This window comes from Falco biarmicus, chromosome 8 (genome assembly GCF_023638135.1).
Source record: "Falco biarmicus isolate bFalBia1 chromosome 8, bFalBia1.pri, whole genome shotgun sequence".
Taxonomy (NCBI): domain Eukaryota; kingdom Metazoa; phylum Chordata; class Aves; order Falconiformes; family Falconidae; genus Falco; species Falco biarmicus.
Genome location: NC_079295.1, coordinates 59,833,131 through 59,970,485, shown reverse-complemented (window position 1 = coordinate 59,970,485; position 137,355 = coordinate 59,833,131). Strand labels below are relative to the sequence as shown.

At 48.6% G+C, this 137,355-nt stretch overlaps 3 protein-coding genes and 1 long non-coding RNA gene across 12 annotated transcripts; 1 reads left to right on the top strand and 3 right to left on the bottom strand.

The window, feature by feature from the left end:
* Window positions 1-15,663: 15,663 nt before the first annotated feature.
* Window positions 15,664-58,868, bottom strand: RNF130 (ring finger protein 130). 2 transcript variants are annotated; one of them, XM_056348972.1, is made up of 9 exons: window positions 57,921-58,864; window positions 47,887-48,081; window positions 34,604-34,854; window positions 31,046-31,117; window positions 29,080-29,162; window positions 22,167-22,263; window positions 20,933-21,137; window positions 18,774-18,867; window positions 15,664-15,858 (listed from the first exon to the last, which is right to left on the bottom strand). In XM_056348972.1, exons 1-9 carry the CDS (start codon window positions 58,183-58,185, stop codon window positions 15,843-15,845), a joined length of 1,278 nt encoding a protein of 425 aa, XP_056204947.1. In that variant the 5' UTR covers window positions 58,186-58,864; the 3' UTR covers window positions 15,664-15,842. The 2 variants fall into 2 exon arrangements, with proteins under 2 accessions (XP_056204947.1, XP_056204948.1); XM_056348973.1 differs by lacking the exon at window positions 18,774-18,867 and having other exon boundaries at window positions 57,921-58,868.
* LOC130153720 (uncharacterized) lies at window positions 38,952-45,262 on the top strand. Its single transcript, XR_008823492.1, has 3 exons — window positions 38,952-39,405; window positions 40,914-41,949; window positions 43,518-45,262. It is a non-coding gene; the product is annotated as an uncharacterized LOC130153720 (long non-coding RNA).
* Window positions 58,869-61,695: 2,827 nt separating the features above from the next.
* FLT4 (fms related receptor tyrosine kinase 4) lies at window positions 61,696-121,498 on the bottom strand. Of its 2 annotated transcripts, none has more exons than XM_056349505.1 (30): window positions 121,246-121,498; window positions 99,570-99,666; window positions 93,183-93,457; window positions 88,855-88,967; window positions 87,757-87,919; window positions 87,373-87,512; window positions 86,507-86,675; window positions 85,570-85,687; window positions 84,776-84,927; window positions 83,857-84,019; window positions 81,945-82,089; window positions 79,186-79,294; window positions 77,796-78,155; window positions 77,399-77,545; window positions 76,621-76,752; window positions 76,229-76,335; window positions 75,791-75,926; window positions 74,903-75,007; window positions 73,264-73,377; window positions 72,936-73,024; window positions 72,493-72,640; window positions 71,824-71,918; window positions 71,362-71,484; window positions 70,820-70,931; window positions 70,353-70,452; window positions 69,821-69,926; window positions 68,731-68,870; window positions 67,941-68,061; window positions 67,059-67,144; window positions 61,696-65,700 (listed from the first exon to the last, which is right to left on the bottom strand). In XM_056349505.1, the coding sequence occupies exons 1-30, from the start codon at window positions 121,301-121,303 to the stop codon at window positions 65,481-65,483; spliced, it is 4,143 nt and encodes a 1,380-aa protein (XP_056205480.1). In that variant the 5' UTR covers window positions 121,304-121,498; the 3' UTR covers window positions 61,696-65,480. The 2 variants fall into 2 exon arrangements, with proteins under 2 accessions (XP_056205480.1, XP_056205481.1); XM_056349506.1 differs by having other exon boundaries at window positions 61,696-65,697.
* A 3,573-nt stretch (window positions 121,499-125,071) lies between these two features.
* On the bottom strand, window positions 125,072-131,061 carry LOC130154303 (zinc-binding protein A33-like). Of its 7 annotated transcripts, none has more exons than XM_056350282.1 (7): window positions 130,923-131,061; window positions 130,158-130,432; window positions 129,458-129,553; window positions 127,529-127,762; window positions 127,105-127,124; window positions 126,273-126,388; window positions 125,072-126,164 (listed from the first exon to the last, which is right to left on the bottom strand). In XM_056350282.1, exons 1-7 carry the CDS (start codon window positions 131,044-131,046, stop codon window positions 125,620-125,622), a joined length of 1,410 nt encoding a protein of 469 aa, XP_056206257.1. In that variant the 5' UTR covers window positions 131,047-131,061; the 3' UTR covers window positions 125,072-125,619. The 7 variants fall into 7 exon arrangements, with proteins under 7 accessions (XP_056206257.1, XP_056206259.1, XP_056206262.1 ...); XM_056350284.1 differs by having other exon boundaries at window positions 130,938-131,061; XM_056350287.1 differs by having other exon boundaries at window positions 130,928-130,970.
* Between the last annotated feature and the right edge of the window lie 6,294 nt (window positions 131,062-137,355).

Below are 137,355 nucleotides of genomic sequence, written 5' to 3'. Positions count from 1 at the left end.
GTCGTACACGCAGTAATTGATTGGCGGTGAGCTCCCGGTGCCGCTTTGCAGAGGGCTGCAGCCTCCCCCAAACTGCTGCCCCCGCTGCTGCCCTCACCTGCAGCCCCGCGCACCGTGGACACGTCCAGCTCTCCTGCCAGGCTGGCAATACCTTCCCCTCCCCTCTGGGGAGATGGAAATCCATTTTCCATGTGCCCTTTCTGCTGCAAAGCACATGCCCCTCCAGCACCTCAGCCCTGGCAAGGTCCTGCTCAGCCCTGGGATGTGCCAGGCACCCCACGCCTGGCAGCCCCCCTCAGTTTCTTCCTCATTTTGCAGCTCTGGAGCCCACACAGGGCTTGCAGTTGAGTCCAGGGATGCTCTCTGCAGCAAACAGGAGCAGAAGATGTGGTTCCTTCTCGCCTCTTGGCCAAAGAGCAGCTTCCGAGTAACTCAGTGAACAGCTTTTCTTTTTTTAATAACCATTAGAAAGGCTCCCTGCAAACTCTCAAAGTGTTACAACAGCAGAAAAACGTGGATGTCTACCATCTCTGTGCTCACTGCCCCGCTCCCAGGAAGGTGGGAATGCTGTGTTTTCTTTAGGCTATAAATCCTTTAACCCTGGGCTGATCTCTCTTCTGTGTTAGTGCCCTGCCCTAATCCCAGCTGGAGCCTTTGTACACTAATATAAATAAACACCCATCAGCTGGCTTGGCTTTCAAAGCTCTGCCTTCATCCCTGTGACATGCCCGTGTTTGAGAGCAGCATGGTGGTTTTGGAAGGCTGGATGCCCTGTGGGAAGGGTTCAAGCAATAGGAGAAGATGCTGAAGGATCCTTCTGTGTTACTACCTCTGTTCGTGCTCGCTATGTGCCACCTTTCAGGTGGCAAATCCTGTGGGAAGGTGGATTAGTGTCTCCTGTATGTTCATAAGCCACTTTGAACCATGTGGCCTTTAATGGCCTGAGATTTCTAGGCACTAGCGTAGCAAAATGAAACCAGTATTTACTGCAGAGTAAGAAAAATCCTCTCTGAAAATGGATCTTTTGATGTTGTTCCACACTGTCTCCTTAAGGTGTATATATAAGAAATACTGAAGGGACTGGAGTCACTGGGCAATGCTCTCATCCTCCTGCATTTTGGCAGACACCAAGCTCTCAAACTCTGTATTTTTAAATTGATTTTTATTGAAATGTAGTACATTAGCAAACCCTAACTAATCAGTATACACTATTAACATATTGGCATATACCACATAACTACGATACAGTGTTATACTTACATCAAAACATGTCAAGAAGTTCTGCTGCTGTCAAGCTACAATTTCACAAGGGCTGGAAAGATCTGAGTGTCGGGAGGGCACTGCACCGCCCGCCGCACCTGCATCCCCGCAGCATCCCCGTCGTTTGGCCAGACCCCTGGTAGTTGCTGGCGTTTTTAGGTTACGTGGTCACACCGGTGTGGTCTGCCTTGCAGCAAGCCAGTTGAAACAGACTTTTCATTTCACACGCACGCAAATTGTGTTGGTTTTTGTTGTTGTTGTTGTTGTTTGTTGCAGTCTCCTGAGCCCAGAGGCTGGGGTGTTCCCTCTCTGCTGGGATAAAACCATCCCGTTTCGGTAGATTCTGTGCATAGTTAACCATGGCCTCAAGCAGGTGATCCTGAATAGGCAGGGTCGTACAGAAAAACTTTTAATATTTAACATCTAATTGCAAACTACAGCAGGGCTGACGGGATAAGCAGAAGAGTGATGCTACCACTCAGTTTGCTCAGAGAGGTTATTCCCCTTTACAGGACCAGTGCGACAGATCTCAGCAGTGCTGGGAGTTAAGTCTAGACATACAGGGTGGAAAAGTCTACCTGCTGACGTGGTGACAACCGAGGCGGCTTCTTTTTCATGTAGCACCTTCCAGTGCAAGCACAAAGCGAGCCCTGCCAGGCGCCAGGCTGGATGCTGCCTTGCTGGCTGCAATGCAGGAACCGCACAAATCTGCAAACAGGAGCTTTGCGTTAATGGCCCCAGACGCCCTATTAAACTTTCCTGGCTTGAGAGCAGTGAAGAGCATCAACTTTATTTTCAAGCCCAGACTTTACTGTGCTGGAGCATGGGAGGGCTGCTGAGCCGTTGAGCTGTTTTCTAGAAGCTACTCCCAGTGCAGCCCAGCTCTGTACAAAGGCTGTGGGCAGATACAGCCGTTACTGCCCGAGACAGCCAGAGGGTGTTACAGACACAGGCATGGTAGATCAAGAGCAAATCTAGCAATGCAATGCTGTTGCCACATCCCGGCAGAACTGCTCCATTGGGAATTAAGGCCCTTGTCCCCCTGAGGGGTTTGGGCAGCTGAAGACCAAGTCAGAGCCAAGCAAAGGCGAGCCCTGGAGAACATGGGAAACAGCAAAAAAAAAAGAAAAAAAAAAAAAAAAGCAAAACAGCACAGGAAACACACAGAGCTGAGCTTAGGGCAAAGATTAAAAAGCTTCTTGCTTCTGAGGGGCTCAGCGGCAGTGAGCTGCAGGTGGATGCAAGTGGAGAAGAGAACAGCCCACGCCCAACAGGAGCGAGGGAGCCTTCACATGCAAGTCCTGCAGATTTTTGGGCTGTGAAACCCCAGTGCCAGCTATATGACATTAGCTCATGTCACACCTCAGCCTTGCAATGAAATCACTCTAAATAGCTTCAGCTTTTAATAAAACCCTATGTACTTCTTAATTTGCAGGAATATTAATACTTAAGTATTAACTCTTTAGGGAAGGGACTATTTCTGGGCAACACCTTATACCACAGGGCCCCCATGCCCAGAGACCCTGGACATTATTGCAATGAAAAAAAAAATATTCAGACATTATTGCATAACCTACACATTCATCTCTGTTCATCTGGGCACCTCTTTAAGGCTATTGAGCTGAGGAATGAAAAGACACTCCACGCAGGGATCCTCGGAATGAGTATCCCACAACGACAGCCGCCACGTCCCACACAGCCTACTTTGGCCAAGAACCCACCAGGAACCTCCGCCTCCACGGACCGTGATGCTGGTTTGGAGAGATGAATCCCCTTCGAGGGGCTGGCTGGCATGGTGACAGCATAGTGATGAAGAAGATGCTAGAGGCTGGGTGGATGGCAGTGCCTGCACAACAGGGACCTTCACCTGGCTTTCTGAAGGAGGAGGAAACCAGTAATAATTGATGGGATGGAAGGGCAGAGATTAACTGGGGAGAATAAAGAGTGTTTGGGAACATTACAGGCTTTTAAAGAGAGTAGGTGGACAAAAGGATCAAACAACTAACACAGATAAAAAGGTGTCGATTAGCGGTCCTTTGCAAAGGCTCATGTGAGTGGCTTTGATCCCCCCAAAGCACTTCACAAGCACCAAGTAAACCTGCCCTGCCCCTGTGAGGTTAGGGTTTTGGCCAGCAGGTCAGGACATCACCAGCTGGGGGTTATGCAGCACTGCAGCCCCGTGCTGGGAGCAAAATCCCAGCTTGAGCCCTGCTCTTGTCACTGCATCCCACAAGGAAGGGGTGGGGGTTACCACTTTTTCTCTTGCTTATTTCAAAGACATTGGAAACAAAGCAGAAATGAGCACCACCCTGCAGAAGGGGGTTCTTTTTGTTCATCTTTCCCTCTTTCACGCCCTTCCCTGCTCAGCAGTTTCCACCCAGTGTGCCGGAGCATGGGCTGCCCTTACGGCAGTACCCTGGGGTGCAGCATGTCTAGCAGGGAAAGGAAAAAGCAAAGGTATCTTGAAATACAACACCACATATGCAAGCTGTCATGGCACATTATGCACATTTCGCATGGTTCAGGTTGGAAAATTAGGTCACATATGGATGTGTAACACAGGGTGAAAAAGGAGTGGAAGCTTCACTTGTGAAGTTCAAGGTGTTTCCTGGGGTCCCTGAACTGAGACCTCCTGCTCTTCTCCCCTCAAGCCACAGGGCTGGCAGCAGCCCCGTGGCTCTTGTATTTGCCCCGCCGTGCTTTGGTTTGTGCATTGCCGTGCTATTTTCTTTGCTGTGAAACAGATATGACTATTAGCTAAGCAAAAAATTACATATTTTTAATAATTAGGTTAACTCACTCCCCAGTAATCAGGCTGCAGAGTTCCCTGAACTTCAGCTCAACCCTGGTGCCTTCATCCTTTGGCTCATGACCTATGACTGTGGCATTATCTCAAACCTAAATTGGGCTGAATGAGTCCTCGAGCCTCAGCATGACCCCTGTCTCCTGCAGACCTCTGTCTGCTTTTCAGTAGCTAGTAAAGCTCTTGGCTCTCCCAAGCCTTTGCACTGTTTTACATGAGTGTGTTTAAAGAAAACACAAGATGTGTAAAAGTCTCATAACATAGTCCTAAATGCATTTATTTAACATTTTTTTGTCTTTCTTTGGCTTATGTAGGATATCTGGCTATTCCTATAGCATCCTCAGGTGCCAAAGCAAGCATTCTAGAAGCAAGGGTACAGTGCAGATACCAACACATGAGCTCACTGGAGGGAGTAATCGTGAGTGTCGTTAAGTAAATTTTAACATGCTTCAAATGTAATACTTAATGTTAGTATTATAGGCAAAAAGCACACTTACAGTCTCTTTTTTTAACTGGCAATTATCCTCTAAGAACACAAGCAAACCTTGATTTTACAAATGTCTTATGGGAACATGCAAAACTTTCATAGAACATGAGGCTGGGAAAGAGAAGGTGAAATGCTAGGGTTTAAATAGTTTGGTGAAAGACTTGAAGATAAAAGCTTTTTTTATATGTAGAAGTCATAAAATTAATGTTTTCTGTTCAAAGCTTTTTTTTTTTTAACTTTAAAAATTATTTCCCAAGTTACTGGCACTTACAGTTCTTTACAGGTAATTGCAGTATATTTTACTTCTATGAAATGACTCAACCATACACAGCACCACTGCAGCAGAACAAGAACAACAATGCTCGTCAAGCTTTTTTTATATACTGATTAATATTAAAAGGAAAACCTCAAACTTACCAGCACAGCCCAGAAAAATCACCCACGTTGCTGTGGCGACTCCTCCCCATCCTAAATATGACTAAGTAGAAGAACGCCTGCTATGGCACGTCCCAGCACATATGTAGTGATCAATTGTTTGAACTAGCACTCAATTTTCCAGCGTTGCAAGATTGTCCAAATCCAGGATGTCAATGATAATTTTCAGCTCCCTCATCCAAGATGCTACAGCACAAATCCATTTTTATATCACTATGCCAGATCCTGATCTTCACAAAAGCAAACCCTCTCTCCCCCTGCTTAGAACCAAGAAGTTCGGTTAGAAATAAGGAGATTTAACAAAATGCCAATGACACTACTTATTATTTTATCTTTGGGGGCTTTGTACTTTCTAATGTTTCTCTTACCTTCCATGCCTTTTCTAGCTTTTCTGTACCCTGGTACACAGCTGGTACAAACGTCTCAGTGGGAGCTGAGAAACCCTTGGTTTTGTTTTTGTGCCGAAACCATGCTCTGGCGTCATTCCTGGTGGCCTTGGGGCAAATCCCTGAATCGGACCAAGGCAGCCCCTACAAGAAGAATTTGCTCAGAGCATCGACACCCCACACAGCACTACAACAGGCTCTCCGACCCAAAACCACGCTGGAGGGGCTCTGCACCATGCACGTGTTGCTTGCTTGTTAGAGACACCCAGACAGTTTTGTATCTCACCATGAACGCCCAGATGTTTGTCATTTTTTTGTAACCTGACTGCCCACCACAGATAAAAACAAGCCCTAGAACATCCTTGAGAGACAGTGATTTTTCTCTCAGGCATTTGTTTTCGGAAGGCCCCCACTCTTACGGGTTTGCCTGCTGTGATCTCACAGACGTAATTACGAAAACAGGGGTTGCTCAATCAGCCCTTCTGCCACCCCCGAGCCCTGTGCAGGCCTGAGCGCAGCTCAGCCCGGATGGGTTTGGGAGCTCTGCCCGGGCTTGCTGGCACTGCTGGGAGCTGACCCCCTTTGCACATCCGCAAGGAGAGGAAGAATGCTGACCACGACCTGCTGTCGCTCAAGCCACAGGCTGGCATTTTCTGCAAACTTCACTTCTGCTTTGCAGGAGAAAGTGGGTGTTAAAATTGTGCTTTTAAAAAGTTTGGGGTTTAAGCATATTTCTAGAATGAGCTGAATGACAATAAAAGTGCGTTTGGTAAATATAAATGTAGGTATCATGAGAAAAATCTCCCTATACTTCACACCACCCACTCTTGAATTATCAGATTAAATAAAGCTGACACACAGCAACAAAAGTCAAAGCATGCTCAGCAAAGAGGATCATTTCCTCATTTTACAGAGCTGGGTTTTTCTTTTTCTGTTAAACATCTGTGTTAAAGACACAGCTGAACCACGCTTCAGCTAAGGATATATGTCAAGCAGACTGCTATACAATTAAAGAACATAATAAAGGAGGGGAAATTCCCCTGCTTAAAGCAGATGAAATTAAAGAATGGCAGGGTACGTCTTACCTTTCTTTTTGGCTTAACCGATTTCTCAAGATTCCTATACAGAGGATGAAACTTTGTTTCACATTACAAGGACACAAATGCATTTCTACACCTACAGTAACTCAGACTGCAATGGAGAAAAATCCAAACATTCATTAAACAGCTATGCATTGTCTGGTAGCAAAAGGTGGAGCAGAAGCGTTCACTCCTCCGTGTCTGATCATTTGAGGAACATGGTGGATGACCATGACTCCGGAGGTTCCTCTCTCGCTCTCCATTTCTGCATTACTCTTTCAGAACCTTGCAAACAATATTCATTTCCCCACCACTTTTGTCACATGCCGGTAAAAATTGATTATTCCTGCAGCGCGTCAAAGTGGTTGCTGCTTTCCTTTCTTCTTCTGCTTTCTGCATTCCCATTATTGATGTCAGTGGGAAAGGGCACAGCTTAGAGAATGTGTTCGTTGCAAACCTCAATGGGAGAACAGGATAAGAAGCTTACCTCTTCTCTGTGTAATGCCAACATGCTGGCTTTTAAAAAACCTCAGTGAAAAATTCAGTGGTTTTTTAACCCCCCACCCCCACCCCCCCAAAAAAAAAAAAAAGTTAAGTGAGAAAGAAAGCTAATTAGGTTCCTGCATATTTCAAAAAGTCTAATGGTTTTCAGGTAGATCAAGTGCTGGTTCTGTGAATGTCCTCTCTATAGAAAGAGACTCACTTGACTTGAGCACACGGAAGGACCAGAAGTATACTCTGTAGAGGCTGTTCTTCTCCTGCTTCAATCGAACTGGAGAAAAAAAACAAGCAACAAGTTCCTTGAAATCTTTCTGCAAATGGAGGTCCTCTCTGCAGCTTTAACGTCAGACTGGCTTGCTTGCCCGGGGTTACGTGGGTTGTAGGAAACTCAATGCACTTTTAAAGGTCCCTTTCAGAAGGGGCTATTTCACAGTAAGGTTATGGATTGACCGAGATACACGAGTGCTTTTACCAGTCACTGGCCATCTCCTCTACAACCAGTTCCCTTTCTGACATTGCCCAATCATCTGGACAATTAAAAAAATGGAAAAAGCAGACGCCTGTGTAAGAGACGCATTTGCAGTACAACACAAACTCTTAGGACCACCGCAAAACCTCTTCTGCATCGCCGCGGCTGGACCGACACAGCTCCCCATGCTGTTACTCAGCAGTTTCCATCAGACAACCTTGCTTGCGCGCAACTCTTTGTCAGCCACCCTCAGAAACCACCACAGCTGGTCTTCGTCTTTGCAATCGAGAAGGCGGGTTCGTGTTCTGGAAAAAGCAGCTCTTCTTCAGACAAAGGAGATCCATGGAAAGAGTACACAACAATAGGAATGAGAAATGAAAAAAACGGAAAAAGGGCCAGGAAGGAGCATGGATTCCTTTCAGGTTTTGTTCTCATCATACATGTCCAAGGCAGGCTCGATGGTTGAGAACTCGCTCTCGTAGACCAGGCTTCGAGGGGACAGAGAGTTACGATGAAAGAAATGACTGCCTACAAGAGTTAGAACAAAACCTCGTTAGGAACACATGCAAACAACCCAAGAAGTGCATAAAGCATCTTTGTATACAACTGCAAACTGCAAACACAATTTGCATGGAGAAAACAGCCACCCTTTTACACAAACCAGTAACAGCCATATGAAATAGTTCACCTCTGTTCATGTGCTCCCCTGCCAGTTCAAAGCAACTGCTTTCCATTTGCATGAACAATCCCATCTCAAATGGTTCTTTCAGATAAAACAGGTCAAGTCTGAGCAAGGCTGGGGCAGGCTGGAGTTTTGCACTCGGTGCTTGCTGTTGATTTACAACCTTGTAAAGCAGGCATGTGCTTTCTCAAGAAACCCAGAAACTTTTGGTAGGCACCCAGTTCCCTATGCCATGCACTAGCACAAGGTGTTCCAGCAAGTAACAAGCAGGCTGAGCAAAGAGGTCACCAAGGATCATCCGACTGATGCTGCTGAAAGCCTGACCTCCTCCAGAGCTCAGCAACCTCCATCCACCCAGAGTACCTTCTAGAAACAGGCACCTATGTATTTCCTTAGACAGAACCAAAGGAGACGAAACACTTTTCTTCAACATTGGTAATACCTGAAACAAGCACCAGGTGCCTGTTGATAGAGTGGGGAATGGAAGTTCATTTTTTTCCTTGGCAGCCTGGCATTCCCATGGCTTTCCAAACCCACAGATGTGTTTTTCAAGGAGTCTAGCCCTACTGCTGTACAAATGGTTCTCTCTGAAAGCATCTACCAGATCAGGCCCTTGGCCAAAACGTTTCATTACTTAGTTTCTTGATCCCAGGGGGGATTAGCTGAGAGCAAGGCTGCTTAGATTACAATATGCCAGGCAGCCACATGAGCCAAATCGGAGGCAACTGAAAAGCTTCCGAGTTCATCAAGAAGGCACCAAGGTGCCTCCAGTTTCAGGCATCGGTGGAGCAAGATGCTTAGGAGATTGCAGTTTTACCTCTAGCACAGTTTAAGTGCTTAAATCCTCCTTTCTTTGCTAATTTTGAGTCCAGCCTATGCCCTTCTGAAATGAAGAGCTTACAAAAGATATGAGGAGAGAAGACTTCAGCTGCTACTGTTCAAAACACCTTTTCTCCTTCCCCACTCAGCCAAAAGACAGACTCAGCGAAGAAAAAAACCCCAGAAGTCCTTATTAGGATTACAAAGAAAAAGCCAGTTATATTCAAATGTGTAGAATTGTAGCAAAAGTGAAGGTGAGTTCTGCACTTACCAAAGCAGAGGCCTCATAACAGCACTGGCTGGAAGAGCCAGGGACACTGTAGATGGGCTCCACACAAACTCATTTTGCAAGCTGTGGCAGCAAGCTGAGCTGCCATCCTGATCTGCCGCAAAATCTGGCCTGGGCTGCACAGCAGTTCTGTGCCCTAGTCAAATCCTTGTTAGGAACAGCAGCAAACTGGAGCTGGGTAACGTATCTGCTACGAGTTTCCTAAACCCCCTCCAAACCTGTCTTTTATCACCAAAAGCCAGTACACAAGCTCACTCCATCATTCACACTAAGAAGGGGCACTTCTCATATGCAAATTAATTTATTTTTTATCTTGTAGTTAACTGAAGCAAGAGTGAAATCAGTAATTACATTGCACAGGAGGGAATTGCTCATTCTGCCAGGAATGTATATCCAGGTATTTGGAAGAAGTGTACTGTGTTGGAATATACTTTGCAGAAGCAGTTTGCAGGCATGATGAACACCTACTTTCTAGATCTGAACCCTTTCCCAAATTTACAGGTTTCTAAAACTGGACAATGCTTAAAATAGAAGAAATAAAATTAAAATAAAAAAAGTTGAGCTCTTGAGGGAACATAAACTTAGAACTACGACTTCCAGCTGATCACAGTCTGTCTTCAAACAAAAAATCTGAACTTACTTTGAAATTATACCAGATAAAACTGATTTCAAGACACTTCTTGGAATGTGCTGTGGGTCAGGATCATCTGATTTTTGATGACTGCATCTCAGCCTGCAGTTGAAATAAGCCATGGTTGTTGGATGTTTCATCTCCCTTTCCTCCACCCACTGAAATGTTACACACTGAACAGCCAATGCCAAAACAAAACAAAGGGGATTCTGAAAGCTTGGTGTTGCTTTTGTTTTTATTACACAAAAATCAAACAAGGGATTAGGAAGCAGACAGCCCAGGCTGTCATTTCCTCTATGCACCCAGACTTCCACTCTAGCAAATTCAAGAGAGAGATTTAATCAGCAGGCAGACAGGTCATCTGACAACAAATATTTTAAATTAATCTGGAAAAAGGCACCATATATCCAGCACCTCTAAAATTCTTTACTGTGATGTTTTCTTGCTTCTTGGCAAAAGAAATTTAAGCCACCCACTTCCAGGGAGGCTGCATGTTTCCATACAGATACAAATCTCTCGGCTTTCGTACCACTTTGGGGACACATAATTCACTGTTTTCCTAGATGTCTCTCTCATCTACCATTCAGCGCAGCCCACCCAGTGCTGAAAATCTAGCTGCTGCTCAGTGCTTTTTGACACTTGATCTTCAGGTGTGCTCATAACCAGGTTGGTATCACTGCCCACAGCTTATGGCTAGAGGAACAGAGTCAGCAGGGCACAGTGACCCAGCTACGCTCACCTTAATGCAGAAAATTGCTAGTGTTTGTTTAAAAATGTGGCACTAATCCAGCTGATAAATTTACCGAATAAATGTATTTTAAGGACAAGTAGAAACATCCACAGTTCCAAATTCAGTTTATGAATCTGTTCTATTTTGCACTCACCAAGAAAGATCAAGATTTATCCCTTAGGTATGGAAAACAAATGGGAAGTCTGCATTCAGTTTTAATACATGAAAATGAATCTTTTAGTGCTCTCTGCCACTATTCTTCATTATATACTTACAAAGAACATTTTTGGTAATTTGTACTGAGTCTGAAAACAGAAATACTACTCTAGAACTGATCTTTATACCTGTCATAGGATGCACAATACCAAGGCCAAAAATTAAAAGAGACACATGGCATTGCTGTAGCATTGCGGGTGCATCAGGACTAAGTATCACCTGGTGTTCCCTTTCCATCAAGTATTTTAATGCCCTTGGTCATTAATCAGGGCCATCTTCTGCCACAAGCTGCCATCTCTCCACAGCTCCTCTGGCACAACAGCTTCTTAATGTGGCAATCTGACCAGAGCACTCCTTATTCCAGACAATCTGTTTTAGACACCCTCTCGGGTAAGGAACAACAGAGCAGGACTATTTCATAAAGCATCCTTTCCTCAAAGCCAGCTGTTTAGCGAGGCACCTCTACTCCCTCTTGTAACTACACCCCACTACATCCTCCTGTCAGCCCAGTCCTGCCACCTCTGCAACATCTGGAAAGAGGCACCAGCTCTTCTCCTTGCCTCGCTATTATGATTATGCATATGAGAGTAACATTACTCATCTTTTATGTGTGGGTATCGAAGAGCATGGCAGGCAACAAAAGTTGCGCAGCACGGGCAACAAACAGGAGGAGCTGGAAGCCACCATGCAGCAGGAAAACTACGATGCAGTTGCCATGTGGGAACACGGTGGGATGACTGGCACAGCTGGAGTGCTGCAGCGGGTGGCCATAAATGCTTCAGGAGGGACGGGCAAGGAGGAGTGGCGGTGGGGTAGCCCTGTGAGTGCTTTGACTGTCTAGAGCTTAATGATGGTGGTGATGGGGTTGAGTGTTTACGGGTGAGAATCAGGAGGAAGGCCAACAAGGCAGCTGTCATGGTGGGAGTCTGTTACAGACCACCCAGACAGGGTGAAAAGAGAAAATACTCTGTAAGCAGCTGGAGAAGCCTCACAATCGCTAGCCCTTGTTCTCATGGGGGACTTCCAACTTACCAGAGTCCGATGGAAATACAGTCCAGTGGGAAGGAAAGCTCAGGACATTCCCAGAGCGGAGGAAGAGGCCTCCCTGCCCCGCAGGACATGGCGTTTGTCAACAGGGAGCAGTGGGCGACGTGGCGGCTGGTGCCACCCGGGACACGGCCATCACGGGATGAGTTTTTGATTCTCAGTGAAGGAGGGGTGTCAGCAGAGCTGCCGCCCTGGGCTCCCCAAGGGCAGCCTCTGGCCTGCCAGGAGCGATGCCAGCAGCACGGAGGGGCCCAGGCTCCGGGCAGGCTGGAGTCTCACGGAAGGAGAAAAGGCGCAGGAGGCGGCCGCCTCACGTGCTGCAGGATGAGCCGGTGGGGAAGAAGATTGGCCTGGCTGACCAGAGAGCTTTGCCTGGAACTCAGGGGAAAAAAGGAGAAGTGATGACTTTGGGAAGAAGGGGCAGGCCACTCAGGTGGACTACAAGGGTGTCAGGAGGTTAGGCAGGGAGAAAATCAGAAGGGTCAAAGCCCAACTAGAACTTAACCTGGCTACTTCCATAAAAGACAATAGTGTTTCTATAATACATTAGGAACAAAAGGAGGGCTAAGAAGAATCTCCATCCTTTATTGGATGCAGGGGGAAACATAGTGACCAATGGTAAGGAAAAGGCCAAGGTACTTGATGCTTTCTTTGCCTCAGTCTTTCATAGTAAGACCACGTGTTCTCAGGGTACCAGCCCCTGAGCTGGAAGGGAGGGTCAGGAGCAGAATGAAGCCCCCATAGCCCAAGGGGAATGGTCGGTGACCTGCCACACCACTCAGACACACGCGAGTCCGTGGGGCAGCCGGACCCCCGCAGGGCGCCGAGGGGGCTGGCAGAAGTGCTCACCGAGCGCTCTCCATCACGTGCCAGCAGCCCCGGCGCACCGGGGAGGTCCCGGTGACGGGGGTCAGCCAGCGTGACGCCCACCTACAGACAGGGCTGGAGGGACCCGGGGCACTACAGGCTGCCAGCCCCACCTCGGTGCCGGGGGGCCACGGAGCAGCTCGCCCCCAGTGCCATCGCGCGGCACAGGCAGGGCAGCCGGGGGATCGGGCCCCGCCAGCCTGGGGTGATGGAAGGCAGCTCCTGCCCCGTGGGCCTGACCTGCTGCCATGACAGGGTGACCCGCTGCTTGGCGGGGGACCAGGCTGTGGGTGATGTCTGCCCAGACTTCAGCAGAGCCTCTGGCAGCGCCTCCCGCAGCATCTCCTGAGGAAACCGGCGCTGGTGGCCGGGCCGGGCGCTGTCCCCGGGTGAGCGGCCGGGGCATGGAGTCACATCCTGCTGGTGCTGGGCACACGGGTGTTCCCTGGCTCAGGCTGGGGCCAGCCCTGTCCCGCGTCTCTGTCAGTGCCCCGGGCGAGGGCAGCCAGTGCCCCTCAGTGTGGCTGCGGGTGGCACCGGGCTGGGGGCAGCGTCGATGTGCCGGGGGGCAGGGGGCTCTGCAGGGGGCTGGGCAGGCCGGGCCCAGGGGCTGGGGCTGGTTGTGTGGGGCTGGAGCGTGTCCAGGGACGGGCAGGGGGCTGGGGCACCAGGCTGCTGGGGGGCGGCAGGGGGAGCTGGGGGTGCTCAGCCTGCAGAAGAGGAGGCTCAGGGGGGACCTTCTCGCTCCCCACAGGTGACAAGTGACAGGACAAGAGGAAACAGCCTCAAGTTGTGCCTGGGAGGTTTAGATTGGAGAGTAGGAAAAATTTCTTCACCAAAGGGGTTGTGAAGCACTGGAAGAGGCTGCCTAGGGAGGTGGTGGAGTCACCATCCCTGGAGGCATTTAAAAGATGCTTAGATGGGGCACTGGGGAACTACTAAACACGGTTTAGTGGTGGGCTTGGCAGTGTTGGGCTAATAGTTGGACTCAATGACATTAGAAGCCCCTTCCAAACCTAAACAATTCTATGATTCTATGAAAAACTCCAGAACTTCCTTCTATGCAGTGTTAAAACCTGAGTTTCTGGGATGCTGTGGAGTCCATCTTTGAATATATTTATTTCATTTACAGGATAAACTTACATTGCTAGCCTGACCTGTAATTGACCTAGCAGATACTGTCTGCATTTTTATTAACACTTTGTTCAGACAATTGTTAGAGGCTCAAAAGACTATTAAAAAAAGATGGCCCTGGGTTATTATATCCTCTATGGATGGAAACACACTAGAAGCCCTGCCAACCATTTTGTTCCTAATATCGCTCAACTTTTTTGCATCTGGGTCACCACCCTATCAGGCTGTCCCTGTGCATCCCTCCCGACAGCAGTAAAAGGAACTTAAAGATTTTTGGTTCAGGAGGCAAGCATAAACTTATCAATTTTACTACTGCTGTTGAGAGATGGGCAAAAAAAAAGTCACCTTTTTGATTCATAGCCTGTACCCTAAATCAGGCTCTAACCATTCCCCCATTTTTAGCAACTGCTCAGTTGACAAAAACACTGCATTTTACAAGGAGACAGTCCTCAGACACAGTATGTTTGAGTTGGTTTTTTTTTCCTCCTTGTGAGTACATCCAGTGGGGTTTTCCAGTCTTTCCAAATGCACTTACTGCTCTATTGATTGAAAGAAACATGAAAACAAAAATTCACAAGGACACATTGAACAATAATTCTATTAAATGTACTGGAGCTATCACATACTTCATTTCTTATTAAAAAAGCTGCCTTCTCAGCTGAAGCCTGCTGGACAAGTAAGAATTAAGAAACTATTTTAATGTAGACTCTGGCTGTGTTCCTAAATTCTAAAAGTGCCTATACATAAAAATAAAGTTAAATTAAATCCCCTATTTCCCAGTACATAAAAAAATTAAATCTTACAGTAAAATTAGTTCTCTCTTCATTTAATTAAATTAGAAAGCATTAAGTTTCAAATGTCTACATCTTGATACAACAACAACAAAAGCAATCAAACACAGAAGAGGTTTTCACTTCCATCAATTATATTTTTCTTACCCATTTGTTACCTCCATCTACCCATTGCATTAACTCAAGCATTAGCATTTGGCTGCAAATCAGATCCACATGTTTTAACTGACTGTTGTGAAATTACTCATACACTGCTTGCATAAGTAAACTTGCATGAAACAGCCTGAGTGAGGAGAGCAATGAGATTCCTTCTGCCTTTTCACCAGTAAAAAAGCCATGGCAAGAAGGGACACGCTTGCAGAGTTTCTACATTATGGTAAAGACCATTATCAATCTTTCATATGATCTGAATTTGAACAAAAACTAACCCCTGTCAACAATATGAAAGGAGGCTTCACAGATGACAGCGGGGGAAAACGCTACCTTTTCGCTTGGTATTAGGAAGGAAGAAGTGCTTTAAAGTAGCTTCGGTTTTATCAGAACAAAGGGTGGGGTGAAAGGAAAAGACAGAAAAGGTTTATGATTTGTGTGTTGATAAAACAGTGTTGCAAACTTTCAGCAATGCCTGACCTGAAGACAGAAATCACACTGCAGTCCTCCCTGTGTGACACAGGAATGTTACTGGAGGAGAAATGGAGAAAACGTTCCTATTTCAAATTAATTCTCAGCTAGATGGAGTCAAGGTAAACCCATTACATATCAGAATGCTTGGCCCTGCTTTTTTGCCCCTCTAACAAGCCGGTATGGAGTGATTGATAATAATACTCGTTAGTCATACCAGTGCTGGGTAGCATCATAAGAACGGCACTGCATGAGATTTCCACTTGTTAGCTTGTGCGTCCCAAAATGAAAGGAGAATACAGATCTGCAAAGATGAAGTTATTCAAAGGAAATAAAGCACCTTACACAATTTACAAAAGGCTGTCAGACTTAAGTACTAACACAGAAAGTCCAAGAAAAACAAAATTCTCACAGAGTAAGATTTCATAATTAAATTTTTTTTATTTCTTCACTTTTTCCTTAATACAAAGCTTTGGCATCAGCAAATTTTATGAAAAAATAGAATGTACTAAATAATTGCTTGTGCTGCATGATCAATAAATGATGCATAAAAATAGGTGTCTCTCTCCAAGGCAATCGGCTGGAAAGCGTTTCTTCAATACCATTCTGCTCTGTGGGGCAGAAAAAAAAAAGAGGAACAAAATATTTATATTAAATACTGCCAAATACTAAAAAAAATAAATTAAAAATTTCCTGTAAAATAGTGACAAATGACTAATTATACAGGCCTGAGCATTAAAAGATGTCTGTACTCCTTACATCACTCTTACAGGACCAGTAAAAGACGGGACAGCCAGAGGGGGTTCGAGTGTTTCTAAACTTTTGAGGAAACTCCATCTGCTACTGGAAACTTTCTCTAAGTGGTGCTATCCAACATCTGGGCTTTTTGGACTTCAAAACACAGTTTTCCAGTAATTTCTGACTGTTCTCTAAGAAGCAAAGCAACATGTCTTTCTTTTGTTTCTTTAAATCACTACCTAAATCATTTAATAGCAATAGTGCACAAATATTATAAGACCAAGAGAAAGCAACTAGTTCCTTATTTTATCACTTAGTGTTTACTTTTATCAGGAACTATTTAAAAACGCACATGCACAGTTAGAAACGTGTATACACAAAACTCCAGAACCACTGCTCTAAAATATGTTTAAGCTGCAGGAAGGACATAGAAAATAATAAAAAAAAAGGATCAGGACATGTTTTTTAGGTGAGAGTTTTAATGCAGATTATTTGGCACCTTTTACTTGCATCAGCATATTACATGGCCTCGTTCTTGCTGCTGTTGTTTTCTGATAAGAAAAAGCCCTCAGCTTCCTCTTGAAACACTACCGTGACAAATGTAGTGTATGCCAGCATTGCTTTTTATACAGAGAACAACATAAAAAGCAGGTGTGCTGTTGTGACATTTAATGGAAATCACAGTGAGAAGGAGCTGCCATATATTTGGCATGATACTCAGCACAGGAGATGCTCTGTCTGGCACTGGGGAACGTAAGGTGTCAGTGAAACAATAAATCTAAGCATTAGTGTCATACATACACATTTTAAACTGTCCAAAATGAGTACTCAAACCTAGCAGCACTTGCAGAGGCTGCTTAGATCCCAAAGGACTCAGCTGAAAAGCTGTTGAGGTTAAGGGCTATAGCTAGGTACCTCAGTTACTTAAATAAGTGATTTTTACAGCTCTGGTTTCTGCGGTTGCTAGTTTTCTTATGTCTGCCTCAAAGTATACACTCGCATATGCTTGCATTTTCATTCCCATCACTGGGGAAAGGAGCTCTCCTTCCATCGGCACACCCTTTGTTTGTACTAAGGGAACATCACTGTGAAAACACTTTGCCGAAGGCCCTCATTCCCTGCCAATGTGAAGAAGCTTGCCCTTTCACTAAAAATAACTGAATCCAGATCCAACCGAGCAAAAGAACAAAAAGAAGAGTTGCAAGGCAAGGCAGAAATGTAACTGCTATCAGTGCCCACATCTGCGTGATACTACATGGGCTTCAGTTCCTTTGTCATCTTCCTAATGATGTGGAAATGCCCAGAAATGCAGACATTCCCGTTCCACAACGCATCTTGTTCCATGCTTTCCCAAGCTTTAACTTGTTTAACTTCCCAAGATTAACTACATTCATCTACAGCTATGTTGCTGAGCTGCTGATTGATAGTTTCAATTTCAGGATTTTGACAAATGGAAAAAACCATAATAATCAGCAGATTTGATAAGGGCTATTTGAAATTCTAAAACTTTTCTTCATTAAGCCCTTTTGGAATTAGCATCTGAAAAGAGGAGGAAGGGAAAATTTGCAAATTAGCAGTAATCAAAGGGCCCTGATGACCAAAAGCTTCAGGAACTTATTATGGCCCCTCTTGAAGAAGATTAGCTTGAGATTGTCTAAAATTTTACACTGAAGATTATTAAGACATGTTTCCATCTTACTGAGGAAGACACCTTATATTTTCCAGACAGCAAGTAAAAAAACCCCACTTTTCTCTTATTACAAAAAACAGAAGAAAAAAAAGAAAATAAATTATGCCTATAAAGCTATATTTCCAGGCTGCACAGGAGACTGCCTTTGAATCTCACCCCATTTTTGGTAAGTGATCAATGTTAATGGAAACTCAGCTGCATCAAGACATTCAGAGACAAAGATGTTGACACCTTCCCTCCCGAAATAAACAAATTATGATTAGATATATATCATGAGCCAGATGTTCCATACACCTAAATGAAAATAGCTAGATGTATCTAGGTAATACATCTGCACAACAGATTTATACTTGCCCCCCCCCTCCCCCGAACTATTTAAAAAAAAAAAGATTGAGAGTCATGTGCTAGAGTAATGTCATCCAGCCTGTCTGAAGGTAAGTATTGGGGGTGTCTACAAAAATTAAGCAAGTGTGGATGTCTTTAAGCACTCCTTTGACTACAATTCTTAAGCATACTAAAACAAGAAGTCAGAAGACTGGTCTGCTTTCTTCACTTAAACACTAGTGTATTCAATGCTTTCACGTCTCCCTTTCTGAAGATCAAAAAGGTACTTTTTAATTTAATACCTTTTTTTCCCCTTTGCTGAAAGCATGCCAACTAGAAATACAGATTTATTTTTTTCAGTGTGAAATTTGACTATGAAATTGAAGTGAAAACCGTCAAAGGCAACTGATGGCAGCAATTTCTGGCTCTACCAGGCAAATTTTGAACATGGGTATTTAACGACAGAACCTGAATGTTCACCTAGACCACTGATCAAAACCTGAATATAAATATTCTCTCTTTTCCCTGTTCCACATCTCCACTTAGCAAGGAGACTTCCTTGGACAATCCAGGTAAATACAGATTAAGAGGGACTTTAGATGTTACCCTGGAACCTACTGTTAACAGAATTACATTTGAGAAAAGCAGAAAAGGCATTTGAGTCTCTGAAAACTGCATTTCCCTCCTTGTCTATTCTCTTGATATTTGTTCCCAATGTTGTCCAAAACATACACCCATCAGAAATATACAAGAAACATCTGAATATGTACTTACTCATTAGCATTCAAGCTAGCTGTGGCTTTGATGATCATGTAGCAGAGTGTAAGGGCACTGAGGAGGCCAAAACTGGCAATAATAAACCATTCTTCTGTTGACAAAGGAAAGGGAGGAAATCACTCGTGGGAGAAGGCTTATGTCAAAGCGATGCCAATATTTCCCTCAAACACCACTGGCGGAAGGCAAGAGGCTTCTAAGCCATGACTGGCACCAGGAGGTGAAGCAGAAGGAGGTTAGCCACAGAGTTACTGACTGGAGAAGGCTAGCAAAGAAGAAGTGGAGAGAGGTGTGGAAAAAAAAGCATGGCACAACATATTTCCTGGCTGAGCCCAAGGGTTAGTGGTAAAGAAAGATTATTTAACAATGTAAAGTGAAATGCAGGAACAAGGGAAAATGTAATGAAAACTCTGTCCGCCCCCAAGTCAGAAAGAAGATTGTCAGGGTTGGTTTAGATTTGCTGAGATGCGGCTCTTCACATAAGCATACCCAATATACTTTCACACCTAACTTGTGTCTTCGCCCCCTCCCTCCTGAATAAATGCTATAGTGTTACTTTAAAAAAGACAAGAAAAAAATAGGATAGCTTGTTCAATAGTAAAACATAACTAGAGTTTTCCATTTAGTAGACAGCAATACAACATGGAAAAATAATTTCAACATTAGTGTACACATGTAAACATACTAAAAAAAAAGTAGTATAAAGGCGGCTATTAAAGAATGTTTGCTATTCAAAATTCTCCCTCCTCAAGACCAATTTGGCACATAGCAATAGTTTGGAACACAAACACCTTTGTTGAATATGGCTTTTGTTTTAACTGTCATGCATTAAAGAATGCACATGTCATCCACAAAATCCAAACATTTGAACAGCCTTTTCTAAAGCTTTATTTTATAAACATTGTCAGAATGAACCGTTGCTGATTATTTCTTGTTTTACCCTGGCATCCCATCTGTCCAAGAGCAGAACTCCAGTTGGGAACAGAAAGTAAAAATACCTTCTGTAAGACCAGTTAGTGAAAAGTTCCAGTAAAACTACAGTTTTCCCACCCATGACAAGGAAAGCAGCACACCAACACTCTGTTCAACAGAGCTAAAGATGAATCAGATGTTGAACACTGCATGACAAAATGATTTACTGGCTTTGTAAAGAATCTAGGTTTTGTATGTGGATTTTTTCCGTCTCAGATCAGGACATTTCTGGACATGAACTGTTTTTTTTTTTAAGGTGAGATTTTCTTAATGAGGCATTTACTTTGCTACAGCATCGAAAGAAACACTCTAATGAACTGCATCAGTTATGCTGCCTCTTATACATGTATCAGTGGCAAACAGTGTCACCAAGTTCAAGATCTAAATCATAGACGCACATAAGCAAAATACAAGATGAAAATAAGACTGTTGTACTGCATGGATTCTATTTTTGTGATTCAGCCAGAAAAACAACCATTCATGCATCAGATTAAGACTGTACAACATACGGAAAGATGATGCAATTCCATACATACTGTATTCATTGTAGTGCTATTATACGTGAAAAACCCTAGGTAAAATCCCGTGAGTGGAAATTTCCCGTGCTGTTCCTATGCATAAGAGCTTGCAAGTGCTGCAGGAACAGTTTTCTGATGTCACAAAACACTTGGACAATACTCAAGTGTTGGTACATCAAATACTTTTTTTAAGTTCACAAATTTTGTAAGAAAAAACATCTGTTAAGAGACATCAGAATTCCAGTAGTAATGTTCTCAGGGGGAAAAAAAAAAGAAGTCTGCAGAAATAGTATTCAGCTAAAATATTTATATTTGTATAAATTATTGCATGTACAGTATTCTGAAAGGGTAAATAATGGTTTTGGCAATCCAGCTTCTTGTACTGGTTACCAAATTCAGGAGGGTTATTTTGTTGCCATTTAAGTTCATCCAGTTTTCTTTGCATACAGATCTAAATGGATATACCATTAATAATGAAAGTGTTGGCACTGTTGTACCTAGAGTTATTGGTTTCAATATGGACCGTGTACCTCTTACAGAGACACTGAGGTCACCTTTGCCCCTGCAGGGAAATCTTTTCCCGTGGCCCTGCAGCACAGAGCTACAGCACAGCAAGCACCACATACCATGAAAACCATAGAACTGTACTGGAAGCCAAAGAAAACTTACTTGTCACAGCAATGTTGATCTCTCCTGACCTTGGCGTTAGCTCTCCATCCTGTGGAAGCTGTGACATCCCAGATGTGCGCAGGGGCTCCAGGCTGAGAGAGCTGTCATTGGCAAAATCGCCGAGTGCTGATCGCCTGCTGGCTGGCTGGCCTCTTGTGAGCCTTTCCATGTCAAAGGCTACATTATCTGTACATGGCACATTTGGCTGGAGAAAAAAAAAGCAATCCCACATTACAATGGTGAACATTCTACATGCAGCAGACCTATAAATTGAGTAAAACCACACATACACACTTTATCCAGCTGCTATGGCTGTCTTCAAGTCACACAGGAGAGAAATACATGAATTAGCAAGTTCTACCCAAAGTCGCTCCTTCAGTCCACCTTAAAGAGGTGGAGGGAGAAGCAGAAAAAAGCATTAAGATTCAAGAAAATGACTCAAATACGCTTGTATCACAGCCTATGCCTGTATGGTTTACCACCCTGAGCAATGATGGCATGAATTTGCACCAAATTCTACTGTATCCTCCTCTAAAAATTAATTGCAAAAACAGGTCATCCACAATATACCTGCAACTATTCCTTAGAAAAATGTGAAAATTTGCAACTGACACAGCCAAAAAAGTCTAAAGCTGCTTTAGAAACTATCTTCATGTGCTCTTCTCTTTCTTCCTTCTTCCTTTCTTCTGAAAAAAGAATCACACTTTATAATTTTTTTTCCTCATATAGGAATAATCAAAGAAATATCTTTCTTGAGGTTCCTCACTTCTATCCCTTTGTAAATTGGCCAACAAAAGCAATCCTCAGGGATCCCATAAACCATGAGCTGCTTGAGGAAAGCTCGCTGGCTTTGGCTAGGACATGGCTTTTAATCTGTAAACCAATGTAAGAGTATCCACAACAAGAACAAGAGATTTACAGGGTAAATTTAACAAAGAAGGGTTGAAAGAAGTGGAGAAAAGGGAAGATTATAGAGAACCCTAATCAAATATTCCAGTGGACAAAAGATTGTTATAAATGCAAATTTAACCATATATTCTCAATGACCAACCAGTGAAAGAAATAACAACAAGAAAAAAATCTGCTTTATCAGCAGCAAAGAAATTGTTAAAAAAAACCAACAACAAACACTTTCTAAGGGTACTGGAGCACCCTTCCCCCTTTCTCCCCTACAATTATCCCTCCTGTTCTGGGTCTCAGACATGGAAGCAGAGCTCACAACAGTACAACTTACCACAATTCCCAGTGCCTTCAAAATGTTCAGTTTACACATTGGACATGTACAGTGCTCACTAAGCCATGGATCCACACAGGCTTTGTGGAAAACATGCCTAGAAGAACAGACAAGGCACATATATAATTTGCAAACAATTCTATTTCGTACAGTGAGTTTAACAAACTTTTACATAGTTTCTTTTTTAATTAAGCCTGCAGAACAAATTCTGGAACAGCCAGTATTCTGCACTAATTGCAATAAGAAAAAATAAAAAATAAATAAATGAAAAAACCTCTTGCTTGTTGTTGCCACCCTTTTACCAAGAGTTCAACTAGGAAGAAACACTTAAGAAGAAGATTTTTAAATGTACACACACCCGCCCTTATTGTGGATATGAGTATGCACATGGGCAGAATAACTATGGTAACAAAGTCTCTACCATAAGCTTATGTAAAGTCTTGTCTCAGTTTCTATGTAGAACCTGCCCATTAAATGGGTAGGATGAGCACAGATCCACCAGCAGTCAATTTTATTCAAAACTCAGTGCAACCAACCCAAACACACTTATGACTGATTTTGAAAGGACTTTTATAATTATCACATCTAAGTTTAAAAAAAAAAAAAGCTTGTCCCGCAATCGTATTTCTCAGTATCAGGAAGGAAAACGTATCTGTTGTCATACGATGGTCATAAAAACCCCCCCACAAACGACTCTTTCAAAGATGAAAAGGCAAACTGGGCTTCTACTTGCATGTCAGGGAACTCCACAACAGAGAACAGTCTGAACTGCCACCTATATTGCATACATTTATATTCATGTATGTGGCTGAGATTTTGTAACAGCGCTGGGATTGACATAAACCAATGGAACAAGGAAGGACTATGCAGAGACCAAAACAACATATCTTAATCTAAAGAATTAAAAGAAATGTCCTCTTGGCCTTTCAGAGCATATTTGTGGCAGAAATGGGTATCACCAGACTTTCTATACAATACAGCTTTAGCAAATACTCACAATAACCTAGTCTGAATAACTACATCTTTCATTTCCAGTTGCACTGACTGCAGAGCAAAAAGCCAGTAAGAGCAGACACACCCAAACGCGACAAGACTGGTGATCGTGACAAAGATCAGCAATTACAAGGGCTGCTTAGCCAGCAAAGAACTGTGCTCTGAAACTGGCAGGAGAAGGGGCAGTGGCAGAACAAGGAGTTCTTGCCATCTATTTTAGGCATCAGCACTGTCTGTAAGAGGTCATGCATGCCCCCAAGGCAGCAGAAAGTCGAGATACTGTCCATCCCCTCCTTTCTCAGGTTATACTTGCCGCTCTGTGCCTCAGCAAGCCCATCACAAGGTCTCAGAATTCTTTGCTCCCTATCCCTTGGGATTTGAAAACCAGAGGCCAAATGAGGCATGTTACCAGATAATTATCTTTTAAATCTCTGGAAAGTGACCTGAAAGAAGGACCTCCTGAAATTGTTAACAAACATGGAAAAAGACAATATATAACTATGTTCCATCCATGGCTACTAAGACTGATGGAGCGACTAAAATACATCAACATAATTAGGTTCCAGTCAGCTACAACTATATATCCTACCTGTGCTAACTGAAGATGCATGGACTTACACAGTATAATACAGTCAACAGAAGATGGACAGGAAGCAAAAGAACTTTGCTTATCTATCCCAGATATTGCAGGAATAGAAACTTAACAGAATCCCAGCCAGTCACTTTTTGCTGGCCTGTGTCCTTAAGCAACATGGCAATCCTGAAAAAACAGGATATGTACAGTGCTTACTGTTCAGATAATTGCACAAAATACATTCACTTCTATTGTTATTAGGTCTTAACACATTTCCTTTATTGCTCACAAAACTATAGGAAACAATGTTCAGAAATCCTGGGTGACAGAAAATTTTGAAATCTTCTGAAGCATACAGAGATGCTATTTTTCTATATTAAGCATATCATGGCTTTTAGTTGCTTATATTTCCTTTTAAGTCTCTGAAGTCTGGTTGTTGTATTGGGTTTTTTTAAGAGTAGGACAAACCTGAAAATCTAATATTTTGAGAAACAGCAGACTTCAAGACTCCACAGAAGTATGAAAACAGCTTTAATATATTGTTATCGGCTAATCAGTGCTGTAGAAGCACTCAGATCAAGTGAAGCAGGCGACTGGTATGGATGCCAACATGCATCTTCTAAATATTATGAGTTTTTTTAAAAAAGTCATTAGCAGTTTCATATATTAAATGCACCAAAACAGCTCGACTATTTTTGTGACCTTGTAATTCTTTGCTTTTAGTTCCTAAACTTTCAAGGATGTTTATTAATGTGTTTCAAAAAAGTGCAGTTTTCCAAAGGTTATTTATTGATTTAGATCAGCATGGCTCTGCCTACTACTTATGCCATTTATCTACTCCTTAAAAAGCTTGCTGATACCATCACTGTGGCTCAGGCTTTGTCTGGATTTCTCTGCTTAGAAGAGTTAAAAAGCAGTTATACAGCAATGAAGATAGTAAACACATGAATTATTTCAAAACAGTCTGACAAAGTAAGCCCTTGCATTTTCTGCCATCATAAAACTTCTCTATAGTCATATTTCTGTCACTTGTTTTCCAAAACGATGAATCTGGAGTTCCTAGTAAGTTGCTCTAGGTCATGGCAGCTGATGATGTTCCCCCAGGAGCCACACACCAGGGAGGCAAGTGTGACACAGCTTTTGCTGCTTGTCCAGCCTTGGGGCTGGAGGAAGCACGGCCGGCAGCCAGGCTGGTAGCACTGAAGGAGTCTCCCATGTGGGCAAAATGCCAAACAGGTGACCTGCAGGTATTTTTCCACTCTGTCAGCATACCCAAGCCAGTTGCCCTCCAGCTTGTAATAAACACCTTAATGTCAACTCCGTTGTACAACACAGCTTCTTTGCAGCATTTCATAGGAAAAAACTGAGTTAGAAATCTCTTTTGGTGGCGTAACACCTCTGAATTCACACGTCACATAAGGAGAAGCATTTGAGCAAGTTTACAAGTGCTGTTTCCCAAGAGCTCACTACACTTCCCTGCTTTCAGGGCAGCATCCCATCGAAGGGACCTGATCAACGTGCTGCTGCAAAGTAGCATCTTCGGCTACTGCTGAAGGCTGCTGCCCCCCTCGCCCTGGGGTACAACCCCCCCAGCCAGCCTGTCCAGCAGCACACAGGTCCTTCCTGCCCTGCTGCAGGCAGCCCTTTGCAGCCAGCACAGCTGAGGAGATGCCCGGCCTGCTGCGGCAGGGAGGAAGGCGCATCTCCTGCAGGCAGGCAAGGCAGCCTCAGCGCTCTTCACAAATACCTAGTACTGCTGGGGGAAAGGAGAGGCTGCCCTCGCAAGCGGGTAGCAGAGAAAATGGGAGCTGTGCAGAGGCATTGCAGTAATTGGAAAGGATGGCATTGAGATATTGTGTTAATTTGGTCTTCAGAAAAAACACACCAACCCAAAAAAAGGCAGCTATTTGCAGCAGCACAGAATCAAACAGGTGACAATCTGGCTTAGTCACTTTCCCCCTTCTTGCCCAGTACAGGAATTAAGAGTTTGCCTCAAAAGCCATTTATTTTAACATGTTCACTACTCTTAATTCTCTTCCTGCCTTGTAAATTCCTTCCTTCCCAGGCCATCTTTCTGCCCTTTCCAATCTCTCTGCTTCCCTCTGATCTGTCACTTTGCTCTCCCCCATCTCTTATCTCTCACTAGTCTGTCACACTACCCCACTCCTGATCACTTTTCACCTGGTGCCCGTTCACCTGCTAGATGCAGCACTGTGATGGTAAAGTACAACTATCCAAATAAAGAGAACTGTCCAGGAGATTTGCCTCTTGCAAGAATCCTTCTGACATTTGCTTGCTCTACTTATTTTTAGCTTACATAATGATACTCACAAAAGACAGAGACATCCCTCAGGCTTGTAAGCTTAAGACAGATGGCTGCCTTATTCCTCTGTGCACTAAAAGCTATAGGTACGCCCATAGGCTGCTGGTGCTGAACATACTTCTCTCTCTGAAGCACAGAATTAATGATAAATTTAACTGCATTGTTTGCAACCATTTTCACTTTATTTTTAAATTGGCTACAATTTCCCACCTGCCACAAAACTTCACAAATACGCTGTTTCACCACAGAATTTTAGGTGCAACTCACTCAGCTGCTGGTAGGTTTTGCCTGCTGTGTATCTGCCCAGACCAGACTCCTCTCTGCTGAGGTACAGAGTGACAGACCATACTTAACTGCAGAGAACAATTGTGGTAAAGGTAAACGCTACTTTTAAATTGATGAAAGCCAGCAAGGATGTCATATGTCAGCAATTCCTACTGCCTAATGATTATAGCTTCCTCAACAGGCACAGTTAGAAAAACTTCCAGCCCTTCATTTGCCTCCCTTTGGTTGAGCCATTTTCTCCATGGTTGTCTTGCAATTTATTTTCTCATCAGGCTTAAAGATTCTCTTGGAGGTTGGTTTTTTTTTCATGTATGTGCTGTTTCTTGTTTAGTGTTTTGTTTTGTGTTTTTTAACTAACTTTGCATGTTGCACTAAAATGAGAGGTTGAAGTATCAGGAAGCTGAAAGAGATTAAACCTCCAAAACAAGATCTGGGGAGAAGCATCTTAGATGATGAGGACTGAAAAGTCTTACATGCAATCTGAAATTTAATGGGCTCCTCTCTGCAGGTACTGGTTGGCTCTTCATCTACAAATAGAAAAACGTCTTGTGGAAAACATCCTTCTCAATGTTTCTGTCTAGCCAAAATGGTTTTGCACTCAACAAAGCTGAGCTGCAGCAGATGAAAAGTAAGATTTTTAAAAAAGAGAAGTAGAAAGTGAACATAAAAGTTGTCATACAGCCTTCGGCAGGAATGTAACCTGAGCCTTCACTGACCTTATACTCTTGTGAAAAAACAGAGCAGAAAAGGATCTACACAAGAGCTTTGATATCTCCTTTACATGGGAGATTGCACTGGGGAAGGTTGTACTGAGCTGGCAGCCAGGTGCACCTTCATCCAGCTCTCTGAAGCAGCTGTAACAATCCCTGAGCTTCCCGTCTGCAGGATTGCAGCTCAAAGGTATCTGAAGAGAATGGACTTTAATTTTTTTTAATTAATAAAATAATTGAGTATCCTCTTGGTTAAATGGTCTGTGTCTTATCTGCTGACACTAGCAACATATCCATTGCTTGGACTGTGGCCGTTGCTTAACTATGAAAGTTGATTCTGCCTTGTGCTTAGTGGGAGAAGATGCTTTCTGACCAGATAAAGATTTTTTCTTTCTTTGTTGGCAAGGCCCTGCCTATGACCTCTGTTCAGTACGAGAAAACCAGTCACAGAGGAGTTGAACTTGTGAACCTCCATTCTGCATCCTTGAACCTCATAGTACCACCCTGTACTACAGAAGCGAAGTCTTCCTAAGAGGCAGTTTATCAAACAATCATCTTACTGGTCCAAAACTGGTGTGCAGTTTCCAAAGTTCCTCCTCTAACTTTCAAATAATCTTCTACATAAATCAAAGACTAGGGTTTAATTCATATATGCAAGCTTCACTTGAGATTACAGTATAGGACATAACTCCCTGGAATGTTAAGACTTGGGAGTACATTTTTTGGGGCAAGAGGACATCACCTTTGAGTAGAAGTGACAGAATTCTGATAAACAAATGCACACACATCCTCACGTCCAAAAGCTCCCACATCTTTACAGATCTAAGATCAAAATCTTCTATTTCCAAATATTTTAATGGAGTTTCTAAACAAACGTTTGTAGGGTATATTAACTGAACAACACACTGAGAACCTAAAACAGATCATCGTTTCCCAGAGTCCAAAAGGTAAAGAACATAGAGCAAAGTAAACTGAATTAAACTTCTGGCTTCAGAAGAAGAATCCACATTTTGATCAGTAAGATACAAAATAATACTGGTTTCCTTTTATGATGATCGAAATCCATTATGCAATAGAGAAAAATATTCCAGCCATTCAGAACAGCCTGCAGGAGGATTTAGAAGACCAATAATGAGCTCTTACGCACTGCTGCTGCATGACTGACGATTGACTCCAACAGTATGACACTGTTGCTTCTAGAGTATCATGCAGAACACTATTTATATACCAAGCACAGGCCAAATTACTGGATTTGGCTCTATATACACAACATAACTTACACGTGTTATTTGTGTCTGGAAATAAGAAGAAAGTTTTGCATTTCAGAATGAAAGGGAAAGATGTTCTTGGTAATGCTTCAGGCTACCAAAACGTACCAATTCATCAAAACCAATCACCAGATGGAAAAGTACTTAAATGCACCTCCCACAGAGCAAATACCCTGAAACAACTCAAAAATGGAAGTGGAATGGAAACAAACTGAAAATCTGTAAGTGTCAACAGAATGGCATAAAAGGAGGAAGTTGCCACATTTTAAGCACCAGTGCAGAATATCCAGCAATTACAAATCTCCAGGCACAAACCAAGAGTGCACTTGCAGTGGACAGCTCAGGGCCTGATTGATGTCAGAGGAGATATGAAGGGTGGAAAGACCGCATTTCTGTTTCCTACACTGTTTCAGAAGCCAGCAGCCAATGTTGCACATCTACTGTGCAGAATGCTGCAGCTGTGCCTGGTTGACTATACTTAATGTTTTTGTGTCTGCCCACTGCTTGGTCCTTAAATCTGCACATGTGCCCCCCCATCCCTTACAATCTTAGTATCTCCAGTGCTGATATACCCAAACTGTCCATCTTTAAGATCAGCACTCAACTTCACATCTTCTGGTATTATAGTCTAAAATAAAGTGGCTGTTATTAGGACTGGAAACATTAACAGATGTGTAAATTACAATGCATGTATTACATGAAATGAAGCAAAGGAGCACAAAAAGAATAGTTTCCAAACAAAGCAACTTTACTAGCTTACTTGCATGGTAAAATGCGAACAACATCGTTCTGCTTGTAACTCTCAATGCAGACAGCACAATGATCAAAGTCTGGGTCTGTTTCCTAAAATGAATAGAATGAAAATTCAAGTCAAGAGCTGAGGCTATGACAAACGTAAAAGTAGCTGTGACTGGTACATGAACTGTATTGCGCCGGGTGGCTGTTACTAAGATACAAAAGCAGTGACTGGGTTGTTAATATTCCAACACATCTTGAGAAAGAAAAGTATCATACACACAAAACTCTCCCCTCATTTGGAGCTGGTAAATGATCATTTGAAACAAGCTAAGACCCAAGATGATTCTAATATTCAGTTGAATCACTATAAAATGTAGCAGCAATTTTCCTAGAGGCTTTACTTCAGCTTGGACCTAAACCTTCTATTTTATTCAGGATTTGGTTTTTTTGGCAGGATAAGAATTCTGGTATTCCCTTTCATAGTCAGAACTAGCAAATTTTACGTATTTCAGAGCAGTCCCATTTTTTTGTCTGTGCTTACTTGCAGAATTATCATTCTTATTCAGACATGAAAACGAGGATCGCTAACTGACTGGCTCCCTTTTTCCTCTGTTTTCCAGAAGTTATGATTTTTTTAAAAAAATATTATTTTTTTAAAAACATGGGAATTTAAAGTTTCTAATGGAAAAGGACTGCCATCATTTGGATGTAGATATGGCATCAGCAATATGTATTTAAAATGTTTGTGCTTGTGACACAAAATAGACTGTGCCTTCTCTTAGTTCAAGTTCATTATTCTTTTCAATGTCAGCAAGCTACTAGCAAGACACCGAGACAGGAACCACATCAAACAATAGCTGCTCCCTGGTCAGCTCCGGTCAGGGCTGCATGCAGAGAATTCCGATGGGCTGCTCTGATGAAGGACAGGTTTTCTCCTACTCTATTCACCTGTGTGTGCATTTCATGCCATCTGTACCATAACCTCCAAGTCACTTACCAGTTTTGAATTTATGCTGTCAAAACATCATCTTTTCTTTCAATATGGAAAAGTTCCTGTTATCTCTATGTACTCCCATACCCACAGGAAAGATTTAGTACAGTGGGCTGTCTTGAAATAAAACCACACAGGGAGGGAGAAAGAGCAGGAAGACAGTTTTTCTGCCTTCTTTCTGGAAGCAAATTTTTCCATCACTTCCTAATCTCCCACTGCTGATAGTGTTGATAAGGAAGATAAAAAGGAATCACACTAAAAAGGCCCAAAGAAATAATCTTCTCTCAAAAATTAAATCATAGCCAGAATTCCCTTGCCTTTTGCAAATTAAAGAGCAAAAATTAAGCAAGATTAAATGACTATTTTTGCCTTTCAGAATCAAAGACAAAGCACTACTGCTCATAAAAGTGGAAAAAGTTTAGGATTTAACACACCATATATTTTAGTTTATATACTGGCAAAACCTATCCTTGGATTTACTATCTTTATTGATTTACTATCAATCAACCAATAAATAAAATAAACATTTACTATCTTTAATGAAATACCTGTTTATACTCCCCCACCCAGATTACTGGATATTCATATTTTACGTTAGAGATTGTCCTTTATTACCCATCTTCTAGATTTATTTTTACTTTACACAACTTACATATGGAATGATTCTAAGCTTAACAGAATTTCACATAAACAATGCTAGCCCTACGTACTCGCCAGCACAAACCCCAGCCAGCTAGCACACAAAACCACTCTGTCACAGTTGCCAGACAAAGTGCAAGTAGTATTTAAGCAAGAAAAATTTCTTTGAAACATACAGGTTTGCAGTATCCATTGATACCAACAGGTACACAAAACACTGTGCTACAGGACAAAGTAAGCCTCCACCAAGAAAGGCAAGGTCATAAATCAGAAGCAGAAAGGAACACCAGATTGTTTCCCTTGGCAAAAATTAAAACATGATGCTCAAGTTTACGATGTTGAAATCTTATTATTATACCTTATCACCCTTCTTTACTGTCCTGGTTGTCAATTTACCGATGGCTTTCTTGGCAGCATCTCCAAGACGACGCTAATAAAGTGACAAAGAAGAGAACACAAGTTAACCCTGATAATGAAGCTTCATTACTGTCCTTTATAATGACTGACTTAGCTGAATACTAAGCCTGCAATACACACTATGGCAGTGGGCCAACATGTAAGACAAAAAGCATATACAGCCAAGCACACAGATTTGTCAGGCTCAAAAAAGCCAGCAGTTGAGCCCACAAATGCACTCAATAAGCATGGGCATAAACCTCATGGACCATGTAAGAGTCCACAAAAGCAATCCAACATTTATGTGACAAAACTAATCAAACCGAGCCTGTAGGATAAAAGCCGAAGCAACATGCCCTCCCAATGATTTCAGCTATATTTTGTTCATATTGGTTTTTTATTCAGTGTGCTGTAGTATACCCCTTGTTCTTTTCTTAAGCTTGCATTTTTATTTTCTTATTCTTCCCCTAAGCAGGCTGATCTTGTTTTGAGATGTAAGAGATCCTCTCAGTGTAACCTAGTTTCTCTCTTGCTATTGAAACACCAGGATCTCAAATAGAAAAAAAATACGGGTCACAAAATCTAAATAAGCCAATACAGACTTAAATAAAGCTGAAACGAATACTGGTTTGAAGATGAACCTCTATCTGAATGTAAAAGCCACGCTACTTTTTTGTTGTTTATACTGTTTTTAGTGACCACCACTGTTGGATGGAAGAAGCAACTTCTGAAATTCAAGTGCCAACTCCTACTGCAATGCCCTGATCCCAGCCAACAAAGAATGGCTGTTTGCCAGCTGGTCCATGGGATCCCAGAGAGGACACTGAATGGAACAAAGCTCATGTCTTCTAGTTTCAGGACCAAGAGACATCAGATTTCATTTACATTGACTGGATAAAGGGAAGTTCATGTATTTCATCCTTCACTTCCACCTTGTACTAAATATTCTGCCTTTGAAAGAGATGGGCTCTTTCAGAGAATGTAAACTGTGCCTATCAAAACCTCCCATATAGCTTGTAACAAATGCGGGGTTTTTGTGCCCACCTTCTATACAGTTGGAAATCAAATCCTGCATAAGGTGTACCCCCTTGTACCATACGTTTTCTCTGCATACACACTGAAACTAAGGTGGCTGCTTTTAATTGAGAAACACAAAAACCTCAGAAGCCCACCACAACCAACAGTACCATTATTATTCTAGAATTACACATGTGCTTTTTTAATGCTTTCTACAGAAAACCTGCTCTTTTTATGTTTTTTTAGAGCATGGACTTGAAAAAAATCACTCAGTCTGAACTACTGAAGCATACCCACACAGGAAATGCAGCACCAGAAACAGAGCTGGGATGGGGAAATTATATGCTTCCTGAAGTCAGAAATCTCATCCTAACTTCAACATGTGAGAAATTGGGCAATTTAAGCAAATCTAAATTACATGTCCTGGAACAAGCATATAGGCCAGAGTACTTAATGACACAGAACATGCTGGCACACTGCTGGAGTAGATAACCATAACCAAAAGTGTGATTACTAAGAAAGGAATAAGGCTGAAAGCATTTAACTTAAATGTTCAACACTACCAACTAAGTAATTGTGGGCAGTATTTTCGTTTAGTTGTACCACATATGACTGTATATGCACTACAAGAAATCTTAAAGAAGGATTATTTTCCTATTGGAAGCATAACATTTCAGCAAAACTCTTCCAAAAAGTATACATCTTCTCTTATTTACATAAGTATGCTAAACAATAACTTCCTTCACTTTCATTTAAGAGATTCACCTCTTCCATTTTCTAATTTTAACAAATACTTTTTAATGGTAACATTGGAAATGCTCGGGATTTGCTATTTTGATAAATTAAGGCACAGGCATACAGCACATGCTTGCTTTTAAAACCAGAACTGTCTTGATGGAAAAGGCCACCACCACATGCAAGAGTTTCATGCCTCTGGCGGAAGTGCACAAGAGCAATGATGTGAATACCACTATCTACAAAACAGCATGTTTTTGATTTTTTTTAAAAGTGTCTCTCGACATAACTTAAAAACAAGATCATAGCCTAAACCAAGTTATTTCATCACTAACAGTACAGCCTTCTCTCTGTGAAAGCTCTCAAAGCGCTTCAAAAATAAGCCACAGCTGTCGCCACCTTCTTATTAAAGTTTAATAAGCTCAGCTTTTTAAACTGCATAAAATTTTCATCAAGTTTCTCCTGACCTTTGTACAAATCTAAAGAAAGAAAAAAGGTCATAAGAGCCCTTTCCCCATGGAGCAACTGTTTTGAATCATGGACATTTGGAAGAAGCCTAGAACCATGTAGGGGATAGAGAAGGCACAATTTAGTATTCCACAGACATCCATTGAATAACGGTTATATTTAAACTTTCACCATCCCAAGGGACCACACTAAGTACTGGTTACAGTGTGGTCATTTAAGAATGACATCCTTAGGAAAATCTACAGGATGCCCATGGGACCTGCAGCATCAGACACTATTTATAGGAACTAAAAAGGAAATCCTTTGTCATAACTGAGGCTTTATAAGTCTGTATTTGTTTTAAGTTTGACAAAACACCAAAGCACTGCTTCACAGTGAGCTCCTATGCATTATCCATAATTCAGGGGAAAGGGGGGGACAATGACTAGAGGTCAGCAGCTTTGTAAGTTAGCCCTGATGGAGAGATACAAAAGCCAAGACAGCACAGTGGACTTGCTGAGGTTTACTGACCCTTCTCAATAAAAGCCAAGGCACACCATGGAGGCAGTAGGCCATTAAGTCCACACTAGTAAAACATTTACTCCTAAAGTTTAATCCGTATTTGAGTTGATGACTTGATTTAGTCAAGATCTGAGTAAGAACTGAATTAAGTTCAGATTAAATTAGGAGTTGAAGAAGAATGTAAGAAAGGCATATTTGACAAAATTGTAATTACAAGGTATGACCAGGAGAATTAGGCAGTCCATACCAAGTGCGATCTTGAATAAAGCTGAGATCACTAAGTAGCTCCATACCTAAGTTTTCTTAGCCTAACATTCATGACAGTTTATAGTTTGGAAATACCTTTATACAACTTCTGAATTACCTTAACTATTACTGAAGCTATCCTTAAGAACATGGATAGAATTCGTAACATTAGCTCTGTGTTCCCCTACACTACCAAATTCATTCACAATTTAACTTTCCTCCCCATTCCCAATGTACATACAGTATGCAATATTCAGTCAACATAGATTCGGTCTTCCTCTTGGACTTAGACTCACCAACCCCCAAACATTTAGCTTCAGTTCTGTTCTTTCCTGTCATGTAATAAGATCTTGAACTGGTGCTGCTCAGGACAAACACACTTCACTAAGTAAAAATCCTTGTCTGGCAACATGCTTTGCCTTGGAACAAAGAGGTTCTGAATGCTAGTTTGATGGAAATTCCTTAGAAATTATTTGTTCTCTATTGACTACTGTATACAGAAATATCACCTCCAGAACTTGTGGGGGGAGGGAAGAAAAAGGAGTCCCCTTACCTGATTCCTGTCACGTGCGCTTGTGTACCTGATCTTCTGGATGAAGTAAAATATTAACCATGCTGAAGAAATTATCATCAACACAATGAATGATATTGACACAAAGACTAGAGAGCCCCGACTGAAGTTTTTTGGAGGAACACGGGACCCCACTGCTATTGCCATCAGGACAGAGATATTCTTTTCCAAGTAATTCAGGATCTCCTTAACCTTTGATTCTGTAATCATGACAGCAACAATGTCTCCAGTTCCTATAAAAAAGAAAAAAATATTTAATTTACATTTTAAATTAACATGGCATGCCACTCAAGATTTTCCAAAAGCAAAGCTGTTCAACAACCTCTGAGGTTTTTTAATCTAATCCACTTATGGCACATGGAACATGTTCCTGGGCACTCAACTCATGGCTTGTCCTTCAAACCCAGGTTTTCAAATTAGGGCACTAACATGCAAACTGTCTGCAGCTCCACACATAGCAAGATCTTTTACCAGTGGTTACACAGTACTTCCCATAATTTAATTACTGTATGCAGTCTGAACTAGCTTTCAAAAGTACATTTATTCCAGATTTGAGGCTCTGAATAGCCGAATAGGCCACTCACAGAAAAGCAGATGAGTTCAATGATATTGCTAGAGTGGTCTTAGTACACACAGTGCTGTGTTAAAGTTGCTCTGGAGAGTTACGCAAGGTCCCCTGCAAGCTTGTGCAGCTTTCACAGGCCACCAAGGTTGTCAAAGATCTGTAAATCACAATTCCAGCACAGAAGCAAAGCCAAACTTCTACCTACATCACTTCAGAGAGAAGTGAAAGTAAAGTGAATAAGCCTGGTTGCAAAGTAGAAAAGAAATGAGAAAAAAAACTTGAGAGGTTTGAGCGCTGTTTTTATCACTCATACAAAGACATGCTTGATAAGATCACAAAGAGGCTGTCAGCTTCATCAGCTCCATTTCGAATGCGTAGCCCATCTGGTTTTCATAGTGTCTTGCCTCTAAGCTACCTCCTGCCCCAAAGAGAAAATTATCGGTACAAGAGTAAGAATTAAACCACAAGACTTCCTGAAAAAAGAACAAAGTCACCTGTAGAGCAGAGAGAGCACCTATGTTTTAAAAGCAGAGGCCGCATTGGGGAGAGAAAAAAAAAAAAAAAAAAAAAAAAAGGATCTTGAACTCAGGGCAGTTCTGAAATTCTGATAGACGTTCAAAAGAAAGCAAAGTTTATAGGAAAACCAAAGCCAAAAAGAAAAAATCCTTGCGAGTGCTATTCTCATTCATCCAGCTCTATGTGCTTCCTATACTAAAACCGCTTTCAAGACCTATTTTCAAAACGCTTGCAAAATCTGCTCATCTGTTTGCTCCATCTGCTTGCTCCAATTGACATTCCCTCAGAGAGAAACCGTATAATGCAAGTGACTTCAGTATTGAGGTTTTGGATTTAGAGTTGATTTAAGTTACAGACAACCTACTGTGACAGTAAAGAGAGAACATGAGGTCCTGTTTTAAAAGACTTTGAACACATTACTTGTGTTAATCAAAATCCGATTTCTAAGAAGTTATTGTATGCACAAAATGATGCAGAAGATGCAAAAGCACATCATCTTGGAAACCCAGGGCACAATAAGTCAGGGCGAAGGACCCAGACAGCTATACAGTTTGCCAAAATGGGGGCTTTACCAGAGTTGTGTAGCAATCTCAAATGTTATCACTCTTACCATTCACCATGCCACATAGCAACTTTTACAGTCCCTGTCCTCAGTTTTCAGAGCAAGTTCCCCAACATTGGTGTTGTACACTGTGCTGACAGAAGTACTTAGAAGAATCAAATCAGATAATCGCAGAAATTAAGATTTGCACAATAATTTAAAAGAATACTCCACAGCTCCAGAGCTGTTTTCCTGCAAGAAATTTCAACTTTTATTTATTTAAAATTGAAATGGTAAAGACATTAACACCTTGTCCTAGTAATGGGTCTAAGTGGGAAAAGAATGTTTAACATTACCTTCTGAATATTTTTTGAAATAAGTGTCACAGTAACTCAAAAGCTTTAAATAGCAACCAAACCCCAACACAATTCACGGATACAACTTACTTAATCACTAATATACCACGGATTCACACAAGATCCACTTCAGTCCAGCTCTCTAGAGACACTTCAGTTTGAGATGTACTGAGTTAGGTTTCCTGCAAACTAACCAAGATATTTGATAGGCAGCAAAGCTCAGAAACAGAGCAAAAATCCATTACTTGCTTTAGAGGAAATCCGCTCAGATTCCTGTCTGTCCAGTTGGGAAGAGTCCCTGCCCAGATGTGCAGCACTTAATTACAGAACAAGAGCCACCTTTCCTGCAAGATTCTGATTGTAGATGCAGCATGTGTTCATGCAACCCCAAACCCCTGCAGCTCAGATGGTGCAAGATCAATCAAGAGCAGATATTTTATACTGATTGATATTTTCCCTAGGCTTCACTTCTGTTCTGCGTATCTAGTTTGTATAGTGAAGGAAGGCAGGGAAGGGTGCAGGAGGGACCGTATTTCCCAGAGCATGTGTTTCTGCTAAGGTTCCCCAGTAGGTATTTATTTGCACCGAGGAATTATATTAGTATCAAAATATCAGTCCAAAGCACTCAGTGTAGCATTTTGACATGATTTACAGTCATCTGCAAAGAGAAGCTGACCATGATTTTTCAATACTAGTCCAGTTCTGTCTGCATCAAAAGCTGAAGCCTCCACCTATTCCCTGCTGCAGAGGGAATGAGACAAAGCTGACAATCTGTAATGTGTTTTATATAAAGCCCAGCACAAAGGGAACCTCTGGCATCACTGCAAAGTGATTTGCATTCCAAGTCACTCAACTGGGAACAGCCCAAGTGCTACTGTTGCCTCTGACCCTGCAAGAGCCAAGGAGAACTGCAGAAAAGAAAAATAAATTGTGCCGTTTAACATACTGAAGCTCAGCGGAAACTGGGACTTGGTTCATCCATATTTTTGTCAGGGGCATCACCCTAAATAATTTTAGCAAGAGCTCCCTGTTTGAGAACAATTGGGCCCAGGAGGAGACACTGACTCATTTATTTTAAGCACCTTGAAACCCTGCATTTCTGAAATGTAAATGGGAAAAAAAAAATCCTCAGGTGAACACAGAAACACTAACTGTGCAAAAGTTAGAAGATGGTCTTACTACATAATCTTACAAAAAACAATACTCTTCTCAGCCAAGAACTCTGTTCAGAGAGAAGAAGCTGGAATGCTAACTAAACCAAACGAACTACACACTCAACCACAGATGACGAGCTAGGACAGACGGTAGGCAAAAGATAAATATTGATGCCTGTAAAAATAAATCATTTAATTGCTATCATCCAAGCCCAGACAGCTCTTTCTAGCTTGCAATTTTACCATGTGCATGTTTAATTAGGATAGTTATACAACTCTTTAGAAAGTCAATAGAAAGTAATCTCAAAGAAAAACTAGTAGTCTCACTCATGACAAGCAAATAATTGTTTCCTTTTGTGTTTGCTTTTTGATTCTTGACTATCAAATGTTTGTCTGAAGCTCAAAAATGTGGACAACTTGGCCAGGATACCAAGCTCAGGACAGGCATGGTTCAAACGGCAGGCTTCAGACAGCTTCCATCCATCTATTGTCCCTTGGAGGATGCAGGAAATGGCAGCCTGGCAAAACACAACGGCCAAACAGTTGATTTTTTTTTTTTTTTTTTTCTTTCTTCTTTTTTCGCCCCCTCTGTCCTGGGCTTGTGAACACCCCAGGCAGCTGTTTGGTCAATACTCAGGGAGAAGGACAGGTGAGACAATTCCTCCTGGGCACATAAGCAACTTGGCACCAAACTGCTGTTACTGCTGCAATGCTTCATCCACCTTCTCACAGATGGGGCAAGCAAAAACTTAGATCCCATCTCAAGCGTGGCAAACATTGAGCCACCTGTAAGAGGCACTGAACTGTTTGGACTTGATGTAACAAGGCCTGCAGAGAACTGAGAATTAAGTCACACATTCATTACCAAGGTTAGCACTTTTCTGTTGGCTGATATTTGCAGCTAAAGTCCTTGTAATTTCCTAAGTCTTTCATAGTGCCTTGCTGATGCTGCAGACACAGCATGAAGCAGATGGACTGCACTCATCTCACACCTGTGAAAATATCATTCTCTCTAAATAGCAGACAATATTTAATTGCAACTGAATCCTTTCATGACTTCACTCTGAAAAACCTAAACTTAACACACTCTTATCTGAACTATTCTGCTGGGTGGAAATTTCAGAGTACTTAAAAAGCAAACAAAATCTTCACCTTCCTAATAAAGCATGGAGCAGACAGGCATTTGTAGGTTGGATTCAGGGCACAATTCAGACATTGATATGCCATTGCTTGACTGCAACAATTGGAAGATCATAATGATAAATGTACTTTGAAACAAAACTGCCCATCTTCACAAACCAGACTTCCCTATTCTTCTATTAAATGCCCACAACTATGCTATCATTTCTGAACATGTTATATCAGAAATAAAAATATAGCAACACACACAAACAAAAATTCAGTACCCAGGAAAGGGATTAGTCCTATTACTGTGAGTGGCAGATTTCTTGGAACAACATTAAGTAACTGTGAAACCACGGCAACAGAATTTGGGAGCCCACAAAACATCAGCAGAGAAAACAGGAAAGCACAAATGAAGTGCCACAGTTACATGTGAATTTTTGAGACAGCGATCACAAGTTCTGTGAAAACACCAGAAGATGTCTGAGCTGCAAGGGAGAAGAGGCAAAAGCAAGAATTACCCCTACAAGGTAAGGGCTTTAGCCACAGGGAATATATAATCCATGGCACCCATGAGGTGAGGGCAAGGGAAAAGGCATGCTGAGCTGTATGCAAAGCTGCACTGCCAGAAAAGGTGGGCTTTGGGGAATGTAGCTTTTAAATACAAGTTCCATAGTACTTAACAACATTGAGGAAAAACACACAAATTCTTCAGATAAAATTTTATTCTGATATAAACCAGAGAAGTTAAGGTAATAGTGAAGAACAAAGTCTTACATTCTAAACCAGGCTTTTGGAAAAGCAGACACCAAGACAACAACCCTTGGCATATCTTCAGAGTGATTAAAACAGGTCTAGCTGCACATATTTTTATTTTGATCTAATCAAAATGTAAACAAGAGCACATCCGAGCTGTCAACACACAAGTGCAACCTCAGGAGTAAAATACGTTGAGATGTCCCAAATCAAATACTTCTGAAGACAGAAAAAAACACCATAGTATTTGTCAGCTATTTGGTTTTAAGTAAGGCAAGTAGTAAATGCCAAGAATATACATCAATTTTTAAATGAGACTGGACAGCATTTAAAAATGTTTGTCTTCCTGTTGCCTTTGAAACATGAAAATGTTGAATTCTTGTCTGTACATGAACATTTACTTTAGGATGCCTATTTTATGCAGTGTCAGACACTAGAACAGGTATTACAACAATAACATGGGAAAAATTGTGAAGGACAGCAGCATATGGAACTGTTACCCCAAAATATTGGGCAGATATTTGCAGAAGTCACAACTGTCTCTGCTGCATAAACCTGTGTAAAACAATCTAAAAAAATAATCTTCTGAGGTTAAAACTTGAATTCTGACTGTGTGCCTAAGAGAACAAAGCAGCAGATTATTCAAAGTTCAGTGAGGATCACGCTTCTGTGAATTGCAACCAAAATACAGTCAATTTATGTCTGAAGAACACTCAAAGCTATTCTTTGATTGCAGCAAAAAGAGCTTCAACAGATTTTACTCTGCCAGGCTAAGAAAGGGCACTGCACTATGCCCTCTAAATATGATTAAATACCCTTTAGTATTTTGCAACGTACCATGCATTGCTATACTGCTAACAGACATGTGATGGACGTTCACAAAAGTTCTGTTCCTTTAAGAAAAACAGGCGTATGACTGCAGCATATGATTAGAAAATCAGAAACAGCAAGAGTAGCTTTCCAAAGATGGGTGTGACAATTAACTTCAAAACAAATATTAAAGCCTAATCAGATTCTTGTTGTGCACCAAGTCCATATGTGATAAATAATCTTCTTATTAAGCAGAAATTACCTTTCCAAAGCCCGTCCTCCTTCACTAGAAATGATGCCTCAGTAAAATATTCTTGCCATATTTTCAATCAGCTTTATAATCTACTGTGACCAAGAGTTCCTAAAAAGGAGTGCTAAATAGCAAAATCAGTTGAGGAACTGTTGGGCCATATTTAGATGACAACTGCTGACACATTATTTCATAACCCAACTGCTCTATTCTGGCACTCAGGGAGATGTTTCTTACGGAGAAATCTGCGCAAGATCAAAACAGGTAGTCACAGCTACATGCTCCTGCTTCATTCACAAGTCCAAATCGCACTGATACACATGAGATGGTGGAGCTATGCCCCTGGATTTCCTCAAACTTGACAAGGTCCAGCTGACCCTCTGCTACACACAGTGTACCCAACTCAAGAAAACCAACAGCCTTTTGCAAAGATGCAAGACAATATCGGTATGTAGAAGACAGGTGTTAGACCTTGACTTCGCTACACAGGATTTCCTCTCCATCAATCTAACCCTCAGAGCTCCTTTTTGTCTTCTATTACAAGTCATATGAAACTAAGCACTGTAGAAAAATTAAGATCCTTCTATTAAGCTACAAGATGCACCCACCTCTTCTCTAAGCATCCCACAAGTTCCTGAATCTCTGCCCCATCTTGACTTTTCAAAGCAAAAATGTGCTACCTCAGTGTTTCTGACGGGCACCAGGAAGACAGAGTCATGGCTGGGCTGAGAAGGCAGGAGCACCCAGCAGGAGAAGTTACACATCTCTGGAGCCAGAACTGCAGCAGAGTTCACTTAAAATGGTAAGGAGACCGTCTTCAGGAGTTTATGGATTCCTCCCCCACCACCACTTTTGACTGCCTTCATCATTCTACTTATATCACATATTCTGTTTCTGTAGAAGGACTTTCATCTTCTGGAAATTACATTTATATATATATTTTTTAATGCATGTGACCTTTTGCGTTCTTAACACTAGGGAAAACCAAGCCTAGATAAGGGAAAAGCTGACAGATGTTGCAATGATTTTACAGAGACATCTCACACATCTTTTTTCTCTTTTAGCAATGCTTCTTTGCATCTACTTGCACAACAATTTTTTTGAAAAGGAAACAGACAGTCCACTTAAATAATGCTGGAAGAATAAAAATACTTGGTACAAAGGAATTTATCATTTTATCATCCCCTTTCCACAATCTGTGCACAGATATATTTTTTTGTCATTCACAGTTTTACAAGGCATTTAACTATGTATTATGGTGAGTAAACTATTTGCAATCCTATATAACGAATACTGTTACTGATAAGGTATTAGTATGCTAACAAAGTAGACCAAATTTTATATTCAGACCTTGAACAAATGCAAATTAATAAAAAGCAGAAGGGTCACATTAAGCTTTGACTAAGGAAATGGTGTAATCCTAACACATGACACTACTGAAAAAAAGGTTCCTCATGTCAGTTTCACATATTTTTGAAATATGCAAGTCTTGAATCTTCAGAAGGTAATTCTGCTTATTTCAAAACAACCCTTCTCCATGCATACGTCTGAACAATGTCCAAAACCTGTTAGGCTACATCCGATTTAACACCCAATCACTGATTACAGTGTCACATTCTTGATTAACCAATAGTGTTACTGTAACGTAGACCTTACTGGTCTATTCACCAATTTAAGACACACTTGGGTTTTGATAACTAAAGGTCTCCATAATCTTGCAATCTGTAGTGTGACCAGTTGCTAGTAGGTGACTTCCATTTTGCTATTTCTGGATAGCAGTTCATATTCCCACTAGTGGAAGCTGGAGCTAAAACCCCCAGAGATTTCCTAGAAGGGTCATCTGCCATGCTCATGTATTTTCTTTTATCTACAAACAACTTCCATACAGATCCATCAATCTGGACAGTCATTCCAATCAAATTCAGCAAAGCATGAAAGAGCAGTGGCAAGCAAACCTTACCCAAGGACACTACAAAATATTTTTAGAGCATCACGAAAAGCATAGTCACAGATTAATATCATAAATTTAATTCCACTGAATCCATAGATTTTGGGAATTACTCTGCTGCTGGAGCTCAGACTTTGGATAAGAAAAAGAATGTAATTACTTACAGTCACTAACAGTCCCGTGGGCCTTTTCACAGTCACAGAACTAATTACCCTTTCAGCTGGCTAAGGAAAAATGAGTCTAACTGCTGTTATTTCAGTTGTGGAGGAGGCATACACCACGCAGACATGCTGGTAAGGAACTGTGCAAGGCACTGAGGCTATGTTAGCTTTGGAAAGGGGTTTCCCTGGCTTATCTTGAAGAGGCAAGTGCTTCCTTATGGTCCAGAATCTGTGCTTCAAACACACTCCGCTCCACATCTTGTTAACTGTCAGACACTCCCATCTACTGTGGGACAGATCTTCCCGATGAACGCATCTCCAAGAAATGCAGTGGGAAATAGGATTAACTATACTGCTGTTGACACTTGCTCCCCACATTTTCAATTAGCAAATATAAAAAACAATCTAAAATGACAAAAAAATACCTAAGCTGTGGTTAGACTATTGATTTGCCTTTTTTCAAGCTTCAGCTTTAATGACTCATCTCTCCTACCTTTTCACTAATATTCCAAGGTAAATTAATAATAATAAATTATAACTAGAATACTCTAACATACAATAAGATTAGTTTTGAGCTGTGGATTAAAAGTAGGTCTCCGTAATCCAGGGAAAGTTTTGCAACGGATTTGGTATAGACCGTATTCGTCAGCACACACTTGTGCTAAATAATCTGCAATGCACCCTGCCATAGCTTTCACACATCAGTTCTGTTTACAGTTACATAAAGAGACATCCGTGAGAGAAAGGCAAGCAGCAGAGGAAGAGAAGTGCCGCACGCAGCGAGCGTGGCACAGAGAGCAGCATTTCAAGAGCTGGATCTCTGCAGCCTACCCACTCCGAATCAGGGCAAGAACACCAAATAGCCATTAGATGGCAACAACTCCAAATTGCTTCCTGTCCCTCCTGCCTCTGACCCAGTGACCTAAAATAAGCCACATAAAATACATGCAGTTTTATCAGAGTTCAAAGCAAGTACAGACCTTGCTTCCTGTGCTAGTGTGCTTTTTAAGCGAATACAGGGCTGTGAGAATCCTCCCTTTGAAAGGAAAACTGTTTCTGGGAGCCAGCGTTGGGGAGCTCTCGTCGTACTACAGCGGGAGACCGTCACCTTACAGGACACACATCACAGGACAGAAACACCTTCTGGCAGGAAATGAACGCATCGTTTCTTTAGAAGTGCAACGAAGATTGAACCTGAGGAGACATCTGCAGCTTGTTCTAAAACTAAAAGATTTACCTCTGAAAAAGGTATTGGAAGTTGTTTCAATACTTCAGGAAGCTTCTTCAGCACTGATGGACAGTAGTTACTTGAATCCAGCAACTTCTTTTTCACACACTCTTCTATATTTATCTTATTCTGTCTACATTTATTCCATAAATTCCAAGTATGAAATTTTAACTTTAGAGGCTTTTTTGGCTTATATTCTTTTCTATAAATCCAAATAAAAGTCTAGATTTTAATAAAGAAGATCAAAACAGTTAAATTTGATAGTGTACTTCACAGTACTGCCTCCACTACACACAAACAAAAAAAGAATTAAAATGCTATTTTACCTGCATTTCCTTCCTGTTCTCATAATTGATTATAAAGACGACAGCTGCTACATATTTCCTCTACCACATAGGCTCTTTTTTACATTAGGCAATTATTTTTTCTGCTTTAACAGAAGTAGCAAGCAAAACCACTCATAAAACTGCCTTCCTGCCAGTGATATCATAGTCCAACATAAGCTATGCTGGGAAAGATGTCCTTCGCTTAGGTTGATAGAGGACATCTATGAGAATGTATAAAATAAACATATTTTACATGCACACAGTAATACATACGAGGATATACACAGAGAAGAGAAAAATGTCACAAATAACATTAACAGAAATATATATCTTTTTTAAAGTTCACTAACTCCTTAAGGTCAATACCTATGTCAAAACTCAACTTTAAGTCGATGAGGCAGAGACAGTGAACTACCACACAAGAAGCAGCAAATTCTGATATTAGCAATAAAAACTGTTCATTTGAAATGGTGATGATAGACCGATTAAAGAGTAACAATTATTACCTAGCCAACAGAAGGAGTTTATATTCTGCTAAGTAATATGTTAAGTACGAACAAATTTCCATAAGATTAAAGTTTTCAAGTGTCTGTTCAAGCATAAAATAACTTGGATAAAATATTAATCCCATAGGCGTGAACTGCTTACTGAACTCTTCTCACAGGGAATCATCTCTCTGCAGGTGGGTAATATACATATTTCTATATAATAATTTTACTTATTTTTAGCACATGCATTGCTTAAGTGGGTGATTGGAATTCCGGCAAACAATAGTTCAAGAAGTAGGAAAGCATGCAGTTCACAGTGTGCATTATGAGCAGTTGCTGCTTTCCTCTCTGCTTCACCAGGAAGACAAAATATTCCTAAGGCTTGGTACACTGCAGTGTAAGAATTATGTTACGGTGATATAAAATGACACAAGGTCTATTTTCACCTCTCTATGGAAGCAAATGTAGAGCCATAAACCTGGTCATCCTAATACAGTTGCAAAATTGTTTTGTGAAGAACGCATTTTTAAAAGAAAAGAGGAATACTACACAGCACTAGATACAGTATGGAAGACCAACTCAGTGTCTCACCTTCCAGCACAACTATCAAATACACACTGTCAACTCCTCCCAACCTTCAGGGATAGAAAATATTAAAGAGAAGAGATGTAGTGCACCAGAACATCTAATTAGTAGATGATGTGATTGTTCACCATCTAAAAAGCATACAAGCAGCGAGCGATATGGCTGAAAAGGCAGAAAACAGAAGACCCCAGAGTGCCTTGAATGTGCACGAGACTGCTTTATACATGACCTTTGTTTGAATAGGCTCATCATGTAAGCATAGGTTCATGAATCTATATCCCACTGGAATAGTTCTCACTGAGGGGAATACTAGATTCCAAGCACTCCCTGTGCTGAGGCTAACACCAAAGGACTAATCTGCGTCTCTGTTACACACACTTGCAGTTCCTACATCAAGCAAACAGGAATTTATTTATAGGAAGCTCTGCAAAGCACAGATTGCTAAGGAGATCCCTTACATGACCATAATGCAATCAAAACAAAAGCTGTGGAGCCACATTCCTCTTCATTACAGTGTGGTATTAAGGTGGTACTTCAGTTCTAGATAATTACTTTTAGCCTGCTGCATAGCTTGAACACTTCAAGTTTAATATTAATTTTGAGATAGGGCCTACAGCCCAAATCAGCGATGGAGATTCTGGTATACCAGGGACTAAGTACACTCAGCTAAAACCAAGTATTTTAAATACTCAAAATATGCATCACAGCCAGTAATTACATTTTTTATATGCTTGCCATGAGTAAGAGTAAATATTTGGAAGTCAACATGCTGAAGACAGTATTAGCTTTTTTCCAAATACCAAGTATCCAAATAGTTGCCTGGCTAGCTTACAAGACACCCTTTTACTCACAGCAGCGCTCATGTTTTAAAGCTTGAGGCATTATTTCAACCACCCAGAACCACTGGACCTACTGATACAGTTTCAAAGACAACCCACCGGTCTTCAGAGCTGAAACACTGAGTGAACAAGGATTTCCTAATAAAAGACAGATACCATCCCCCTGCTACGAAAGCACCTGCCAAATCTAACAGCATTACGAGAAAGGAGATATTAAGTTATAATCAAACCTATTATATGATTTAACATGCAATAGAGCAAACAATGGTAGTGCTGTATTTTTATTAGTAGTCTCTTTTTATGCCACAGTAAGGTATTCCAGGCCACAGGAGAAGTCACAAATCATTGCTAAACAGAGACTGCAGACTTTACAGTTTTACAGGTATTTCAAAGAGAGACCGGACCTGAAGGTTTAGGAGGGTATTACATCAGCAAAGAGAGAAGTGGCAAAAAAACACAAGAGGAAGGTGACAGTGTTTCACTAGAATAGGGGACTTTCTGCCTGCAGATTACTTGCAAAAGTGTCTAAGGAAGGTACCTAAGACTAAAATGGACTGTCAACAGGCTTTGAATTGCTATACAGAGGTCAAAATCTCCCTGGAAAATTCCTGTAGTATAACGAATTGGGAAGGTCAAACTCCACAAGAAGCCACAAGACATTTCCCTTATCAAAGGGAAAGCAGCAACCGTGGCACTTCTTTAGAAAAAGAATTCAATTCCAATTGAATTGTGTGACAATATGCAGAGCAATAATTAGGAAATTCCAGTTTCCAAGCAACCCCATATACTTAAAAAAAAACCCTGAAAACGTTCTAGAAAAATAATCAGCTGGCAGTACAGCCCTCAAATATAAAAATCTGCCTTTTCTGATTAAGCTAAATAACTCCGGAGAAATAAATAAACGGAGAAAACCTTCTTGGAAAATGAAAAATGTAGTTAGAGTTGTGAAAACCCTTTTCAACCAAGGAAAATGTTTACGTATGAGGCTCCCACTAGTTAAAAGTAACTCACTAGTAACAGTGAAATTTTACAGCAATAGCCCTAAAAAAGTAGAAATGCATAGAAATCCAGATTTTCAGCATTATTCTAGAACAGCAATAGTCTAATGTTAGACAACTTAGAGAGGCAACTGCTCTCTGTATCTCTAACTCTTGTTGATTTCTGTATGGCACTCAAACATGCAAGCTCAGATCCTGATGTAACTTAACATTGGAAAGCCCCCACTATAACAGCCAGTTGAAGACATGCTACTATAAAGATTTTTCAGGTACAGATGCTTTGCAAAATTCTAGACCTTCCATTATATGTTAGCTTTTCTTCTTCAGAAAGGTTTGAAACTGATTGCTCCTAAGGTCTTACAGGTGTTTCCTCACTCCAAAACACCCATATCCCCACTGCAAAGGAAAGTGTTCCTCATTGGATAAAACGTATGCTAAAGGAAAACAACTTCTCCGAATTATTGGCTCATTTTGCAGTATTGCATACATATAAACATCATCAGAGAAGAGGCTATTTCAAATAGCATCTGTGCACTGCCAAGAGCTCTTTGGCAATATTTATATGGCAAAAGAGTACTTGGGCAAAAAATAATTATAGTGAAAGAGATGACATTTCATTTACCTTGATGAGTCATCGTGACAGGTTCTTCACTGGATATATTGTTGTAAATGACCACAGCTGTGGCATTATGTGAAGCTGCTCGCAGTATTTTCTCTCTAAATGTACAGTTTCCTCGCTGTAGTAAAGCGATCCACTGCTTGGTGTTTGGTGGAACTTGGAAGCGCGTTCGAGGGTCACAGCCCAGACGATCTGCAACTGAAATGGGAAATACATTTACACAGATGGCAATTTGTTCAAACAGGTTAAAAAGAAAACACTCACTCCAAGTTTTGCTGAATTACTCAACTGTTACGCGCTAGGAAACCACTATCCTCCTGTTAATAAAGCCTGACGATAACTGCATTGTTATGAAACAAAGTCCGTAAAACCCCCAAGTTTCACACATTGAAAGCTGTGACTATATGCCTGAGAATTAGGCTCACTAACACAAGCTATTTTTAACTCTAGTGCGGCTAGAACAATTAATTCACATTTGAATCAATACCTGCCTAGAGGTTGAAAAACATTAGAATATGGTTCATATGCTATTTGGCATTTACAAAACAGCTGTATATCAGCCATACTGGAGAGTGTAACTTCTTTTTTTCTTTCTAATCCAGTCATAAACGTCACTGCAGTGGGACATTAACTAAACAAAAGAGGTTGTGAAAGCAAGATTTCAGAGTTATCTGCCATGTGCAGGCCACTGTAAAAATGGACAATACTAAAAGCTGATCTTATAAATCCCCAGCAGCCAACATCAGCCTTTTACGTATGCACATTTGTCTAGAAGGAAGTGCATACAAATTCAGAGAAACAAACTGTTTTGCAAACACGATACACTGAAGTTGTCAGCAAAACAGGTGTTGATGGTATAAAGGAAGAGTAACAGAAACGGCAAATGCCAGATGTATGAATTCAACAGCATGCAAAGCTCTTTTGTCCTTCCTGATGCTGTAATGTATCCTAGAACAACCCAAACCCACACAGAGCTACGTACAAAAGGCACAAAATACAACACAGAAGATAACTTCACGGTACAGCAGCTGAAACTGATGAAAGACATTTCTGTTTACACAACTGGAAACACATTTCAGGCTGATACACTGGTCATACCATTAAAGGATTTTAGAATTTAGAGCCAACAGCAACTTTAGAATATAAATATATTTACCCTTTCAAATGCCAAGAGTATAAGAATCTTTGGCTACAGAAAATGGTTGGGATAAACAATGATTTTTCAAGACATAAACAATTTATTTGCATAATAGCTCTGAAAACATTACAGCAATTCAAATGAAGTGCCCCATGATTTTTTTTTCTTTTAAAGTAGTTAAGTTCTTCAGCACAGACTATGAGATTTCAGCAAAAGATCTACCACAAAAACCATCCAGTTTAACATATTAGCTGGAAACAAAACAGAAGATCTTTCTTAAGCATTCTCAGCTTAACATAGCTCAGGTTAAAACCTATAACAAAGGAGATTCAAACAGCTAAAGGATCTTTTCTGAACTGAGAAAAAAAAAAATCTTTTGCTTGCGTAAAGAAAACTAGCGCAGATGAATCTATATTGTGGTAGTCGTGCAGGAAGTCGTTGCATCTCTTAATTTGGACAAGAAGTGCCTCTCCCTGTTCCCCTGGAAGGAGGGTGGGGAGCCAGATACAAGCACATCCTTTTCACAATTGTTTTTCAAGGCTTATTAGACATTTCAGACATGGAGGGCTATTTGCAGTATTTTTGTATTTGTGCTTTTGTTTTATACAGGGATTAGGGAAAATCTAATATAGATGCCTGAAGCTGAATTTTATATTTTCCTCCGTTACCCTGACATTATTACTGGAATCCCTTTGGAAATTGCTAGCTAGCGCTGATCCACACACATTGTTTTGGAGCACTGGTGACAGGCATCATGAACAGCAATGATCATATGAGTGCACTTTTGTATCGACTGTGCTTTTGTAGCTTGCCTTTGTAGTCTTAAATTTAAGAGAACAGTACATTTTTAAAGGAATTACAATCCTTTTTGAAGATGTGATAGAACCGTAAGACTGCACGTGTGCAACCAAACCTGACGTCCTCTGTTAAGACAAAAGCAGTTTAATGTACACTTCCCCCTTGTTCAGAACATTTCCACTTAAAAATGCAGGAGGGGAAAAGCACCAGCAGACTGTGATAGGAAGTTTCTCAAGCCTTGAAAACTAGAAAACCCATCCTTCTCCAGTGAGATCATATATCCTTTGGAAAACACCATTCAATAAATGGCCACAATTTCACAGAACCTCCTCAAACTGCTAAAAATAACTCTGAAAGTAGACACTATGGCCAACATAAATTTCCTTGAAACATGTGGCGTGGATGAAGAGCAGTAATCCTATGGATTACATACAGTTTGTTTCAGTACACTCTTGCTCAAAACTACTAAGTGAAAACAAAAATGGCCACAAAAATAAGGTAACGGACTATTAGAATCAAAAATCATAAAACCAATAAAAGGAAAAAGACACCTTGAAAAGGGAGGCAGCATTCTGAGAAGCCTGTTACACAGTTCAGTTTTACAAAAATGTATGTAGGCACCTTTAAATTTGTACAGCTTGAAATTTTTAGCTTAAAAACCAACAGAGAAAGTAGTAAGAGATAAGTGAAACTGCATCTGTGGGAAAAGTACTACAAAATTTTCTACCACGATAGAGATCAAAGTCCCTCTTAGCTGTGGACAGAGCTATGAAACGTTACTGGATAGAGCAACAGGATTAGGAAACAAGATATTAAGAGATAAAAGCTTTCCAGATATAGACCAACAAACACCACTCAGACGCATACCGCACGCTATTCCTGACAAGGTGGATTCAGTGTGCACTGATGAAAATTCAACAGCTGACAATATTATTTTAGCACTATTTAAGCATTGCAAAAACATTAAGGAAAATCTGGTTGTTTTAGATAAACCTGAACTGAGGAACTGGAAGTCACCTGAGATTTAATGTCACAACCCACTTCTCTTTACATTAGCATCCTATTACACCACACAAACGTTACATAATCTTTTCCACTTTAAACTAAATAAAATTCAGGAACAATAGTGGAAAGTGAGTTTTTCTGTTTGCCTTTTCAATAGGCTTAATACACTCTGAAAAGAGTGAAAGTCTTATAATCACAGTCACTCTTCTAGCATAGCAAGCTAGCCAAAATAAAACATCTGCTATGCACCTAACGTGCCAGGCGCATCAGTTGGCACCATAAGGGACACAGGTAAGTGCAGTGTTAGAAGAATCATCCCTGATAGTTCTCCACTATCATGCCATCTATGCTCTGTTGTCCAAAGTCCAATCAAGATCTAAAAGACTAGGACTTGAAAGTATTACCTGGATGATCATAGAATCATAGATTTGTTTAGGTTGGAAAAGACCTTTAAGGTCATCGAGTCCAACCGTTAACCCAACGCTGCCAAGCCCACCACTAAACCATGTTCCCAAGTGCTCCATCTAAGCATCTTTTAAATACCTCCAGAGATGTGACTCCACCACCTCCCTGGGCAGCCTGTTCCAACGCTTGACAACCCTTTTGATGAAGAAAGTTTTCCTACTATCCGATCTAAACCTCCCCCGGCACAACTTGAGGCCGTTTCCTCTTGTCCTGTCACTTGTGCTACTTAGGAAAAGAGACCGACCCCCACCTCACTACACCCCCCTGTCAGGCAGCTGTGGGGAACGAGAAGGTCCCCCCTGAGCCCCCTTTTCTCCAGGCTGAGCACCCCCAGCTCCCCCAGCCACTCCTCATGAGACTTGTGCTCCAGAACCTTCACCAGCTCCGTTGCCTGCCCCTGGACATGCTCCAGACCCTCAGTGTCTTTCTCATGAACGGCCCAAAACTGATGTCTGTGCCAGAATGAAAAGCAACTTCACGTTAAAGTTATTCTAAAACAAATCACTTGTACATAAAAAGATACAATCAGAATTCACTCATTTAATTTCATAATTTCAGAAGATGTAAGCATACAGAAAGCCATCTAAGCATGCTTCCCTACAGGCGTGCTACTCCTCTGGCTTATCTTAAATACAAGTTATTTACTCTGCCTTTCCTTTCTCCATGTCTACCTATGTGCCATGAATGTGCTGGCAAAGAAACAATTTTCTGTTAGAAGTGGCAACCTGCTGGGCTAAAGAGCTATGTACAATGTTTTTGTAAATATTTCCCTTCCTCCTGTAAGCCCCAATGCCACAGAAGAGCCTCTTTACAGAAGGATCAGCTGTGATTTACCTATCTACCATTAGGCTGCACGTTTATTTCCAACTTTTACAGAGCTTCAGTTCCCTCTTGCAGAACACACAGGACTGCTCACACCTTGCATATAACTTTCCCCTTAAGTATTTTTTTCTTTTAAATTCAAGAGCCCTTCCTGCTCAAGGACTAATCTTTATGACAGCATTTTAGGGAATCATGTGAAAGAAATAGTTAATAATGCAACAGATCCAACCAGGCTTCCTCAACTACTGAAGTACTGGCAAGCTCACACTAGGACAGCAACAGTACCTTCCTCCTCATCTTTTCCGAACACCTGACCAGGTCCTTTAGCCTTCCCTCTACAAGAAAGCAAGCCACATTGTGGGAGCCAAAATGAAATCAACAGGTCACTGTCACAGGCTTTGTCAAAAGTGAGTACACACCTGCCTGAATGCAGACTGTCTCCTACTTCTAAACTGCGACTGGGTTGGCTTTGTCTCAAATACCATGAGTTTACGTTGCTCTTGGATTGCTTAGAATGCAGTTGTGACATGCCACTTCAGCCAAGGTTGCTGCATTGACTGCTATCAGACTTTGTCCCCTTTTCACAGAAAAAGGCCGGTGCTATGATCCCACACCTTGGGCATTAACTATTTTATTCCACTTGGTTTTCCTTTTTTTTCTTCTTTTTTTTTTTTTCCTTCTTCAAAAAAGAGGTCAGATATCTTGCTATTGATTGCATCTTAGCTAACACCCTGCTCTCTGAGGCTAGTCCCAGTTGCCAGAGCTGGTCTGTCTCAGCTACACATACAGAAATCATTTTAAAGTCTGACCTTCAGTCACTGTAATACAATAGGTAGAGAGACACTACCAATATTTTGAGACACAGCAGATCAAGAGACTCATTGGGAAAGAAACAACACTCATGAAGATGCAGTTTCATGCAGCTGGTGCCCCAAAGCACTCCCTCCCTCCAGCAGGCACTGCCCAGCACACCTGACCGGCAAAGCAGCCAGCCTTGTGCAACACATTAATTATAATCCTGTGATAAAATTTCCAGAAAAGTAATTCAGCTGGGAGATTTACAGAAGCAACGCAGCAGCACTGACTGATTCTTATTTCAAGGAAGGATACTAGTTATTTGCTATCCCACTAGGGTTTAATATCTGTAATATATATCTTTTCTTTCAAAGCATTACTATTTCTGTTGTTATCAATATAGCGCTCACCCAAGCCAGTTATAATTTCCACTTCTTAGAAGTTGTGTCAATGAGTTATATACAGCCACATTTTATTTTCAAGAGCTCTTTCAGGTAATTACTTTGACTAAAGCTGGCTTTAACACTAGAAGAAACTCTTTGAACAAGAGGTAATCTTGTTTCAGGGAATAAGTTAAACAAAAGAAAATCACTGAAGCTTAGAAGAGTCCTGTAATAGTTCAGATTTAATCTCGTTAGCTCAGTAAGTATACTGCAATTATGGCTATGAACTCCAATATATAATCTCCACTTTTTAAATCAATTTATGACTACAAATTAAGCTGGATACTGAGATCAATGGTAAAGGATGGACGCATGGCACAAGATTTTTCTTCTACAACTCTATTGATATATGTGCTTGTTGCATCTTCCTGAAGCTTATTGTTTCGGATTCTGGGCCAGAAAGGAATACAAAATTCTGTCTGAATGTTACCTCAAGCTCTGCAGTTACCAGGAAACTGGCATTTTGAACCTTCTGCAGCTAAAACTTGTTCACACAACATGAAGTGTCAGATGCTACAGAATGCTATAGTTACAGCACCATGCACAAGATACACCTCCATTCCTAACACTGAGTCAATATTGTTTCTTCCCCACTTCCACCTTTTTCTAACATGTTTTTCCTCAAATTTTCAGTCTCCTTGCCCAGCCACAACCCTACTACTTCTTCAGCAGAGACCTTCCCTTTCCACAAGTTCTTTCTCCAGTGCAGCTTTCATACAGCCATCACCCTCCCACACACCCTTTAGACTCCAGTTCCTTTCCATCCCTCCTCACCCCCTCTTCCTGACTTACTGGCTCAGTGAGTCAACGTTTTCAAGTTTGGCTTTGAATCTGCTGCTATTTTACTTCCTGTCAGTCCCATCTCCAGCCCTAATCACCCCGTCTGCTTCCTTGCTACCCAAGCCAGCCAACGTGCACAAAACTTCACCTCCCGGCAAGATCCAACCATCTGCAAGGGGACTTTGAGAGCACCACGACTGACATTCCCAGTCCTCAGCTGTGTATCCAAACCTAGAACAATATGCAATAACCCAGACTCAACAGTTACAGAAGAGTCCTGTTCACCATGGAGAACTCTTCTGAGGGAACCAAGCCACAAAGTGCTGCAGTTTCTACCAAGAACCATTAAAACAAGTTTTCAGTGGCTTCTAGCTTGGTTTGTTGTAGCAAGAAGAATATGCTTGACACCAAAAGGTCAGGACCGCAACTAGCATCAGGCACCTAATATCAAAGATGCTTAAAAGCAGAAGTCACTATAGAGCAGCACAGGACTGAATGCTTAGAGGGTGCAGGTACAGACACTGCCACAAGTACCTAGGCAACTACTGTGAGAAGTTTGGGCTGAAACAGCTGGTGCCACAAAATCCCAAATAACACAGTAAAGGACTGAAAAAGGAGTGCTCAGTAACCTCACAGAAGAGATAAACCTGAACTATCAGAAAAGCTGCATCAAGCTGTGAAGATGCATTTCACTATTATCCTTCCATGCAGACCAAGAACAGCATTTTTCCATCATCTGCAAGCAGAAGCTGTTTAAAACGCTCTTCTAAAAAGAAGTTTAAGTCATGACTAAAGATTAACAAGTTAGAGAAACTAAGAAAAGGAGCTAGAAGCAGAAGAATAATAGAGAAACTCTGCTGCTGTCACGCATTTACTGCACTTGGAAGGATAACGCATACACAGGTGCGGTATTTACACCCAGCAGCCAACTGTGACCAACAGCTTGCTGGAGCTACACTTTCACAAGTCACATTCACAAGCGGTCACGAAAATTACTGCCCTATTACTTCCAGGGGAACATTGCTTTTGAAAGCCAGTATCAACTTCATACAAGGGTCTATAAAAAGAACAGGGAAAGTTTTAATACATATATTAACATGACAAGGTTGCATCTGATTAAAGAAATTCTGCTAAAGAAATGGGAGGAGTGATTGAATTTATCATTCTGCACTGAGATTTAAAGGATGGGTAATCACATGGCACTGGCAACTTCAAAAAGTAGTATATAAAGTATCTGGCATATTCAAGAACCCAAGTTAACAAAATACACCACAGAGCACACTACTTAAAACCACAGACTAAGCTATTACAAGTGGTGTATGTTCAGCAGCAGACTGTTGGCCCTAAATCTTGAATTAGTAAATTCATTTCTTTCCCTGCAGGCAATGAATAAAGGATATTAACACAGCATGCAAAGATGTGACATTAAGGACATTTGAGCTTGAGAACAGTTTATGCCATCAAGGTGCTAACAGATCACTCGCATCTGTGGAAATTTCAAGGGATAGACCATAAATGGGAGAATACTTGACAGCAAAGCAGTTTCAAAATCAAGGTGTCTTCAAACGTAGTTGTTAACAGTTGTAGAGTCCTTTTCTTCTTAGGACACAGGAAAGCTGGGGTAGAGCATTTACTGCTCTAACAGCAGGGGCTGGTGCCAGCTATTCACATTAAGAGGTATTAGAAAAAAATTTGCAAACAAGTTCTACAGCAGTAGTAACAGGCTGATAAAAAGGCAGAGCAACTGCTTTCAGCAAGACAGCATCATCTGTTATCAAATCTAGATCTAAAAAAGCAGAACATCATAAACATAAGACCCTTAAGCGTTCAAGAACATCTTAACTAAAAACATAAATACTCCAGTCTTTCCTACTACATGAAGTATTTTCAAGCAACACTAAGCACGCCTCATCAAAAATTCAAATAAATTGTATATTATATAACAACCTACACAGAGCAATTCAGAAGAACTTAAAAGGAAAACAACTGCTGCACTGTTTACTTTGACAGCCTTCTGTTGACAGAGAGACAAAACTGAAACAACTGATAGCGAAGTTTTAATGACTGCAGAATGTCAAAACTGAAGAAATCGAGGTCTGCCATTTCGTGGTTCCTGCTGTGCTTTCCCACTGAAGTTCTTCATCATAAGACTTAGCAGTAAGACATAAAAAAGCTGTTTATGGACTGCCCAGAATTTTATTTAGCTTGTTTCTCATTATTAGCTTTCAGTGAAAATGCTGTCTGACTCCCTCAACCTTTCCCTCTTTAGTGAAGACCATGTCAGAAGAAAGCTGAAAAAGTTACAGAAGCTGGTTAAAAACTAATTAATATCGAAAGTTTTTCTTGATAAGTAATACACCTACTAGAAAAATAAAGTGTTTTCATAGCTTGCATATAGTAGGTAGCAGTTTTAGAAACCCTAAAAATACTACTTGCATTAACAGTGTTTATGTGCCTAACACTTGCAAGGACAGCCTCCTTTCATACTGCAGTTGGGGGGTGTGTGTTTCAAGTGAGGAATACCAGGAAGCAGAAGAAAGAAAGCCTGAGCGTGTTTGATGATAGCTGACATGGAGCATAGAGAAGGTGGGATTTGAAGTAAAAATGAAAATCATTTTACAGTAGACTTGCTCAACGATTTCCGCTTCCTCACCCTTCCACCTAAAAATATACTGTATTAATATATTCTTAGTTTAACGCTTTGTAAAGTGAATGAAACCAAAGTTCAATGAAACTGGCAGACGCATGCTGATGCACGGTCTGCTTCATACATACTGGATGCTTATAGCAGGCTGCCTGGCAGGGTGCATTTTCTTCTGAAGGAGTATCAAAGTATTTTCCTGATCTTCAGATTTGTTAAATTCTCAAAAGCGTTTAATAATACAGTAGCTATGTGTTAACAATTCTTTTAAAAAACTCTTAATATTCACCACTTAGAGTCTAGTTTTAACTGACTACATTATTTCACTTCATGCATTATTCAGAGGTTTACTGTCCAGGAGACAGGTTGGGACCACTATGATCCATCAATTAGTCCATTTCTTAAAGATGGCTATTTAGATAACATCAAGAAGGGGTTTTGAAGTAAGATACTGCTAAAACCACATCATTACGACTGAAGCAAGTGCTTTCGTTTCAGGCAAAAAATTCAAGACAATACTCTTGTTTAGATTAGCGTTCTCTATAAACCCCAACATTCGTCAGAAAAACAATTGATGGACAGTAGCTTCACTTAATTAACAGAAAACTTATTTGGAAGCCCTGCACAGCCTTCAGTACCACAAACAAGCGCATTCTGGACCAGCCATGACAGTAACAACTTGACGGCTTCGGCCCTTCCAAGTCTTGACAGACAGCTTAAACAGCATTTTTAAGAAACATACACTGCACAATTGTGACTTCATGCAGCTGCAGAGGCCATCCAGATGTGGATCCATCACAGTGATAGCGATGCAGCTGCTCTGAGATTCATGGCGACGCTGTAACCAAATGCTGTTAACTATTGCTACCGACTATCTGTAATTAGTTTAGAAATAACACCTTCATCACTCAATATGACTAGCGTACTGGGATCCATGCTGGAAAACACATTATGCTTTGCAGAAGCATTATTCATGCCAGCACTCTCAGATCACGGGTTTGTATTATTTTTTATTTTCCTCCGGGCAAGTTCTTCCCCCTCTTTTGTCAGAGCTCTCTAGGAAAGTCCGCCGAGCCCAGACAAAGGCCACCCACCCGGTAAGGGGGGCAACCCGACAGCGAGCGACCGACGGCTGCGAGGGAAGCGTTACCTCCGTTGATGGGGACGGGAGCCACCAGCAGGCCCTTGACCTCCACCTTGGGGGAATCCTGCCCGTAGCGGCCGCGGTCGATCCTCAGCAGCGTGGGGCCGCCCCGCTCGGGGCTCAGCACCGTCACGTTGATGAGGGCGGTGTAGTATGCCTGGCTGGCGTTGTCAGCGCCGGCCGGCCGGACCCAGCAGTGCCAGAGCAGCAGCAGCAGCAGCAGGACGGGGGAGCCGCCGTTCCGGTGTCGGCGAGCCCACCGCCAGCTCATCTTCGACTCCGGGCGAGCCGACGGCCGTCACCGCTTGCCTCCGCCGCTCCCCCCGCTCCCTCGAGGCAGCACCGAGCCCCGCACGCCCGGGTGTATTTTATCCCATCTGACAGCCCCGGAGCGGAGAAAGGCCAAAAGCAAGGCGGAGGGGGGAGGAGAGCACGGGCTCATGCCATGGGAGGAGCCAGGGGAGTCATGGCAGGTCCCAGCCGAGTCCGATCCGTCGACCGCGGCCCCCGGGGGAAGCTGCTCGGGGCGAGCCCCGCTGCGCCGGCCCCTCAGGGCTCCGCGACCATGCCGCCCGCCCGCCGCCGCGGGGGAGCCCCGGCCGGCCGCCTTCTGCCCGCGCCGGCGAGGGGAGGGGAGCAGGCGGGGGCGGCGCCGCGGCCCCCTCCCCGCACAGCCCCGCGCCAACCCCGAGGAGGCCGCCGGGAGGAGCCGCCGCTGCCGCCTCAGTCGCGCTCACACGCGGCCGCGGGGCTCGCCTCGCCTCTGCTCGCCGCACCGCCTCGCTTCGCCGCGGAGCTCGTCACCGCCTTAGTGCGGCGGGCAACGCACCCCACTGCCCAGGCCGGCGGCCGCCGCCGGTAGCCGTCGCTCCATGCTCAGCTCGCCCCGGGGGCGGCGGGGCCCCCACGCCTTCCCGCAGCCGCGCCGCGACACGCCGCCGGCTCCGCACCCGGCGCCTCGACTGCAGCCCGGCGCTCCTCACACTGCGCAGGCGCGGCCCGCCCCGCCCCACGCCACGAGGGCGAGAGGCGGGGCTGGCAATGAGAGCCGCGCCCACGGGGGGCGGGGCTACCGGGACGGGACCCGCCGCATGACGTCACCGCGGGCGGGCCGGGGCGGTGGCGGGGCGCGGTGCTCCGTCACCCGCGTCCCTGCGGAGCGCTGGCTGCGGCCACCCGCCGTTCCGCAGGGGCTGCGATGCAGGCACACGTGCGGGCTCCCCTGGCGCCGCAGCGGCTTCAGGCTCCGGATCAGGAGCGCTGGCCGTCAGGAAGAGACGGGCGATGGTTTAAATGCGTGTCCGAAACGGGGGGAAGGGCAGTGCGTGTCAAAAAGAGAAGGGGTATGTTCATCGGTCCAGTTAACGCTGAAAGGGTGTTGAGGCCGGAGCAGCACGGCTGCTGTGCCGGGATTTCGTCACTCCTACCTAATTTGGAGTTAATTCTGGCATACTAAAATGGGAAATCCTACAAATACTCAGGCATTGTTAATATTAATCCCATGAAATACTCTAAAACAGGACTTGATGAATTGCTCTCTCTTTAAGTAACATCATAGTCTGAAGGATTTTGGCCTCTTCAGAGATGTAACACAATGAATGTAATGGCTGCCTTGGATGTTGAAAGGCAAACTCTGAAAATTACTTATGGAAAGAAAGCAAGTACTGCAGGACTGTGAGTTAACAATATTTTCTAAATTTCTGAACAAATAGCTGCACTGCTGTTCTTTTGAGACACAGTCTCCTTGGTGACTTCCCCAGCAGCTTGGGAAGGCCCTCAGATAAGCCTGGTGTTTAACCTGAGCTTATTCATCTGTTCTCTTTTGGAAGGTTTTGTGGTTTATCCATTTGTGATGCACCTGGTCACATACGCATGTAAGGTAACACCATTGGCGCACAGTCTATTTATTTCATTGAGATGCAAGTGGTGGGTCTAATTCTGCCCTCGGAGAGACCTGTGCCATTCCCAAGGAAAGCAGCAGGCTTGCAGACCTGTGTCTCGGAACAGAGTGGACCTATGGACTCTGCTAAAGGCATGTAGTGTGTGTAAAATCCTCGGAGAAGCTGTTTATGAAAAGCCCTATAGAAATGTTAATACAATCCAGAAAATATTCCTGAAGCAGCAGCTGAATGTTCTACTTCCACTTTATTTAAATTTGGTCTTCTTGGTAAATGCTGGGTGAGGAACTACATGCTATTAATTACACCTCAACATTTCACTCAAACTTTCACCCCAGCCAGACTGCGAAAGCTGTGGCAAACATGCTGCACTGTGCAGAACCTGTTCTGGAGCCAGTGTTCTTGCAGTGCAGATGGTAGTTTGATTTTTCAGCACTAAGAGCTCTGCATCATTTCGATGCAAAGTCATGTGCTTTATTGCTGAAATGACCTCAGAAGGGGCCAGGGAGTCCTAGGAGACCGAAGGATTCCTTGCTATTACTGTGTTGACCTTCAGAGAAGGATCTTAAAAAGCACTTTTGAAAAGCATTGAGAAAATATTTGCTGGCCATGCCAGAAGCAAAACAAGCCGAAGGACCCAGCCAGTGACTTCCCAGTTCCCTTTGCTAACCACAAGAAAAGGCTGCTTTTCATTTTGCCCTGGCTGGTTTCCTGCGGCCGCGTTTCTGGTGGAGAGAGGTGGCCTGCTGCACTCAGCTCCCTGCGAGGGCTGCCTCCTGGTCCCATCCCCATCCCTCCTCAGCACTGGGAGGCTGCTCGGTGCCGCGAGCGCTTGCGGCCCCAGGAGAGGAGCGAAGTGCTGCTCCACGTTGCTCAAAAATGGGCTATTTCATAAGAAGAGCAGCTTCAGCCTCCTCATTCCCCAGACTGACTGGTCCCTGGATGGGGAGAGGAGAGCTAAAACGTCCTTTTGGTTGCTTTCACCCCGGGGCGAAGCCAGATGAAGGGATGGTGGCGGAGAGGCTGGACCTGAGGGAACATCCTCGTACTTCCCCACCCTGCACAGGGCAGCCATGCCTCTGCCGACGCCCACGCCTCAGGGCACCATTTTTCGTCAGAGGAGTGGCACCGAGGTCTTCACAGGTCACCACAGGGGTGAGGAGGGAACCGTGCCTCAGGTTTCACTCCAGCTCCTGGCGATTTTGTTTTGGGAAACGGTCATAAATCCACTTACATCCCATCTCCAGCGCTCCCCGGGCACGGAACATTTCCCTCAGCTCAGCTCCCGGCCGCGGCTCATACCCGCCCTTCGCTTTCCTGTCAGCCTTCACATGGCAACAGGACTGCGGCCGCCCCGCCGCCATCTTCCCGCCCGCGTTCTGCCCCGCGGCCGCCGCCGGGCTGAGGGCGCCACCTGCGGGGCAGTCGCCGCCCGCTGAGGGGCTTGGCCGCGGCCTCGGGGGGCTCCGGGAGCAGGGACGGGCCTGGGGGCTCCACCGCCCTTGTCCCCTGCCGGCGCCCGGCCCCGCGGTGTGGGGAAGGGGCAGAAGGGGCCGCGGGGCCGGGGCGGTGAGGGAGGGTCGCGGATGTGGGGGAGGTAGCAGCGGGGCGAGGGGCTGGCTGCTGGGCCGCCGGCTCCTGGCTGCAAGTGCAACCACTGCGCATCCGGCTTCATCATGAGAAAGACCGAGTTTCATCCTGGATGGAAATGCCACAGAGGCCAGCTGTTTCCTAGAGGATGCGGGGAAATGCAGAGATGCAAAAGTAGAAATAATAAACCCCAAACATGCTCGTTGCTTGGGCCAGAGCGGGCCTGGCCAGCGCTGCGCAGGGAGCCAGCAGCCCTGTGCGGCAGCCGTGGCCTCCAGGAACCAGGGAGCAGCTGCCAGTTACGACTTTATTCATTTTCACATTTAGATATTACAACAAAACTCTTAATGACAAAGGATAACAAGTACTATAGGAGGAGAGGAAAGAAAGCAGTGTTCTAACTGGTTTGATATATAACCGTGAACTTCCAGAGACTAGACTCAACGTGAGTTATAAACACTCACATATGCTCACTGGTAGGAAAACTTCTCACGTGCAAACACCCACACGCTCACCCACAAAACACTCACACACACGGACCACAATTTTGTACTCGCACATAACCCATGTTGTAACCTACTTGCTTCGAAGGCAGCCCACTGAAACATTGAATGCTGCTGTAGCAACAACAGGTACCAGGTTAAAATATTGCAATATAAATGAAGTGTTACTTGATACACAGTTTTTTTTTTCTTCAGAGACACACGTGTATTTGCAAGTAGGGGACCCAACACTTTGTTCTCATGAGGGAGGAATGTCCTCTGAACACCAACACTTTGTAAGGAAAAATGAGACTGTGCACAGAGCGGCAACAGTCATTTTGAAGGAGGATGATGATAAATAGCTTAGCTTCAGTGCTGAGTTCCAATAAAAAGCCCAAACAAAACAAAACAGGGAGTGCATTGTGAACGGAGCAGGCACAATTATTGAACCCTGGGGTTTAAAAGTTGAAATACTCCCTTGTCACTGTGGAATGACAGACAACACTGTTACTTCACATCTTAAAACCAATACAGACCAGCTTCATTTCATGCTCATGCTTATCTGGAGACTGTAAAAAAAAAATATGCCAGGAATAATGCAAGAGTGTGGGGAAGGGTGTCAGGTTTGTACACTCTAATTTTAGTATACTTTTAAGAAGGTGAAAGTACAATTGTCTCAACAGCTATCGCACACAACCGTTTTCCTCATCATCAGGAGTGTCTGAAGAGAAGCCAGCATTTGCTCGTATCATGGCTGCATTGTTCATGCAACGCTGTTGACACAGATACAATAGTATCTGATTCCACCCCCCTGTCAAGATAGTGCAAAAGAGAGAAAATAAACTTCTGTGGAATGCAATGATTTGAATGTTCAAAAATCAGATGTCACATCAGCGCCTTCCCCAGAGTGAAGCAGGGGGTTGTTAACAATGGCTCTAATGAAGTAACCCTTCTCCACAAGGATGCTTGGGAGCGATTTACAGCTGAACCTAGAGACGAGTGCAGCTGCCCTGGCTGGTTGGGACAGCCAGGGCACTCGGATGCCTCTGCCCCCTTTCTGCTGAGGAATCCTGCCAGTGCCCTACAAGTGTTGGGATTTGCTAATACGTTTCTATCCTTCACATATGGACAAGGACTTGCAGCTACTTTGGAATTCTGTTTTTCAACTATTAATTTATTTATAGGCCCTCTCTTGGGCCCTCTCTCAGATGGGGCTGTGTTTCCAGGCAAATAACTGCTTGTGAAGCGCTGGAAACATGAGAGCCTGGGTCCTATGGATGAATATCACCCAGCCAGCAGCCTGAATTTAGCTCAGCTGTCTGTCACCCTCCACCCATATGAACGCTGGCGGAGACCCCCAGCCGCACAGGTCACATGCAGCCTTCCTTCTGTGAAGGGAACCACCAGTTTGAAAACCAGGGCAAGATGAGAGCAGGAGAATTTGGTCTGGCCTACACCCTGTTGGCTGTCTTACTTCCTTGGCCTGGCTGTTCAGCATCTCCTGCCAGAGGATTCTTATTGAGTCATAACAATTACTTAAAGATGCTTAAATTCCTGGCAACTTCAGGGGACACCAGTAGAAGTCAAGGAATTCATTGTCACATGCAGTTTCCAATTCCACATCCTGAGCCAGTTTGGCTCAAGTTGTTCTGGTTTTGTGCCTCTTTTTTGCCATGGAAATTGCAGCCATGTCATTCTGCTGACGTGAAAAGGGAGGGCAATATTGGCCGCTCTGCACAGGCTTAGAGAATCTGAATGACAGGCATGCTTTTCCCATGTGCTAAATAAATCTCCCTGTTACACTTGTGAGGAGAACTATAATTAAGACTTGGAAAGTCATCCGTAAGGACTCGCAGGCTCACATCAGGAAACGCATGAAACCCTCTGCTGGAAAAGAAATACAGTTTGGGAAAGCAGTACGTCTGACAGGAAATAAATTTTTAAAAGTCCAAATCAAACCCTTGGCTCTGTGCACAGAGGTGTGGCCCACAAGCAGAAACTCCGTGGTGCTGAGATGCCCTGGTACAAAGACTCTGCCAGCCACAGGAGTGTGGGAGAAGATATAACAAGCTGTTCAGATGAGCCTTTTCACCCAGACTCCTCTGGCGGTGATGTAACCGTGCTCTGTGGCTGAGCTCTCAGTTTGTGAGCAGGATGGAAAGAAGTAGGTGGGAAGTGGTGAGGCAGCAGCACAGAAATCTGCAGAGAGGGGCTGCAGAGGCTCCCCAGAGCTCTGAATTTGCATGGTATCTTTTAGAAACAAAAGGCCCAAGTGATGAGATGTTTCCTCAGCAAACAAATCTTCCTCAATCCTCCAGAGGCAGGTACACTGTGCTGGTGGCTCTGCAACAGAAACCAGAGAGGACCACGCTGGGCAGAGGGTGTCTCCTTAGAGCTAGGGAACTAGGGCAACAGAAAAGGTCATGGTGCAGAACTGTTCATCCAGGAGAACTGGAACATGAGCCCTGGCCAGGTGCTGCCCTCCATGTGCTCAGTGATGCCAGCACACAAGGGGATGCAACTCAGGGCACTTCATTGCTGGAGCTCTGTTCCTTCCATTGTTTCCAAAACCTTTGCAGCAACTTGAAAATAAACATTTCAGTCCCTACCACTTTGATCCTTTTCCTCCCAGCAAACAACCCATTTTCACTCTATGTTTAGAATCCAGCTGAAATTAACACAGCTTTGCTTTAATTTCTCATTCGAGCAACAAATGATCTCAGCACTGCTCTGGCAGAAGAGGAAGGTGAGACCAGCAGACCTGTGAGGAACCTGCTCCCGGCACAGATCATATGAAACCCTGTTTTGCACAGGGCCTGCAAAAAGAGTTGCTGTTTATCTCACTGGGAGGTCTGTAGCCATCAGCTGATGACCTACTCAGCGCTAGCTGTGTTAAGATGGCTAAAATAAGGCAGATTGACAGGTTTCCCCCCAGCAGAGATGAGAGGGGTGTGGGTGTTGCTCGCAGAGGAGATGGAGAGGCTGGCACCTACCCAGAATGAGCAATGTGCATGAACATTTACAAAGATCCCTCGGGATCTCTCCATATACCTCTTTAAAATGTCCTGCTCTTGCTGCTAATACCACTAGGGATTTCTTCCCTTTGATTCTGCTCCACAGCTCAGCGTCTGACATCATGAAGAGAGGAGGAGGAAGCAATCCAAGGAAAAACATTCAGGCTGCACACCAGGAAGAAACTTGAGACTAAGACAGATCTATTTATATCTGACCTGAAATGGGCTTTCTGAATGGGAAGCTGATCTAAGTGGAGGCTGGATGCTAGGCAGAAGGTGCTGTAGTGCTGAACACAGGCACCCACTTGCTGGCAGAATGCATCTGTCTGAGCCGCAGGAAGAAAAGAAATGCGAGGAATCAGTGAGGCGTGCTCTCCAGTCCTGGCACGGGGAAGCTGCAGCTGGAGATGCTGCATGGGCCATCGTGCTGCGGTTCCAAGGACATTGGTGTTCCCCATCCGTTCAGAGTAGGTTCCCTGTTGGGGTTGGGCATAGGTTGAAGAGAAGCTCTGGGTGACCCTGATGACATGCCTGGAGGGTGAGAGGGGATGCCTTGGTAGGCGCCTCCAGGGCCTGATGCCATTAGTACTGCTCGGAGAAGAAGGAAGCGTGGAGAGTGGGGGGGCTGGCCCCCTCTCCAGGTGGGGTGCAGCTGCCGTCCTCAGAGTGTTCTGACAGCTCCCCATATTCACTGTTGTAAAAAGTCTGGCCTCCGACTTGGGACCCATGCAACAGCCGACATCTGCCCCGCAGGTCCAACTGTTCCCCCGGCAGCTCTGCAGTTCGGCTGGGCCCTTTACTGCTGTGAGGGAGAGAGACAGAAAAGATCAATCTGAGCACTCCTGGAGAGCCTCTGTCCTGCTTAGGGAGATCCCACCTTCAGGAAACATCATCTGCTAATGCACGGGGCAAAGGCAGGAATGGACCTACACCTCCATTTCAAAGCACAACACCAAGCCTCTCTCTAAACCTAAGCACAGCCTGTATGTTTTGTGAAAAATCTGCACGTAACCTGGTAACAGAGTTAATTCAGCTTTTCTGGATACCATTGGGAAGCCCAGGGAAGGGTCGGGACCCCAATGAGCAGGCAGAGACAAGAGACATTGCCTCAATTGCTCTTAGACCTGGCAGGAGTAACAGAAACTAATACAAACCAACAGCCAGGATGGGGGAAAGGAAATGAAGTAAGATGATGAAGAAGATGTGGGAGGAAATCAGCAACCCCATCTCAGCACCTGCCAACACCAGGTGACTGGCAAGAAGTCACAAGAGTGAGGGCAGGGACACATTCAAGGAGAGGTTTAAGGGCAGTGATTTCCAGGAGACTGGACACCAGGTAGCCCATGGTGTAGGAGATAACAGGAACGTGCCTTAGGGAAAAGAGGACAAGGACAAGAAGCAGGAGACAGTCTGATGCAAGAGCAGAGGCCACAGGGCTATGACTGAGGGAAAAGACAATGACCAGTCTGATCTGATGTGGGGAGGCAGAGGAGGTGAGGAAGGGGCTTGGGACTGGTCTTGTCTACACATGGGCTGACATGGCTCGCTCAACACACTGTCACAGAGACAAGGTCCCAGCCTGCTCTGGCACCAAGCAGAGATGAGCTGGACAGGTCCCTTCCCAGTTTCCAAGCCTGGGGCAAGGACATAACCATCCATAACATCTGCAGCCCCAGGAGCGCCAGCTCAACCTGCCAGGTTCAGTACCAGCACGTGGGAAGACCTAAGGCCTGTACCATCCCAGAGCAATGCCACATCGGGGCCCTGTACCACATGGGTCAGGGCTGGGGGAGGGAGGTGTCAGCCACAGTTTCCATCCATCCCACCTGCCTCTGCTTGAACAAGGCCTGACACATTTAATCAGAAAATGTCAATAAGCATTAAGAGTCTTATTAACACCACCACTCCACTGTGCCTCATTATCTTAACAGACACATTCTCATTGAATAGGCACAGTGTATATTTGTAAACCCTAGGAAGCAGCAGGCAGGTCTGCTCTTTGTGCGTTTTGCCTCTCGTTAATGTGTGCACGGACCTTTCTGGCTCAGCGCCCAGAGCCCTGCTGCTGCTGAATACCCTATGGGGAGAGACTGAGAGCTGCCTCCTGGTCTCAGTGCATTTGGCAGCAGGGAGGTCTGAGTGGCTAGACTTAAGGAGTACCTGAATCCACCTTCTTTTCTGTGTCGGTTTTCTATCCTCTCAAATTCCTCAGATGCCAGAACCATCCCACTGTCTGTCTGATTGTCCTGGAAGGAAGCAACAGGAGTTATCAGTAACATCCCTGTCGACTGATCAGAGTGGGAAGGGAGGAGAAATCATTCAGGAGATGAGATCATGTGTATCTGTGATGGGGAAAAAGAAGTAGGGGCACTTTACCAGCATGCTCCATGGTGTTGCTGGAACTGATTTTTTTTTAGGCGCCTTCTTAAAAGCAGCACATAGGTAGGATTTGTGTGTGCAGTTCAGTGCCACTTCTTTTTGGGGGGTGGGGTGGGAACAAACCCTCCCTGCCTGGAAGATATATTACCATCAAATCTGTGAGAGGTGAGATTTTCCTCTGAGACTAAAGGTATGACTTCAATTTTGCCACTAGAGGAGATACAAGTACCAGCTTAGTTCAGAGATGCCAGAAGGATCCCTACTGCATGCTGCCATGTGGGTCAAGATATGGGAGATGCAGACAAGCACTCTGGATTTATCTAGTCCTGGCCGGATTTCAGTATGCTTAACCAGGCCATGTTCACAGATTTGAGAAGGGTGAAGGGCAGGCTCTTCTCTGAGGTACTTTGTAGACCCCTTGCTTGCAGATCTAACCTATTTCACAGTCAGGCAGTACGAGCTGTGCTGTACAGAAACCCCTATGTGCCAGGTGGAGAAATGAATGTGCATAGGACTGGATGGTCTGAACAGGAATGACACAGACAGACTGACATTAGATAGGAGTAGGAGTGATCTTCCTTCCATGATCTTAACAGCAAAGGTGTCAGGAAACAGCTGAACATTTCTTTGCCCCCTGCTCAACTCCACTCAGATGCTACTCACCGGGTGTGCCTTGTACATTGTATGTGTCATGGGAAACTCTTCAAAAGTCTTTATCCTGGATGGACACCTGATCTGATTTCCTCCCGTCAAACAACCAGGGAATGAGACACAGTTGTAGTATCTGCCAACAGAAGCGTACTGCGTTCAGTAAAACCAAAAGTCAGTGTCATGAATAAACAGGACCTGAACCCAACCTCTCCATGCAATCAAAGTAGGGAGGGAGGTGAATGGTGGATTTTGGGAGGGCAATGGTGTCATCTTAGACCTCTTAACCCCATACTACTTCTGCAATGGGGACCACCCAGACTTCCTGATGAAATCAAGCCCCGATTACCTCTCCACTTTGGAATAGCAGAATAATGTCATGTAGATCCCAAGCATCACACTATCACAGCTCCCCAGAGATGAGAAGCCTAGGCCTAATTGTTTGGGTTAGTTAGGAACGGATAGGATGAAGCTCCTGCATTAGCAGAAGGGCAGAGATGCAGCTGACACCCTTCCTCATCTACCTAATGGGCCACACCGCCTTTAGTGGGACCTGATGCTCCGGCAGCATAGCTGGAGGAATGTCATAGGCTTACACATCAAGGCCTCTTTCTCTTCAGCAAAGGAAAGTGATTTTGCTTTTATAAGCAAGATGCTATGGCCTAAATGCCTGGATCACACCTGACCACCTGGGATTTTTCCAATATTTTGCTACTGGGTTCTCCCCATATCCCTCAGGCTCCTTTACAGCTCAGGCTTCTGGCTGCTTGCTGTGCTCTTGCTGCCCTTTTCAGAGGGGATTCACCTTGCTGCTAGGCTGTGGCAGCGTATCCTCATGTCAAAGTCCTCTTCATCTGAGTTTTGCTGGGCAGAGGAAGGCACCTGGGAGAAACCGTCATCTTCTGAGCTCTGAGAATCGTTCAGTGGGATGTAATCCTTCCCTTCCTGGTAGGAAGAACAGTGAGTAGCTTTACAAGAAGGGGAGGGCTTTCCCATAAGTAAGGGCTCTACAAGCAAAAGCTGTCGGAGCTGGGGAGGAAAATTTCTGCTTTGTATCTTTTGTTTCTCTGGGACAAAATATCTGGCTGGAGATTTCTGTGCCCTCTGTGTTAAGTAGCTGCAACTGTTGCCGGTGCATGGAGGTGCATGTGAGCAGGAAAACAACCCAGTCCTACGGCACCTACAGTTCTCCAGCCTACATGGACAGAGCACTGTGCTCTGGGGGCACATCACTGTGGCTTAGTCATGCCTGTGCTGGGATCCAGTGCCAAAAGGTTAAAGTCAGGGACGTCAGGATGAGACAGTACACATATTTAAGCATTTAGCTATCATTTTCTGAAACGGAACATCAAGAAAATGTTAAAATCAGAGCTGCATGCTCATCGCAGTTAAAAGTCCTGGTGAGTTACTGCATGGCAGTGATTAGTAATAGCTTCAAAGAAATCTGTATGTCTGACTGCTGTAATGGAACAATTGTTTGGTTCACATGGTCCTGACATTTAAATCTAAGGGTAGAGTTTCAGAAACCCTGGTGAAGTCCTGGTTTTCATTATGCAGGCGTGTGGGAGGCGGGAGCGCTAGGACCTTGACTCAGCTGAAAAATTTAAAAAAATCATCTGGGGATTAGGATCGAAATACTGTAATGACGACTGAGAGGGCACCCGCCCTGCAGGAAGTGGAGCTATATTAGGATGCAGCTAGAGGGCTACCACAGAAATGAGCTCTCCAGCAGCTCTGGGAAACAGACCTCTCTGATCCAGGAAACACTGTTATCCCTTGGCCTGCGCAAAGGTATTGCATTGGCCAGGGCATCAGAGGACAGCAAAGTGAGGGAGCTAGCAGCGGGAGAAGAAAGAGCTGTCTGGAGCTGAGCAAGGACACAGAGAAGTTTTCACCTGCTGGACATTTTCCTGAAGAAGGTTCCCCAGTATCTCCACCAGGTCAGAGAAAGTTGGTCTCTCCTTGGGATCGCCGTGCCAGCAGCTCAACATTATACGGTAACTGCCAAGAAGAGATGCTGGTTTTATAGCACAGAAAACCCCTCATACCCCACTCTGCAGCTCACATCCACGTTGTGCCCACTGGGACAGCATGCACCTGCACTGTGAAGGAAAGCTTGGCACTCCCCAGCCCACTGGCCATGTAGACCTACTGGAAGGGATCCCTCGTTCATTATGCTCTGAGTATAACAGTGCACAAAGAGCTAATTCGGACACCTCTGATACCCTTCAGAGTGGGAAAGCACATTGCCCACTTGCAGACCCATCCCAGCATGGGTATGCAAGGGTACCATCTGGCTTGCCCTCCAGGCAGCTGCCTGGAGTGAAGAATGCGTTGGCTCATTCCCCACCCTGGCTGAAAGGCCTTTGCATCCCACAAAGGGGCCTGTCCTGCCCTGTGCTGGGATCCATGAGGTTTCTGACTCACATTTCTGCTGTGGCGTACTCTGGGGCTCTCATCCTGGTACCGTCTTTGAGCCTCTGGCAGAACTCCTCATTGATCTGGACTCCAGGGTATGGAGATGCCCCTAAAGGATGTTTGAAGAGTAGTGGGAACACGAAATGTGCCATCAGAAACCAGTCCTGAGACTGCCTTTCCTCCCAAAACACTGGGAGTTGTGATCACTTCTCATACACAGCCCAAGTCCTTGATGCTGCCTGAGGCAGGCTTCTCTGCCTCAGTGAGCTGGAGGCCACCTCTGCATGCCCATCTCCCCATCACTGTTTGTGGGTGGATGTGGCCTCCATGTTTTTTCTGCCTACATCGATGTCTCTTCCCATCACTCCTTTGGTGTGCTTCAGAGGGTCAAGGCCTTCTGCTGAGACTCACCCACCAAACCGTTACATGGGAATGGAGGTCTTCCTCAGCAGCATGTGACCCTCATTAGCACTCACCTAGTGAGAATATTTCCCAGAGGAGGACCCCAAAGGACCAGACATCACTCTGGGTGGTGTAGACCTTGTCGAAGATGCTCTCTGGAGCCATCCACTTCAGAGGCAGACGGGCCTGCAGGAGGGAGAGGCAAGGCACAAACATTCAGTCAGGGACATCTCCCAGGACAGCCTTTCTTGTAGCAACAGGATGAAAGGGATGAATGGAAATCAGAGCCGATAGTCTTGCTCCTCTCTCCATGGAGAAATGGAGGTTTGGTTAGGCCAGAGGGAGAGATGGAGACACCGAAAGGAAGAGGAAAGAGTATAAAGAAACAAGAGTAAGTTAACGACAAGCTGAGGGGCAGAAGGAAGGAGATAGATGTCTGCTGGTGGTAGAGGAGGAGAGCACATACATCACTGGACCAACAGTTCCTGGTCCCAGCCACACAAGTGGTTCCACTCCTCCTTTTTCATCTTCTCCTCAGTTTATTCCATCCCGAGAGTAGTTTATGAACACCTCAAGGGGGCCTAATCTGTATAGGGTTTGAGAAGATGGCACTCACACTGCCTTTCCTGACGTAGTCAGGGTCCTTGTAGATGTCCCGGGCCAGGCCAAAGTCACAGATCTTTACCACGTTGTTCTCCGACAGCAGGATATTGCGAGCTGCCAGATCTCTGTGGATGCACTGAGGGCACACAAAGAGGAAGGGGAAAAATCAGAGGGATAGCACCCACCATCAGAAAGTGTGGAGCACCCCCCTTCCCTTGTGAACCTGAGCTGTAATGCGGGAATGGTAGAAGTGGGAAGGATAACAATTGCAAAAGGAGGTGGTTAAGGAGAGGGTGAAATACAAGAGGACTAATTTCCCATCTTTGTGCATGCAGGGCTACCTCAGACTTCCTGAGAAGTGTGAGGCAGGGTCACTGAACCTCTCTGTGTGTCACCTGTGAAGTGGCTGTAGGCAGGCCTTCTCTGATCAGGCATGTGCAAAAGAAGAGGGGAGTGAAGGAAAGGGTGAACTCACCTTTCGGGACGCCAGGAACTCCATGCCACGTGCTACCTGGAAGCTGTAGCATATCAGGTCTTCCATTGTCAAGGGACTTTGCCACAAGTCATCCACTGTCCGGGAGTACAAGAAAATGATTACACAGTGAGAGAGAGGTCTTTTGTCATTCTTCCGTTTCTCCAGGACTGTGGGATACAGCCAGCCCCTTGGTGAGATACAGCTAGTCCTCAGTGCTAACTGGAGTAACCAGCTCCCCTCTAGGATTTTCTGCTTAGGTGGCAGAAAGCACATGGCAGGGACCTGCTCAAGTGTGAGGAGAATGAGCCCAGCCTCCAGCACATGTCATTCAGACAGGGATGTGGGGAACAGGGCTGGAAGGGACTCTGAGGGTCAGCTCGTCATTCCTGTCCTAGGGAGGACCCACTGAGATCCCCCTCAAATCTCTTTCTTTAGGCTAAAAAAATCCAAGGGGATTTAACCCTCTCTTCTGAGTTTTGAGACTATTACAAGACAACAGACGACTCTAGTAGCCTTGTTCAGGGAATTGCCATGCCACAGTGGAGTGATCAGCTGCAGGGCTGGGTCCTAACTTGCCAGTGTCATGCTCTACCCATTCCCCAAGCTAGCCAAGTCTGGCATTTTTTTGGTGGGCCAGGTGAGGAGCTGCTGCTGAGGCTGGAGTATTACCTTCCTGGACTGGCTGTGCTGTCTGGTTCTTGTGCATCAGGAAGCGGTTGAAGATAGCGCTGTCGCTAGTCCCGGAACGACTTCTCCTGTCTGCTCTCACTGCCTCCACGATGGACTGGACCTGAATACGCAGCCTGGGAGACTTCTCCTGGCAAGGAGACCAAACCAAAACCCTCAGGAGGCACCACACATTGTAACCCCTGCACCCACAAGCTGCACAGTCTTTTCCTGTTCTTGGAATGTAATTCTGGCCTGGAAGCACCTATCTTCCCTTGCAGAAAGAAATTACTTCCCTGATGGCATGTGAACCCAGATCACTGTGTAAAGTTGATCTGCTGCTAGACAGAGGGTGTCTTTGTCCCATTGTCAGATCATATTTCACACTAAACATCTTCCTTCCCTAGACATGGGACAGGTCTCTAGGGTCAAAGGAAGACACTTACCCTGTAAGGACTGAATCCTTCCCGCTTGGTCCGCAGGTAGTTGGAGAGGTTTCCATACTTGCAAAACTCAACAATAACCATGAGTGGACCTGGTGAGAAGACACCAAAGATCAGGGGAAGAGGTAAGGGCTTGGGATGGTCAGAATTTGCCCTGACTTATGTCACGTGCGGCCCCACTGAGCTGTGGCACCTGTCCTAAATGCACACAGACACACTGATAACATCCCCACATACCCCTGTGGTGGCACACGTGGCCAGCAGAAAGGACACAAGGGGACAAGCACTGATCTCTGGGAGCAGGCAGAGTCTGTTGCTCTGAAATATTTACCATTGGGTTTGGTACAGGCACCCAGCAAATTCACCACGTTGAGGTGATTCCCGATGTGAATGAGGATCTTCAGCTCTGACATCAGTGCCTTGTGCTCACTTGCGGTAGCTCCCTCTGGAAACACAGACATGCCACATCACCATGCCTCCTCGCGGCATTTCACTCCCCCTCGCCACCCTTCTTCTAGCAGAGTGTTAATGTGAGTCTTGCTGAGAAGGCTGTGACCCCAGAGTCTTGGTACATTTTGTTATTGCATGTTTCCATGTGAAATGTCAGAGCTTTGTCTGGAGATCCCACATCCCTGCTGTAATGAGTAGGGTGCTCCCTCCAGGTGCAGGCACCCAGAGCAAAGGACAACATAACCTGTGCCCGACAGATTTTTCTCTGTGATAGTTGTGTGGGGAAACAGATGACTTGAGGCTTACACACTTGAATCTTTGCCCTTTTGGCCTTAGAACAGAGATAAAGAGCTGTAAAACAATGTGAAGGAAAATTAGAAACAAAAGGCATCTGAGTCTTTTGATCATGACTGAAGATAGGAGCTGTCTCAGCTCAAACCCAGAATATCTTTTTATGATTCCTCTCCAATAGCAAACAGTGTTGTGCCCTGGCCAGCTCTCTGTACTGCATTTTCTCTCTGAGTGCCTAATTCACATCAACTCTTGATCCTCTGTTTTACCCTCAGGGTGTTCTGTGGTTTTGTGTGCCTTTTTCATACTTCTTGGCTTCCCCACATGCATTTTGCATTACTTAAGAGTTGGTAAATTTAGCCTGAGACAGAAGCATCCTTGTGAGCTGCAACTGATGGGCCAGCTGAGAGCCATGCCTTAAAGGACTGTGAAGCAAATTTGCATGTCCAGGATGCCCTCTGCGATTTCTGTGCAGATCATTTGTACACTTGCAGTGATAAGTACTGCTGAGATGGGCCATGATTTGGTTTCCACATACAGGTCACTGCCGGCCAGAGACTGCCTCGGTATTTTGTTGGGTGCCAAACTGCAAAATAATGTTTTGGGTGCCTGTCTGAAAGTGTGGCTATAAAAGCTTAAAATTTCACTCTGGATTGACCAAGCTTTGGGTGCAAAGCCAATTTAGCCCTCAGAACTGGGTAAGAACTGCAACCTGCTTCCTTACCCAGGTCCGAACCTGGCCCATAAACACAAAATACAGGCACATTTGGAAGAAGGCAACTGAAAGAAACACTTCTTTTAGTGACCTGCCAAAGAGGGGGTTTGGATTCTTGTTCGTCCTTTGAGACAGATTTCATTCTTTGCCTTTGCAGACAAGGTAAATTTCCTCGAAAGCCGACCTCCTCAAGTTCCTGCTGTCTATTCTGCCACTTGCCTCCCAGTGCAGCTGAATGGGGCTAAAGCATCCATGAGGGGAGGCCAAGAGGATCAACTGTGTTGAGACCAAGAAGCCATAAATTAAAAGGCTGGCTCCAGCTCCTCTCCTCTAGTTCAGGGCTGGCTTATGCAGAAGCACCCAGGAGTGCTTGTGGGAGACAAAACATTTTTTCCAGAGTTTTAACAAATGCTTTATGCAAAAGACAGGTATTTACAGGGTGGATATTCCCTGGCAGGTGCCTCATTCTTTGCTGTCTACACAGACTGCATATTCTGCTTCACTGTCCACATACCTTTCAGCATTTTGACTGCTACGGTCTCACAGCTGTTACTTTTATTGATCCCAAATGCTGATGCTTCCACCACTTTCCCAAAGGCACCGTGACCCAGGACTTTACCTATGAGCAAGGAGAGAGGCAGTGTGAAGGAAGGCAGGTGCAGCACAGGCAGAATGGAATGAAAAAACAAAAATCCCAACAGGAAACCATGGGAAGAAGAAAGAACAAACATCATAAAGGAAAAGGAAGGAGTGGAACGTGTGCCCTTCCCAGGTGGCTGCTTGCTTTGTCAGTGAGAATAAGAGAAAGGATGATGGGAGGAACTGAGGCAGAGCTGGCATGGACAAAGCAGAGGAAGGAAATGGCCCTGCAGAAGTGAGGGGCTGTTTGTTGCCCTTAAGCAGAGCGTATGGGCAAGGTAAACGTGACACCTTGCAGCAGAGCAACCAGGGCTAATGCCAGTGCTCTGTGCCTCAAAGGCAGTCTGCAGCCCTTTTAACTCTTCCAGACAGAGGCAAGAGACTGCAGGTGGGTATCTCAGCATGAGGAGGATAATGGATGCAGTCTTGGGTCTGGAGCTTGTGGTACCTGCTGTGGACTGTGTGTTCTGTCCAGATTGCCACTTGGAGAATATGGGGATGTGTTTTAAAGCATGCCCAGAGGTCTTCTGGTCTCAGTGATGCCTGTGTGGGTACACTGGGAGAGTCTGGGCTTACAGTTGGCTCAGACCTGTCCATAGAGTCAGACCCAAAGAGATTTCCCAGGCACAGCTGGGCTTTAGGGACAGTCTGGGGAAGAAGAGGGGAAGCCTGAGGCAGAGAGAAGGCATTAAATACAGAGGTGAGAAACCTGGTGGGAAATGCTGGCTACTGCACGCAGTGGCAGGGAGGGAGTCCAGCTCACCTAGGCGCAGGCGGTCTCGCGGGAACTCCCACTTGCTGGAATCATAGGGCAGGTACTCGCACTGCTCCTCCAAAGGCACCTCACCGGGGTCCATGATGATTGAGAGGTAGCCTGTCTTGATGTCTGCGTGGGCAGGCTGCAGGAATCAGCCAACACAAAGGGTGAGGAGATGCCCTGCCTGTACTGGGTGCTGACTCCCAGAGGGGATTTGGTTCCTTTGCCTGCCTTGACCTGCCTCCCCCTGGCAAAAGCCATTCCCTGTCACCTCCTTTACCACAGCCCTTGTACACCCTGTCCTTGGTGGTGACAGCGCTTGAAGCAGCTCTCAATGACCTCTTTTTAGCAGATGCTGTCATACAGCCCCATATCACCGCAATGGTGTTGCCCCAAGCCCTGCTACATCACCTCCCCTGCCCTGGGACAGAGACAATCACATACCCTTTTGATGTTACAGAAGATGAGAATAAGGAGGATCCAGAAGAAAACAGCGATAACACCAGTCCCAATCAGGATGACAATCTCCACATTGGTCCTGTCATCAGAGCCTGTGGGATGGGAGGGAAATTGCAGCTTCAGAGATTCTCATTCCATGCCCCAGCTCGGCCACCCCTTATAGCCTGCTTCAGGATGTGGGGAGACTGGGGAGGTGTGTTTGCCTGAGCTAAACATGCTCTGGACTATACATCCTCCTGTGAGAGCACCATGCTACCAGCCAGGCCTAGGGGCTTTGACTGCCTCCTGCTGCTCAGTGTCACAGGGAAGAGGCATGGGACCTTGGCCACACTCCTACTCCACCTCTTCATCCCCAGGGGTGTCGTGGCTGCTGGTACCTTCCACAGAGACGCTGGCCGAGGAGTTCACGCAGCCCTTAGCATTGCAGACACTGCACAGGTAGAGCCCAGCATCCTCCTCTCTCACCCTCTGAATGCTCAGCTTCTGGTTGAAGTCTGCCAGGTCAATCCCTGTAAGGCATGGAGGGTTGTGGTGGTCACTCACAGGGAGGGGGGATTAGTATGCTGGACTCATTCAAACTTAAAATAAGGCTCCTATTTTTTGCCCAGTTTATTTTAGATGGCAGAGTGAAATTGCACCAGCTGGCAGATGCTCTCTTCTGTGGCCTGATGGCCCAGAAATACCCTGGAGGGACCTTCCCCAGGCAGTGTATGGAGGGGATGAAACCCCCGCAGACAGTGCTGGCGGGGCGGGGATGGTGCCAGGCTGTCCAGCTGGTGTGTCAGGGCTTGTTCCTTTCCCTCTGCAATGTGCCTGGATCCCTCCCATGCTCCTTCCACGGGACCTGGGTTGGTCCCTCCATGAACACAGCTGCCAGGCACTGGGCTGAGAGTATGAAGATGAACGATTTACCTCTCTCTGCTCTCCAGCTGAATGTGCACATGCACAGACAGTGCTGAGCCAGGCCCTAGGGCATAGACTTGGCCAACCAGACTGCGTCAAACTGGGATAGAACATGACTAAGACTAGAGTTCAGCCAATTCAGAGAATGGCTGCCTTTGCCTGGGTACAGCAACTCCCAGAACCCAGCAGTATTCAGCTCTCCAGCTGCTGGACATGATGCCCTGCCTTTGATTCATCCCCAGCTCACTGTACCTGACACTTCTTCAACCAGTTTCTCGTCTTTGTACCAGCTGATTTCAGGAACGTGGTTGCCATCCACCTTACAGCGCATCTCTATGGAGTCGCTGATGTTCACCCAAATGTCTGTCAGGTTCTGCTTGAGGCGAGGAATCTCCAGGGCTGGAGGAGCAGCACAAAGAGGAGGAGGGGAAAACGGGAAACTGATTGATCAAAAGAATATCTGTGTTCCTGGGGGGCTTTGGGTCTCTGACCCCTGCTGAAGGGTGTCTTGAGAACCCAGGTGCCCTGCCTTTGCCACCTTGAGTTTAGCTTGATTGTGTGGCTTCCCCTGGGGACAAGACTGGGAAGCTGATGGCAGCAAGAGCATCAGCTCTCCTCTGTCACTCCCGCCTGCCCTGTGGACCCTCACCCTGCACAGAGATGTATTTCTTGTGGCAGTGCTTCTCCCGGGTCTTCCTGTTCTGCACCTCACACACGTAGTCTCCCTCTTCGCCCAGGGAGATGTTGGGGATGGTGAGCAGCAAGGTTGCATCGTTGGAGTCAGGCTGGAAGCGCAGCTCCCCCTGCATCTTGGTGGCATAGTGGTGGACATTCTTGCAGTCCAGCACGAGGGGGTTGCCTTCCTCGTCATGGAGCTTGGAAAGGTTCAGCCGATACCACTGCAGGTTCTCATAGGTGTAATTGTCCGCATTGCAGCTCAGCTGTAGGTCCTGCCCTTCTATGGGCTCTTCCGAGGGCTGGGACTCAATCTCGAACCCGTCTGGAATGGCTTTCAGGAAGGAAATGAACATGTGAATGAGTTTTTATGGCTGAGCTGCCAGACACAATGAACTTGTCTCCTTGGGCTCAGCTCTCTGAGACCCCCCTGTCCTCAGCCAGGGTAAAGGAAACTGATCGAGAGCAGAACTGTGACACGCAAACTGCTAGCAATCGACAGCTTAAGCCCAGTGAGTGCTACGGGATATGCTGAAGTCCCGCGGTCAAATTAAGAGGGGTCACAAGTGTAACAAGTCTGGGAGGTCTGAATTAGGCTGTTACGACTCTCAGCTCAGCTGCAGCATCCTGGGTTGCACATGTACCTGCTTTTACATGTGCCGACAGTTACACAGCCAGGCTGGACAAGATGCTGTTCATCTGCCTCCGCAGAAGCTGGTGGCTCTTACAGTACAGGTGCTATGTATGAGGCTCATGAGCCCTGGCTTCTGGGGTCTGTTCAGACAGGCACAAAGATAAGCCCCTGCTGTGCCCTTGCTGGGCTCCCTGTCCCCAGCAGACAGGGACAGACTCCTGCCAGCATGGGGTACCACTGGCAGGAAGCTTATGCAGCCCCTGACGGGTCATGACTCCAGCCCACGCTACTGGGCTTTGGCTTCTACAAACTCGGCTTCCTCCCACCACCAAAATCCCGTGGGGACACTGCTGGGGGGGCTCGGGCCAGCACGACCCTCCCTGGGAGCAGGGCGGGCAGTGCCACTAGAGGATGCTCTTGGACCAGGCACATGCCCAGCCCAGGATGTCCCCAGCCCAGGACCTGCCAGGGCTTCTCCAGGACCTAGACACAGGCAGCACCGGTTCATTCCCAGGTCTGCCTGCCAAACCCTGCCTGTGCTGTCTGTTGCCAGTGTTCCAGGTTTTTGCCACTCAGCAGAGCTCTGGAGCAGCCCTGCTTTCCTGCTGGCTTCCTAGCCACTGTTGAAGGTGCTAGCTGCGAATGACAGCACCTGACAGGTCTAGGGACCTGCCTATTTCAAGCAGAGAGCTCGGCTGATGCATGTCAAGGGGACATCTGCAGTACTTACTGGTCACGTAGAAGTAGATCAGCCGCTCGTCTCGACCCACTTTGTTAGAGGCAATACACTTGTACATGACTGAGACGTTGGCCTCCTGGATGGCCAGTTTGCTGACTGTCTGATGGAGGGAGAGAGCATAAGGAGTTAGGAAGAGCAAAAGGGAAGAGAAGCAGCATCAGTGCTGCTCTCTGGCAGACAGCAAAGCACACAGTGAGCCTGGCCCCAGGTGGCAGCTGTACCTGGGAAAAGTTTATGCAAAAATAGCCCCTTATTCCGTAGCCCTTTGTGCATTTTAAGCCTCATCTGCTAGCTCTAGCAACAGTGACGTGGATTTATTCCTGATCTCTGCTCCTTTTTTGCAGAGCCCAGCCAGCATAGATGGCTTTCCATTGGGAGCTAAGCCCCTTGGGTCGCCACCATGGGGACAGGCCTGTGCCCAGCAAGGGGGACATGAACAAGATGCAGGGTTGAGGGGTAGGCTAAGCTCCTGCCAAGCTTATACAGCGGAGAGAAAGGAAAAAAATACCAAGGCTTTGATTCCCTGAGCCCTCTGCAGTTAAATGACTACTTAGTGTCCCACAGAGTTCAGTGGATTTTACAGGTATTTACAGACCTGCAAGCACTCCTTTTATCTGTAAGGAAATCAAACCTGTGAAAGCATCCCAGCTCTCACTACTTCAGGAAGAGTTGTCATCTTCTGTCCTTAAACTCCAGGTGTACATAGACACAGTCCTAAAAGCTTCACCCTCCCTCCTTCCAGTAAGACATGACTGAGATTGGGCAAAGAGCCAGGCTGCTGCCCTGGGAGCACAAACCCAGGAGATGCTGCCTCCAAATAAGCCAGGAAAGGCAGCTGGGGAGTAAGGCAGCTCTCCTCCTTCTGTCTCACACGGCACATGTGTGAGCTGCCAAATATGTTACAAGCACTCCCCTTAGAGGAGATCTGAAGTTTAAAGCACAGGTTTCTCCTCCTTCCCAGTTTAAATGACAAGTTCATTACATGCAAAAATCCCTCTAATGGAACAATGTTTAAAATGGAGAAAAAAAAAAAAAAAAAAAAAGCATTCCTACAGGGAAACTACTTTACCTTTACTATTCATCCCATAGACTTTGGGAAGCATTTCCGTTCTAAGTGGCAATGTATTAGCTTGTGTTAATCAGAAGGAACAGTCATTCATTCAGTGCATATTCAACACAGCTGAAGTGACCTTATTACTAGTACTTTTGTGCATTGCCTTTTCCGTTTCTTGGGGTTATTCAATACAGCTGAAGTGACCCTATTGCTGGCACTTTTGTGCGTTGCTTTTCCTGTTTCTTGGGGATTTTCCTTCTAATGTGCACCGTTATGTTTGAGTTGGGGTTTCTGGATTTGGCATCATCCTGCTGTCTGCAGTGCGTGGCTGTGCACTGCACACACTGTGGCTCATTTCGGCCTTTCTGGACAGAATAAAAAACAGGAGGATGGTAAGAGAAGACAGACAGAAAGGAGGAGAGGGAGAGAAAGCAGAGAAAGAGGACATAACATCCCATCACAAATGGAAGAGCTCTCTTCTCACAGAGCTCTTGCACATCCCTGGGCTGCACAACCTAAGTTGAACCTCCAGGACAGTTACAACCAAATAGATGGAATGACAAGGACACAGCTGAGGAACAGGAGGAAGAGAATAAGGAAAAAAGGGAAAGATCAAAAGCGACCAAGATGAGAGACACATCTGGAAGGGGACACAAGGGCTTCTCACCCAGGAGCTCCCACCACCCCTGTTTGCCTCCTTGAGGGACGCCAGTCTCTGACCCTCTACGAAGGAGCTTTGGCTGCTTGGGAAGGAGAAGCATCTGCCTCTGCCACCCTTTTGGCAGAGTGATGAACTCCTCCTGGCCAGGCCAGGGAACGGGAAGTGCCTTTGGAGGTGTGTAGGAAAACAGGAAGTGACTTTCGGAAACAGGGGCCCATTTGTTTGTTCTGCATCCCTCTGTGAGCGGCTGGTGCCCGACACCAGTGGGAACAGGAACCCCGTCACGGTCCAGACCTGACACTCACAGCTACCAGAGAGACAGACACAGAAACAGGCAGCAAAAGCGGTGTCTGGCTGTTTGCAGGTCATATGCTGCAATGAGGGAGAGATGTTCTTTCCAGAGAGGAAATGCTGTGATGGAGAAGTGGGCTCTGTGGGGCACACGTGCTCTCACTCATAAATCTGCAGCGGCTGGATGCCAGCATCTCCATACCACCCTCACCCCCCTGGGATGGGGACAGTTGGATGAAAAGACCCACCACACACTTGCATGTTCCCAAGGCCAGAGATTTCCTGGTCAGTTTGTGACTCCTGCTTAACCTTCTCAGCTGCCCAGGCTGCTCTGTGGGGTTTGGTTGTCCTGGAACAGCTCACACAAGAGTGCTCAGAAATGGCCATGGGATCCCCCCCAGCACACGCTCCCCATGCCCTCCCCAGCTGGGTGCCCTGTGTTCAACAGCAACCAGTGTAAATCCTTCTGCGCAGTCAGCCCCAGAGGGAGCCTCTCTGGACGCAGGGTGATTTCTCAAAGATGACAGCTCTCCCTGGCCCTGGGGCTGCCTGGTACTGCCGAGCCCCAGAGCTGGGAACAGCCGCTGATGGTTTACTTTAGCAGCAGAGGTGTGAAGCCCTCCCCAAATCTGTCTCTGCCAGGCTTTTTTCCAGGCCACTATTGCTGGCTGATTACAAAGGACCAGTCTGAGGGTGCTGTCTGCATCTCCCTGCTCCTGGACAGGCTTGGGGCTACAGCCTCACCTTGTTCCGCCCCTCCACGAACTCCACCCAGGTGTCAATGCTCTCGATGGGGTTCACTGCGTCCTGCTGCGACACATCTTTCCAGTCCTTGCACTCGGGCATCCGGTCCCGCTGATGACGCCTTGCTGCCCGGTGCCTGCTATTGCTAATCCAGCAGCAGGGGAGGAGCAGGAGAAAGAGGAGAGAGACAGAGAGAAGGTCAGCTGGGAAAAGGTGGCAAAAATAGCTTTGTGTCTGAGAATTGACGCCCCTGTCCTCTATCGCTGCACAATTTCCCAGGTCTTTTGGTTACACACAGTTCTGATGTGCTTTATAAGGGTGCTCTGCAATCATGAGTGAGGCAAACACCTATAAATGTGAAAACTGAGGCAGGGAACAGATACTTGTGTCCCAGGCAGTGTCTTCACCCCCAGGCCTGTGGTTTCATGTTAATGGTGGAGAAAGGCAGAAGTGAAATTGGTTCGTGTGTGCCAAAGGAAGTTCTTGATGCCTTTGCTCAGCAACAAGGTCTTAAACCCCTGCTTGGGACTGAGTCAGGGATATCACAGACTGGCTGGATGCTGGCCTGGAGAGCACACAGTGCAGCACCCAAGGGTGCTCCTGCTACCCCTGATTCAATAAATACCAGGAGAGAAACATCGCAAGTAGAGATGCTGCTGGTGTCTGACAGGGCAGGGTGGTACCTGTTTGGGCTGAAACAGGCGTGTGGGAGGAAGTGCCGAGATCTGTCAGGGACCCCAGATGCTGCAGCCTGCAGGGTGCTCCAGAAATGCAGATGGGGCAGGAAGATTGGAGGGTCTGCCCAAAATCCAGGGTGGGAGGTGTGAAGAGAGAAGGCTTATGGTGACAGGGAAGCAGTGGGGAGCTGAGAGCCTGAGAGCAGGGGCAAGGGCACGCGCTGGCAATGCAGGGCAGAGCGCTTGGCGAGGTGAGCACAGCAGTGAGCTGTGTAAACAACAGGAAGCTAGAAAGAAGCCTCCTGCATCCTCTGGAGCTATGCTAGGCAGGAATACGGTGGCCTTGGGAGACAGTGCTCATAATTCATGGGCCTCTGCTTCCTGACAGGGCCACAGTGCACTTGCATGTGATGGAGAGCTCTCTGGCATCCCTGGCTCAGCAACAGCCTGCACAGGGCTGCAGGACCTGGCTTCCTCCAGGCACCCTGATGTCCTCCACCCTGACTGCTCTGGCTACAACTCTCCAGCATCCCTTTTCCTTCTTCCTGTGAGGCTACCACTAAAAAACGCCACTGCAGCCCTGCCTGGTGCTGCCTCAGCTTCCCAGGGTGCAGGCAGTGGTCATGTGCCCTTTCTGCCTGCACAGACACCCTCCTGGCAAACCATCCTAGCAGCTGGCGGAGATCTGGCATTTCTCCTGGATTCAGCAACTCTTCCCCACATGCAGCAGTTCTGCTCACCTGCCTATGAGTGCCTTTGTTTCCATCATTACTCAGCAGAAGATGAAGGACCAAAAAAACACAGGGACCTTAGGGCAGGAATGGGGTGAGCCCCAGCTGCTCTCTCAGGGTCTTACCAAGGGGCTGTGACAATTTCTCCTGCAATGTGTCTCAGTTTCGCCATTAGCACAGTGGTCAGTGGTTTTATTGCAGGTGCTGTGAGGTGTGGCAGGGCCACAGCCATTCCCTGCTGGATGCAGATGGCTGAGAATGCAGGGAAACTATGGAAGCCCTTGACGCCAGCCAGGCTGGGCAAAACTCTCACACAGAGTACAAGAGAATCCGTTATGCTCCACTGCCTCCCCACAGGGTGAGTGGGTATATGGTGTCTGAGCTATCAGTGCTGTCCTCCTCTTGCCATATTGTGGCTGGGAGAGCAAAAGCAAGACAGAGTCTGGACACAGCCATGGTCACATGGCCTGATAAGACATGCGTGTTGGAAGAAATGGCACTTACAGGCTGCGTCGGGAGAACATCCGACAGGGCATCCATGGCCGCCACTGCCACTGGATTACCTCTGGCGCTGGGATGCCATAGACTGTGCAGGTGAGGGCCTGGGGGCTCCTCCTGGAGTAGATGCTCGGGGAAGAGGCTTCCTTCTCATGGATGCGCGGAGGAACTGCAAGGATCAGAGTGACATCATGAGCGGCCCCAGGCTCAGCTGCTGCATCCCCAGGCCAGGCACAGCCCTCCCCAGGCCCGTCTATAGAGACTGGGCACTAAAGCACTATGTGCACTCAGGGCAGCTCCTGGGGAGCTCAGGCCTGCAAAGCAGAGCAAGTTATACTTAGGCAAATTCAAGTGATGTCATTTCTCCTTCCTCTGCAGGGTGTGACTGTCTGGATGCTGCAGGGCTCAAAGCACTGTCTGGCAGCCCCCAGCACAGGGCTACAGAGACTGCCAGAGACAAATCTCCAAGCAGCAGTGCTCTTCCAATGCTTTTGTGCTGGTATCTGGTTCCTGCATGACAGGCACCAGTTTCTGCTGGGGGAAAGCTCCCTAAGAGCTTCCCACCCAGAGGAACTGCCCCCACTCCAGGTTTCGTGTGTGTTGTTGCAGTTGCCCTGCCCTCCAGTCTGCATCAGTCAGTCACCCTCAGCTGCATCTCTAACCGCAGCTGGAAAATTGCCCCTGAGCAAGGCCATATCCTGTCCAGAGTGATGGAACCAGGAACAAAACTGTGCCATATCACACAGACCACAAGGAACCAGTCTCACTGTAACCAGAGCATCCTTCAGCAATGGGGGAGAAGGAGATGATGTAGATACCAACTGCTTTAGGATAGCAATGGGGACTTGATCTTGGAGCAGCCCAAAGGCTGGGGCCATGGATGCAGCACTCTCCCCCTGGCTCCAGACCTGGCCCCCTCCCTTACCGTTGACAATTAACTGGAGGCTGATGCGCTTCTCCAGCCCTGCCAGCCTGTTCCGCAGAACCAGCGTGTATGTCCCAGCATGCTGCTCCGACACATCCTTGATCTGCATTGAAGATTGAGATTGCTTGGGAATTAGCTTCCCGTCCTTGTACCTGCAGGGAGGCAGAGAGAAAATGCAGCCACAGGGAGGAAGTGTCCCATTGGCAGCTGGGCAGGGGTTTGCTGGTCCCCACTAAGGTGCAGTCAGGGTGCCCCTTTCTAGCACTGGGGACCTCTCTGAAGACACCTCTGGGCTTTCTCTGGACCCAAGTTACGGGTCTGTGCGTTGTCTTGTACGGATGTGTGTGGGGTCAGGGACGTTGTAGCTGTGCCCTGAGCAGTGTGCAGGTGCAAAGCTCCTCGATCCCAGCTAGCTCTGGTGAAAGTGCAACACAATGCAGTGCACAGCCTGGCCCACTCCCTTGCTCCCATGGGCAGCCACAATCCTCGCGGCAGGGGTACAAGAGGGGCAGCTCCTGCAGGAGCTCCACTTGGCCCCTCCAGACAGTGCAGAGCTGCCAAGCCAAGCCAGGACCTTTGCTGCTTCTCCCCCAGATGTCACCTCCTCCTGTCCCAAGCTGTGCAGCTGAGAGCCAGGTCAGGTGGGAGAAATGACCCCCATGGGTGGAAAAAAGTGACACATGGGACAATCTTTGGCACAGAGGGACCTAGCAATGAGGCCAGGCTAAGCTTCCCTACTTGACAGAGGGAAGGAGGAGAGGAGAAGGTGGCTCAGGCTAAGAAAGGTGCGTTACCACTGGAAGTCTGGTGGGGGGTAAGCCACGACTTTCACCGGCAGCTTCACGGCTTCATCTCCTGCGGTTGCTTCTATCACTGGGCCCTTCCTCCACTCCACATTGATGAAGGGCTTTTCTGCAAGAAAAAAGGGTGAATATGGGAGAGGAGAGCACAAAGGGATAGGCTGTCACCAAGCTCTGCTACTCTCTACGGGGCCTGACTTCAAGGACCAAGGACAGGTGTGGTGTTGTGGCACTGCAGTTGAACACGACTACTTCTCTACAACAGTAATAACCATTCATAATGATAATTACCACTGTCAAAATAACCAAAATCCACTATTGTCTTGTCTGCCCATACAACCCCCAAGCTCTCTTCCACATCCCTGTTCCCAGCAGGGCCCCCTCCCTGGAGCAGAAGGGAGTGGGTGCCGGGCAGGGTCGGGCAGGCCAGCACAGCACTGTGCTGCGTTAACTGGCAGTTAAAGAGCTGCCTCTGCCTCGCTGTTGGGAGCCAGCAGGCACGCAGGCAGGCTGCGCTGCCCCGTGACTTTCGGCTGCCACGAGACAGCCGCCCAGTGCTGATGGTGCCTCGTGCACCTGCTTGTGCCTTCCAGGCCAGCCAAGCCACAGGGGCACTGCATCTGCCGCAGGGCCATGAGACGTGTGTCCTGCCATCCCACTGGCACTTGGGCCAATTTGGTGTTTGCATCTCTCTCTCTCTCTCATCATCTTGGCACTTTACTGAATGTGATCATGCTTCTAGTGTGGTGCTGGGGCACAGAAGAGCTGAGGGAATGGAGGAAGGTGGGGTCTCACTAAATCAGAGTGGGATGGAGGTGCAGGAGCCCCTCTGGTGAGCCTTGGGCCAAGCACTGCCTAAGCAGTCTGGGGATTGCTCTGCTTGCAGCTCGGCTCTGGCTGCGGCTCTGCAAGGGAGTGGAAGGTGCCGTACCGTGCACAATGACATCAGTGCTCTCCTCCAACATCTGGGCGCCGTTGGTGGCAGTGCATGTGTACTTGCCCAGGTCCTGCTGGCTGACATTGTGGAGGGTCAGGATACTGGAGAGCTCTGTGCGTGTCTGCAGTGACCGGCGCTCGGGCTCCATCACTGCCCGCTGTGTCTGTGGGAAAGGACAGAGAGAGGGGGATGAGAGACATCAGTGGGATGAGGCTGTGCAGACGGGCTCCTCATGCCTCTGCTTCTCGCTGCCCAGCGATTGCCTTTCCCTGGACAGGCATCTCCACCACTGACTGCCGTCCTCAGGGATGGTAAGGCAACAAGCCCTATGTGACTGACTGCCTGAGGCTGGGGTCAGAATTTAGCACATGTTTAGCTCTGGTCTACAGGCCGGTAACCAGGCTGGGAGCCTAGGGGTAAGTGAACAGTGATGCCCTCAGGGGACTCCCCTGTCTCACTTTTCACAAGAGCCAGAGGCTACAACAGGGAGAAGACACAGCAGGGAAGGGACCTCCTCACAGGCTCTCCATAACCAGGGCTGTGTGACTAGAATAGCTCCTTTGAAGCCTGTGATGTTTGCGCTGGTGGAAATGAAGCCACTGTTTGCCCAGGAATGCTCCAGAGCAATAACACCTTGGCAAGGAGGGTACTTTCTGCCAGGAAGAGGGGTCTTCCCTCTGTCTGCCTTCTGCTGCGGGACAGAAAAATGGGAAGCACTCTGACCAAGACGTCCAGGGCACAGCTTGGTTAAGATCATGAAGGCCCTGCCAACGATGTGAAGAGGAACAATGAGGGGGCAGGAGGGGACGACTCAGAGGGAAGTGGTTCAGTGCGCAGGGAGCCGCGCTGTTTGCCGGTACCTGTTTGCCAGGATAAGTCCACTGGAAGCGGACGCCAGAGTTGAACTCGGCCCACACTGTGCAGTTCAAGACCAGCTTCTCTCCCACTAGTAGCTCCATGGCTTTCTTGGGATACAGCTGGATGTCATACAACTCACTCCCTGATGCGGAAGAGGCAATGAAAAGACATTTCTGATCTATTAACAATTTGACTTCAACTATGCAGTTACAGGAAGCTTGGGTATGACCTCCTTCTGCTTGGTGTATCTCTGGCACGCAGTAGAAGAGATATAAGCACCGTGCAGAGTCTATGTAACTAGAAAGCACCATAACAACCCCATGAGCCACACTGACAGACTTCAGAGTCATCCAGGCTGCCCTACCTGCACCTTCCCAAATATTCACCTGTTATATGGATGATGAAGAAATTGGATCTGAAGACCTTCTTGTCGATGACAGTCTCACACTGGACAAACAAGCAGTCCCTGATCAAGTGTGTGGGTACCTGCACCCCCTTCTTGTTGTCCCAGAAAGTGCTTTTCCCATCAATGTGGATGAGGGGATTTTGCTGGAAAAATCAACATTTTGCCAACTGAAATAAGAGGGTGACAGCATTCCCACCCCACCCCTTCCAGGCTTTATGCTAGCTAACACATCCCTTTTGTGGGAAGAAGATGCAGCATCATGCTCTGCTGGCCTCCTGCCCTCTCCCCCCAAGGGTTTGTCATCTAGGAATGGTGGCCTCCCCTACACCCCTAGCAGCCGTATCCTGCACCATGAGCCTCTCCGTCTGCAGAGTGGGCCAGAGACTTCCAGGAATGGAAACTTCTAGTGATAGTTAAGGAAACTGATGCTGATATCCCAAACATCAGCCCCACTGGGATGAGTGCTGACCTTGGGTAGTGTCCTTCCCGGGCAAGGGAAAGGCCCCTGGACCCCAGAGTGTCCCTGGAGGCCTTTGTACAATGGTAACACTCATCCTGGAAGGATGTATTTGCATTGTAAAAAAAAAAAAAAAAAAAAAAAAAAAAAAAAAAAAAAAAAAAAAAAAAAAAAAAGAGAGAGAGAGAGAGAAAAAAAAAAAAAAAGACACAAGCAAACTGATAACAGAGCTGTTTTTAGTCATCAGCCCCAGGACTGCAGCCTCCTCCCTTGTGGGGATGCTGACCACCTAGAGGGTTTGTAGATCACAGAGACCAGAGAAAACAGGGGATGCTGTAGGGAAATGGGATTAAAACAAAGTCTGGTTTTGTTTCATAGAATTCCACGGAAGAGAAGCAAGGTTGGCAGGAAACCCGTGAGGTCTGCCCAAGGGAACTGGCCAGCACAGCTTCAACCAGCAAATAAAATGAGGAAGCCAGTGGCTTGTACTTTCCATGGAAAGTGTATCCCTTGCATTTCCCATTCCTGGCAGTGCCTGTTCTGCTTCCACTGAGGCAATTACAAATGCAGAACAAATGCAATACATCTTGGTCCAGAGTCTCCCGCTGGCCGAGCTCTCACCGAGGTCAGCGTGACGTTAAGATCTGGGATGGACACGAGGCACGGTACCCAAGTGTTCTCCTTCTTGCTGATGAGGAGGGTCTCCGGCTTATTGATAAATGGCTGTTCAAAATCTGAAGAAGAGATATAAGGAGAAGAACAACTAAACAGGCAAGAAAAGAACTGGGAAGGGAGACCAACCAGAAGAAAAGGAGGCTTTCTGGCTTTCTTTAACACAGCATGAGCTTGCCAGAGGGAGTTGTCACAATGTGTGACAGTCAGAGGAGGCACCTGGAGCTTGGGAATGCAAAGGGAGCAGCTAAGGTTAGCGCCTAGGCCAGCTGGCTACTCCACACCAAACACTGTACTGATGGAGCAGCACTTGTGTGACATTTGGGTAGTGCTGGAAATTGCCTCCCTTTCCTGGCCCCCTCAAGGTCTCTGCTTGGGTTTGACCCTTCGTGAAACCAGCAGGTCTTGTCCTAGGCTCAGTGCCTGCCCAGCTGGTGACTGTGCGTGGCCCCACAGCAGGGATGGTGCAGGGCTGTGCCGCCCTGCTGCAGCGGCAGGCAGCTCGACCTTCCAGGGTGAGGAAGTGATCCGCAGCAGAATGGTATGCAGATGTCATCCTGCAGCCATCCCAACCGGCAGATAAACAGATGAGCTGAGCTTTCCAGGGCTGCCACCCCATCGCCTCCTAACTGCTGCAAGCACAAATATTGACAGGAAGAACAAAACCACCCAAAATTAATCAGTGAAATGACTTAGCAAGGCCAGGGACGTTACGCTAAACTCTATGTGGAGGTAGCACCAAGAACCAGAGCGTCTGCAGAAGGGGCTGCCCCATCCTGCTCAGCGTGTCGCCTGTGTGAAATGAGAAAAGCTCAAGCAAGGCCTCACGGTGGAAAGGGTTGGTGGCAGCATATAAAGCAGGTGTGTTGTGGCCCTGACCCATCATTCTAGGCACCATCCAGACACAGAGTGCAAAGACCTACCTGATCCCAAAGAGATGGCAAGCTAACAGGGCAGCACAGACCCCGTTCCTGGCTCTTTTTCAGATACACTGAAAGAACTGGTGAGACCAGGATGCAATTACGCTTGTATCCCAAGCCATGGCTGGGCAGAGGGTAAGAAATGTGTGGTTTATCTTGCAGTGCCTCATGCCAGCTGCACCTACTCACCTGCCTGCTTGGCAGCACTTTTGGTTTGAGGGATTTTCTACTCTTTGGCCTCTCCCAAACAGGGCATAGAATCAGCACCCACCCAGGCTGACTAAATGTGAGCAAGATAAAATTGGAAGAGACAAAGAATTGCGAGGCTTCTTGGTGTCCTCTGTCAGTGCCTCACTGATAGATATTTCTTCTGTAGTACCAGCCCCTGCCTGCCATTACCACAGGGACACATGCCTCACAGGATGCTCTGAATAGAGACTGGTCCCTAGTGTCTCCAGTGCCTGGTGGTGCCAGTGTCTTTCCTCTCTAAGAGTCGTGTCTCTGGAAACGTCCACCCAGCATGTGGTCATGATCAGTTCTGTTCATGGAAATTGTCCCCTGCAGGAAGCAGGCTCTATAAGGAGGTGGTGGGTCCCCAGCTGGGAGATGTGGGGCTGCCCCTGGGATCTGCTAGGAGAGATTTTATGGCTTCTGGTATGCTGGAATCAGACCAAATGGTCCCAGTGACCTTAAAAGTTACTCTTTATTCACCTGGATTGCAGCTAAACCATTGATTTTAAGAGACTGTAGCATGAGGACATCTGTTTTTCCGCCCTGAGACTCCTTCCCTCTACTATCCAAGCCCTGAAGCTGCCTGTCTAAAATGACAAGTGGATTTAGTAATGATCCCCATTTGGGCATTCTGGCTGTTCAGATCACGTTGGGGCCAACTCAACCCAATGCAGTGTTCCCACTGTTAAGTGCACAAGGGAATTCCTTTAATTTTTGATCTGTAAAGCTGTTGCTTCAGTGATAGTCACGCTGCAAAGACCTACTCAAGGTGAAGCACTTTTTTCTACAGCTTAGGTTAAACAAGCCATACACAGGAAACACATTGGTCAGCTCTTACGAAAATACAGATTGCCCAGAGAATTCTTATCTTTGTTTCCTGGGGTTTTGCGCTGCCACCGGATTGCTGTCTTCTGAAATCACAGATTTGATTCCAAGTGTGAACACGTTCCTCATTCCTCTCCTGAGCCCTGGGCACGTGAGAGGAGAAGGTGCACAACTGCCAGAGATGAGAGACTGTGAGGTCCCCTCCGAGCTCAGATGGCAGCCAAGAACTGATTTACTGGGCTGGTCCTGCTGCCAATGAGCTTGTGATTCATGCACTAACTCCCCTCTCTGACCACATCACATATTTTCAATAAGGCTGTCTTAATGGGTCGGATGGGAATAATTTAGCATCTTCTTCATTAATATATGCTAAGCTTTATGAGATGGGGGCTGTACATATCCTATTCTACCCTGATGAGGCATTCCGTATGTTTACAGTGCTATCTGTATCTGTAATATAATACACACCTAACCAGACACATGGGAAATGAGACATATGCACGGAGAGTTCATTTGAGAACTGAGCTGCAGGTAAAATACAGAAGAACCCATTTTTCCAGCCAAGCACAGATATTTTGTTCCTGGCAGTTCCACCAAGCTCTTAACATGAGAAATGAGGTTGATGGATAAACCTGTGGTCTGATCATGCCGTCTCCAAACATCCCCAACACTTACATCAGCCCTTACAAGCTCTCCAGGGACAGTTTCACATTGCAGCCCAGTTCAGCAGGAACAGGCAGAGCTTTATCTGGATGTTCTGCAATGGCTACAGTTACCGTATGCCTGGGTTTTCTTGACATGTCCCTTCTCCTGCCTGAAAGCCTGTCCTGTCTGGAAAGGCGGATTCTGAGGTTTCCTGGATGCTTGATAGCCGTAACAGGGCACAGCCTGACTGGAATGAGTATGAACATGTGCTGCATAGCCATGTGCACAGCAACACTGTGAGGTGTTGGCTGGATCTGTTGCACACACACTGTCCACGGGCAGTGAGTCCCATGGGCCCTGACAGCGTGGGATTTATTGCCCCTAAGCTACACCGCACGTGCACACTTGCTGCTCTCTGGTAAACAGGAGAGCCATTACTGAGCTGCAGATGAGGCTGGAGGTGAGAGAAGGTGGACAAGGGGTCAAAGTGGCATTTGCTGGATAACAAAGAAAATCACTCTTGTAAAAGCACTCTCTGCATGTAAGCTTGTACGGTTGTACTTATTTTCAGCTCGTGTAAAAAGCTCTCTGCCTCCATCCTGATACAACGCACTAGAGTGTCTGAACACCCCAGTCCAACTCACAGATGTCTCCTCACAACAGCTCTGGGATCCAGGGAAGCTCTTTCCTGTTTTAGGATGGGCAGCAGAGCCTACAGCAAGAGGAAATTGCCCAAACAGACCTCAATGCCTCTCCAGCAGCTGCCCAGCTTTTCTGATTTGCCCCTGCATTTTTCTCTGCATAGTTGCAGAGGCAAATTTGGCTTTGCTCTGGGACTTCTGAAAAATGCATCTTGTGTGTCATGACCTGCCTGGCTCGTGACAACTGCACCAACTAATAAATGGGGGTGGAAAGAGAAATAGTTCGGCCAACTGTTTCCAGGGGACAGTGCTCATTTATCTTGCTGAAGTGTGCTGTGAGCAGTGGGGGAGACTGCGGAGGAGGAGCCCCTGGGGCATGGAGAAGCTGAATATTGGCCTCGAAGCCACTTGCTGAGCTGAAGTTCCAGCTCCAAGCCCAGTGGCGAGCCCTCCTCCTCCAAAACACATCTCATAACCCTGCCTGTGCGGGGAGTCCCTGTGCAGTGCAGAGAGGAACATCTGGGTCTGCCACTGTGGAGTTGCTCCAGGGCCATCAAGCCTGGGGACAGGAGGAGGTTGCACATGGTGGGTTTGTACCACTCCCCTCCCTGTCTCAGTCTCAGCTTTAAGGTACATTATCATCCCTAGCCTAGCCGCTAGCATCCCAGAGAGCCCCCAGCTGCCCAGTAGCTAACTCTTGTTCTTTTTTTAGCGCTGAAGCATCTCTGAGGCCTGGCTCTCACTCCTTAAATTCCTGCATTCCAGCCCGGCTGGAGCGATGCCCCCGGGCCGGGACGTAATTGAATCCCAGGCGCTGCCGCCATGGACGGATATTGGTTCCCTGGAAGTGCAGGGAGACAGCATTTGGCCCCTTCCCCGAGCCTGCAGCAGCCAGGCTCTGCCCTGGGGGGCTGGGGGGCATGTTGGGCTTTTTAATCTTTCCGATATTATGCTGGTGCATAGGCTGCCTTGATCTCCCCCAGCCTGAAGGTGCACACCGCCACGTGGCTCTTACCTCTCACAAACACATAGGTGCTGACTGCTGTGGTGCCGTCGATCTTGGCATCAATGTACTTGTAGTAGCAGCGGTAGTAACCCGTGTCGTTTGCCTGGGTCTCCGTCAGCACCAGGACTTTGCAGTATGGCTTCGTGCTGGTCCCCTCGCAGTCTTCTTCTTGGATCGCCCGGCCGCTGCTGGGGGCTGCTGAGGCCACCAACTCGGTTTCCTTCTCCTTCCCAGCAGGGTCCACCTTGCCCCCGGGCCACGACCACTCCAACGGGTGCTGGCCTCTAGACAGGGGCAAAGAGGACAGTTAGCTTTGGGCCGAGCAAGGGTGAACGTGGTGGGGATTTAACTGCCCTGTGTGACTGCACACATCTGCACATGGCCCTGCCAGCCATGTGCAGGGACAGCATGGAGGAACAGCCATCCTCCAAGGAGAAAAACAGGCACAGGGAAACAGCAAGCAGCTTCACTAATTGCTGGGCAAGCAGAGGCTTGTCCCCTTCCCCAGGCCACCTGTCAGGCCATGCTAAGTTGTAAGGTATCAGCCCACTCACAAACGGGTCTCCCTCTCCCATGATTTTGTCCTACTGGTGTTGATGCCAGGACAAGGAGCCACATAGGACCGTGAGGGCAAGGCTCCATCTATTCTCTATTCCATCACATCATTAAAAGGGGTCCAGAGCTATTTAGAAAACACATGGACATGATGAGTTCCCTTGGCTCACTGTAACTGCTGGCTGGGGCTCGTAGTGTGATGAATGGAGTGGGAAGCAGAATGAGGGAAGGAGAGCAGACTGGAAAGAAAATAAGAAAGAGAAAAGCAGGAGGGAGGCAGGGATAAAAGACAGCAAGGAGAAAACAAGGGGATGCTCAGCTGATCGCCTTCTGTCCCACAGACAGCTGTTTCCTTCCCTGCTGCTGTGGGAGGGGGTTCCCTTGCTCTGCACAGCACCCTGCAGCCCCTTCAACCCCCGCGGCACGCTCCTCTGGCTGGCCTGGGGCTGCTGCCCCTTCCCACCACTACAGACACCTCTCTGAAGGCACGACCACAGAGCCTGTTCACCAGCAGCCCAAAGACAAATGGAAAAGGCCACGAACTGCAAGAAACCCCCAGACAAAGCGTGCACATGTGTATTTATATATAGCCAAGGATCTCCAGAGCAGGAGGCTTGCATATGCACATGTACACACACACACACCATAGCTTGCTGTAACCGTGCTTGTTTACTACAAACAAAACAAGCTTTTATTCCATGCTGGAAGTTTCCTTCTGTGAAATCAGAGCCCCTTTCAGAGGAAGTCCCAGTCCCCACTTGAAAGTTTGCCAGTGTAGCTGAAAGTCACTTAAGAATGTGCAAATAAAAAAAAAAAGAAATAGGAAAAAAGAAGACATCACAAGAGACAGCTGTGGGGGTAAAAATGGCCTTTTGTCAGCACCGTTTGCTCTATTAGGGGAAACGGGGTTCATCTATTATGCAAGTTGGGAATAGGCGTGTTGGCACATGCAGCTCCTCTGCCAGGACAGCTCCGCAGGCTGATGCTTTTAAGTGCAGCCAGACCGTGACTGTCACCAATAGCTGGATACAGACGGCAAGGGACAGCAAGGAGGAAGCGAGATAAGGTGCCATCGGAGGGCACAATGGCTCAGACGCAATGAGGACAGGATTTCTGTCCAAGTGTGGGGGAAAGACCTGCTCCTTTGTGTTTGTTTTCAGCAGCTGATTTATCATCCTGCAGACTGCTCTCTTCCAGCTCCTGCTGCCTAGCTCGCTACAAATGAGTTCAGAGACAGTGTGCTGCGCTCTCCTCGTGTCACCAGGCACAAGGGTTTGGAGGCAGTGGCAAGCCCTTGAGGACAGCCACACAGTCCCTCTGACCCAGCTCAAACCTCTGCATTCACTAAAGATGCCATCAGTGCCTGAGGCAGGACTGGAAGTACAGCTCCACAGGCTTGAGTCCATGATTCACAGGCAGGCTTTTCCAAAGTATCAGTCTCACAAACACTTCAATAAAAATAACACTTGAATTTTGAGTTTTTCCCATCCTGTGCATGCACAGTGAAAATAATAGTAAATCTGATCACCAAACAAGAAACAGTGGCGCCTGCCATGCCCATTGCTACTGCGCCCATGGCCCCCCTGCACTGGGTGCAGACCGTGAGGCTGGCCCCACTCTCAACCCACAGCCAAGAGCTTCAGACCCCAACTGTGCAAAGGAGCCCCAAAGCCCCTTGCATTTGCTCAGGCATTTTTGGCACTCCATGTGGAGCAGGGTAATTGTACAAGTCTCCAGTGTTTCCGCTTTCTATTTGTTTACCCACTGGGATTTTCACACATTATCAGATGCACTTGTTTTATTAACCAACAAGGCTAGCAGTAGCTGAGTGACACGTATTTATATAAACACGGATGGGCCAGTATAAACAGACCTGCCTGCGGGCAGCTCTAAACTAAGGCATTCCTTGCATCATGTGCTGCTGACCAGATTCAGTGGGGACACAAGGTGTAGGCATTAGTGTGAGTCCAAGTTAGCATCACTGGTGTGTTAAGAGGACCAGAAGAAGGAAGGGATGAGGGCAAGCCAGGGTCACTTGCATTTATTTCTGAATCTACCATCTGCATTTGGGGGAAGGTCCAGGCAGCAGTTTTGCATGGTTCCCTCCCTCCTATCTGCCACCTTTGAGTATTTGTTCCCAAGTTGTTTTCTTTCAGTTTTGTGATAATGTGCCTCTGGGCAATGAAGCCTGCTGATGCCAGCTGGAAACAGATGTACTGTAGGCTTCTCCACAGCTGTTTTCCTAAATCTTTTCAGGACGGATGCTCTTCAAGGGAGATGTTGCAATTGGCACCACGTTTCTTCAATCCTCTTTGAAGCTCCCAAGTGTGGTGTGATGGGCAAAGCTGGCTGTGGCTTTGTGGCTCAGCTGGGATAAGACAAATCCCCACTCAGCACCACAGAGGATGTTCACAGCAGTCACACACGTGTAGGAAAGAGCAGCAGGTGTTGTATGTCCCCAGACTGCTCCAGAGCAGTTGTGGTGGGGCATTGCCTCACCCTCGACTCCTTCAGACCTGCCACCGCACTCATTTTCATCCACAGGAGCCAAGAGGGCTCCAGGGTCAAATACTTCCTCTCTGCCAGAGTGGGGTTTATGCATCTGCAAGCCAGATCTGTTAACACTGGGCAGCAAAGGACAACCTTGCCCTTCTTTTTCTAAATACCATGGCTGGGTGACCTTCCCTCTCCACCTGAGCACCCGCCACCTGTAGGATGGGACAGGATGGGATGGGATGGAGCGGGGCTGGCACAGCCAGGACCAAGTTGATCCCTCTGGAAGTTTCTGCTGTTGTGCAGCTGGCTCCTGTGGGCTCTGCTCCAATATTCATGAGCTGGAACAGCACAAGCTCTCCGCTTCCCCCAGCGCAGGCTGCCGAGGGCATGAATACAGAGATTCACAATATTCTTTCCTTCCTTCTCAGGATGGGACCTAATAAAAGATGCACTGTCCATGTGGGCATCAGCCCCTTTGCCCTGCTCTGCCACATGCTTAGATCGAAATATCATTGGGGGCCTCAGCCAGCCCTGGCACGATCTGTATTTTAGGGGATGCTCCTGCATTGGTCCCCTGCTCTGACTGGACCTCTCAAGGGTGTGTTGTACTGGGTGACAAGGGAACATGCCTTGATGTGATGCCATCTGCAAAAGCAGAGCCCCAGCATCTGGTGGCTCCTTGTGGGTGTGCTGTGTCTTTGGGTCTCTGTTAAGCATGTCCAGCTCCAGAGGCATCACTTGTCACATGGCCTGGCATGGACTCTGGTCACCAGTGAGGCTAGGCGGGCTGTGGAGCAGAAGCATGCAGAGCTGTGGGTGTGTGAGTTCCAGGCTGCTGCAAGGGAGCCTGAGAGCGCAGTTGGCTGCGGGACTCTCACGCTCGGTGGGTGAAACTTGAAAGGTCTTCAGGGAGTCTCACATGGCGGGCTTTGAGCTCAGCTTTCTGCCTGCAGCACTGCTTCAAGCAGGCCTGTACTCCTGGCTTCCAGGGCAGCTCGAAGAGCAGCCAGAGGACATTGTTCTCAAGGGAAGACCAGGGTCAAATTGAAGTCACCTCCAACAAGATGCTCAGCAGGAAATCCCTGGATCCTGGATCTGATTTCGTGTTTGTCTCTGCCCTACCCTGCCCCACCATCCTCTCCTTTGCCTGTTCTCTTGGTGGTCTGCATGTTTTTCCCTTCAGCTCCCATTAAAACAAGCCAGGTCTTCCCAGTGTGGGCCATGGTCCAGAGAAGAGGTTGGAGAAGCAGCTGAGTGTAATTAGATATCCAGGGACCAGGAAAGATTTACTTTTCATTCAAATGAAGTATTAGTGTCCAACAGTCAAAATCCTCTCCTCAAGACACTAGACAAACACAGGCTTGAGAGCTCAGAGGGAGAAGGAGAATCCCTGAGCCACACAGGAGATGCTGAGACCTATCTACCTGCAGATGGTGCAAAGGACACTTGTACGACCCCTGAGGAGCACATCTGGGACAGCAGGATGCAGAGGTGGGGGGCAACCTGGGAGCAACATGGGCGGAGGGTTCATAGGTTTTAGTACTCTTTGCGGATGGCCCTGCTGCTCTTCGGCTGGGCAGCTCAGTCCTGCACAGCACCCAGGAGCCAGCGGTAGGGATCTTCCTTGTCTCAGCTGTGTCCACACCAGCACGCTGTCTGGATGCCGCCTAGTGAGACTGAGAGACGAGCCTTGGCACTGCAGCAGGAGACAGGGAGCTTGGTGCCTCTCGGGAAGACTCGGTAGCTTGTGCTATGCTTCCTGCAAGGACTTCCAGCGCAGACTTTTCCCACTTCATGTGATTTTCGTTCATATTAATCGATACCTAACAAGCACACAAGGAAAGGCCAATCTCGGCTGCAGCGCAGGAGGGTTACCCCAAAAGAAAGGCTTCCCGCTTCATGGTGCTAGGTAGGTACGTTCATGCGTGACTGCAGAAGACACTGTTTAACCACACCTCTAACTCCAGTACGTCCCTTAGCCTTGGTTCAATCTGCAAGCAACACAGTCTCGAAACCGCTTTCTGTGTCCCTCCCTGGGCCACTGCTGAGAAAGGGTCTGGCCTGATTATAAGCTTATTCAGAATAATTGCACTGAATGCCCCCTCTTCTGAGGTTTTACAGAGTGTCAGTTCCCACATCCCTCTGTGGAGTGAACTACTGTGGCAGAGCACTGGAGTCCCCAGACTCCCTCCTCTTCCACAGTCCTCCAGCTCACACACTTGCCAAACCTAGCACACACCATGGCTCCTCAGGTCACCGTATGGACAAGCCCACAACCACTTAGCTTCCCAGACTGAGTGAAATCAGTGCAGTACTGCTATCAACAGCCTTTCCGCTGTCCCTCTCCCCTGGCTATGAACCGATTCACAAAGTAAAAGCAATGCCATCTGTTCCTGGAAAAGTTAAATATGTTTGTGACAAGACATGAACACAATGCCAGCCAAGTGTTTGCAGTAATTGCTCCATGGTTATATATAACACTGAGGAACACCCATCTGAGGCCCACGCTGAATTTATACCCCCGTCGGGCCCTAGCACTCGGATCCCAAGCGTGGATCTGCTTTCAGTTGCTAAAGGGAAACTCCAGCTTTGTCAGGAAAATTAACCTTCAGTCAATTCTCCCACTTGGTTTTTGGTGGGTTTTTGGTTTTTTTTGTCTTTCCAAGACGGGGGGTGGTGCTGAAAACACGTAGAGCCAACTGTCCCAGCACAGGATAAATCGGTTCAGGGACATCACCTCCTCAGAGCCACAGTCTCCAAAACAACCAGAGATTCTCCAGCTCCTCTCACAGAATTATTCACCTGGCCTGGCCGGGGCTTCTCTTCACTGCCACGTGCACGTGACAGAGCATTAAATCCCAGCTTCCTAGAAAAGCTGGAAGCCTCTGACAGCCACCACTAAATGCAGCCTTGCCTTCTCCCATGGGTATTTTTCAGTGTCCCCCCAAAATGACCCACCAGATTTATAAACCAGAACTACAACCCTAGCAGCCACTGATGAGGTGAGAATAAGCAGCATCAAAGTAAAGACAAGGAGAGTCAGGAAGGCCAGTTTCCCTAAAAAGCTTACAAGGAAGCTATCAGATCACATAAATGTTTCTCTACCTTATGCCTGTAAGACTACAGCAGAGGTTATCACCATCTCCTCTGAGACGTCTTCAGCTTCTTTCTCAATTAGTTAATTAGATGAATTCACACTCGGTGAACATGGAAGATTTCTAGTCAGCTGTGCTGATCTGCAGGTGTACTGCAGCCAAGGTATCCCTGGTGGGCTCTCCTTGCCTGGTCCTCCAACACTGGCCAGGTAAAGTGGTCTAGGCAGAGCCATGCTCGCTTGTGCCTTACCTGCAGGTGATGGTCAGTGTATCCTTGGCGTTGATGATGTGTTCCTCCTCGGTGATGCTAAGAGTAGGGGGAGTCATAGAATAGCTGCTCACCAGATCTGTGGAGAGAGGGGAGAGAAGGGATGATGCAAACATCTGCTAGCCTGGACCCACCGCTGTGGGCAGCAGCTAGCTTGGTATCAGGAGCCCAGAGAGGGGCAAAGCCTCTTGAAGGAAACATCTCGTAGGAGTCTGCTCCTACAAGATAGTTTAATGCTGGCTCATTGGGACACAAGTGGCTCTTTTGCAGCCCTCCTGGCTACAGTGAGCAGCTCTTCAGTGACAGCTCTTGGGCCAGGGCCAGACAGCCCCTGGGCTCACACAGATGAGAGCCAGAAAAAGATTGGAAGACCAGAAATCAGAGAATCCAGGTGTGGCCATTCCTCACCAGGTGACCGAGATTGAGCTCGCTTGGACTAGGGCTCTGAAATTATCTTATCTGTAATTGGAGGGAGTCTGCCAAGAGATTTTTCTGTACACACATCATTTTCTGTAATCACAGGGACAAATCAGGGGTGCCCAGATACCACAAATGAAAAACTCTTGCATTTGTATGGAGATGCTCTCAGGAGCCAGCAGGCATCCACTGAATCCTTCTGCCAGGCACTCTCAGGTGCAGGCAGTCACTCGAACAGGACCAAACCTTTGGGGGTTACAGCGGCCCCCTTCCCTGCACCACAGACAAACAGGCATTCCAGGACTGAAATTATCCAGGCTCAAGGACGGGCAGTTAAACATTATCACACACATTTTCCAGCTTTTGTCTGGGAGAGTCCCAGTTCTGATGTGCTTGTATCTCCGGCATGCCAGACACGCACCCTAAGCGAGCTCCTCATGGACAAAACATCTTGAAGTACCGGTTACCCTCAGAGACGGACCCCTTGTTTTTCATTAGCACAGTGTTGCTGACTGTCATTACTCCATGATCTTTATCTTAAAACTCCAGCTTCTGGAGATGTGAGATAATTCAAAAGAAAAGTCTCGGTGACTGCAAAAACAAGCAAGCCAACTAACCAGAAATAGAAGGGGGGAAAAAAAAAAAAAAAAGGTTGCAAAATGTGAAGCTGTGACTCAGGTAGATGCTAAATTCTGAGGAAGAAAGGAATGCAAAAATATGTTGCTAGCTTGATTTCCTACAGAAACATGAGGGTTTTGCAACTGCATTCTGTGTGTGTCTCTTTCCTTCCCTCACAGCGTGCCAGCGCATGTATCAGGGCGCCTGGCAGAGGGGGAGAGCTCTCAAGGACATGGTGTTTCCATAGGTTTTGCAAGCAGCAGGAATGCTGTAGGATGCTTCTCCTCCAAAACTGTGTCCTAAGGGCCTTGGAAGCCCTGCGGTAGAGCCATGTGGTGAAAAGCCACCAGCCCCTCTGACACGAGGCCTCCGAGGCAGCGTGAGGAGCCAGGCCCGTGGGGAACCTGGGGTGCCCAGGGTCCACCGCCACCAGGAGAGGCTGCTGAGGGGGACACGGCAGTGGAGGGACGTGCTGAGCGGCACCGCCGGCATGGCCAGGCCAGGGCCGCCGGCCTTGTTCTCCCCGATTGTTCTCCACTTCCTTCCCGCCTGCGCACGGCTCCGAGCTGGTGTCCCCGTGGCTGCCCCCATGGCAACGGCAGGGCGCCCGCCATCTCCCCCACCATCTCCCGCCTCCTCTTCCCTTGCCCGCGTGAGGCAGCGTCAGCTCCGCCTGCGTGGGGGTCCCACTCCCCACGGCCCGTCCTACAGACACCTCTCTCAACCACAGCAGCAACCATCGCTTGTCATTCAACACGCGGGGCGGAGTGGTGTCACTATGGCCCCTGGGACTGGGCGGCACGAGGCCCCCGTGGAGGACACCCTGCCCCGTGCCTCCAACCTCTCCTTCCTTGAGGCCAGACACATCAGATGTCACACACAAAAATGCACCCCGGGGCTGTGAAAATAAATGATCGCATTTTTGGTAAAATCCCTTCAAACAAGGTTTATTAAAAAAAGGGGGTGGGGGGAAGGAATCTCTCCGCTAAGCTGCATTTCCTATTACTGCCGGACACACTTATCCCAGTACAAACACCGCTCCCCAGATGGCCACGGCCAGCCAGCCCATCGCCTGGTAGGGGTGCCTGCCGCCCCCACGGTGCTCAGCCCGGAATGCCAAAGGTATGGCTTGCCGTGGCGCCGGCGGGGACAGCAGTCCCGCTCACACTGGCAGTACGCCGGGGCAGCGAGCGGAGAGCTAACCCCTAAACCCCTGGCGTGGCACCCCCCGGGGCTGGCTGCAGCAGGCACCGAAGGGGGTCTCAAAGCCGGAGTGGTCCCCCTTGCTTGAACCAGTGAACGAGTGGCCCAAGGTGGCAGGAGCCTCTCAGCCAGTGCTGTGTGCTGCATCTGCCCCTCTGCTGGGCTCGGGGGGAGCAGGACGGCTGCAGAAATAACCCCCTGCCTGCCTTCACGTGCTGCCCGGTGACCTGTTAGCAAATAGCAAACAACGACAGGGGGTGGAGGGGAAGAAAGGAAAAGTACGATCTGTGCAGGTTGAGGCTGTGGGATTCCTGCAGATGCATCCTGTCCGCGGCCCTTCGCGAGTACAACAGGAAAAGGAACCACTGCTCCCTCTGAAAGCACCGCGGCACGGGGCTGGGGACGCTCCCGCTGCCGGCAGCCAGCGCCCGGCCGGCTCTTGCAGCCGTCCAGCCTCCTCGCCAGAGCCGGATTGATGGCAACTTTAAGGACTCCCCACATCAGGCACGCTCTGCTGCTCACCCTGATGCCCCACACCAGGGCTAGCATCTTGGGATGCCAATGCCCACAGCCACCTGTGGCATCCAGGGCAGGCAAAGGGATGCACAGAGCCATTCCCAGCCTGAAAAAGCATCTTCAAGGCCAGCGGCTTTCCCCCCTCACAAATTCTCCATCCCTCTCTGTGCTTGCCAGACAGATCCACCCCATTGCTGCCCTTGCCCTTTCCCTCCTGTCCTGTGTCTCACTCTCCTCAGCACTGAACCTGGTGCTGGGTTTGGCCATTAAATCTCTGCTAACCGACATACAGATGGTTTGTGTCTCTGACAAATCACAGGGTGCGAGGGAGATGTCTCCAGAGCATGGAGCGTCTCCTCTCCTCTAAGTCTCTCCTTCTCCACCTCCAACCCCAGTGATGCTTTATCTCCTCAGCCCTCCGAGCAGATCCTGCTCTCTCATGCACACCAAATCGTGCCCTTGTACGGGGAGAGCATTAATGTAATTAAAAAGGCATGCGGCAGCCCCGGCGAGCTTTGTTGTTTCAAGATGGTTTCCAAGCAAGTTGGCAGCAGGATATTAAAATAAACAGAGGGGGATTGATGGGATGCGGTGAGAGGAAGCAGGATCCCACAGCCACTCACACCTTGTCTATTTTCAGAAAAGCGCGTTTCCCAGCGTTTTTTCTAGCCTTGATCTCTCAGCACGCGCTCTGAAAGGGGCCAGGCTGCACCGAGAGCCTTCTCCTTATTGTTGGCTGCTCCTTCATTTTCTCCAGCTCCCTCTGCCTCTTTCTGCACCCTGAAATCACTGCTGCTCTCAGCACAGCGGCAGGGCTTCCCACTGGGGTCTGGATCTCCCTGCCTGGTGGGGAAGTCACGCTCACCCTGGAAAGTGCTACCCACCCTAGGGCATCCTGCAGAGACTGAGCAGCCCGCAGGGCCCAGCCTTGTGCCTGACCTCATCCCTCCACCCTCGAGCGCGCTGCGGGAAAGCCTCGCGTGGGGCTGTTTTTCCCTTGCAATGGCTGCAGATGGCTAGATGACCGCAGAGCTGCATCTGTGCCAGAGCCAGTGCTGCTGCAGCAAGCGACGGCTTTGGGAACCTGTGCGAAGGCTGTGCGTGGGTGAAGGTACAGGCATAGCATGGCATGGCATGGCATGACACAGCTCCTGCTCTCCGCCTGCTTCCAGTCGCAGGAAGCCCTGCACCGGATCCTCCATCCGAGCGCCGGCACACCACCTCAGCCCCTCTCCGCTTCCCCTTCCCTCCCTCTCTGCTGAGTCGGCCCCGCTGACTGATTAACGGGGCGCCTTTCCGGAGAGGGATTTTGTTCACACTCTGTCCTTCTCGCTGACTTCCTTCCCCGGTGCTGGACTGGATCGCTCTGGCCACCGCGTGTCCCCAGCTAACCAGCACACCTCATGCTCTTGCCACCAAAGTTACTGCTTCAGGGTTTTGTGACCAGAGCTACAAATAACATGCACAGAGCAAAGCAGGTCCAGATGAGGCTGAGTGCTCCAACTTGTCTGCCTGCATCTCGCACACCCGGCCCAACCCAGCCTGCCCACCCCAGGGCTGTACTGGGGCAAAAGATAGGCTGAAAGGCAGAAGTGTCCTTTCCCCCAGCAAAGTTACACTGACCCTGCTACTGCCCCATCTCTACTTTGCTCTATTCAGGCAAAAATTCCCAGTCAATCAGCATCCTGATAAAGCACAGCAGGAAACTGAGATTTGAAGACTTTCTACAAAGACATTTCTGGCAGATTTGTACCATTTAACTGAATCCCCAGACCAAATGTCCAGGATGGAGCCCCTGAATTGACCCACGTCCCAAGTCTGCAATGCAAAGCACCATGGATGAGCTTCTGCTAACTCGCTGGGCTCAGGCAGCTGCTCTGGCCTGTCCCTGGCTGGGGACACAGCACTCTGAATGCCCTGGCATTGCTCAGGGCCCAGCACTGCCATACAGCCCAATGTGGCTCATTTTGCAAAGCGTCTCCTGATTTCCTTAGGTTTTACTCCCAGCCTGAACCTTCGGCATCCCTGAGCTGCCCCTGCAGGTTGCAAAGCCAGTGGCGTGGCTCTTCCTTTGCAAGCAGGGCAAGGCACGCGCTTAAGACATGCAATCATGCACCACCGTTACTATGTGAGCAAAGACCTGCTCCTGGACAGCCAACAATAAAACCTTGCTGGCAACTGGGGAAACAGGGACTGAATGACCATTTCTGGTGCAGAAGAGGAGCCACAGATGGCACTGGGGGAAAGCGAGGAGAAACCTTGCTCTGCCCTTTCTGCAGAGCTCTCCTCTGGCTTTTCAGGATGGTCTCATCCAAATTAGCAGCATTTGCTGGTGAAACTGCATATGCACCATTCCCCCTTGCCCTGCAGAAACTAAGCCAGCACCGCAGGTGCCATCTTCCTCTTCTGCCCCAGTTACTTTTTGCCTGCCTGCCCTGTGCTGGTACAGCTGGCTGCCCTGGGGTCTGGTCCCAGAGGACCTGTGGCCACCCACAGACACACGGGAAGTCCATGGGCTGGAGGTAAAGCCAGGCCAGCTTCCCAGCTGAAGGGCTGAAGTTCCCGCATGGAGCAGCAACTCCTCACGTTTGGGGCAAGCATCCAGCTGTGGGCTGGAGCAGCAAAGTGTGAGTGTCACGTCATGCAAGGAGCAGGCAGCTGGCAGAGCAGCAGGGGGAATTTGGACGTAGGGCTGTCAGCTCCTCCTCTTCCTCCTCCTGGTGCTCGCCAGCACGGAGGAAGGCTTGTTTTGCAGAGAGGTGAGATATCGCACGAGGCTGAGAAGTGAATGGCAGGCTCCGGCCAAACTGGGGATGAAACACCAGGTGTTTTCTCTCCAGCCTCACAGCGGGCAGGGCAAGCCCCAAACCATGGTGGGAATTCACGCCAAAATGGAGCAGGTTCTGCCCAGCAGCCTGGGCCTGGGGGCTGCGAGGGCAGAGTGACAGCCACCCATGCCCACGGTGAGGCTGCGGAAGAACAGGGAGTTGGTGTGCTAAAGGGCTCTGTGGGCAAAATGGAAACAGGCTAAGGTGTAAGCAATGAATACATTAAAAGCAATAATGATAGAAAACTGGAAATCCCCCCAAACCCCTATGTATTGGCACAGGGGCAAAGGAAGCAGGTCCCTTCTTTTATGGGGTTCATGAAAGATACCCCTTTTTCTGCAACCTAGGATTGACCTAGGTCCTAGGTCGCTTCAGACCTGTCCCAGAAGGGGTTAACCACAGGGCTTGTACTCCTCTGCGCAGGATCAGCCCTGACCTCATCCACAGACCTCAAAGCCCTGAAATGTTACCAAAGTGTGGTGGATCAGTGTCCTCACCATTTTGTGAGGACATACCCAAAGCATCAGATGTTCCTTTGCTCCAGCCAGGGCAGGCTGTCCTCTTTCAGGGGACACAAGGGACTAACAATTATAGGTACTCGGTCAATACTCACAAACACAGAGGTGATGATCATTATTGGGTGTCTGATCCCTCCTGTCCAACACCAAAAGCATAACAAGGCTTTAACTTTGGCCCAAGACACCTATGGCTAAGCTGGTGTACAGAGGCAGGAGCCCCCCGAGCAGGGTCTGATATGAGGGGCCACCAATGCCGGTGGAAATGCTTTTTTCTTGACACCGGGCTCAAGAAATGCCCCAAGCGCCACGGGTCTGCAGCGATGCCAGGTGAGGAGGAAGGATGTGCGCCCAAATGGACAGGGCATTTGCCAAGTGCAAAACTCAGGGCTCGCCTCCAGCTCAGCAACCGCGGCCAGGGGAGACCCTCGCCAAAGCTGCTGCCTGCCAGCCAAGCAGGGAGTGGGATGGGGTGGGCAGGGATGTGAGCAGCACATCGTGCAGCAGCAGCATAACCCTGACACAAGCAGAAGTCGCAGCCAGACCAGCAGCGCTGTGGGGCTGGGCGCTCTGCTCTGCTCCCCTGGCGCTCCACAGCCGCGCACCCAGCACCTGTGGGTCTGGCCAAACAGCCCTGCAGCCCCAGTCCAAAATGCTGCTTTGGCCTCAGTGCACGCACCCCAACGGGTCCACTTAGCCTCTCATCGCTCATAAACTTTAATTAACTGGTTCTTTTCTGGCAAGGCACAAAAATTGCATAACCACCTGCACTGAATGGGGAATGAGGCAAAGAAAGTCATGAGCTCTCTGGGCTTCTTCAGCTTTTGGACTTCCAGGCTTGCAGTCTCATCAGAGAACAGAAACAGGAGCTTGAAAGCAGGAGCCACTTTCAAGAGAGCTAGGCTGTCCACAGGAGCAAAGTTACCCTTGTACCCTTCAGTCCTCATCCCTTGGTGCCTCCAGGCAGGGATTTAAATCAGAGTATTCCACAAGCCAGCTGCCCTGAGGCAGCAGAGGGTGGCTACACCCAGTGCCCCACCACGCTGGCACCTGCTTTCGGGACCCTGGTCTGCAGGGGCATAGGCACACATGGCCTAGGGATCTGCTGCCACAGCATCCCGAAGCATCCCAGAGGGGTCAACAAGTGCCCATCTGGGAGTGTTTATCTGTCTGCCTTTCTCCCTCAGCAGGAAGCACTATCTCACCATTGCCCTGCCTCACTCCAGCTCGGTTTCCTGCTCCATCCTGCCAGGTTTACCCTGCTTTTTCCTCCTCCCCTCCCCCTGCTCCAAGGCTGTCAGGCCATGTTTGCATTTCTGTCTCCTGCCGTCTTTCCTCTCCCTAACCCCCCCCTCCATGCTTGCTCCCTACTCCATCCTCCCCGAGAGGCTATGTCCTGCGCCAAAGTTAGCCTCTGTCAGGTAGCCACATGTCCGGCCTGGGGCAGCAGGTCAGCCGGGGCCACCCTGCAGACCTCCTCCAGGATCTCTGCTGTCAGCAGCCTCCCCGGGCCCCAGGGGAGCCAGCTGTTTGCTGCTCTCGCTGGGCCGAGGGATGCTCCTGCACATCAGAGAGCTCGCTTCCCCTCGGTGGGCAGCCGGCCCACCCTTTCTGCTGCTGGCCAGGGGTTGGCCAGACACCGCTTTGTTCGCTCCCCCATTCCCTGAATCGCTCTGGGTTTGTTGGCTGCCTGCTCCTGCCCGAAGAATCCTTTTCCTGCCTTTGAGATAGAGGATGCTCGAGCCATCTGTGCGTTTTATTTCCTTGTAGAAACTAACAAGCCAAGGATTGCTTCCTCTCCCTGACATTTCGGAGGGCAGCTCCGGCTCAGCGGGATGCATGGGGAGGGGAGCCCAGGGCCTTCAGACAGGAACAGAACCTATTCTGTCCACAAGATTCTCTCCCCAATGGGCAGAAATCCTCAGACCTGCCAAAATGCCTGTAGCAGCTCCCACTCTGCCACCACTGTTGCTCTGCAGGAGCCCAAGGCAAGCTGCCCTGCTTAGCATACATAGCCACCCCTCTTCCAGTGGCCCCTATTAACTGCATGGCTAAACCCTTGAAAAACTCAATTAAAATTATCCTCCCACATCTTAAGGACTGTCAGGTTGTTTCTCTTCCTGTTTTAATTTATTTCTTTCAAAATCTTGCCCTGCTCACGTTCTCTGCCCTTGCAGGATGTGATTAACGTGGCGTAGAAAGAGCAGAGGCATCAGATGGCTTTAGGGGACTAGTAACAGAAATTAGCACCGTTCATTACGTCTCTAACCCGAAGGAACATAATGAATGGTCCACAGATCACGTGAAATGAGTGTCGGTTCAAAGCTGGTACCTGGCAGACAGGCGTTACCAGCACAAACGGGTGGCCAGGACGGGTCGGGGACATCCTGCCTTGGGGGTTTGGGATCTCTGGGCAAGTGGCTTGGGAAAAGCTTGTACTGCTGCTACCTCCAGTTATCCTGTTTGGGACTGCTCAGGGGTTGCCTGACCGTTGCAGGATTCAGGGTTTAATTCCACCCCGTGTCTATCCATGTGTAACCCCAGGGGCTTTACCGGGCTGAAGCACCTCTGGCAGCAGTGGGCATAAACCCACGGGACACCAAAAAGACATCTTTGGCCACTGAGAAGAAATGATAGCCTATACAGTGACAATGGGCAAATGACTAAAGGAAATCATTATCCACTGCTTCTAACACTGTACCTGATGAAGTTATGAGGCAGGTGACAAAATATGTTTTCATGCAACTCAGCAAAACTGTGGATTTTGTCACTGTGATACCCACAGAGAGATTCCCAAAGAGAGGCATAAGCTCCTGGAGGGCAAGTCATTACCAGCTCTTACGCACAGCGGTCCAGGTGAGACATCCAGGTCTAGGAGTCCCTAAACTGCCCATTGCCAAAACAGAGCAGGATCCCCCTGCCCACATCAGGGCATCGTCTCCTTTCCCAGACCCCAGGTGCCCCTGCTGAGGCTGGTGACAGCCTGGGCAGAGCCAGGACCAGCTCCAGTGCCTGCGCAGGGGCTTCCACCTGAAGCACCACGGCTTTGCCACATGACACAGAGGAAAGGAAAAGCCTGAGAAGCAGTGGAGACCCTCAGTTTGGACATCATTAATTATGGCTCCATCATGAGCCATTCCCAGAGGCTCAGGTGAAGCTCCCATTGAAGTAAGCCACAGATGTGCTGTTGGAGGAAGATGGAGTTCAAGCTAAGCAAGACCTTGGCATCCAGCTCTCGCTGGGAGATGAGGAGGCAGAGGCAGCTGCCCGGGAAGCCAAACAGAGCCTGAGGGTCAGCACTGAGGAAAAGGGCAGCAGCATTTGCAAAGGAAAAAGCAAGTCACAGGTTTACTTTTTCCTTGATGTGTGTGGGCTTAATTGCTGGCCTTTGAAGTTCAGCTCTTCCAAAGACTGTTGCTTATGGACACGCTGAGCAGTACACTGAAGAAACGGCCGTACCCCGCTCAGGGCAGGTTTCCCTGATGTGAGCAAAGCCTGTGGACCCTGCCTGCCTCCCTCCCACCCAGACCGCTGCAGCCAGGCTGACTGTGCTGGGCTTTTTCAGGGGTCTGCAAGCCACGCAGCTGGACTGGGAGGCACCGTGCCAAGCGGAAAAGACCTGCTTCTTCGTCTTTGCATGCCTAGAGTTTGCATCCAGATGTTTGCTACTTAGCTGTCAATTGAAATTAACTCGGAGCCCTCAAACCAAACAGCTGCCCTTGGAGCTGGCAGTGCCTGTTCTCTGCAGCAAACCCCATGCTCAAGTTGATCTCCAGCCACTGAGTGTGAGAGAAGCTGATGAACAGAGTCAGTGGGGAAAAAACAGTTTTGCAATTAGATGATTATCTTGGCCTTGGAAAACCTGGATTCAATTCCCCATCTGCTCAAGGCTCCCTGCAAGCCTGTCATGCAGCTTCTTTGTACCTCCAACCCTGCCTGAGCCACAGAGGGTAGGGCAGCAAAAACTGGGATGTTTTGGCCAGGAAAAACAGATACTCTAGCAAGAAAGGAGGAATCCTTATTCCTTCCAAAGAAAGATAACAGGGAGCAAAGAAAATGGATTTATCTCAGAGCCAATGCAACATGAAAAAGCTACATTAGATGTGGATGGGCCCAGAAAGTGGGAAGCACAAGCAAAGTACAGGAAGAATTTAAACTTCCTGATTATCAAAGCAGGGTTTTCAAGCATCAAGTATAAACTAAAAATAATAATAATAAAAAAGCAAAGGGAAGAGTGGTCTTGGGCATGAGAGGGAGCTGCTGCCTGAGGAGCGGGAGAGCATGAACCCTCCTCCACGGCGCAGCTTCTTGCATGCACACCCGCACGTGCGCATCCATGCATCTGCACAACTCCTTCGGCTGCCTCTGACGGGGTGGGCACAAGGGGAGGCAGGAAGATCACAGGCACATGCTCTTCAAAGGAGAATTAGTCATCAGAGGTAACAGCAGAGGAAGGAAGCTTCAGGTACGAGGTCAGACAAGCACAAGCAGAGGGGACTGCTGGAAGAGCTCTGAGCACTTGCTGTGGATCCGCGAGCAGGACAGGAGGTGCGATTCCCTGGGGTAAATGCACCTACAGCAACGTACACAATAAGACATTTCAACCCTCCTGGAAAACACTGCACAGCTCGGCTTTCTGCCATCCTTGAAAGCAGCTGGAGCTGGCCAAACCCAGAGCCTTCCCTGATGTCGTTAATAAAAATCTTACACTGCTCTTTGCAGGACCCCTGAGAGGGATGGGCTCTAGAGAGTGCAGCAAAGCTCTCCCCCGCCATGGGGCTTTGCTGGGTTGCTTCTCACCCGCAGGTCAGTGATTCTGTCTGCTCCCCGCTGGGCAAAGGGCCTTGAAGTTGGAGAGACTCAGGGCACTGGGAGGAAAGCTAACCCTGTGGGGCTGTGTGGGGCATCGATGGCAAGTTACACACACGCTTAGTTTCTCTTGGCACAGAGCTGTGACCGCATGCCAGGACCCGTTGCAGCAGGAGATGATAATCATCATCTCCGAGAGCCAAAGTGTATCAGGGTATTCGCGTCACTTGAGATTAGCTGGCTGTTTAACATCTGCACAGATTTCTCTCTCCACCTCCACATAACACCCCTCACGCAGCTATGAAACTCATTTAATTCCCTTCCAAGAAAGGCTGAGTTGGAAATGTCACACTTTGTATATCACACCACAATTCCTACAATGAAACACCCAGCCTAAATGGCAGTATCAGACTCTGGTGCTATCTGAAGGCCAGTAAGCTAAAACACCTTATGCTGTTTTTTTAAAAAGAACTTACAAGAGGGTTAACAAGTTCCATAAACACCCTGTTACTCTCTTGTTAATACTCAGAGGCTGACTGTTGTTTTCCCATTCCAAGGTGCTTCCCTTGCCACGCAGCTCAGTGGGGAGAGCACGCAAGCGGACGCAATGGGAAGGAAACGTTTACACATGCTAATGACTTCCACTGCAGGAGCACAAGTACTAACAGGGAAATTGTACTGAAGAGACAACACGCCACTTCCTTGGCTGCCCCTGTTTGGTCACCGCAAGGTACTTGGTGCTCGGCTGGGGATGGCCTTCCCCGCCCCATGGGAAAAGCCAAGGTATGGACGAAGGGAAGACACAGACACGTTGGTTTGGACCACAAAGGCAGGGGATGCTGTTTGGCAGCAGGGCTGTTCTGGCACCACACTGGACCAAGGGGCTGAGGACACACACGGGCCCTTTCCCATTCCTAGCAACGTGGGGTCTGGGGCCAGAGCCCTTCCAGGTGCTGTTCAGGCCATTTCACCACGTGCATCTCTCTTCATGCCAGTACAGGTTTCCTAAGTTCACATGAAACCCTGTTTATTTTTTTTTTCCTCTCTCTCTTTTTTTTTTTTTTAAATCTACTATTGTATTAAGAAGTGTTTTTCTTTTGGCAAAGGTTACTGTGGGGCCAATGCTGTATGGAGCCTCCTGCCTTCCATCACCACTATAAACTCCGAGCAGGAGCTCAGCCTGACCAACGTCACTTATCTTCAATGAAGGCAGGCTTGTATTTCCACCGCCTTATAAAAAAAAAATAGATCCTGGCACTCCCCCTCTCCCCCAGTGCATTCTTTGAAATGCCACCCAGGCCTTGTTACTGCTGGGAGGCTGGAGAGCCAGGGATTAACTGCCTCAAGCTGCATTAGGCTTTACTTGTCTAAGCAGCTAAGGGTGAGGAACGGCCATAAATTTTGTAAAATGCTGAGTGTGGTGGAGGGGCAACATTGGGCAGCGCAGGCATCATGGCAGCAGGCATCACATCTTGGCTGGGTGCAGTTTTGGCGTGACGAATGTTATTGGAAAGGTTCCTGCCTCCCTAGAACACAGGGGGTTTGGGGGACATCAAAACCATCCTCATGTGTTCAAACTGGGGACATCAAGCTACGACCCGTGCCTTCTGGTTGCCTTCATTAGTCCTTGCCACACATAAGCAACCAACAGTGGTGGATCTACCTGACCAAGCAGGAAAATCCCATCACAACCCTGTCACCCAAGGGGACGCTTACTGGGTCTGAGCCTGTCTGCCCAGCACGGGGCACGCTGTCGTTCCCCTTCACTTCTGCACTGGGATGTCCCAGCACAGAGAGGAGATGAAGATCAGGGTACGCACTGATGTGATCCCAGCACCGGTGGCACTGCCACAGCCAGCACTTACAGACAGCAGCCCAGGACCTGCTGAGCCTGATAGCTTGGCAACAGCCCCAAACCAAACGAGGAGCCATCAGGCCCAGACGCACACTACATTAGCTAAATTGCTTTACAGAGGCATCCCTGGGTAACTCCATTTGGAGGCAAGGTGGTTGTTTACCCCCCGTTTCACCCCAGCACAAGGACTACGTGCTGCCTGCCCAACGGCACGGGGGATTTTCTGCGTGTGAACGCATGCAGCTCCCACGGGAGCATCCCACACCGCAGCCAGCCGCCGTGCTTTCGGGACAGGCTGTTAAACTTCTGCCCTTTGCTTCCCAAGGGCCAAGCGCTACAGCGTGGTGAAGGGATGATGGCCACTTAGACAAATGGTGCCTCACTGGGGACCCTGCTCAGGGTAGGACAACCTACCATGCGAGTGATGGATTTCTGTGGGCGCTGGATGCCGTCACTTCTGTTGGATGTGATTTTGCTTGCTGCCACCACTCTGAGCTGGCAGTTTCCAAATCTGAGTATAAACCACAATTCACACCCAACCTTCTTGCCTTAGTAAATACCAAGATTTGCTGTTGTCCATGGAAACTATTGACTTGACCTTCACTTCCATCCGTGTTTATTTTTTTAGGTCACTATATCTAACATCCATCTCAGCAGACACCAGTATTTCAGAAATGGGGAAAACAAGTCACAGATGGAGAGCCAAGCCTGGGGCCAAACCTCCCTGTCAGCACACGTGTGTGTCTGTGCAGATATGTACACGCTTCCTGCAGCCAGCGCTGGACCTTCCACATGCAGGGAAACCGATGGAGGGTTTTCCAGGCTCTGCTATGCGACCCTGCACTTTTTGTAGCTTTTTTTTTGGGAACACATGAAACCAGTAAACGTTTTACAGGCTTCCCTGCCACATGAAGAGCCCACATGCCTCTAACTCAGCAAGCTGCTGCAGGACCCCAAAACCCTCCATGGGTCTCTGCTGGGTCTCATGAATGTGCAGACAGACCTTCACAAACCTGTGGAGCAGCCACCCAACTTGGGGCACCTGGCCGGGCCCCACGGGTCTGCTGAGCCCCATCAAGCTCTGCCAGCGGCTGAAGTGGTGAACCTGCTGCAGGGTGGGTGCTTTGTGCCCCTGGAGAGGAAGGGGAGGGTAACCCAGATGGGAGGCCTGGCTGCCATGGGCACTGCTCGCTGGCTAGTGCTGGTCGCTCAGGAAAACCATCATGAGCTTGCAAATTCTTTATAAGCTTTCCACGTGACACAATTACCCAGGGGCCAGATCCTGGAGCTCTTTCTTCTCTCTTTACTCAGACCAGTCTCCCTGAAGTCATTGAGGCATTGGCCTAATTACAACTGAAGGACTTTAGTATTTGGCCCCGTAATAAAAACTTCCTTCCTTTGTCTACTGCTCACTCCACATGATCCCGCTACCTCCCAGCCTACTCCTGGCTACGTCTCCCGAGGCTGGGGCCATCAGTTGTTTTGGTTGATGCTGCTCTTTCGTTTTGCTCTCCCAAGACTGCACCTGTCCCCTCGTGCAGCTGCAGACCGCTGAGGTGGAGCGAGCCAGGGTGGCCGGCGAGGACAAGGGTGGATTGCGGGATGAAATGCAACCCGGCAGAGGGGCAGTGCCGGTCCTGGGGACATGCATGTGTGCAGACACCACACAGGCTGGGAGCAGTCTCAACCATCACCTCCCCAAGGCAATTCCTTCAGCACCTCTTTGAGGATGGGATGGAGTGCCTCCAAAAAAGCCTTTCTCCCCCTGCTGACTGTAGAGCAAGCGCCTTAGGCTATACGCTATAAACTTTTACGTGATGGGGACTGGGTGAGATGACTGCTGCCCAGGAAGGTATAGCAGGAAGTTTACTCATCTCGCTGCAATGGCAACTATGCATCGTACTAGGAAATGACACCATAAAAACCATGTATAATTTTAAACAAATAACTTGCAATATGAATTTTTCTGCATGTTCTGTCTCAGAATAGCCAGCAGAATGCAAAGTCCTGTTATCCCCCATGGGTACCTCATCCCCCCCACAGCCATCTGAAACATGCACTGGGGTTTGGGGCAGGAGGCAGGAGCTCCTGCTTCCTTTTCCATGTCTACCAGCCTTGCTCACACCTGTGGCACTGATAGAGCAATATATGAACACAAATGGACAGATACAGCAATTCCCTTTGCACTAATCTCCCTGCCTGTGCTGCTTGATGACAGAAAGCAAACGCAAAAGGAATTTGAACTTAGCTGAAGCATTTGGTCCCAAGGTACCAGCGTAGTTTGATGACCTAAACCTCAGTCCTGCAACTCATGGATGCTCAGGTAGGTGCCATCCCTGGTCATATAGCAGATTGCTCAGAGAGCAGAGAAACAACTCCTCTGAGTTCCTGCTGAGGTCTTCCGTCTCGCAGGGAGATTTTTAATACTGCTCAGCTAAAACTGAAAGAGTCAGACACGCACCTGGGAGCTTGCAGCTCTAACTACCCCAGGGAACACAAAACTCTGAGCAGCAGCGGACCGATGATCTCAGGGTGGTGTGGCTGCAGCATGGCCTTTGCACAGGTCTGTGTGAGCCCTGTGCTACCCAGCCCTGCTGAGCCAGCTCACCGTGCCCTGCATCCCAGCACAGAGCACAGCGACGCCAGTCTGTACATTGCATGGACTAAAAGTCCAATGTCCAGGCCAGTGACGAGGGCTGCCTGGCTTATGGCTTGGTCTTTAAAAAAAAATACAGTCTCGCTGTACATTCTGCCCTTTTTAAATACATTAATTGCCATGGAAACAATGCTGTTATTGGTATGGGAGCAGCCTGCTGGCCTCCACAAATGCAAGATAAAAATCAATGGATACATTGAAATACAGGCTGTATTTCAGGACCTTTTGTGGTTTTGAGGCTGGTCACCATGGGTAGATAGGAGAGAATGGCTCAGACACCATCTTCTGTGGAGAGAAAGCTGGGCACAATAAAACATGCAGTAACATCTCCTTCGCAGTGTTTATCTGCTCGGTCAGATGTTCCCTTATACGGGAACTGGTCCCAGTACTAATGCGTGTGCTCAGCTCTCGGTACCGGTCATCACTCCCAGCTCCTGCTGAAGCATCCCAGTCCTGGCTGTCCTTTACATCCTCATTACCAGTGAGTGGAAAGCCTCAGCTGGTTTCAGACCTTGGCAAGGTGGCTTGGCTCCATGCCTCCCCTCTCCCCATCCATGGCCCTTTCCACCAGCTCAGATGCCTCACCAAAAAGAAGGAAAAAAATGCCAATATAATACATATATGCCATCGCTTCTTGACCTTGAGAGTCTTTTAAACGGCACTGAGAGGTTTTGTACACAAACCAGCACAAAGGGAAGGGCTGCGAGCGCCCTTCCCTCCCTCCCCGGGCCGCCCCCAAAAAGCCGGTGCAAAGGGCAGCCCCGGCTGCCTGGCTCTGCCCTCCTGGCGAGGGGGAGCGCTGCCCTGTTCCCTGCCGTGCCGCCCATCATGAAGGGGTCCCTGAGCTGTTATCAGGCAGTGACAGTTTCCGCCATCAGATTCCTCCTGTCCGTCAGGAAAGCTAAATAAGGAACGTCGTTCAGGCGGCTGCAGGAAGAGGGGAAATGCAGGGACATCCGGCCCAGCTGCCAATTTTTCCTTTCCCATGAACCACCACTGACCTCCGCCAAGGGAGAACCTGGACACCCAGCCTGGCATCGGCACCGCTCGTCTTCACTTAACCCTTCCCCAGGGGGATGCCCTGGACCCCACAGCCTGCCCAGGCGGGCGGCCTCGCCATGCTGTGCGGCGTGGCCGTGGTGGATGGTGCGCGGGCACTGCGTCACCAGCACTAGCACCGCAGGCTGAGGCGGGTGGACTCGGCCCACTGGCTGGCATTTGCCCAGCTAACTGGAGCCACGGCCAGGAGAAGGCTTAACCCTTCCGCTCCTGCATGAGGGTGGGTGGATACGCCTTGCATGGCGGCAATGGGTCCTGAAAGCATCATTGAGCTACTCCGATTGCTTCCCTCTTCGCACGCACTGAGATTGGGAGCAGGGCTGAGCTTATTTTCTCACTTATCCTTCTGCAGCTGAACTGGGGTTTTCCGGGCTCTGCCCAGAGTCATAACCAGCTCCAGACTGGCTGCTGCAGCCAGCTCTTTGCTCACTCCAGGGCTCTGCCCATCAGTAACGGGGACCAGGTTAGTCTGCAACCCGCTCAGCCCTTTCCCATGGCCCTTCCTGGGGATAGCCCTGGGGTCCTTGCTGCCTTTCACTGCACAGAAGCAGAGCAGGGGAGCAGCGGCCACCTGGTTATTATGTGCTCAGAGAAGTGGAGACCACAGCACTTGCTCAGAGTATCTCTTGCCTTTCCCCACCATCCCATTCTCTGCATTTCCCCAGTTTGAGTCTTTTCCTGACACCCTAACCCGATCCTCCCTCATTAGCACGTGACGTCCATCCCACGGCACCTCCAGGTTTGGCCCACAAAGCCTGTGCTGGAGATCCTTGCCCTGGAAGAAAGGGGCAGAAATGCAGCAAGAAAAACAATTCACACGTGGGAGAAGTTGTAAGATGAAATACAAGTCACTGCCTGAAACCTGTTTCTGCTACCTCAGCAGGGAAATGACTCCAGGAGAGACTCCCCACTTAATATCCTCAGCTTATAAAACTTAGTGGGAGTTTTGCCACCGGCTGCCACGGGGCCAGGTTTTCACCCTCCTTCTGCTGAACTTGCACCTAGAGATGGAGTAATTTGCCGGCAGCCGCTCAACAAAATAAGCGGTCACGCTGTGCTCAAGAGCTTGTGCCTCCTCACTGGCTTGACTACAGGCCATCTCCGCTTCCACTATTTTGCATTAACAATGAGGCACCGCAGATGGGCAATAATACTGTGTGCTGAAAACATCAGAACTATTTTGACCAGAGAGAAAAAGCCCCCCTGGGACCTGGCTAACCCTCTCTCTAACAACATGAAACAAGAAACAAAGGTCTGGGATAGCCAGAGGCAATAAAAACCCTGGAATTAATTTAACCAGTCACTAGATGCCAGTGCAGCTGCAGCAGTATTTCTTTTCCTAACGAAGGGACAAAAGATAATTCCAGCTCGGGCCCAGGGCAGGGCTCAGCTCCGGTCTCCCCACCAGACACTGGGACACACCAGGTGGTCGCAGTCTCTGCCATGGCGCCCAGTTGGTGTGGGACCCAGGGGGGGCTGTGTGCCTGCTCCCTGCTGCCCCTCGCCCAGGTAGAGATTTGCAGGAGCCGCCTGCACAGGGGTAGCTGGGGCAGGTCAAGGCAAAACACAGCACTGGGCACCTCTGGCTCATGGTCTGGGGCGGGAAAGGAGCTTTCAGATTTAACTAACCACCTGTGGATTTTTTTCCATGCAACCCCATGTATTTTTCCACGCACAACTGCCCATGGACCCAGGCAAACATCTAACATCCACAAGGCCCTGTGGCGACAAGCTCCACCACTGCACAGCAGCATGCAACAAGCCACCAGTCCCCCACCCCGCCCACTCCACGTCCTCCCAGCACAGGAACCCACCAGGAACTGCCTTCTTCAGGAGAGCCGTGATTTTGCAGCCCTCTCTCGCAATGCCCCAGCCCGTCTCTCCCAGCGGAAAAGCCCAGTGATGTTTAGTCATTCCTCAAACGGAAACCACCACGACTGCTGCTCCTCCACTCCAGCTCCCCACCCTCCATGGGCCTTGCAGCCTGTGGGGTCCAGCCATGACAGGGCTTTCTGCTTCTCCCCACACCTGCAGGACCCCCCAGATCCCCAGGCTTATTGCAGCTTTTCCCCACCACTGTGTTTAAATACGCAGCCCCCCCAAACAGCTTGGGGCTGTTTTGGTCCAGCAGGCTGAATGCAAAGACGCTGTGCTCATTTGGAAACGCCTCTGCTGCACCAGCTGGAGTGGCTGGGGAGAAGGTGGGCGAGATGGGTGCTATCTCTAGGACTCATGTTGCTCCCCAAAGCTGCTGAGCGCCAGGCAGACCTGGGGACCCATCAAGAGCCCCCTTCTGCTTAGCAGCCATTCTGCAAAGCAACCTCTGGAGCGCTGCGGATGCCCCATCAGAGAAACTGCTGCCTGGCCACGGTCCCCTCCTGCTCCCGTTCCCGTGAGATCCCGTTCTTGCTTTCCCTCCTCAGGAACTGCCCTGGGACGCCGGGAACAGCCTGTTCCCTCCTGGCTGGGAGCACCTGCCCTTCCCATGTCTGCCCTGGAAAACACCGCACCAATGCAGGGCCAAGAGACACCCCAGAGACAGCGATGCTGCGCAGAGCAAGGCCACGGGAGAGAGGCAGTCAGGCAGGTGGGACATGTCAGAGCGAGCCCCCTCCTGCCTTGCCTGCACTGCTGGGGACATTGTGCTGCTGGGGGAGCGTCCCCCTGACCAGACATCAAACTGAGCTCAACAACAAACTGCAGGCAGCGAGCTGCAGGGTTGAGTGCCCCAACCAGATCCCAGGGTGGTAGTTGCAACCCACTCACCCAGAATCATCCCTAAGCAGACAGCGGGGCACAAGGGCTGTGGCTGCCCCATCCCCAGCATCCCCTGGGGACCACAGGCCACAGCCCTCACATCACCCACCTCCTCCCTGGAGGCCCTGGCTCTGCTTCATCACTAACAAGCAACTGGGTTAAGCCAGAACTGGGTTTGTTGTGCACTCATGGGCTTTTGCATGAAAGGGTGTTGCTGAAATGGCCCATGTTTATTACTTGCAATAAAGCAACTGCTTTAAATGCTTTAAATCCCAGCTGTAAAGGCAAATGATGCTGCTGGCACGGTCAGTGCAGGGCTGGCTGTCCAAGCACCCGGCCAGGGAGGTCTACATGATCTTAGAGGGCAGGCAGCGGCAGCCAATGTAATCGGCTTGGGTCCTACACAAGCATGGGCCCTACCCTCACGCAAAGGGCCATATGCTTTTGAAAGTGGCAAGCCAGAGTCCCCAGTGGGATTATTTGGCTGCGGAGTGGTCAGTGCTGCTCTGTGCCCAGAGCATGGTGACTCAGAGAACACGCTTTTATTGCTGTCCACAAAGAATTACCCCGGGATGCTGGGGCTGAACCTCTGCCTGCCGCCCCCACCTCACTGCCTGCAAAGGGCAGCTCCCCAGTTCCACTCCATCCGGGGAGCACTGCGGAGCTGGGATGTAGGGAGAGCCTGTGTGCTCTTACACATGGCCTCCTCTCCTAGTACCAGTCCATTTAAACATGTACTGGGGTGCAGGGACAAGCAGGACACAGAGCCAGAACAGACCTTTCATGATCCTGAGCTAAATATTTCACCCTTCCCAGGTGGAACAGTCTCACATCCCCATCCCTGCTTCCAAGGGAAACAAATATTTGCACTCAATTGGGATTATGGTTAACGAGGAATTTGCGGGTCCTTTACACGCTGACAAATTGGTCTCAGGTAGAATGAAAGAAGAGGAAGCAAATACCCAGCGTAAGATCCCCTAGTTGATCTCAACATCGTGCTTCATCGCCGCACTAATCAGGCAGCGCTGGAGAGCTTCAAAGGTCTGTGCAGCCCTGCGCTGACGAGGCCCACACATCACGCAGCCGCGCTGGCCAGAGCCTCCCAGGCACTGCTTCCCGCACCTCTGGGAGATGAAAGAACCTGAGAACAGCTACAAGATGCTTTACAAATTGCTAACAAGAGAGCTTTGAACAGCTGCAGCTCCCACCGTGGTGCCACCAGCAGCAAGTCCCTTTCTGTCCTGCCTCCTGGAGCTCCCCATGAGCTCTAGCAGCCTGGTGGGTCCTTCGGCCCCATGGCACTAGAACCATCAGCAGCGTTTTGGGCACATCAGGTTAACGGTGCTGCTGCTGGTGATGCCGTCCATACTGTACCTCTGCAGCCAGACCTGCAGCTCTCCCATGAGCTCACTTCAACGAAGCAGCAAACACCATGGGTGACAGCGAGTCAGAGATGAGGGTACAGAAAATTCTATTTATGCTCCCAAAATTCACCTCCCCGCCTTGCAGGCTCCTCACATTACTAACTTTCTGTTGGTCTTGCTCTGCTACAGGCTGTAAATGCTTTAGCTATGCAAGCAGCAGCTTCCCTGGGGGAAGCTGGTGGGGTTGATGCCCCATCCCTGCTGCCTTGGCAGTGCCCACTCAGCTCTGCCCCACGGTCTCTGCTCTCTGGAAGGGCATTGCAGCCCCATCTCTGCTGTGACCCCACGTCCACCTGATCCAAGCCATGGCCAGGGGGTCCAACTCACTGCCCAACAGCCTTTCGCCCCAGAAGAGCTATGGGAAAGGAAAGCATGTCACCGGGATCTGCCTTGGGTGACTTCCCAGGCAGACCAGAGCTGCCAGTGGCTGGCTGGCTGGCATCGCCTGGACCACCGCCTCCTCGCGCCTTCCTCCCCAACACGCTGCCCGGCGCTCACAAATTAATGACACTGTGCATGAAAAAATAAATAAGCAGAGCAGGGAGCCGGCCTCCTGGCTGCCCTCCCGGCCGGGTGCTGCCCCACGCAGAGAAATCCCTCCCGCAAGGCTCCCATGCGGGTTATCCCTGCTTGCAGCGAGCACACCCGCGGCACGGGCACGGTGTGGGCGCACCCACGGACCCGGACCCGCAGGGACAGCAGCGGCGGCCCCCAGCCCGTCCTCTGGCTGCGGGGGCACTGTCACAGCCGTCGGGGACACCCGAGCAGGCACCGGGGCGCGCCCCCGCAGGCGCCGGGGGAGCCCGGGGCGGGCAGCTCCGGGGCACGGCACGTCCCCGCCCGGGATGGGGACGCCGCGGCAGGCAGCGCGGGTCCCTGCGGGATCTGGGGACAGCGGGCGGCAGCGCCGGGTCCCGTCCCGTCCCGCCGCGGCGGCCCCCGTCCCCGGCGCGCCCGCAGGTGCGGGCGGCGGGCAGAGCGGGCAGCCCGGCAGCGCTCACCTGCCTCCGAGACAATGCCGAGCCAGAGCCAGAGGGGCAGCGTGCAAACTCTCTTCATCTCCGGGGCTGCGGGCAGGTCCGTGCGGGGCGGCGCGCAGCGATGCGGAGCGGTGCGGAGCGCCCCGCGCCCGAGCTCTGGTCCCGCCGCGCCCCAGCTGCGGCAACGCGCGGCGGCGGGCGGGGAGCACCGGGGCCGCTTCCTTTTCCTCCGCCTGCCCGGGCCGCCCGCCGCCCTCCGCCGAGCCCGCGGGGCGCCGGGCGGGCGGCGGGGCGGGGCGGGCCGGCCGGGGCGGGGCGGGCGGCGGGGGGGCGCACCTGCGGCTCCGGGCACGGCGGGGTGTCTGCACCCCCCCGCCTACCGGGGTGCGGGCATCCCCCCGCACCTGTGCGCGTGGGCGCGCGTCCCCCTGCAGCTGGGTGCGTGTCCCGCACCTGTGCGCGTGGGTGTGAACAACCCTGCAGCTGGGTGCGGGTGTGTCCCGCACCTGTGCGCGTGGGTGTGCATCGTCCCCGCCCCACATACACAGGAGCACCTCAGCACCTGTGTGCACATTCATGTGAGCACACCCCCTGCGCGCCTGTGTGCGCCCCTGTACATCCCGCCAGCACCTGTGTGCACGCGCGTCACCCCTGTTGTGTGCACTTGCCTGCGTGCAAATGCCCACACATCTCCTTCTTGCTCGTGCGTGTCTTGGGCGCACATCCCAACCTCTCAGACCAGAGGGAACGTACACAAATAACCTGTCACAGCCGCGTGCACAGACCTGACATGAACATCCACATTCGCACCCGCCTGCACACAAATAACCTCTCACAGCCGTGTGCACAGACCAGACGTGAACATCCACATTCACACCTGCTCGCACACACACTTTCATGCCTGCATGCGCCCCCTCCACAGCCCACGCCTCACACCTGTACGCACACAGCCAGACACACAGTCCTGCACACATCTCCTGAACCTCCACTCCTCCTGCACCCCCCAGGGGCACGCAAAGATGCACACGCGCTTTTTCACACCTGCGTGCACACACTTGCGCCCCTACTCATTTGGGGGTGCACTAGCAGTCCCCACTCACGCCAGTCATCCGTGCAGGCTGCCAGCAGCGTGGAGCAGCCGTGTTACTCCCCCGGCGCTGCGTACACGTGGCACACCCCCCCCTCTCTGGCAGGTGTATACCGAAACCCATGCCCACAACCGTGCCGCTGGCAGCAGAATGGGTCCACGCATGCCAGTGGCACTGCCCCCACACCGCTGCCACTGCCAGCGACAGCGGCTCCGGCTCGGTACGAACCGACTGCGAACACACTGCAGATGGAGGTGATGGCAGAGCTTTGGGAGTGAGGTGGCACAGCCCCACCAGCTGCCTGTCACCCAACAAGCACCGAATAGGTAATTTAACACAGCCTCGCGCTTTGTCCCAGAGGGTTATTAATTACGCACGCTTGCAGGCAGTGAAGAGCGAGCCTGAATGAGAACCATGTGCTCACGGCTTCGAAAAGGCATGAAAACTTCTGGTGCACTCAACTGCTCTCATTGCCAAACCCATGGAAGAAATCACCCCGTCCCTCTCCCGGAGTCCTCAGAGGGACTCCCAAGCCACAGAGTTTGTTTTACCCAACTCCCCTCAACGCAATTAGTGAGTTTTAACCCTGCCAATGCCAGCTCCATTGCTCTTCAGCACACTCATCTTGGACCACCTCCCCGCTTGGTCCCAGAGGAGCAGAAAGCGGCTGCGTCCCTCCATCCCTGGTGGGTGCCCAAACCCCTGCAAGTTTCTGGAGAGAGATTTTAAAATTCTCCGTGAAGATCGGGTGATGGGACAGAGCTGGGGGCCACACGGTGGGGCAGCACTGCTCACCACTGCAGGGCGAAGAGCTGAGGTTGTGGGATCGGGCCCCTCTGTGGTGCCGGGGCTGTGATCCCGGGGAGATGGGGCAGCCACGGGGCTCCCTGCCACCAAGTGTGCCCACGCTGGGGACCACCGTGAGTGGCAGGGGTCATTGTGCACCTGAGAGAGGAGCAGCGAGGTGGCGAGGTGTGGGCAGCGCTGGAAGGATCAGTCACATCGCACCACTGAGGTGCTGGACGCGCAGTTGAAGCGCTACCTGGAGAAGCTGAGTGCGAGAAGAGCAGAGGGTTTGACCTGGGTCTGGGATCCTCTGTCACCCCCAAAATCAAGGGATTTTGGCACTGCCCGTCCATTGTAGCCCTAACGCGGCACTGCACGGGCGGTGGTGGCCAGGACCAGCCCGTCCATGCTGCCATCTAATGGTGGGACACTGGGGAGGGCTTGCCCCGTGACGACCGGGAATTTTCCATCACAAACACAGGGCGACTGTGGGACTGAAGGGACCTTTCCATTGTTGTCGCCCTGGGAAACAAAAGGATCTTATTTTAAACTCTTGTCCCCCTTCCAGCACGTGGGGGGACCCAAGGAAGCAAAGGCTTCCCCGAAGCACAGTATAAAGACCGAGACACACCACAGCGGCAGGGCAGGGCTGGGCTATGGGAAAGGGACGCGGGGGTGGCTCTGAGGACACCCACGGAAAAGACCAAGGTAACCTGCAAGGAAAATACAGCCTGGTCCTGGGGGCAGATGGCGAGAGTCAGCCCTGGCAGGTGCAGAGCCCCGATGCTGGAGGAGAGAGGGGTGTTTGCCCCCAGGGTGCCCACTCTCCCATCCCCATCCCCTCCTGCCTGAACCCAGAGCCAGGCCCAGCCCGTCACTGCGTTCACACCACACCTGCAGTTTCAGGTCCGTGGTGCTACGGTTAACGCATTTTTCAGATAGCATTTAACGGCAGGCAGCATTTCCTCGCTGGGCTAATGCTGCGCGTACAGCAGCTCAGAGCAGCGTTTTCCCTGCATGTAGGAGCTGCCGTATGTGCTGCGCACGGGGCAGGGCCAGGCAGAGACGCTGTACCCCAAAACACAGCTCTGCCCGGGAGCCGCACGCCATGCCTGGAGGAGGAGGAGATATGCTTCCTCAGGAGCCTGCTCAGCCCAAGGATTTGTGACCGACCAGCAGGTTTCGAGGCTCTCCAGCTCTGCCTTTGCCAAGGGGAAGGTGTAGGATGTGGCGGTGATGGCGCTGGCACACGTCGCAGCGAGCTGCTGGCAGCCCGTGCCACCAGAGCAGCCCACGGCAGCGGTGGGCAGTGGGAGCCGGCAGCTGCCGAAGCCCGGCTGCGCTCGCTGCCTGCCAGACCCACTCCCCCTCACGCTTCGGGGAAGGCTGCCTGCCGCTGCCCGGCCTTGACTCCTTGCGGTTGCAGGGCAGGTGAGGAGGCAATGGGTTTCGGTCCTCCTGGCTGCAGCTCCCTGCTGCAATCAAACCAGCCTCACCTTCCTGCAGAGGCTGCCGGCCCTTGCAGGGGGGTGACAGCCCCGCTCACAGCAGCATCTCGAAGCCAACCGCTCTTTCTTCGCCACTTTTATTCCAGCTGAGACTGGGGGGCAGCGAGAGCACAAGGCAGGAGTCAGGAGAGGAGGCCGAGTTCAGCCCCGTTGCTTAGCAGGGAGGGAGCAGAAACCCCAGACATCTCCAAGCACCCCTGACCCCCAAACAAGGCTGCACAGAGCAGCAGCTCCCCAAAAACTGGGCTCCCCCTGCACCCACCTCCACCCCATGCCTGCAGAGCCCCTGGCTGCTCCAAGGGCAGCGCAGAGCAGGAGCTGGCTCTCTCATGCCTCCTGTGCTGCAGGCAGAGGGGAGAGCCCAGGCGGGAGCAGGGGCCTGCTCTGTGCCCCCACGGTGTCCTACACTGCGGTGCAGCAGACCCCCAGCAGCACGTAAGCCCTGAGCAAGTCCAGCAGGCAGTGGCCTTTCCAACGAACTTTAATGGTGACAAGCAGAGGGCAGGCAGCGCAGTCCCCGGGCCGCAGCAGGTCCCACGCCGCGCACCGGGCTCCCTCTGCCGCCAGCCTGAAGCCCTTCCCCACAGCTCTGAGCCGAGGGAGCCCGCTGCCAGGTGTCCAGAGCACCATCAGGTGCCTCCGGGGCTGCCGTCCTCCTCCTCCACAGGGTTTATGAATGTGAGTACAGAGAAACGAGAGGTGAAAGCGGCCTGTGGCTGTGGTCACCGAACCGCACCATGCTCAAGCATGGAAGGTTGCTCCTCGAGGAGCGCCACGCACCTCCAGGAACACAGTGCATCGCCCACAACCCATGCCACAGGGAAAGGAAGGCAGACAGAAGCTAAGAAGAGACTCGTCCCCCTCCCTCCTCTCAAAACAGAAAGTGAAACAACCCCTTCAACACCCACCAGGTGTGTGTGCAGAACTGGCCTCCAGCATGGCCCCAGGCAGCCAACCGGCAGGGGCAAGGAGCCAGGCTGGTGTCCCCAGAGCACCCTGCTCTTCCTCATCCCTCACAGGGCCAGGTGGCAGAGGCGCATGGGCTCTATGTTGTCCCACCCATCACTGAAGCAGGTGCTGAAGAAGGGGCAGTACCTCTCTGCAGAGACCTGGTGGAAGGTGAAGAGGTGGGACATGTCCCTGGCATCAAAGAAGGTGACAGTGCCCTCCTGGCAATCCAGGAAGACCCCCACTTTCCGGGGGGGCTGGCGGGGAGTCAGGCGCACCGAGGGGGTGGTGGTGGCCCAGTATTCATTCTTGTTCCGCAGGCGAAGCGTCCAGTAGCCATTCTCCGGGCACAGCTTGACCTTCGCCGCCCGGTCCACAGCCTCATTGGCCACCCCCAGGTCCCACTTGGTTTTGCTGCCCACCCAAACCTCCCAGTAGTGCTGGCCGCTGTCAAAGGTCTGCAAGCCCAGGACATTGACACACTGAAGGAAGCGCCGGGGGCTGCTGGGGACAGGCAGGGCTCGATTCCTCTCTGTCACTGCTGTCAGGTCTCTGGAGAACACCAGGTTGGGGTGGGCTGACTCAGTATCAAAGGTGAGCGGGGCAGGAGCTGTGGAGACATCAAGCACAGCATTTTACTGCTTGCATATGCCCTCTGCAGAGCATCTCTGGCTCTTCCACCATCCAGCACGCCCATCCCTCACACCAGTCTGCTCACCGGGGTGGATAGACTGCAGCATCTGTCTCCAGAACATGTACTGCAAGGGGCCGCTGTGGCTGTCCCTGTAGTGCTGCAGGCTGAAGGCAGGCTGGGTCTCAACGCGCACCGAGGGCCTGGGGCAGAGAAAGCGGCAGTCAACCCCTCTGCTGTGCTACTAGTGAGGCATGTAGGAAGAGCCTGGTCAGGACTGCAGCACGCTACAGTGCGTGACAGATCTGGTAGGAACAGGACACAGGCCTCCCCGGCAGCTGTTTGCTCTGCCTGATGTGGCCCGAGAGCCTGTGGAGCAGCAAGTGACTCACAGCAGACCAGCACCCAGCACACCCAAGCAGGATTCCTGCATGGGTGAACAGGCCAGGCTGCACCCCACTGCAACCCCCATGGAGGGAGGGGACAGGGACACACTCCCCTAGGGCAGTTCTGGTCCTCAGCTAATTGCAGCCTCAAGCAAACCTGCACCTTGTGGTCAGTTTGGCAGCCCCATGAAGTTGTAAGAAGCTAAGAAAGGGGAGGGAGAAGCCAAAGCACCCAAAGTCTGTTGCATCAGCCTTGTTCCCACTTGCAGCATGCATGGCTCTTGCACCCATTCCAAACCAGCATGTCTCCTCCACCTGCTTTTCCAGCCCAGCCACCGACACATACGCTCCCTGGGAAGAGCATCCGACATGTGCTGAGGACCACCCCCCACCTGGCACAGCACCAGCAGCAAACTGAGCAATTTGTGATGCTTTTAAAACTAGAGATAAGATCCCTCTTCCGTGTGGTCCCAGCCAGGGACAGAGATAAGCTCCTGAAAAGGAAATCAGCTTCTTTCATGCCAGACACGTACCTGATATTCAGGCTCTCCACCTGCAGTGAGGAGCAGAAAGAATTAGCAGTCACTATCTGTAATTCGTGCAGCTGCACAAATAAGCTCCCTGTCCTGCCTCCTGCTGTCACACAGCACAGAGAGAAGAAACCAACCTACTCAGAACCCCAGTCTGGGGGACACCAACTCGGCACTGGGGCCAAGGCAACTTCACAGGGGTGACAGAGGAGTAAGGCTCCTGAGACCCACCGCATCTGAGAGATCACCATATCCCTTGTGGCTAAAGCCCTCAGACTCCAGGGGATTGGATAGATAATCCAGAGGGATGGCAGTGAGAACGACTTCCAGATACAGCCTAGTGCTTTCGTTTAGGACTTTCCCCATTCCAAATTCAGATCCTGAAACATCCCTCAGCCTCCTGCCAGAGTCAGCCAAGCACACTCACCTCCAGCAATGACACCTCTTCCACCTTGCTCAGGGACTGCTCTATGCGCTCTATGTCCCTCTGCAGCACCGATATCCCCTCCTCCAGCAAGTGGACATCCCTGTGCAGCTGTGCCAGCGACTGCTCTTCTTTTTCACCCAGCTCTGCCAGCACAGCTCTCTCCTTTTCTTCCAGGATCTGACGAAGGCAGGCAAACTCTGCCCGGATCTTCAAGTTCAGCTCCCCAGACACCTTCTGAGCAGAGGGAAAAGGCAGAAGATGAGTCTGGCAGCTAAAACACACAAGTAGGTGCACAGGATGGCTGGGTCTGCCACTCTGCTTAAGAGAGTCCTAAAAATTAGTCTCAGACATACCCACAACTTCTTGTATGGTGAACAGGATGCAAGAACAACTTTCAAAGCAGCAGAGCCAGAGGGAAAGAAAAACAAAACCCAAATTCCACCAATGACTCTGGCTGTGTGCAGGGATTTCTAGTGAAGGTGACAGAGTGGGAACTCACAGCCCTCTCCCACACCACCAGGAGGTTGCTTGTGTGCAAGACTGGAGCAGTTCTGCTTTTTCTGGAGCTTCAGACTCAGCTGTTCAGGTTAGTCAGGATTTATTTCACATCATGCCAGACCCCAGGCAGAGCTGCCTGGCACTGGTAACTTGCTCTTTTTCTCTGATGCTTCTGTCTCTCAGGGCTCCTGTTTGTATGGGAGAGACAGGGGAGCTGCACAAACTAATCTCTGTAGTTAAGGCTGATAAAATTCCATTCAGTTCTTCTCTTCAGAGCTCACTGTTTTCCAGTTGTTTAGTCAGCCAGCCAACCTTGGGGTGCTCTCACTGCCTTCCTGACTGTTTACAAGAGACAGCCAATGACCTTTTATTTTCTAAGTTTTTAATCTTTAAGTGCAACTTTAGCCCTCATTTTCCTGAAATGCACATCCCTTTCTACCAGCAGGAAAACTATCTTCCCCAGAGTACATCCGAAGCTTCACCAGCCAGCACAGCACCCCATCTTCCCTTTGCTCTAGCAGGTGCTCATGCTGACACACCAGAACCGCAGAGGACATGCATGACTTCCCTGTTCAAATAAGCACTTTGATCCTTTACTCTTGAAACACCTCTTGGTTCTTCCACTGCAACTGGACATTAGCTGCATGTGCTTATCTGCTAATACTTCTTCATTAACTTCAAAGGTCTATTCCAAATCTGGCACTGGGATAGAGGTATGACATGGCAGGAAGGGGTATCAGAGACCCTAGTCAGAAGACAGTCTCCCATCAGTTTTATCTCATCTCTGAGCTACTCTTTTTTTTTTCCTTACACTCTCCTTTCTTGGCTTTTAATACTTTTATGTCACTCAAGAAGGAAGCGCAGTCAGCCTGGGGCTGTTCTTGCTTCATTGATCAGTGACAGGCAGGCAGACTGGTACCACTCGAGCCTATAGAGAGCACTCAGGTTCCTCACATCATCTCAGAGCTTTGCCGTGAATGCAAACATGGTCCTTGTTACAAGGCCACTGCTCTCTGCAGCACCAACACTGCTGCTGACCCAGCTCCTTCAGCTTTGCTGCCACCCCTTCAGACACACAAGAAGATTTTAGAGCTTCCAAGAATTAACCCTCTTCCAAGAGGACAGCACTGCAGAGCCAGAACTGGCTGCTCAGCCAACAGCTCTCACTGCTCACACTGTCTTAGCTCTGCTGCACCAATGCACCTCAAACGCTGCATTAATGAGCATTCAATACCTCTTACCAAAGCCTCCACCAAATATTCAGTAGTGATGGGCTCTGGCCTACAGGTGGGGGAGTTTGTTCAGATCCCTACATAGTTATTTATCTAGTTTTACAAGAAGCTGAGCTAAATCTCAGCTGAAGCGATACACAGATCCTCCATGACCATTAACTCAGAGACTGTACAAAAAGCAGCTATCACAGGGCATTACCGTCAGGCCGTTGATAGCTTCCTGTGTTGCATGCTTCCTTTCCAAGAATTTCTCCATCTCTTTCTGACGAGCTTGCAAAGCATCTGCCAGGTGCTTCTGCAGGAAGAAGGAAGAGATGGTGAGGAGACCATTTCATTACTCTGCTGTGATTCAGGAGCAACCCCAGTTCCTGAGGCCAGCATTAGAGGGAGGCTGCAACAGGATTTCTTATGAAAGCAGTGAGAAGAAAGCACCAGATGCACAGGCTTGAGAACTATATATACATGCCCATAATAAAATAGATTTATTTTTAAGACTGGGAGCTCCAGCCTGGGATATCTGTTTGCAGGTGTTTTAAAGGCTGCATGCTGTGAACTGGCTTGTGCAGGGACTGACCCCTCAGGCAGCACACTCAGGACAAACCACCCTCACCCTGGCTGTGTGAACCCTACACGAGAAACAACGAGGCTGTGATGGAAGTCAGACGCAGCAGTGAGGGAAACAAATGCAAGAGAAGAAAGTATCCAGAAACTAGACAGCTGAAGGGAAGCAGGGAGAGGGAAAAAATTGGGAAGAGATACAGATGCCACTACGCTCAAGTCAGGTGAGGCAGGCATAGGGCAACCATGTGCAGGAGGAGGGGATGCTGGGCTTGCAATGTCTGCACAGGGCTCACATGGCACCTGTCTCCATCTTCCCCAGCTGAGCAGAAGCCACTCACCCGCATCTTGTGCTGGTGCTCTGCGAAGCCACAGCGCCGCACCTTCTCCACCAGCCCCGACAGCAGGTAGTGGGTGCGGAAGCCCTGGCTGGGGAACTCACGGCGGCACTGGGGGCAGGAGGGGACATGGGCACAGCTCTCCCAGTAGCCCTGGATGCAGGCCTTGCAGAAGTGGTGCATGCAATCCAGCATGACAGGCTCGCTGAAAAGCTGGCAGCAGATGGCACATGTCAGGTCCTCCCGCAGGCTCCGGTCCTGGCTCCAGCTGGCCATCCCTGCAGGCACACAGGTCCCACCCTGAGTTTCCTGCCATCACCATCCTCAAATCCCGTCTCCCTGGGCTAGGCCAGGCTTCTGCCTCCCCTCACGCTGGGCTCTGCTGGGTGCTCTGGGGCAGGGCTCGGTTACCAGACCTTGGGCAGAAGGCACAGGCCCTGCCCTGGTGCCACACTGGGCACATCCACGCCTGGAAAGGCCCAGCGGGTGGGAATCACAGAGAAGCCCTGGCAAAGGCTCAGTCCTGCGGCTGAGCAGCAACTTTCTGATTCCTACTACTTCAGCAAAACTACTCAGAGCAGCCTACGGGGACCGGCCGGCCGCCCCCACGGGGCCCTGCCACTCCACAGCCTGGGGAGCCCCAGGGCCCGCCGCTCGGCGGTGCTGCCCCCCGGCCGCAGGGGGCTGAGCCCGCAGCCCAGAGCCCGCCCGGCTGCGCTACGCGCACACCCCCCACCCCCCCCGAAATATAACCCCGAGCTACCGCACCGCACCGCACCGCACCGCGCAGCTTGCGACCTCCGCACTTTGAGCCCCCGTCCCACCCCGCCCGCGGATTGACGGCCGCCTCGACCAATCGAAGTGCTGACGCGCGGCCCGCCCCACTGCTCATTGGATGGAAGCTAAGCCGGGGGCTGGGCGGGCTCTGGCACGTGACGTGTTACGTGTGCGCGGGCCCGGACAGCTGCCGGGGGCCTGCGCGCCGCCTGCGGTGGGGCGGGAGCTGCGACCCGGTGCGGCGCGGCACGGCATTGCTGTGCCCTGCCCTGTCCCTGCCCTGTCCTTGCCCCGTCCCTGCCCCTGCCCCTGCCCTGCCCCGCACTGCCCCGCTGCTGCATTCAGCCACGAGAGCTCGCGGAAGCAGCCCCGAGGCCAGGCCTGCCCCACTTCCCGGGCTTCCCTTCGCCAGGGCGCTGCAGGCTCGGGAGCTGCGCAGCTCTCTGAGGCACGGGCCCTTCAGAGCCTCCGACCAGGGCTTTGGGGTCACAGCTCCAGGTTTCGCTCCGTGATCGCAAGGGCTGCAGGCTTGCTTGCAGAAGAAAGCAAGCAGGGTTTTCATCCTTGCAAGGTCACCTGAGGGTGAGCCCTGGGATGGTGTGGGAAGCAGCTGGTGGACATGTGAGGAAAACCACAAGAGCTTTCAATACTGGGAGTGAAAGCAAATAAAACTGGAGGAAGGGGAGACATGCAGGCAGCCAAGAGTTGCACAGATGATCTATCTCGCAACTGCTGTTGGAATCAGAGCACCCATTAAGAAGGGTGATGTGCTAGGCACTGTCCATCTACTGCTCTCATCCTGCTGCTGCTCTGCGTTTTCTCACCATTGGAGTGGTTGCAATTAACACAGAAAAAGTTTCCACCCATCTTCATTTGCTTGCCTGAGGGATTTTCCCAGGCTTTCTCTTGCACTGTATGTGCTTGTTCACTACGCGTGGCTGCAGCAGCCCTGCTTGCAAGCATCAGCCTCCCCCTTGTCTCCACCAGCCCCTCGGGGTGCTCAGCCACAGCCCCGCACTGATGTTTAGACTTTAAGCATCACTGGCTACACTAGAAGCAATCGGTCCTGGGGGATGCTGGCCACGGGCAGGTGAGATGCTGTCATGGATGAACAGTTTAGGTCACTTAAGGAACCACCATCAAAGGTACTGGCAAAAGTAGGTTGAATATGAATTTGGGGGGGGGTGACTTAAATTTTGATGGCAAAGTTTGCTCTATTACTTATTACATGGATGAAATGTACAAAGGAAAATAGAGTTAGAATCGAGCTCGAATGGTTTACACAGAGACAAAAGACACATATGGGTAAGGGAAACCCTTCTGTTGAGTCACGAGTTTTGGAGGAGACCCCCCTCATTTCTAAACTCCTGACAGCTCAGGTGCAGCTAGGTCCAGCCTTAACCTCAGACTTGGACAATGGTTTATATCTAAAGGATGTCTAAGGTTTATTCACAGTTTTAAGGCAGGTCACAAGATTTTAGCAGCAGCTAATTGTTGACTAATTTAATATTTACAAAATGAATCAGTAGGATTCACTACAATCACAGCAGTAACTTTATTATAGGTAGGGTTGCTAAACCAGTTCACATACACATGCACAGGCACACAAAGAGATAAATGTATATAAATGTACAGAGGCATACCTGTTTAAAATTCCCCTTGAGATCAGTGAAATACATCAAAGGACTTGGGATTTCTCAGCGGACAAAGGGCTGAGCCTTGAGGAATGGCTGTTTCAGCCCAGGCCCCGTTGTCAGCTTTCAGCAATGGTCCTCTGAAATTTGCACACTTGGGAGTTTGTGAGCTCTGAGAGGCATCCCACTCAGAGGGAGATGCTGGTCACAGCCCACTGAGGTCCAGGAGAGCTCAAGTGGTCTGACTTAGGATTCCTCTTTATAGGGTTGCAAGATGATTGGTGATTCAGGTCAGGAATGCTCCAAGGTTGTTGGGGCATGACTGATTATTCCTGCTTTTGCTCCCCACCTTGGCCAAGCAACAGGAGTTCCTGGTAGGGTCAGTGCCATTCCGCACCTCAGCCATGCAAGAGTTGCTGGTACTGTCAAAGGATGCTTAACTGCCCAACTCATTCCACAAAGGCCAAGGCCTAACAGGGATTTCTGAGATCACAGAGTGGCCCAGAGGAGGGGGGAACCACCACAGATACAGCTCAGGCAGCCTCCTGCAGCCACCCGGGCACAAGGCAGTGACAAGGTGAAGCTCCTCATTGCTCCCTGTTGCTCTGCCCAGCCCTGGCATAGGCAATGTGAATGCTGGTGTGTGGCAGGGCTGGGTGCTCCGGGAAAGCGCTGAGCTCCAGGAGGTGCCATGGACAAAGAGGGAGGATACAGGCTGCTGTGAAAGTGCTCCAAGGGGCTCTGGGTGGCCAAGTGGCATCTGCGGACACCAGTGAGGTCAGACCATGCTCAAATATGCCGCCAGTCCCAATGCAGTTATTCTGGGGGCTCAGGACCTGCTCCAGCTTGCTGAGCGAGGTGAGGGTTGGTTGCACCCTCTTACTCCAGTCCCCATGCTGACAGTGGGACAGGGATGCTCAGCCCCTGCTGCTCACCAGCTGCTGGCTGGGCAGGAATTGTTTCTAACAGGCTGAACCTGCTCCCATTGCTGCCCTTTTCCCCTCTTCACTGCACAGCTCAGCGGGGTCCCCCAGGAATGTCACTGTGATGGTGACACTGGGGACCTATGGATGACCCAGGCATCCAGGGATGACTGAACAATCTCTGCTTAGCTGTGACTTAATGCAGCAAAACCTCACTGCCCGGTAGTGCCTCCAGTAGGCTGGATTTTACCATACAAATGGCCGGGGCTTGCTGGGAGCAGTGGCAGCTGCCAGCCCAGCATGCTGCAGCTGCTGTGTGAGTGGGTAGCACCTGCGCAAGGGGAGAGAAGCTGGGATTACGTGTCATCTTCCCGTACGCATCAGCAATCCCTGAGAAATAGCTGGCTTTGAACTTCTGGATTTTGGATGGGAGCTGAATCATCTGCTTAGATGCATCCTTTTGAGAAAGAAATGGCTTCGTCATCCGTGTCCAGCCTCTGATCTCCTGGCTGGGCCACCGTTTCTTCAGAAGACATTATAGACTGCACAGACACACACATAGACACACACACAAACCAGCAGACAAGACACCCAGCCCAGGACACACAGCCTGGGGTGAGCCGGGGTGATGCTCCTTGATCTGTTGCAGCTTGCAATGCCATCGTCTATTATTTGTGTGGCTCTACATAGAGGTAAAAGCATCAATAACTGCTTTTCAGCAGAGATCTGGAATGTGCTGTGAAAGGTTATGTTCTCCCACCAGCCTGAGCCATTGGTGCTGGGAGATGTCCCCATGAATCAGCATCCGCACTGTGTGCAGAGAGCTCATCCCTCCCCATGGGGCTGGTTACGGAGCCCAGGGAAACGACAGCGCGCAGCCTGCACCTCCATGCACCCCGTGCAGCTGCAGGCCTGTTGTCTGGAGAAGGTGAGTCCCTCTGTAGCCAGGTAACTGAAGCTTCACCCTTAAACAGCAGAATCTGGGACAGCACAGCTGATGTGGAGCTCCCCTGTTAGCCCCAGCTGGAGCCCGGTCTTGAGCACTCTGTGCAGTGTGAGCAGCAGGAGCATCGCCCCACTGTGGCACTGGGCTGGGGCCGTGCCAGTGGATACCCTGCTTCCAGGGCTGGCATGGGGCTGCAGGATGCTGCTTTCATGGGAGCAATGCTCTGCACCAGGGCATGGCACTGCCAGCTGGGTCCAGGTGCTGCCTGACACCCTGTAGCACCCAAGGGAGTCCTGCACCCCCTGATGTCTTGACTCCATTTTCCCAAATAACTCCTCTTGCTGCCAAAATTGCCCATGTAAAATTGCTCATCTCCATCTTTGCGGGTTTGAGCTGCAAACGTGGGTTTCAGAGCCAAAGGAGGAGTGGCACCACTTTACCACGCGCTGTGCTAATCCATCAATCCCAGCAGAAAGTTCTAATACAGGCAGGGATGTCCTTGTCATGGCTATTTCACTTTCTGGGACATCAACTACAAGGTCTAAAGCTAACAGTGAGTGGCAGTCATTTCCCAATGAACACATCTCCTATCTGCGGATTGAAAATACACACCCGAGCGTCCCCCCCGGTCTCAAATTCTTGTTTAAGAGCTCCTGGCATCTCCTTCCTTTCAGCACTCGCTTCGCTTGGCAATGTAATGTTTTTCTTTCTTTTTTTAGCATATTCCTCTTGGGAGGCTCCAAGCTCTGGGCTGGGACCTGAGAACACTGTGTTTGGAGAGCCTGATTATGCACTGGGGAGATGAAGGATAACGTGGATCGGGAAGGGTCTGGCTGAAAGCTCATGAATTGGGTCCAAAACCCTTCATGGTTCTCCGCTCTGTGCAGTAAACATGTATTCTTGGAGACGGGTGCCAGAGGCACTGTTTGGCCTTACAGAAGGAGGGGGGTGAAGTGGGAAGCGCAGTGGGTCCAGCTGCCGGAGGGCTTCACCAGGCTCCCAGCAATACACGAGCGGAAGGGGAAGAAAATGCTGATACACAGCACCAGGCCCTTGTGTTGGCTCCCCAAATGCAGGTGGGCAAGCTCAACAGGGGTTGAGAAGATTTGCATTTCAATTTCCCTGTTTCACTGTGGCTGGAGTACTAATATACATTGAGGACTTGGATTCCTCCAGATCCCACTCTCTTCCTTGGCTCTGCCTGAGTGGTGCCTGGCCACAGGGCAGCGGAGGGGTCAGAGGGGTAAACCGAGGCTGGAGCCCTTAGGTCCTGCGACGGGGAGGTGCTGAGCAGCCCCTCGGCAGTGACTCCTGTGCTCGCTGGTCTGTGCTCCCCTGCACCCACCAGCCCGTCCCCTGCAGAGTAGAAACGCAGAGGCAGGGGCTCCTCCAGCCACAGGCATCGGGGCGAGGTGGTGGGGTTGGTGTGGCTGTAAGGACGGAGCAGCAGCACTTGGTACTTCCCAGCTCTGCTGCCTACTGGGGTTTGAAAGCCCATGTGTAGGAGTTTGTTTTAAACACATTTGAAAGACTCGTAAGTCCCATCCTCTGTCCTTACCCTGGGACCCTTCACCAGTCCTTAGTTTCACATTTCAGACACTGAGCTGCATAAAACCTGGTCTTTTCTGTGAGCTGACCCAGGCAAGCCCCAGAGGAAGGACTCTGTGGGGTGAGGATGGGGCAGCCTGGAGCCAGTCCTTTCCGCTGCCCGTGGCATCCCTGGCCAGGAGGAACTGTGGTGCTGCTGGTCCAGCAGAAATCCCCAGACTTCTGACAACCCCAAAAGCAGGCTGCACCTCGGGAGGCTCTGCTTTGATGGCCTTCTGCCAGCTGCCTCCTGTGCTGAGATCAGGAGGGAGGAAGTAATGGAAAGGGAAAGCAGCAGAGAGAAAAAAAATGAAACCTGAAGGGAATAGGTGAATCAAGGTAACAGCTGCATCACCCTTAATGAATATTATGCATCCCTTCATAACCTCAGCTACAGTGACATGATTTAAAGGCCTCGTTTAGAAAAGTGAGCAGGAAATGAAGCAATGCTCTAAGATATGATATCTTTGAGCTGGAGGATGAGGGTGACCAAAGGATAGGCCACGATTTGCCAATATTTTCTTCCCAGGCCCAAATGATAGTGCTGTTTTGCTAAGGCCAGAGCCTTGTGCTCTGAAAGCATCTGACTGGCTCCAAGTACCCCATACCTGGCACCCATGGTCCAGATAACAGCCAGATGGAGATGGAGAGAGATGTTGAGCAGGTTCAAACCATCCCAAACATGCCACGAAATGTGCCAGGTTAAGTAAGGCCAGTGGTCTGAATGTTTGTGTCATTTTGCCCCTTGTGTATCCAGGAGCTGATGGAGAATGGTTAGGGATTAACATGGACAAATCCATCTCCTGCTACATGGAGAGGAGTTTGCACCATGGGACTAGGGCTCTTCCAAGCCCTTGCATGTTGCATGGCTCCAGGGGCACAGGGGCTGTGGGATGGTTTAACCCACAGCACACTGGTGATGGCATGTAGGAAACAGGTCCTGGAACGGGCACAGGAGGATGAATGCCACTTAATGATGGCGCTTTTTTTCTGGGGATACTCAAATAGCTCAGTTCCTAGGGATCAGATTCACATGTCTGCTGCTCTCCTCAGAACTCCTTGTGTAAACCATCACGAGCTGGCCTGCCAGGCACCCTGACACGCCAAGATGTGAGATTCCCCATGCCGCTCCTCTGGGCAGCTAGGAATCCATCACGTTTACATTCCACCAGCGTCCTTCAGGTCCCCACACCCAGGCGCCAAAACCAGGAGATGTCTGCAAATATTAACATTTCTGGCTGCTGCTTATTTGCCTGTTTATTCTGAGCTATGCATGAAACTCCTCTGATATTCCACACACAGCACAGGGTTTGGCCAAAGCAGCTTTGTCCTCT

Excerpts from the sequence above, each read along its gene's own strand:
- RNF130 (XM_056348973.1), bottom strand. The coding sequence starts at position 58,185 with ATGAGCTGGCGGTGGGCTCGCCGACACCGGAACGGCGGCTCCCCCGTC. Across the intron at positions 31,118-34,603 it reads GCGCACGTGACAGGAATCAG|CGTCGTCTTGGAGATGCTGC; the intron begins GTAAGGGGACTC and ends TCACTTTATTAG. Across the intron at positions 15,859-20,932 it reads GATCAACATTGCTGTGACAA|AGCAGAATGGTATTGAAGAA; the intron begins GTAAGTTTTCTT and ends TCTGCCCCACAG.
- FLT4 (XM_056349505.1), bottom strand. The coding sequence starts at position 121,303 with ATGAAGAGAGTTTGCACGCTGCCCCTCTGGCTCTGGCTCGGCATTGTC. Across the intron at positions 85,688-86,506 it reads CACTGATGTCATTGTGCACG|AAAAGCCCTTCATCAATGTG; the intron begins GTACGGCACCTT and ends TTTTTCTTGCAG. Across the intron at positions 73,025-73,263 it reads TGCCTGTACCAAACCCAATG|GTCCACTCATGGTTATTGTT; the intron begins GTAAATATTTCA and ends TCTTCTCACCAG.
- LOC130154303 (XM_056350282.1), bottom strand. The coding sequence starts at position 131,046 with ATGAGCAGTGGGGCGGGCCGCGCGTCAGCACTTCGATTGGTCGAGGCG. Across the intron at positions 127,125-127,528 it reads AAGAGGTGTCATTGCTGGAG|GTGGAGAGCCTGAATATCAG; the intron begins GTGAGTGTGCTT and ends TCCTCACTGCAG. Across the intron at positions 126,165-126,272 it reads GCTGCAGTCTATCCACCCCG|CTCCTGCCCCGCTCACCTTT; the intron begins GTGAGCAGACTG and ends ATGTCTCCACAG.